Consider the following 144,179-nt stretch of genomic DNA (forward strand, 5'->3'; position numbering starts at 1 on the left):
TTTGTCTCTCTCACATCCCTGGACCTGGAAGATAAACTTCCTGAATTTGTCTTAGTCACCCCGGCATCCCTCATGCCATGTGTCTGGCACATAGTAAGTCCTTAATACACATTTGTTGAATGAGTGACCAGATCCCATTAGCTTGCTTTCCTCCAAAATCAATTACCATTTTTATGTTGATTTGTATTAAGCCTACTTCCAAATTGTTACATTTATCACATATTTATGTACCCATATATATTTTGCATAAACCCAGTTGTGAAATTTTTGCACGGATGACACCATACTGTACGTATCCTTTTGCAACTTGGCTTTTCTTTTCTGATCCCAAAATGTCTTTTCTTTTATTTATTTATTTATTTATTTGACAGACAGAGATCACAAGTAGGCAGAGAGGCAGGCAGAGAGAGAGGAGGAAGCAGGGTCCCTGCCAAGCAGAGAGCCCGATGTGGGGCTCGATCCCAGGACCCTGCGATCACGACCCGAGCTGAAGGCAGCGGCTTAACCCACTGAGCCACCCAGGCGCCCCCCAAAATGTCTTTAAAATTAACCCATGTTGATACTTGTAGGTTTGGTATGTTCACTTAACCACTGTGCAGTGGTTCACTGAATAAATAAATCATGGTTTATTTATCCCCCTCCATAGTTACAGTTGAATTGTGTTCATTTTTTGGGGAGGGGTCTCTTATGCCCATGTGTGAGATTTCCTCTAGGTGAGACCCATAGAAGTGGAATCGTTGGACCAGAAGTCAACTTCAACTTTGCCAGATCTATCAAGTTGCCTAAAACTGTACCATTTTACAAAGTATAATTCCATTTCCCACATCCTAATTGATATTTCTAGTTATCATACTTATCATACTTACATATCCGACAGGTGTCTTAAGTATCTCACTTTCATCTTGCATTTCCCAGATGATTACACTAGTGTCTCTCTCCCCCATGTGTTTATTGGTCATTCAGGTTTCTTCCCTTCTGGCTACCTTGTTCATGTTTATGCCTGTTTCCCCTTGGGTTGTTTGTCTCTTATCGGTTCGAAGGGGCTGTGTATGAACGTTCTACAAAAATACTCTGTGGTTTATTCGCATTGCAAATACCATCTCACAATCTGTGCTTTTCAATTTATTTATGGTGTCTTTTTTTCTGCATATATTTCAAATTTAATGCAGTAGTGTCCTTCATGTCTGACTTGTCTCTATATAATTTAAAGAAATCCTTCCTAGCTTTTATGATATAAAAATGTCCTCCTATATTTCCTTTTAAAACCCAACTTTTCTTTCTGCAAGTTTGCTTTTTTCTACTTTCTTTTTTTTCTTCCTTCCTCCCTCTCTTCCTTCCTTCTTTCCTCTCTTTTCTTCCCTTCTTCCTTCCTTCCTTCCTCTCTCTCTTCCTTTCTTTCCTTTGTACAGTAAGAGATAAGGATCTCATTTTATTTTAATTTTTATACATATAGTCATCCAAGCTAGCACTGTCTAAAATTTTTAGCTTAATTTTCTGAATAGGTAACACATTCTTATGGTTTGAAGATAAACATAATGTTACAAAGTGCACACTGAGTGACTTTGTTCCTGTCTTTACCCCATGTACCCTCTCTTCCCATCCTTCTGTGTTATTCTGGGTTTCTCTGTACACATAAAGCAAATAGGAAAAGATACTCTTATTTTTCCTTTCTTAAATATGAATGGCATGTTTAGACATAGGGCTCTGAACCTTGCTTTTCTCAGTTAACCATTGTTCCTACAGCTTCTCCCATGTGCGTGCACAGGGGGCTTTCCATCTCTTACACCTGAGTACTATTCTGTTGTGTGGAGAGCTCAGGGTGTGTCTCACCAGTTACCTGGGCATGAACATTTGGGACCTCACCAGGCAATGCAACTGTGAATGACTTTATACACACATCCTTTCCTATGTAATAAATTCCCAGAAGTGTGGTGTCTGGGAAGGAGCAGGTCATGTGCATCTGTAACTGGGATCAGTGTTGCGGGTTAGCCTTCACAGCTGCTGGATTGTTCTACATGTTGTCAGGCGTGTGTGGGAACACCTCATCCTCATAGCTTGTCCATAAGAGGCTGTCCAACTTGTAAACTTTCATCAGACAAGAAAGGGTCTCAAGGACATTCTTTGCATTTTTATCCATTTATTTTCCATTTTAGATGTTTTAAAACTTGAGTTACAATAAACATTAAGTACAAAGATCTAAACTATGTAGTTGTATGACATTTTACATGTGTATACACCCGTGCACCCTTCCTGCAGGTAAAATGCAGAGCTTTCTCACTACTCTAGAAGACTTTTGTATCCTATCCCAGTCAGTGCACCCCCGAGAGCTATCACTGTGTGGATCGCTATCATCCCACGAGCTTTGCCTTGTCTTCAGTTGTGTGTAATAGGAATCATACAGTATATTCTCTTGTATAAGGTTTCTTTTATTCACTTTGCATCTGTGAGATACACCCTTATTCTTACAGGTGTCTGTAGGTTATTTATTTTCCTTGTTGTGTGTGGTATATCATTGTATGAATAGACCACAACCTATTTAACTATTCTATGTGGGAGGATATTTTGATTGCTTGTAGTCTGGAATATTTTGAGTTAAGCTGCCATGGACATTTTTGTGTATGTCCTTTTGTTCACAGCAGCATATATTTTGTTGAGTATAATTCCACGTACATGCATACATATAAAATATTTGGCAGGTTAGAGGTACTGCAAGTTTTTCAAAGGAGCTGTGGTCAAGAGTTGCAAGGTCTGAAGTTTTATCCCTGTTGCAAGCCAACACATCAGCCTGCCAAGTTTCATCCCCAAAACTACTGGGTCAGCAACGAAGGCAGTTTATTAGAGTAAGCATGTCTGATGAAGGACTGTTACCCAAAATATACAAAGAACTCTTTAAACTCAATAATAAGAAAACAACCTGATTAAAAAATCGACCAGAGACCTTAACAAAGACTTCCCCAAAGAAGACAGACAGATGGTGAATAACATATGAGATTAAATGTCATTAGGGAAATGCAAGTTAAAACAGCAATGAGATATCACAACGCACCTATTAGAATGCCCCAAATCCAGAGCACTGACAACATTAAATTCTGGCAAGGATGTGGAGCAGCAGGAACTCTCATTTATTGCTGGTGGGAATGCGAAATGGTACAATCACTTTGAAAGATAGTTTGATGATTTTTTTTTAAATAAAAGCATACTTTTACTGTATAATCCAACAGTAGCACTTCTTGGTATCTATCCAAAAGGAGCTAAAGAGTTATGTCCATGCTTTTAAGTCTGCATACAGATGTTTACAGTAGCTTTATTTATACGTTCCAAAACTTGGAAGCAGACAAGATTACCTTCAGTAGGTGAATGGCTAAATAAACGGTATATACCGATATGGGAATTATTTAGCACTAAAAAGAAATGAGGTACCAAGCCAGGAAAGGGCCTGGAGAAGCCCTAGGTCCATGTTACACAGGGAAAGAAACCAACCTGAGAAGGATGCATACTGTTTGTTTCCAACCACGTGACATTCTGGGAAAGGCGAAACCGTGGAGACGATAAAAAGGTGAAGGGTTGCTGGGATGAACAGGCAGAGCAGAGAGGAGTTTTAGGGCAATGAAACTACTCTGTATGACACTGTAATGATGGGGACACATCATTATACATTTGTCCAAACCCATGGGATGTAAAACAAACACCTAGAGTATATGCTAAGGTAAACTACGGTCTTTGTCATAAACTTAAGGTGATTCTGTTGTGTCAGTGTAGTTTCACCAGCTGTAAGAAGTGGACCCCTCCAGTGGGGATGTTGATAATGTGGGAGCAGAAGGTGTATGGGAAAGTCTCTACCTCTTGTTGACCTTGGTGTTTTCTATTCTGTGCATCTCTGGTCCTGGGTTATAAATGTCACAGGTGAGGAATGTACTCAGTAGCCTCCATAGTGCCTTACTCTCTAGAGATAATGGTCATAAAATTTGAACACATTTCTGATGAGGTATCAGTCTTGTCTAAATAGAGTTTTAAAAATTAAGAAAGTGATTTGATTGCTGGTAAGTTTGTAAAATGTAAAATCTTTAAATAGTTCTATTAAATATAGTGGTCTATCAAAAAACAGTGATATTTAAGAAATGGATGGTTAAAATTTTCCCATGTCTGATACCAAATGTTCTATAAATCTCTCTAAAGGTTACCAGTCTGAGAGAGACCTAGAATGATTGGTGCCCTGGCAAAGGGACATGGGTGTATTTATTTTGAGAAATTCGTCTGTTCTTGGCCCAGGACCATTTCTTCTAAGGACGCTCAAGCACTAGGAACCCACTCTAGAACACTCAGAGGAGACATGGAGAGGAACTTGCTTCTGTAAAATAGGTTGGGAAAAATCAAGAGGGACTTTTTTTTTTTTTTAATTTAAATGGCTTGACCTTAAACATCATCAAAATAAACTGTGGGGTTTCAGCTACTTCTGCTTTTATCCTCATACACCACACTCTTGATCTTCAGCTTTCTCTGTATCAGGATTGAAGATAATCTGTATTCTTTATTCCCTGTAATGAGAATCGAAATGCTTCTCTGATATCTCAAGCCATCCGAGGTCGAAGGTGAGGTCAGTTTACTCTCCATCCCCTGCTTTTGTCAATAAATAATGGGCAATAAAAACCATCCAGTGTGACACCAGGAAGTGCTGGCCTGTATTTTGTCTTATTTGTACTTGTAATGAGAATCGCTGTCCTCGTTCTCACTAGACATACGTCAATTAGCCAGTCATAGTGCAAGTTTACTGGCATTTTTTGTGGCTGATTTTGTATGAAGTTTTTCAAATCTTTACATTTATTATCTTTCTAAGAAAGCTAATTTTTTTCATACTGTCTTTGTATAGCCTTTCTCACAGATCTTATTACAAATTAAGTCCTTCCAATTAGGAGATAGTTTGGTTATTACTGGGGGTAAACTGGTACAGGAGAAGTGAAATGAATAGTGAGAGGAAACTTCATTTTATTTAAAACTTAAATAGGCATCAAGAATCTTTGCTGAAGAAAGTCAGTTCAGATGGCAAAGCGACCAAAAATAGGACCAAAAACCACATCTTTCACTTAAACATTTTATGTCTACAGTAACTTGCAACGTGCTAGGCAGATTCTTTTCTATGCTCTGTGTCTAAATTGTTTTCTTTGCAAAAAGTTAAATGCTAAAAAAGTAAATAATGTATTTTTTGGGGAAATTTGAATTTCTAAAATTTACAAACATCAAAGACTTACTCTTTTTGGCTACTATTCTGATCTCCATAATGCACTTGAGAAATAACAAGAAATGTGAGATTTTAATATTAACATACACAAATTATAGTATTTATACAGTATTTTTTGTAGAATGTATTTTCTTCTTACTCTCTGCCATTTTAGACATATATTAACAAATCAAATAGAGTTTATATAATATTCTGAGAATGATGTATTGCTTCATAAATCACAAAGCCATACAAATTCCTCATCTGAATATTATTTAGTTTTTATATAATTTGGAACTTAAAAACTCACCTTACCTTAATGCCTATAAAATATAGAAGTGAATGAATAAATATAGCATAAAATCTTATTCTCTCAAGGTCACTTATTAGATAGAATAATAGCTAAACCAGTCTTTAAATATCATATATTCTTATTAATCTTTTAGAGTAGAAAGAGAAACGCTCGGTGCTCCATCCCCACCATCTTTCTCAAACTACTGAGCCTTTCTCAAGCACCTGATATGAGGCCTGTCTTAGATGCAAGGACATCAAACCTTGCAAGATAAACTTTCTGGTTGTAATGATAGTAATAATCTAATATTTATGAGCACCACTGGCTATCGTTCGAGGGAGGATAGGAGATAGCTGGCTCAGGCACAAAGCTTGGGGGGTGGTGCCCAAATTTTAGCAATCAGGATAAGGATATTCACTTACCTCACTCTAGCCCTCACACTGCTGAGCACTTACTACATGCAGGGTCCTGCATTAAGAAATTTATTTACATTTTTCTATAATTATTGTAATAACGTCTTAGGAAGATTCAAACCCCATCTTAATGGTGGAGTCACTTATGGCCAAGTTCACACAAAACCTAGTAATGGGTATCCAGGTTTTATATTGTGTACAGATTTTTTTTTAACACTTCAAGAATTTTGATGTCTATCTAGCATGGGCAGGGATGGAACTGCAGCCGCAACAGAGGCCAGGAAACGTAAACTGGTTGGTTGGATAAATGGATAACGTAAAGGAATATTATTCAGCCTTTAACAAGGAGGAAATCCTGCCATTTGTGACAACATGGATGAAAGTGAAGGGCATTGTGCTAAGTGACATAAGCCAGACATAGAAACACAAATGCTACACAATGTCACTTTTATGTCTGATCTGAAAAAGTCAACTCACCGAGGCAGAGAGCAGAATGGTGGTGGCCAGGGGCTGGTGGGTGGGTGGGGACAGTGCAGAGATGGTGGTCAAAGGCACGACGTTGCGGTTTTGCAGGATGCATAAGCTCTGCAGGTAGCACATACTGCCCGGTGATTCTAGTTAATAACACTGTATCATATACTTGAAATTTGTTGAGTCATCTAAAGTATTTTCACCACAGAGACAAAAACAAACAGGAAATAGAATGGGAAGTGTGTGAGGCTATGTAGTAGGTATGTTAATTAGCCTGATTGCAGGAATCACTGCACAAGACGGAGGTGTATCAGAACATCAAGTTGTACACCTTAAATATATATAATCCCTGCTTTCACGTATACTAAGTAAAGCTGGAAAAAAAAGTAGTTTTGCTTTGGCTAAGAAGATGACTTTACTTTTAAGGATGGAGTCTCATCTGTTTTCATGTTAACCACGTCTATCTGACCGCTCTGACCCCCCGGCTTTTGGCAAATTTTCTCTGTTTTCTATTCTGTTAAAAAGCACCGCTCTCTCTTTTCCACAGGTCTCTAATAAAATTTCTGCCTTCTTAAACCTTTGAATGAATTTAAATGGTGTGTCTTCTATTTCCCTGCTGGATCTGCAACCTTAAAATAAAGGTGTAAAGAGATTTGAAAACAGGGTTCTACGTGATTACTTCTTTCCATCAATCTTGAGGATGCTTGTCAAAGTAAGGCTTTGAAAGAAAGGTTGTTTTTTCACAAGAAAAACTGAATACTTAAATGAACACGGAGCAAAGAGAACTTTTGTATTTTACTTTTGTGCAATTGCTACATTTGAACATTATTATTGACTTTTTTTTTTTTTTTCCTTTGAGGGAACATTGTGATGAATTGAATGATTAAAGAAAACCTTTTCAGTTTGTGCTGTTTGCTCCATAATGCGAATCAAAATTACATTCTGTAATAATGAAGCTTGAAGGAATGGATTCTGCCTTGGCAATTTTTAGACTTCTTCCTCATTTTTTTTCCTAAGGAAAAACCCACCTAACAACTTGGAAATAATAAGACTAAAGACAGAGGAAAACAATAGATATAATGCTTGGTTCCTCCTTCACCTTCCACGCAAAGACTCCTGCTGGCAGGTGTTATCATCCCTACTTTGTTGATAAAAAAATTAGTCTCAAAAGCACAAATGAGCCTCATACATCAATTTTCTTTTAAGTGATTTTTCTTTCTCCTCAAGTATAACAAAGTCACAGAAAAAAATGCTTGAAATTACCCCTCTCTTCAACGTGCTAGACTTACTTGACAAACGTTTATGGGTAATCCCGTGTTCTGAGTGGAGACGACTCGTACACAACCTCAGAGGGAGCTGCTGCGAGGAGGGTGAAGCGACGCACAGAGCTGTGTTGGGCCAGCTCCCGCCAGGCCATCCTGCACCTGCCCCTTTGTGTCTAAGCATCACAAATCATCAGAATCAGGAGCCCTCTCTGCTACTCTTCAGACACTTCCAGATATAGCTAGGAAAGGGTTTCTTTCCTACACACTGAACCAGTGAGCTGTAATTATAGATGATATTGTTGAATTTGGGTGGTGTGGGGCAGAAGAAAGACAAGATTGGGCCCCGTTTCTTAATGAGTCTTCTCAGGCAAGTTTGAAGACCAAATTACATCTCCTTGCTCTCGTCTGTAAAACCAAATGTTGCTAATGATAATGCCTGAGATCTCCATGGGCTGTGGGTTATGATGGGGATAAAATAAGATAAACTTATGTGAAAGTATAATCTGAAACTTGGTTTGCCTCTTGGTGAGCATCAAACCAAAAGACACAACCCAAGAGTAGAAAAGAAAGAATTTCATTTGCAACAAGAGGAACATGGGATATTTCCCAAAGCAGCATCTCCCAGAACAACAAAATTGGAGAATTCTTTTTAAAATTTGTGTTTTTATTGGAGAGAAGAGGTGTGAGCAGGAGGGGGAGGGGCAGAGGGAGGAAAGAGAGAGTTCTTAAGCAGATTCCCCCTGAGAGAGTGGAGCCTGACTGATGTGGGGCTGGATCCCAGGACCCTGAGATAATGACCTGAGTTGAAATCAAGAGTTGGATATTTAACTGACTAAAGCCATCCAGGTGCTCCCCCAAATTGGGGAAGTTTTAAGCTAAGGGTGCATGCATATTCACAAAGGGACTTGCAATGGAGCATTCATTATAGAATTGAGGCTTATTCATGTTAACTTGTCAGAGTCCAGGTCCTGGTTGATTGAAATCAGGAGGGCCAGCAAGGGTCAGTGTAATCCATTCTAGGGCTCCAGCTGGCCCAGTGTTTGAGTGCACAAAGGGGCTTACATCCTGCAAAAATGACTCAAGAATGTGCCTTAGATCAATGTTTAGTTCTGAAGCAGCCCTGGGAGTTTTGTTGCTGTTTCACAGTCACTGACAGGGTTATTATTTCCAGGCCTGGGAGAGACTGTTAGGTTTGGCATTGGTTCTGGTCCCTTAAAATCCTGACTCCTGAGCTTTTTGCATTCCTTTGTGGCTCCAGAATCTCCTAGAAGTTCTGCAGGAACTGCACTTGGGCAAATAGAGGCAGATGAGCACAGATCATGAACTAGCTGGGGGCCTAAAATGACTTCTCTGAAGTCCACAAAGCTCTTTCTTTCTTTTCCTGGGGACCCCTAAGTTTTTCTGTTTAGAAAAGTACTCACAGACTCGGCATCTTCAATGTTTCTATCATGGTTCTTGTTATTTTATTATTGAATCCTGCTCTAAAATCAACCTCATCGAAACATTTACTAAGGGGGTAGGGAGATTAAAGAAGATACACATTTTTTTTTCCCAGTTGGTTCTAATAGAAATGATTAGCATTTGTAGGTTTATAATTTGAAGACCACTTTACCTATAATATTCTGTTTTAATCTTACCAAAACCGTGAAACAGATAAATACTAAATTTTTAGCCCTATTTCATGTGATCAAAAAATTGGGCTCCCGAAGTCCAGTCTGTGTGAGAACAGTTAATGAATAACTAGTGGGTGTCCCATACCCAGGGTTCAAAAGTGAAAATGCTAAGGGTATCTTTAGAGCACAAAATTCGGTGGCTGGTCTCTGCCATGACCTGTGATTCAGGAGGCTCAATGAAATGGTATCATGGGTTCTAGTCTGCTTCCCATGGGGTCCAAACCTCTTTGAGAGAACTGCATCTGGTTCTCGGGTAATAGTAGTAGAGGCTGAGGGCATTTATACGGGGTATGCCTAAGGAATTCGTGTGTACTCTTAAATGAGGAAGAATGTTGACTTATTTACTGATAAGATTAAGCACCAAAATGTCACATTTTTGAAGTACAAGAAATTCTGTCATTAGTCCTTTATTTTTTTTTAAGTTGTTGTTGTTGTTTTTTAAGATTTTATTTATTTATTTATTTGACAGACAGAGATCACAAGTAGGCAGAGAGGCAGGCAGAGAGAGAGGAGGAAGCAGGCCCCCCACTGAGCAGAGAGCCCAATGTGGGGCTCGATTCCAGGACCCTGAGATCATGACCTGAGATCATGACCTGAGCTGAAGGCAGAGGCTTAACCCACTGAGCCACCCAGGTGCCCCACATCATTAGTCCTTTAAAAAGACAAACCTAGGGGCGCCTGGGTGGCTCAGTGGGTTAAAGCCTCTGCCTTCGGCTCAGGTCATGATCCCAGCAGGGTCCTGAGATCGAGCCCCGAGTCGGGCTCTCTGCCCCGCAGGGAGCCTGCTTCCTCCCCCTCTCTCTCTGCCTGCCTCTCTGCCTACTTGTGATTTCTCTCTCTCTGTCAAATAAATAAAATCTTAAAAAAAAAAAAAAAGACAAACCTAGGGGCACCTGGGTGGCTCAGTGGGTTAAGCCTCTGCCTTCAGCTCAGGTCATGATCCCAGACTCCTGGGATCGAGCCCCATAATTGGCTCTCTGCTCAGTGGGGGGCCTGCTTCCTCCTCTGTCTCTGCCTGCCTCTCTGCCTACTTGTGATCTCTGTCAAATAATAAATAAAATCTTGAAAAAAAAGAGACACATCTATCTGCTGTGTAAATTAAATGACCAACGTTTACGATGTGGATTTTCAGTATAGCTTCCATCACTATTGTGATACTATATGTATAAATTATACACCGCTCTTCATAGCTTTAGGAGTATAAATTTAGGCATTAATAAATTTGCCATTTTTTAAATGGCTGTTTTCAAATCATTGTCATCATATAACATATCCCTGATCAAGATGAAAATAAGGAGCTGTTCGTTCTGAACATGTGTATATAGTCCTGTTAATTTTCTGTTCTTTCCGTGGTGCTTTCTATTGCATCATCAGGATGAAAAAGGTATCTTCATTTTCATCAGAGAGTGAGTTTGGTTGTGTTAACAAGTGCGTTTTATTGAAGTCATGAGATGCTAACAAATAGTGGCGAAAGGAAGGTAAGATGATGCTGTACTTCCAGCACAGGGGCCAAGGGCAGACCATCCCCAAGAAGGGACACTTTGGCATGAAAATTATTTTGAGTTAAAAGCAATCAATATCCAGCATATTCAGGGAAAGCTCTTTTCCTACCCCTCAACTGCCAGTGGACTTGGAAGAGAGTTATTAACAGAAATTCCTCTTTACCTAAGAAACTTATTTGCATAACAGGGCAAACTTTGTTTTCCCCAAATCTCCCCTTTCCTGCTAATGGTCTTTCTGTGCTTTGTATCCCCAGACCACTAACCTTGCCCTTAGCTCAGGATGTCATACAAGGCTTATGTTGCCTGACTGTCTTTGGAATTTCTTGTTTATGTGGATTCCCAGTAGGTACAAAATAAATTTTATTTTCTCTTGTTAATCTACCTCCTGTCAATTTGATTCTTAGTCCAGCTAGAAGAAACTTAAAAGGCAGAGGAATTTTTCCCCAACTCCACAATGGCAAAGATATAAAGTGAGATACTTCCATCAAGCCAGATCATACTCATATGTGTAGGAGAGGAAAGTGAATTTTCCCTCTACTTTTCTAGTTTCTCAGCTGAGGCCTGCCTTTCCCACCCCACCCCCCAGTAATAAAAGATAGACTAACAGGAGAAAAACAGGCAGAAGTTTGATAGCATGCATACCTCCTGTACACAGGGGAGAGTCCTGGGAAAATAGAGTAACTCCCCCAAGTGCTTCAAACCACCAACTTCAATACCATTTCCAGCTGAAGACAAAGGAAAGATGTTGAGGAATGGGGGATGAGGGAGTGGGAAGAGCCAGTTATGGAGGTAACCAGGAAAAGCACAGTAGATAAGGGTAAAGCTCTTTTGTGGGTTTATGCCCTTGCCTTTCCCACTGATCAGAGTTTCTAGAGATTTAGTTCTCCTCTTCCTGGTACAGAGAGGGAGACACCCTTACAAATAGAGTTTTCCTTATAAATGTAACTTTTCCTCACAAATGGGCAATTTCTATTGTGTCTATAGCCTTTCAAAAATAATCAGCCTAAAATAATAAATATGCCTGAGATATATTTTGGGGCAATATATTTTTCTTCTTTTCAAAGGTTTATACATTTCACATGTTGATGCTGGAAGAAGGGTGCATCTGGAAAGCTGTGGAAACTTAATACCCTAGCCCCATTTCTTGCCCTATGCATGTCTTCCATCTGTGTTCCTGAGTTGTATCTTTTTATAATAAATTGGTAATTCGGTAAGTAAAATATTCTTCTGAGTTCTGTGAGCCACTCTAGCAAATTAAGCAATGTGGGGCAGGTGTCATGGGATCCTCTGATTTTACAGCCAGTCAGTCAGAAGTACAGGTAGCAACATGGACTTGCAACTGACATCTGAACAGGGTTGGAAGGGCAGTCTTGTAGGTCTGAGCCCTTAATCTCTGGGATCGGATGCAGTCTCAGTGTAGACAGTGTCAGAATTGAGTTAAATTGTAGGCATCCAGCTAGAATCACAAACAGTTGTTGGTGTGGAGGAGCCCCCTCCCCTACATTGGAAATTGGCAATCAGAATACCTTTTAATAACTATATAGTACAAATATATACATACATATATATGTATACCATATTTGTATATACTTAAATATATTAGAATACATACTCATATACATAAGTATATAATATACTACATATAAATGCATACTCATATATATTATATTCATATATATCTATATACTTAACACTTTATGTGATACTACTTACAGGATAACTAAATGGATAGATTTTAAAGTTAATTAATTAATCTTTAGTCTAGGACTTTGTATAGCAAGATCTTCTCATAGAAAGTTCATTTAAACCATTTTCCTCCATATCTTGAAGACCTAACCGAAAGCACTTGCAAAATTTAATGTATCCAGTAATATCATTTCTCCTCTCCCTTTATAATATTTGTTCTTCAGAGTCCTTTGGAAAATGTCATAAGAGAACTTTACCTACTCTATTGCCTGTCTTTCATTTCATTGATTCTCTCTCCAAAGTCAGATAAGTGCATAAAAATATCAGAAGGATGCAATTTTTTCAGCTTTTACAGCTAGTATAATGGTATTTTCTAGAAGATGCCTCAGTGCATGTTTCAGAGCATTCACATTTTTTTCCCAAAAGCAAGTTCCTAAATACTGCTCATATATTGTTTGCGAGTTTCTTAGACACATAATTCAGAATTAAAAGACAGGAACTCCCATGATGAACATGGATAAGAGGCTCATATAACCCAATGGACGGTTACAGCCTGGAGTCCTGGCACTGTGATGTGTCTGGGACAAGGGCATAAGTAAGGCACTCGTTTTCAGTTTTCTTTGTTTTGTTCTTATTGTTATTATTATTCTTGTTCTGTAAAATGAAAGTAAATTGGGGGAGAGATGTCGGGGTAAAGTAAGCAAAGAAGAGAGGCAGAGAGGCTGAGTTGCACTCTGGAGCCAGGAGACCTGGTTAGTGTCTCAGTTCTGCCACCTATTTGCTGTGGGTACAGGAGGTCATGTGACAACCTCAGCATCTGCTACCTCTTCTCTAAATGGGTGGTTAATAATGGTACCAACCACCCAGAGAATTAGTGAGCATGAACGCTAATATGTTTACAGTGCCTAGAATAGTGCCTGGCACCCAGGGAGCATTATATAAATGTTAGTTATTGCTATTGTTTTTATTACAGTATCTAAGGGAGCTCTAATGAATAACTGGAAGAGATTAAATGCATTACAAATGAAAAGTCAGTTTTCATTCTAATCACTGCTGAGAGGGACAGCATACACTGAGAGCAGTGTGGAGAGAGGAAGTTCAATTCTCTCTGACTATTGTCTTGTGGACAGAGAACCTCATTGAAAACAGTCATGTCGCAGCTGATTGTCAACAGCATCCTCTGAAGGACATAGTGCTGGGCTGACATTGTCGTGGTCCTCCGGTTGAGACCTCATAAGCATCCAGATCTGTTTCAGTTCAATTCTTAGGCTATTGATTCTAACCACTGGTTTGGAAAACAAAATTCACCTCATGAAGAGCCGAGTATGTGTGATGTTTATTGAAGGGAGAAGCAACGATGGGCCACAGAACTCGCATCTATAAACTATAAATCCACTAAGATTACATTAGCCAGTTTCCCCTAACACAGATGTTCAAGGGGATGTGTAGGGATCGTGACCTTTCAAGAAAGGCAGTTAAGTGAGAGGTTCTATTGAACCAAGGGAAATATGTACTTCTCATGTTAGAGAAATAAAATCTTTTCCATCCCTAAGGAAAACCCCATGATAGTTATTCAAGTTTTTGAAGACTGTGAGGGAAGGGAATTCCCTTGCAGAGACTGAGGTTTGCTTAGCGAACACGGGGATAAAATGTGCTTATCTGGAATGACCATGAATGAGTCCCACACTATTATATGGTCATATAACTTATTGTTGACTCAGGGTCATTTCTGAGCAAAAAGGGCACTAATAATGGTTGTTCTGGGACGAGTGCTATAAACTGGGACAGTGCAGGGAAACCCGAGGAGATCTATATGTTAAAAAAGAAATCTAGTGTGGCAAATTCTAGGCAAAATGCCACTTAACTATTAAATACAAACCTTCCAGAACCAGGGAAAGGCATAGAGATACTCTTTGGTCTAGTAAGTAACTAATTCAAGGAGAAGCAACTGCATAAACAGGATGTAATGTTTCTGGTTCCCTCTCTGGTGATTTCTCTTTCTGTAGATGACTCACTTGAGTGTGGGAGTCGGTGAAACACTATTGAGCTGTAATAGAAGACTATTAAGTTTATATAGCTTACCGGGTTCTTGAAAAAACTAGCAGTACACTTGTAAAGAGCATATAGAACAAGCTTTAATTCCTTAATTCCCTTTGTTTATTGAACAGCCTTAGGCATTGATCGCGTACTTCCCCAAGTTTGTCAGGGTTGTCCCTGTGTTTCTCCTTCTCAGAACTGTGGGGAAGAACAGTAAAAATGTTTTGTACTTAGAAGGGGAAGACAAAAATATACAACTTGCAGAAGAAGATTTTCAGCCAGATCTTCATGTATGAATGGGAGAGGGATTGAGGGGGACAGAGGGTGTTAAAAATCTGCATGCAGTTGAATTTTCATTTAATGCATCATGGTGGCTGCCAGTGTGGAATGCATTCCACTGGTTTGCGTTTTTGCTGCTCTTGGAGACAGACTCAGGCTCATTATTTTACTTATTATAACATTAAAAGGCACAGTTCCTTCTATTTCCTGAAAGAGTCAAAGCTTTCGTTTCCTTTAGGATGGAGCTAATTATTTTGGAAGTTTTCCATTCCAATTATTTTAAAAAGGTTGATCCTTTAGGGCTTGCAAGGTGTGGCTTAAGGAATAAAAAGCAAAACGGGAAGTGAGATGAAGTACAAGCCAAGAGAAGAGTTTTGCCTTTCTAGCCAAGTGTCTGACATGCCACAAGTACTTGATAAATAACACTATTATTATTATTATTATTATTATTATTATTGGGATTATTATTTTCAATTGTTTCGAGTATCTCAGTGAGTCCCATGGCTGTTTGTATGTGAATTATTCCAAATTTCTTTCTCTGGTCCTGATTTCTCTGAACTCCAAATCTGTATGGCAAGCTGTTCATTGATATCTCATGTACATGTTTGAAAAACTGTCTCACACTTGGCAGAACCACAGCAGACCCTGGATTTTCATCACCTAACTGTCCCATCTCTGGTCTTCATCCTTTTATTCACATTTTTCCTGAAATATTTACTGAGTATCTACTTTGTGCCTCACACCCATATGGACACTCTTGAGGTAGCTGTGGTCTAGACAGACAGTAACACTGGCTTTGATGGAGTTTGCTTACTAATGCAGGAAATGATCACAGAAATGAATAAATATGCACTTAATGCCAAAGAATAATAATTATTCTAAAGAAAAATAAAACTACATTAAAGTTCTTAGAACAGTGTCTATGTAAGCGTTTGATATTATAATATGAAAATCCCTCTTTCTTAAATTCTCCAATAACTTGGAGCAAAAATAATCCAAAGTCTTTATGGTTTTATAAAATTTGGTCTCTGGATTTATCTCACTTTACAATTCCCTCTGCTCAGTGTGTTTAAGTCACATTTGCTTTGCCCTATTCCCTGATTTTCCCAAACCTTTTCCCACCTCCCGTTTCCTCGGGGCTCCTTTACCTGCAGTAATGCTCTGCAGGTTTTCCCATGCTTGTTTCCTTTGGTTCTTAAGTCTTGGCTCCAGTGCTGCCTGCAGAGAGAAGCATTCCTGACATCCTTGCTAAATTCCCCCATCCCCATCACTCCAACACGCTGTGTCATGTCATGCTTCAGAGGACCCGTCTTCTTGTTTACTTGTTTACAGAACGCTTCCTCCCCTAGGATGTAGACGCATAACCCACAGAACTCTGTGCTTCTCCGGGACTATATCGTTACTGGTTAGAAGCGTCTGACACAGAGCACGGGATCAGCAAATATACGTTACATGAATGACTATAGCATGCTTTTGAAAAGTTTCGGTGAAATTTCAAAGTAAAGACTCAAGTCCTTTCTAAGGCACAACTGAGTGGAATATCATTGCTCATTTGTTAGAAAACATTGACTGGTTTATGGCTCATTGCAGTAGCCTATTGTCAAAAAAGTACGGTGAGGGAGAAATCGGGGACGGCATTGAGGGCATCTTTAGAGAATGACTCTGATGGTTAAGACGCGGCTGCCCGTGTGTCGTCTCGTGGGCTTGGCGTCTGGAGCCTGGCACTGTGAAATGCTGAGCTGAAGCAAGTCTAATTTGCTGTTTGTATTGCATTGTCAAAATCAGCAGGCACATGTCTTTAGTACGTTGCACTATTTTCTTTTCAGATGAAAACACTAAAAGACGGTTGGACATCAAATTGTGTGAGAAAGGAAAGCGGGGGCAACAATTTCTCAATTTTTTTTTTTGATAAACATCTTCGTGTAGAAAAAATTATGCCATGGTCAGATAAGTGACACTAGTTGTCTCCACATATGTGTTTTATGTATTAATTTGAATTTTTGAGGGTACTAGAAATGTCTGTGCCCCCAGTTCTACTCTACCAACACATCCACAACACAGAAGAGGGCTGTGGTGTCTAAATCAGATGGGTCAGTGATCCTTCGGAGTTTTAGTCCCTCAAAGCCATGGAAACATCGCTGAAGTCTTTGGGAGACAAGTCGTTTCATGGGTCTACTTCCTAAATCAGCCCCAAGTTTGGCCTTCCATGTCCCCTGCTATGGGGACTGTAAATTGTGGGATGATATTTACAGGATTAAGTGGTGCTCAGGGTTTCTCCACATGAAAACATGAAGCATGCCCTGAGTTCCTGAGGTTTGTGGTGCTTTGAATGCCCCGCCATGGGTGTGTACAGATGTGCCATGTGGCCTGCCTTGCCAGGAAGCCTGGCTCTTGTTTGGGCTCCAGGCGCCTTGCCAGAACATTCTGTGCCTGGGAATGAAGGAGCGGGGAAGAGCCAAAGTGAGTGCTAGTATCTTCCAATGTAGGTGAGGCCTCCTTTCTTCTTTGAAGTCCTGTTTAACATCCCATGAGGCTTCCTCGACTCCCTCCCGGCAAAATAAGTGGAGTCCTCTCTATAAAACCTTGGCAACTCACTGGGTCCCATTTCAAGCTCGGTCATTTGGAATGAAGACAGCTGTCTTCACAGGCAAGCTCTGGCACTGTGGTTCATTTGCAACAAACAGCCTTGAACTTTCAGGCAAAGGGGACACTTTCCCCTTCCCCTGTTGGCAATTTTCCTGTTTATATGTTTTGGATATTTTTACCCCTACTTGGTGAGAGCTGCTACCAAGATCTTCTTGCCCTACAGGCTAGACTTGGTCTAAGGTCAACTAGAAGCCAACGTCTCATCCATCCAGCAGCACTGTGGCCTTGTGAAACCTCTGGACCCCAGAACAGACCCCTTCTCAACCTCTACCGTCCCTTTCCATGATAAGTGGACCCCTGATTTCAATGGGCACGTATTCCGATGAAACCGGGTCCTGCTGGGTCTTGAGTATAACTTGCATTTGGATGTTGGGGGTTTGGCCCTTAACTATGCTTTACCTTTAGATCCTATGCTACCCCATCTCCCATGGGAAGCTGGCCTATCACTGCTCAGATGTTCCCCATTTATGCACGATCTGATTGGCTTTAATTGGAAAAGGGTTGCAACTGTTGCTGAATCCCCGGCACCCAAAAGGCACATGGAACTGTTCAGTAAGTGTCGTTGCATAGATTGATTTTTGTCTCCCTCACTTCTGCTTCACGGGGCTCAGCTTACTCTGTGCTCCAGGCTTTGCATTTTCCCTAATCTCTGGTCAGGACTCCCACGCTGTTTCTTCTCTCCTTTAGGAGATATGTTCTGTCTGACTTCTCGGACCCTGGTTTTGGCAGCTACAATCCACTGCCACCTTCTTCCAGGTGCTCACAATGAAATTAGATTTTGTGTAATTTAATTAATTAATTTATTTTATTGAAGCCAGGGTGCTAAATAGATTCAAGTAGGAAGTTCAGTCTTATTGATGGGGACCCAGTTTTCCCTTTTGAGATTAAAAAACATATGGTAGCCAGACATCTTTCACCATCAGGTGAAAATGAAAAAGAAGTCCTCCTACTTTAAATAATTAGAATATAAAACAGTATAATTTCAGAAGCATTAAGACCTTATTAATAAGTATTCTTTTATAATTCAGTCATTTCCTATAGATGAACATTAGTTGAGTTGATGATTTTAATACAGACAAGATAGAAGGGTTATAAGTCTAAAAATCCAAAATGGGCAAAACAATGAAGAAAATTATAAATTGGTTAATATATTTTTGTTATAACTCTTAAAAGGAAGTGTCTAATACCTATTGCCCAATTTCTATTAAAGAAGATTTTAACATTGACTTTAAGCTTCATTGTAAGTTTTAAATAATAATCTACTTTTACCAGTTTTAAAATTTAAATCCTAGAATACTAGAACTATATTTTGCTATATAAGATTTGTGTGCTTGGAAATTGGCATTAGAATTTTGAGTGTATAGATTGTTAAAAATGGCTTTAAATGGCATAAATCAAACAGTCCTCAGAATCTATGATTTGTTGAAGAGACTTTCTTTAAACTAGATGGGGCCACAGATTTATATGTCTGTGGGGGCTTGGCAAGGACATGAACTGGAATCTAAATTCTTGGCCCTCAGTGTTCAATACTGGGCCACGGGGACTGTTTTGGACTGCAGGAAACTAACGAAATGAATAATTTGCCTAAGAGCATTCAAATGGAATAAATTACAAAACAAACACCTGTCGTTCTGCTTAAACAAACATATATGAGCAAGGGAGAAGACCAGCAGGGCACCAGTTTGCAAAAACTTTGCAAAACTGTGATTGTATTTTTGAACCCACAAATGGCACACATTGAGAAGGTAAATACATAAGACAAATTCTGTCTAAAGCAATATCTTAAATACTGAAGTTGACATGGTAATCAACTGATCGCTTGTTCCCTTGATAAGTAGCTCAGAGTACAGACTTGATCCTGTGCATGAACATAACTCAGTTTCATTCTGCAGACTGTGTCAGGTGCCCTGTTCCTGGAGTGAGGCTTAGTACAAGCATCCTCAGTGTGTGAATGGGTCCTGACGCACGGGCTGGGTGAGGGGGAATCGTCACTCTGTAAGCCTCACAGGACATCAAGGGGCTGCGTATATTCTTAGGGAAAGACATACTCTGCACCCCTTTCCCCCTGCCTTTCCTAAGGAGTAGGATTCTGGGGAAAGAGTTTAACTCTGATTTTTTTTTTTTATCAGCACATTGTCAGTATTTGTAGGAATAGTGAGGATATTTTACCTTTATTTGTGCAGCAAACAAAAATAATCATGTTAGTTCTGCAGAGCTGAAGAGTAGCTTGAAAATGTGTGTGCATGAACGTGTGTGTATATGTGTGTGTAGAGAAAGAGAGGGTGAGAGGTTGGTTTGAACTTACTGTTTCATATTTGAAACATTACATTTCAGAGAAAATTTGGTGGGAAGTAATAATAGTCTAAAAAAAATCTTATAAAATACTTAGTGTGTAAATAAATAATTTAGTACTGACACCAGGCTTCATGTGATCAGAATTTTCTCTAGTGTCTCTTAGAGCATAATAGCTCTTTAAGTATTGGGCAAATGATTCATTAGAAATACACTTTTTTATGTTAAAAAATAAGCATCTATTTATTGCCTCCATTTTCCAGAGTTAGTTACAAGAAAAGTTGGCTGAATAGCAGAGTGACATTCAAATTGTTAAAGGTTAATATGGAATAATTATGTTGGTTTTAGGACTGTCTTATACATGCAGATGGGAGAGAGAAATTAGGAGTATGTGTTGGTGCAAAATCCACAGCAGAGTTTGTGCTGCTTTGTGGAGAGAAGAGACGGGAGAGGAAGTCTCTCTCCATGGCTTTTGGGGATAGGGACCCCTCCTGTCTTCCAGTTGCCATCAGCAGAAGCAGCTCACCCACACTTCAGGGCCCAGGCCCCAGCTGCTTCCAAGCTGGCAGCTGGCTCTCTGTTTCTAGACCTGTCCATGGCTAACTCCCAGGGCAAGATTAATAGGAAGGTCAGTAAATCATTTTGTATATATCCAAACTCTGGGTTTGAATGGGATCCCAGGTGGGTGCTCCTGACTCATAGGCCGACTTCTCCACGGCTCCGTTTCCTAGTCTGCAAAATGGGAGAAACCAGAACATGGTTGTTGTGAGGATTCACTGTCGAACTAAAGGGGGGAAGGAGCATAGTCTCTTATGAAATACCAGCCATATGGCTGTACTTTGGGGATATGTACTTGCTCGTCTTCATCTACCGAAAGCACCATTCACTAGCAGACAGCGACCACAAAACTAGGAAGAGATTCGAACAACTCCGCAGTGGTGAGACAAGCAAGGCATAATCCTGCATCTTCCAAAGCTTTGACCAGTTCAAGAACTGAGCAACTTTCGGTTTACAGCTCTAGTAATGTGTTCCTTTGACGTAGAATCCACAAATCCCAGTGGTTTGGGTAGCATGGGAGTGGCTCACTCGATGTCAATGAGCAGTTCTCATGTCCTCTCCCCTCCTGAGTTTGTCTTGGGTTCCTTTCTCTCCTTACTAGGGCCACTGAGTTTTTCCTACACATCCTATGTCTTCTTGGAATCAAAGGCAATGTCAGGGGACAAGGTTCTGAGCCATTTTGCTCTTTCAGTAGAAATGACGAGGTGGCTTTTAACATGTTTCAAGGGTAACGTGGGTGCAAGGATTGTGCTGTGCTTGGTTAACAGTCCTCAGGAGGACACGCTGCGGTGTGTGCCACTGGCTCTGCTCCAGGAAGGGAGGGTTGGCCTCGCAATGTCATCCCTTCAGTGGCCTAAAAGGAAAGCCTCACTAGAATGGCAAACTTAGCTATGTGGTGTTGTCGTGATGGGAGGGAAGGGTGCTGAGATCTGGTGTGGTGGTGGCTGGGGTTGAGGACAAGAAGCTGCTGCCTTTTGTAGCATTTCCTAAAGCAAGAATGAAGGCTCCTGGTTTTACCCAGTGCACGTCCCTAGTCGTGTGCGTGTGTGGGAAGGAGAAATGCTTGGCAGGGTGTTCACGATGGGCACATTTTCCTTGTTTAATTAAGGACTCCGTATCTGCTCTTGTGCCATCAGCATTTCAGGTAGAGAGAGACAAGATGTAATTGGCAATGTGGTCTTTTTCATTTTTTCTGCAGCGTCTAGGATCCAGGACCTTGAGATAATTTATTTTAAGTGACTTCCCAAATTCTTAGGTCTGCGTTTGTAGCTGTCAGCGAGGGGAACATAATCTTTCCTAATGCCTTCCTCCTCCTTCATCACTAGCCCTTCATTTAATTAATTAGGGAATACAGAAAGTGGTCTAATTATATAATGAGTTGAACCTTATTGGATGTAGAAGGTGTACCTGTAATTTTGGAACATATTCTAGATGGATGGTGGTAAAGAATTGGCAGCTAAGGGTGTCAATTGAAAATGTGTACAGGACGAACGTAGGTGATGTAGCTGATCGCTATTATAGGAGACTCAGTAACGGAGTTGAGAAGGTGGTCCCGGTGAGGAGTAGGGAAGCCCACCTGTATCACAACAGCTGGTGAGCAAGGAAGCTTAGTCCTATCGACCAAGGCTGGTGGATATGTGAGAACTCCCTGAATTTGCCTGAATGAGATCCCATGTTTTGACCATTTCGGTGACTCTGGTATAAACTCATGTTTATAGAATGTATACCTGATACATTTATAACATTATAGATCGTGATATTGTCATATTGTCACTTATCAGTGTTATAGATGACTACAGATACATACTTGTCAATATTATTTAACCAAAAAGTCCGGTTATATAATGGTCCTAGTAAATCATGCTGTAGAAATGGGTCAACTAGGAAAAAAAGTAAGGAAAAAAGGAATGTTGATGGTAATATGGACCTTAAGATTACAGAATTTCCAGAATTTTCTATCCAAGCTCGGCTTTGTGTGTGGGCTGTTGAGACAGGTATGCTGGCCTTCCTCGCTCTACTTTTTACCCTGAGCTCTCTCGTGAGTAGAGTCTGAAATCCCCTGATTGTGCTAGATGGCTTTCTGTACTGGGGGGACTTCTGGAAGTGACCATTCAGTTTCTTCCTCATCAGTGAATACTAGGGCTCCTAATAGATGTCCTATAAACAGTAGGAGGCAGGCTCTTGATCAGCAGGAGGATTTCAGAATCCTTTAGTCTAAAATAAATGTCCATACACAGAGATCAAGAGTGACAGTTCATTAAAGCCTTGAGGTCACCCTGGTTATTTGCATTTTTAGAAGATGTACATCATGCAGATCATGTCTTGGTAAGATTATCATTCGGCCCTGGCATGGCTCAGAGCACTAGCATTAATGTAGCTCTAAGGTCTACCTTTGATAAGAAGGTGAAAAAGACCAGCAGCTGTCACGACACGTGTATGCGGCCAGGCCACACCTGCTTTCCCAATCCTGTCTTCCTGCTTCTTGTGGTGACTTGTGTCAGAATGCTTCCTTCCATTTTCCAGACCTCTTGGAAACATAAGCAGATGTGTGTTTCTAACATTTGTTTCTTTAAAAATTCTAGATATTTGCATACTTCAAGGGGAGTGTTTACAAAAAGGCTCCCAGTTTCCCTTAACTAAAGGAATTGGATCTAAGCAAAGGGAAATGTGCTTATTTTTACTGTGTAGACTTTACCTGGGCTGGCTCTGGGCACTACAAAGTCAGTTGCTTCTGAAAGCACATTTCCATCTACTCAAAGAAACCCATCACTACAGAGGTGTGCTGTCCTTATGGGAGCCACTAGCCCTGGGTGCTAGGGGGCCCCTGAAATATGGCTGGCCTGCATTGAGATGTGCAGGCATAAAACAGACATTGGATTTCCAAGGCTTACTGTGAAAAAAGAATGTAAAATGTCTTACTAATAATTTTTCATTGGTTACATGTTGACTGGTAATACTTTTGGATATATTAAATAGAATGTTTCATTGAAAGTAATTTAACTGTTTCTTTATTACTTTTGTACTGTAGCTACTGGGAAATTTGTGTTACATGTATGGCTTGCATCACATGTGTATTACACAGTGCTGCTAGAGACTATATACTAAGTGTCTTTAGGGAAGTCACAAAATGTTTCTCTATGATTACCTTATAACAGCAAGAACTTAAAAAAAAAAATCACCCTGAAAAAAATGACTTGAAGAGGAAATCAGTATTGACTATCTGTTTTTGATTTGGGAACAGTGAGTTCACATGCCAGGGAGAAAGTTGCCTGGTAGTTGACAGGGGCTCAGACAGGAAAAAGCAGGAGACCATCTGCTACGTTCTAGGTAACACATGATGGCTGCTTTACATGATGACTTAATTTGGATGGTAAAGAAATAATGAGAAAGATATGAGTTCTCCCAAATATCTAGAGCTACAAAAGCTAATAAGGGAAGATGATTTAGCTGGCAAAACACACAGGTTTTTAGTGAATTATTTTCAGTTTTTATTGCTTAGATAGTTAAATGGAGCTCTTGTACTGGGAGAATTGTAGCCACTACTAATATCAAAGGAATCATGAGTTACATGGAGGGAAGTTTTTGGGGAAATAAAAAGCTGCAGTTAGAAAAGTAAAGCAGTATAAATTGCTTCAAAGAAGAGATACATAGAGGATCTTGCTAGTGCTGACTAGGATTAAATTGTGATGAGAGGAGGAGTTACCTGACTGGCCCACTGGGATTTTTAGTTAAGATTTTTAGTTAGGATTGACATTTTCCGTATACTTTTACTATTCCAAGGAGATAGGGGACGATCATATCACCCAAGGTGAATGGTCAGATAGTGGTCAGATTGACAACCAAAATCAAAGGTTTTGATTGACCTTCATTCATTGACCACCCAGGTAGTGGTCAGATTGACAACCAAAATCTAAGGGTTTCAGCATCCTGAAAGAGCATCAGAAATGAGAATGATTGGTTCTTCATTAACAGGTAGCTCTTGTTTGTTATAGTTTTTCTCTTCAACTTTATTGAAGCCCAACTTACATAAAATAAAACATTTTAATTTTAAGTCTACAATTGGATAAATTTTTAGAATATGTACCCTCATGTAACAGCACTGCAGTCAGGACACAGCACAATTCTGGCATTCCAAAGAGATCCCTGGGTCCTTTGCAACAACCTTCTAACCCCTCTTCAGGCCATCCGTAATATAATTTATAACACTGGAGATTAGTTGTGCCTCTTCTAGACCTTCATATAAATGAAATCATGAACCTTTTTGGTGTTCAGTTTCTTTAACTCAAGATAAATGCTTAGTATGTATCAATACTTAATGACTTTTTGTTACTGAATCACATTCCATTTTATGTATGGATAGACACATTTTGTTTATCCTTTAACCTATTGAACATCTGTGTTGTTTCTAGTTTGGGGCTATTATAAATAAAGTTGCTATAAATTTTCATAGACAGGTTTTGTAGGGAAATAAGTTTTCAAATCAGTTGAGTGAACTGAATGCCTGGGCATGAGATTGCTGATTCTGTGGTAAGACTATGTGTAGTTTTGTAAGAAATTGCTGAGCTGCCTACCAAGGTGGCTGCACCATTTTGAACTTGCACCAGCAGTGAATGAGAAGTCCATTGCTCTATAAACTTGACACTGTGCAGTGTCTGTTGAGAACTTCTGCCCACTTTTTAATTTGACTGGTTGTTCTCTTATTGCTGAATTTTAAGAGTTTTTGTACATTTTCGATCCAAGTCCTTTATCATGTATGTGTTTTGAAAACATTTTCTTCCAATCTATGGCTTATTTTTTTCATTCTTTTGACACTGTCTTTCACAGAGCAGGAGTTTTAAATTTTCATAAATTCCAAATTATCAATATTTTCTTTCTTGGATTGGGCTTTTGATGTCATGTCTAAAAACTCATCACCTGCCACGGTTTGAATGTATCTTCCCTGTCCCGTAATTCATTTGTTAGGATCCTATAACCCCCAAAATGATGGCATTAGGGTGTGGGGCCTTTGGGAGGTGCTTACGTGCTTGGTAAGTAATGAGGGTGCATCCCTCATGAGTGGGATTAGTGCCCTTATTAGAAAAGCTCCAGAGATCTCTAGCCTCTTCCACCACGTGAGAACACTGTGAGAGGTTGGCAACTTATACCTCAGAAAAGGACCTTCACCTTGCCATGCAGGCGCCCTGATATGAGGCTTCCAGCTTCTAGAACTATGATAAATAAATTTGTGTTTTTTACGAGCCACGCAGTCTCTGATATTTTGTCATAGCTGCCAGAATAGATTAAGACATCACCAAACTCATGCTCATCTAGATTTTCCTTTATGGTTTTAGAGGTACCAGATTTTCTATTTCTTCTTGAGTCAGTTTCAGTAATTTGCGTTTTTCTAGGGATTCAACCATTTTATCTAAATTATATAATTGTTCAACAGTCGTTCATAGGATTTCTTTATAATTCTTTTTCTTTTAGAAGGTTGGCAATAAAAATCTCTTTCATTTAATTTTAATAAATTAAGTTTTCTTTGGTTAGTCTAGTGAAAGATATGTCAATTTTGTTGACATTTTTGAAGAACCAGCTTTTGGTTTTGTCAATCTTCTCTATTGTTTTTCTATTCTCTTTCCTTGATTTCTCTCTAATACTGGTTTCTACCCTTTCCTTTTTCTTATTTTGGATTTGGTTTGTTCTTTTGTTTTCAGTGTCTCAAGGTGGAATTTTAAGTTCTCAACTCAAGATCTTTCTTCACATTTAACATGTTTTTTACTACTATAAACTTCCCTCTGAGAAATGCTTTAGCCACAATCTCTACAATTTAGTATGTTGTGTCTTAATTTACATTCATGTCAGAGTATTTTTTAAATTTCCTATGTGATTTCTTCTTAACCATTGGTTACTTAATAGTATGTGTTTAGTTTTCACATATTTGTAAATTTTCCAAATATTTTTCTGTCATTAATTTCCAATTTCACATCATAGGAATTGGAGAATGTACTTGGTCCAGTTTCAATTCTTTTAAATTTATTGAGTCTTACTTTATGGTCTAGATTCACATCTGTCCTGGAGAATATTCCATGCGTTCTTCAAAAAAATATGTATTCTTCTCTTGTTAGGTGAACTGTTTATAGATGTCTGTTGGGTCCAGTTTATATGTAGGGTTGTTCAAGTCTTTTGTGTCCTTGCTGATTATCTACCTGGTCATTCTATACATTATTGAAAATCTTCAGCTATTATTAAATTATTTATTGCTGCCTTCAATTCTATTAGCTTTTGTTTCATGAATTTTGGGGCACTATTATTAGGTGCATATAGGCTTATAATTCTTATAATGTTTTGATGGATTGGCCCCTTTATCATTATATAATTTTTTCTCTTACTAGTAACTTTGTTTATTTAAAGTCTATTTTACTTGATATTAGTATAACTATTCCTGGTTTCTTAACACTGTTGTTCATGTGATATATCACTTTCCCATCCTTTTACTTTCAGCCTATTTCAGCCTATTCAGCCTATTTACTTTCAGCTTATTTGTATCTTTGAATCTACTGCATGTCACCTATAAACAGCGGTTAGATCTTTTTTTTTTTTAATTTACACAGTGTGATTGGAATGTCATTCACATTTATTTTTTATTTTCTTTTAATTCATTCGCATTTAATGTTATTATTAATATAGTTGGGTTTATGTATGCCATTTTACTTTTTGTTTTTTACATGCTCATGAAATGAGTCTTTGTAGTCCAGATGGTGGATTATGGTAGCCAGAATGACCCTTCAAAAATGTCCAGCCTCTAATTCTAGAAACCTCTGAATACATTTTGCTGCATGGCCAGAGGGACTTTGCAGATGTTATAGTCATGAAAATAAGAAGATTATCCTGGATTATCCAGGTGGGCATAATCTAATCATACATACCCTGGAGTCTGAGAGATCTGTAGAAGAGGAAGGCGGAGAGACTTGAAGTGTGAGAGGGATTCACCCCACTTTTGCTAGAGGGGGCCACATGGAAAGCATGAGTAAGAATGTGAGTAACATCTAGAAGCAAACACCAGCTCTTGACTGGTAGGTAATGAGGAAACTGGGACCCCATATGTACTTAAGGAACTGAATTTAACCAACAACCTGAATGAGCTCTGATTCTTTTCCAAAGTCTCAGCCTTCTGAGACCTATAGGCACAGAACTCAGCCACATCTATCCAAACTTCCGACTTACAGAAATTGTGAGATAATAAATTGATATTATTTTAGGCTGTTAAGTTTGTGCTAATTTGTTACAGCTGCGTTAGAAGCCAGTATGCATTTAACGAGGTGTATATTGTTGTGCCAGATGATCCAAGTGCATTAGGACAAACCTAAAGCCAATCAAGGATGGATGTCTGAGGTGGACTCCACAAAGAGAAAAAGGACCATTTAGGGAAAGAAGGGTCCCAAATGAAGAACTAAAGGTAGAGAATAATAAGAAGATAATTTTCTGATTAATATTGATGTTAAAAAATTATTGAAAGTGAATTATTATGAAAGTGAACAATGTTATGCATGGGTGTCTGTGTCTTTTGCTCAGAGGGAGAGAATCTTGGGATGACCTTTATTAATAAATGGTCTTTATCCCATATAAGCACGAGGTTTATACTTTTGTTTAAGACACTGAGACACTTACTGAATTGGAAAGGAGAAGAGATCAGCATATCAACAGAGATATGATTTTTCTCATCCAATCTTGAATAGTTTAATAATTCAAATAATTTAATGGGTTGGGTTAAACATTCTCTAGTAATAAGGCAATTTTTATATTCATTAATTCTTGCTATTAAAGGAATAGAGAATAGAGTCTGGGAAACCTGATGTCTCAAAGACTCTGAAATGGATTGAAATTTAAATCCTTCACATTTCCCTATTCCATTTCCCTAGTGTTGTTTGGGTCAGGGCAAGGTTTTACAACAGCAACTTATTGCAAAAATATTGCATTAATCCTCAATCATCTTTTTCTTTCTAGTGACTTATTCCATAAACTTTTAAATCAATGGAAAATGTGAATCTTGATGTCCTTCTGATACAATTCTCCCAAATAATAAAAGTGGTAAGGGGTGGGGGGACTCGGCTGGAGGATATGAACTGCCATTATAAATCCAGCCAGCTGGGGTAGGTTGCTGTGATTAACTGCACAGCACCCAGGTGGGTCTCCTGGGATTGCCACTGTGTGCAAGGCAAAGTGATTTCTCACCGCTTCCCAACATTTATCCCCATAGATCATTGCATTGATCCATCAATCTCATGAAGGTTAAAAGGGATAGTACTCAAAACCTGGCCTGAAAGACGGAATTTCAACAGGCTGTTATGTCATTGAGTTAAAGGCTTTTAAAGGGAGAGGTTATAGTTATTTTAAGGTTGATACCAGATGCCATTTAACCTTCTCTCCCCAACCTTCCCAAAAGGTATCATAATTATGGCACCTAATTCATCTCTTGGCTCCTCTTCTTCATTTTCCAGTTTTTACAAGTGAATCTATAATTGGTCAACATAAATACAAGCTTTTGTTGTTGATGTTGTTGCTCAGTGGTTCTCCTAGAATTAAATTCCTATTTGAAATGGAAAGAACATGTCTTCATCTGCTTAAATGCCTTTTGGTTATTTCTGACCACATTAACATCACAAAAATGTCTGCACATAATCTATAGCAGATGTTCTTCTCACGCCAGGAATAAATTACAATGGCCACTAGGATAAAAGTTGTTTTCTATGCTTTCTCCAGAAGAAAGGGTCTTCATGGGGAATAGCAGTCCCGTATGGACCCACAGGTATTTTTTTGACTTTGAGCTTTTAGAGAAATGTGTATTATGCTTGAAGATTGAAATAGACAATGGCTTCATTAATAAATATTACCTATATCCTCAAGACTGAGTATGTGTCTATAAACTGTGTTTTGAGGTTTTCCGAGAGTCTTTCTTGCAAAATATTTGCTGCTCTACCGGCTTCTGGAAGTGCCACCATTGCTTCCTTTGCTTAAGGCTTTTTTCCTGGTTGGGTGCCAGTACTCATGACTATGTTAATGCATGTAGCTTTACTATTACCTAGTGTTATTATGCATGAGATTAAGGCGACCGAAGTCATCATATCATCACTTAAAACACGTTTATACAGGAAAGGTGGAAAAGCACAAGGCAATGACCAGAGGGGCAGGGGCAAAACTAAGCAGGAGAGCTAGGGCTGAAGACAAACGTTTTGTATTTGATTTTTTTCCTTGGGATTAGTCCTGCTTTGAAAATAAATGTTTTGCTTTTCTCTGTAGTTTCTCCTTTCTTTAAAACCTGAATGTATAGAATGTTATGAATGCATCAATAGTCTTCATAGACATTGATTAAAGAAGTTCAGGTTTACCCTGATTACATTTTTAATTTTTTTTTTCTTGGAATGAAAATAAGCTTTTCTTACAATGAGCTTCTCTCTCAACAAGTTGTAACAAGTCAAGAAAGACCTGGGTGGGACCTCATGGGAAACATTCCTGAAGCTCAAGCTTGGGCTGAACTTTCTCTCTCCCTCTCTTCTTTACAGTCTGGTTTTCTTTTCACCAATGGCTGTACCTTTCACCAATGACTGATTGGAAAGAGCCGGCTGTTCTCCTTATTTACTCTGCTCTCTTGGCAGCCTCTCTCGCTTACTTGTGGTCCTTACAGGTGTCTTACTTTCCTTCTCTACAAACTCGGTGTAGGAGCACCCATGGAAAAACTGCTATACCTATAGCCGAACATCTAGCTTTATTTCTAGACTATCATTTATAACTTGAGATAAACAGATGTCTGCTTTTCCTCTACTGGAATACAGAGGTGAGGCTTTCAACTTCTGTTTATCTAATTATAAAGAACCTGAATCATGCTGTATTAGGATTTTTCAGCTAACTTTTTTTATTTTCAAAATTAAGACTTTCCCTCCTTCCCTTAAGTTATATCCACAGAATCACCCATTAATGATAAATAGTTAAAATTTACAGAACTTATAAGGATTTTTAAAAGATTTTGTTTATTTATTTTCAGAGAACGAGAGAGAGAGAACGTGCATGAGCATAAGCAAAGGGAGCAGCAGGCAGAGGGAGGATTCCGGCTGAGCAAGGATCCCGATGTGGGACTCAATCCCAGCACACTGGGATCGTGACCTGAGCTGAAGGCAGATGCTTAACAAACTGAGACACACAGGCATTCCAGGGATTTAGATCAATGTTTAGAACTATACATTTCAAAAACTGTAAAAGCTATATAATTGAGGTAAAAATCTAGAACTGTAGAATTTAGACATTGCTGTGAATGATTATGAAACCTTTAAGAGACATCACAGATATAAATTACCTCTGAATCATTAAAAGAAAAATAACTCACTAATCCAAAAATAATATTGTGTTGTTTTTTTTTTTATTTTAAATTGGTATGTGTGGGAAATTTGCTAGAATGATAATTATCATGTACTGGGCACAATTTCTTTTTCTCTCCCTTATTCTGCCTTGAGCCATAAAAAGGAGATTTTATGCTTCTCTGGGAAACACTGAGGACAACTCTTCCGTGCTTCTTGTCTCCATCCCCTTCCTGTCTTTCTCCCACAGGACAAGGGCTGATTTAACTGCCTGGCCTGGTTCACTGGGATTCTGTCCCCTGGCAGCCCACCCACCTGGGGTAGGTGTTGTCCTGTCCTCCCGTACCTCCCCTGGGGTGGACCCACCACTTGACACAGACTCTGTCACCTCCAGTGCCTGAGATGGGGAGCTTGCCTCCAGGGCCATAGCACACATCTGTTTTGGCCTTGGAGCTAAACTTCGTTTTCCAATCCATCAATGTCACAATTCAGGCTGCCATATTTTTCCCCCAACTCCTGTATCAGTTTAATTGATGCTGAACTTCAGAAAAGGCTATACTGTTCAAATCCCAACAAGAAATTGGGAACTATCTGACTAGTCCCTGCAGAAAAGAGAGAGAGAGAGAGAGAGAGAGAGAAAAGAGATTGCTGCTCAGCCCCCAACTGTGTCACATTGCCAAGATCTGGGTCCTGAATCCAGTGTCACTTGCAAAGGACATGGCCATTTCTCAGAGGCTGACTCACATTCACCATATGTATACAGAATAATGGCTAAAATGAGAGATGCCCATTTCCTTATTCTTGATGATAAATATTCCTGTAGACACAGCAGGCAATCTGTTTGGTAGTCTTATGCATCCTCTCTCCTTGGGCAGAGCTCCCTCAGAGGCCATGTTAGAATCCACAGGCTGCCTGGTGAGGACAGAGGGGGAGTCTGCAGATCCCACTGAGTTGCTCCACAGGGACCAGCCATCAGGCAAAGCTCAGGAAATTTTCAGGTCAGTGACTCTGGGCCAGGGGGGGCCATGAGGTCATCTACCTGACAGTCCTGTTTCCATCACTCTGTAGAGATAATTCTCTCTGCTAGATATTCCTTTGGTGTATGTGTCAGTACCTCCCATTAGGGCAGTCAGGGCTTGGCCAGGGGGCTTTCTGTCTTTTACCAGACACAGTGTAAGTCTGCTCGGACCCACTTGCAGTCAACACGGCAAAGGCTCCCCTTCACCTGGTACCAGGTTCCTTTCCCCCCTTGGTGAGCATCAGCATATGCTGTACTTGAACTCCTAGCAGACATCTCTTGTGTCTCTTTGAAGAGGGACTGCCACATGTGTAGAGTTCTAGAAGACGAAAGATTTCATTACCCCTCCTGACCACTGCCTGATGGTTGTGGAGGTGTCCAGCTTCCCTGCCCTCTGATGGGGACAAGTCTCCATTTGTCATAGGGACATAGACTCCCAGCAGGGCTGCTCTGGGACAGAGTCAGACTTGCCCTCTGTGGGAATTTGCCTGGTATGACACATTACGTGGCCTGCCTTTCTTCCCAGCCTGGTTCTTCCTTCCCTACTCCTTAGTGCTTCTTGCTGGAAATGTATGCTCATAAATCACTTTTACATAAATCGGAATCTCAGAATTCAGACAGTAGTACCCATATTTCCTTATCACCAAATTTGTCCTATCTCCCAATTTTTCCCCATGCCCCTGAATACCATCTGGAAGCCATTGGGATTAGTAAACCAGTAGCTAAAACATGCATCTGATTAATCTGATCCCTTTGTCTAGTTAACCAGGGCATGGACGAGCGTGAAGGCTTCAGACCACATGACGGAACAAGGCTGACGTCAGACTGCAACTACGGGGCCGCACAAGTCCACAGGCAAGGGTCTGGCGTTGAGGGACCGGACCTGGGTTCTTGTTTCTGCTCTTCTAGGTCCTACTAGTGTCACCCTGAGCAGGTGGGTCCAGGTTTCATTCAAGTGCAAATGATAAGATTGGATTAGAAGATTTCTAAGTTCTTCTTGGCTTAAGAGAAAATAAAGGCTCTGGAACTGGAAAAGTACCAGTGTTTGAGTGCTGAGAAAAACTGTTACGGCCAAACAGGGCAACCCAACACTGTGCAGACAGTAGCTCTGACGAAAGCTGCTCATTTAAAGAGGCAGGCAGACATTTAAGGGCTGAAAACTGTCTCTGTATTAGTTAGGGATCTCCAGAGAAACAAATCCATATATATATATATATATATATAATTGTGGGGGCTGACAAATCCAAGGTCTGCAGGACAGGCAGACAGGCTGGAGACTCAGGAAAGATTTGATGGCATTGAGTCCAAAAGCTGTTTGCTGGCAGAATTCCCTCTTCCTTGGCAGAGATGAATTTTTTTTTCTTATAAGGTCTTCAACTGATTGGATGAGGCCCACCCACAAGATGAAAAAGGATCTGTTTTATTCCAAATCTACAAAATTAAATGCTAATCTCATCTGAGAAACGCCTTCACAACAGTGTTTAACCAGCTATCTGGTACTGTGGCTTAGCCGAGTTGACACATAGCATTAATCATCCCACTGCTCCTTAATGGGGAATCAATAGCTCCATGTGATTGGCAGGCAGTCTCTGGGGCTACTTGGACAGGTCTGGGTGAGCGCTGAGGAGGCAGGGGTACCCACAGATGTGTGGGTGTAGGGCACACACTGCAGGCTCCAGGGCTCCGCTTGGTGCTGCTGCTGGCCGGTGGGGCGGTCAGGCAGGATTCTTCATCTTCGACACAGACATTCTTTGAACCTGGGAACAATTAGAGATTTATGTATTAAGACTATTTATAAAAAGAGCAACTACCCAGATCAAGTTTAAGTTCTTTTTGATGATTAGAAATTTTTTGTAATTTGCTACTCACTTCATTCACTTGCCATTAGTTCCTCAAGATAAAAAAAAAAAGAAGTATTTCCAGGAGAGAAGATTATTACACAAGAGAAACCTGGCTCAGGAATGGTTATGGGTTGTGCATTGGTGTGAGTACTTAGTACATGCAGTTTAATATCTAGGAGGTCAGTGATGTAATTCTAAGGTCAAGATGTTGCATAATGTAGGAACAACTGCAGATAGGCTGAGCCAGAAAACATGGTGTATTATTTAATTTTGTTTATTTTCATTATGACACTCCCATTCCCATCTATTGCATTTTGCTTCTGGGTCCAGCTTCCACCCTTCCTCACTCCCCCGTTGTCCTCCTCCTCTTCACTCGTGCGTCTGGCCCTGTCCTCCATCGTCTGCACCTTCATACCCCCACTGCCCAGGCCCTGACCTGTGTTTCTCAGAAACTGTTCTCTGGGCCATCCGCACTGAAATATTTAGCAAAGCATGTTAAAAATGTAGATATTGGGGCACCTGGGTGGCTCAGTTGGTTAAGCCTCTGCCTTCGGCTCAGGTCATGATGCCAGGGTCCTGGGATGGAGCCCCGCATTGGGCTCTCTGCTCAGTGGACAACCTGCTTCTCCCTCCCTCTGCTGCTCCCTTTGCTTGTGCTCTCTCTCTCGTGCCGTCTCTATCAAATAAATAAATAAATAAATAAATAAATAAATAAATAAAATCTTAAAAAAGTGTAGATGCTTCTGAACATCCTAGAGTCATCAGCTCACATTTACCTGCACGTGTCCCATTTGTTCATGGACGTATTTTGTTTACAGGTGACAATGGCTCACTCACTGCATGGTTTTTTCAGGTGTGTAACCCAGAGGAGTGACTAAGGTGGTAGATTTTGGGGCAGGGGAGTAGGGAGTATTAGGAGCCTCTTACTCCCCCTGGGGGAAGCTGAGCCTGTGCGTGTGTGGGATCAAGTCAACATGTCCCCATCTAGAGAGGAATTACAGTTTTCCTGACTTCTTGTCCGAGGTCTCCAGTAGTCATTAAAAGTAGTAGGAGGGAAAGAAAGAAAAGCTATACTTGACCCTTGAACTGCATGGGTTTGACCTGCATGAGCCCACTTATATGTGGATGTGTTTTGATAAATACAGTACTGTAAGTGTTTTCTTTCTTCCTTGTGATTTTCTTAAAAAACATTTTTCTATAACTTATTGTAAGAATACAGTATATAATGCATGCAATATACAAAATATGTGTTGACCAACTATTTATGTTATTAGGAAGGCTTCTGGTCAGCAGTAGACTATTAGTAAAGTTTTGGAAAGTCAAAAATTATACATGGGTTTTTGCCTGCATGGGGAGGTTGGGACCCAAGCCCCGTGTTGTTCAAGGCTCAACTATATATACTGAAGGGATAAGCTTAGTGGAAACTTTTAGGATATAGGTCAAAGTACACATTGAACTTTTCATTTTGAAGTCTATTTGGCTATTCTATGCCTCTTTGCTATAACCATTATTACTTTATCTCATGACATAGATTTTCACATCTTAATAAATTGGTAGACACATTAGCAAGATAATAATAATAATGAAATTATACCTGCAAGGTACTGTGTGCTCTCTTTGCATCATTCCGATTAAAACCTATCTTCTCCAATAACAATGGAAAACCTCAAGAATAATTGCATTTATCACAGAACTTTATTTTATTTTTTCCTTTTTAAAGTTTAATTTTATTTAAATTCATTAAATTAACGTACAGTGTATTATTAGTTTCAGCGGTAGAGTTCAGTGATTCATCAGTTGTGTTTAACACCCAGTGCTCATTCCGTCATGTGCCGTCCTTATGCCCATCCCCCAGTTACTCCATCCCCCAACACTTCTCCCCTCCAACAACCCTCAGTTTGTTTCCTATGATTAAGAATCTGTAATGGTTTTCGCTTTCTCTGATATCATCAGAGAATGATGATATCAGAATGATGATATCCCTTCTCCTATGAGCCTCTGTTTTGTTTCTTAAATTCCACATATGAGTGAAATCATATGATAATTGTCTTGCTCTGACTGGCTTATTTCATTTAGCATAATATATTCTAGGTCTATCCATGTCATTGCAAATGTTAAGATTTAATTCTGATGGCTGAGTAATATTCCATTACACACACACACACACACACACACACACACACACACACTCCACATCTTCTTTATCCATTCCTCTGTTGATGGACATCTGGACATTTTCCATAGTATGGCCATTGTGGCCACATTGCTGCTATAAACATTGGAGTGCTGGTGCCCCTTCGGATCACCGCATTTGTATATTTGGGCTAAATCCCTTGTAGTACAATTGCTGGGTCATATGGTAGCTCTATTTTTTAACTTTTGAGGAACCACCATACTGTTTTCCAGAGTGGCTGCACCAGCTTATATTCCCACTGGCAGTGTAAGAGGGTTCCCCTTTGACCACAACCTTGCCAACATTTGTTGTTTCCTGACTTGTTAATTTTAGCCATTCTGACTAGTATAAGGTGGTATCTCATTGTGGTTTTGATTTGTATTTCATTGATGCTGAGTGATGTGGAGCATTTTTTTGTGTGTCTGTTGGCCATTTGTAGGTCTTCTTTGGAGAAATGTCTGTTCTTATCTTCTGCCCATTTCTTAGCTGGATTATTTGTCCTTTGGGTGTTGAGTTTGATAAGTTGTTTTTAGATTTTAGATATTAGCCCTTTACCTGATAAGACATTGGCAAATATCTTCTCCCATTCTGTAGGTTGTCTTTGGTTTTGCCAACTGTCTCCTTTGCTGTGCAAAAGCTTTTTACCTTGATGCAGTCCTAATAGTTCATTTGGCCTTTTTTCCTTTGCCTTTGGAGACGTGTTTGCAAGAAGTTTCTTGTGGCCAAGGTCAAAGAAGTTGCTGCCTGTGTTCTCCTCTAGGATTTGATGGATACTTATTTCACATTTAGGTCTTTCATTCATTTGGACCCTATTTTTGTGTAGGGTGTAAGAAAATGGTCCAGTTTCATTCTTCTGCATGTGGCTGTCCAATTTTCCCGACACCATTTGTCGAAGAGACTATCTTTTTTCCATTGGATAGTCTTTTCTGCTTTGTTGCAGATTAGCTGACCATAGAATTAAGGGTCCATTTCTGGGTTCTCTATTCTGTTCCATTGCTCTATCTGCCTGTTTTTTGTTTTTGTGTTTTGTTGTGATTTTGGGTGTTGTTGTTGTTGTTTGTTTGTTTTGTTTTGTTTTCCAATACCATACAGTCCTGATGATTACAGCTTTGTAATAAAGCTTGAAGTCAAGAATTGTGACACCACCAGCCTTAATTTTCTCTTTCAGTATTCCTCTGGCTATTTGGTGTATTTTTTGTTTCCACATACGTTTTAGGATTATTTGTTCCAGCGCTGAAAAAAGTTGATGGTATTTTGATAGGGAGTGCATTGAATGTACAGATTGCTCTGGGTAGCATAGACATTTCTTTTGATCCATGAGCAAGGAACATTTTTCCATTTCTTGTGTCTTCCTCAATTTCTTTCATACTTGTTCTATTGTTTTCAGAATACAGACCCTTCACTTCTCTGGTTGGGTTTGTTCCCAGGTATCTTATGTTTTTTTTTTTTGTGACAGTATTTTAATTTATATGCAAACAAATAAAAAGTGACAAATGATTTTCAATCAAAGTCTCTCCTGTGTTTGGAGTTGCACAGATTTCTGGCTGAAAGGAGAGAAGTTAGGAAACTTTGTGTTTCCTGGGGCACTTGGGTGGCTCAGTCAGTTAAGTATCTGCCCTCAGATTAGGGCATGATCCCAGAGTCCTAGGATTGAGCCCCGCATTGGACTCCCTGTTGAGCAGGGAGGCTGCATCTCCCTCCCACTTTGCCCCCAACTCATGCTTCCTCTCTCTCTTTTTCTCAAATAAATAAATAAAACCTCCAAAAAAAGAGAAAAGGGGAGCCTGGGTGGCTCAGTGGGTTAAGCCTCTGCCTTCGGCTCAGGGCATAGTCTCAGGGTCTGGGATCGAGCCCCACATCGGGCTCTCTGCTTGCGGGGAGCATGCTTCCTCCTTTTTCTCTGCCTGCCTCTCTGCCTACTTGTGATCTCTTTCTCTGTCAAATAAATAAATAAAAATCTTAAAAAAAAGAGAAAAATTTGTGTTTCCTATGAAATGCTGAAATACGAATTATTTTGTCAAGATTCTTGCAGCAAAGCTCAAAAAGCTCCATTTAACTTGCAGCAATAAATTTTTCTCTCTCCTCCTCTCTCTCTCTCAACATCAATTATGTTTGATTTTTTTTTAAAACCAGATAGCAACCCTGCTGTTTCATGTAGTAGAGATTCATGGGCAATTTAAGATTTTAAAAATATATCCCCCCCCCAAGAAATGTGTATTGTAATCTGAAGCATAAATCTGATTATATCTCAGATTTTCAAGCAAAACACATGATTAAAAACAGTTTTTTCTTGGTCTAAAAATCTCAGTAGAAAGAACACATGTCTGGCCATTGTCAGTCACTTGGTTACAATGTTACCCCACACCATGTTATGGGAGCTCTTGGTTGGATTCAGCAGAAGTCATGCTTCTCAGACATCATAGGATATAAAGAGCAGTGAATCTGATGTGACAGAGGTAAAAGTATGGAATTGCTGTTACAGAAATGGGTGTATTTTAAGGAGACATTCTAGTAAATTCAGGTTCCAAATTATTCATGCAGGTTTAGTGGTCAGTGGAAAATGGTATTTCCTGGATGCTCATTATGGAAAAATCCACTAGAAAAATATCATATTCTCTTTTTTATTCTGACGGTAATAAGCCTCCCTAAGAGACCAAGTGTCAAGAATTTTTCCTGTAGCTCCAATTAGCAAAATGATTCATAGCCCAAACCAGACCTGCTTAGATGTAATCAATATTTACATCAAGAATGCCACGTATTTGCCGCTTTAGGAGAAGAAAAGTAGTAGAATATGATTAATGATGAGTTTTATGCTGGCTTAAAAAGGCAAAACTAAATAAAAATTCCATTGCCTAGGGTTTCAATATACCATGGTAAAGATCTCTCTCTACAAATTTTCTCTTAACAGTCACCCCAAAATACAAGAAGAACCCCCCACCCGCACCAAAAACATCACCATCAGTGAGATTAGACAGGAATAAAGCAGGTGAGATGGTGGTGTGTGGAGCAATGGTAAGAAAAAGCTGGTTTACCACCCACAACTTTGGAGAAACTCAAGAGTGGGAAGTGCCAGAAATGATGTCACCAGGATCATAGTGGGCAGCATCCCAGACACGGGTCTCAGGCACAGAGGAAGGCACATGAGAGGACTGGACTGGCACAAGGGTGTTGAGGATGGTTGTCATTTTGGATGGAACCTCTCACCTTCATCCACCCGGTGCTAGATTATAGTCAGGATGGTGCCTCTCCGGATAAGGGATGGGAGGATCTTCCTCTGGAGGAACTGGAACACCCCAAAGAAAGGCCTACAGATATTGACAACTAGGGATCCCCGACAAAAATAAATTCAGCTTGCTCTTTGTTCCTCCATCACTCTGCAGCTCTGCCTGCCCTGGGAACTTCCAATCAGCATTTGGGTCACCCTCCAAAACAGAGACACACACAAAGAATCATCAGACAGTAAGAGTGCTTGAAAGAAAAGGCTAAATCAAGAGAAAGTAAAAAAGAAAGAAAGGGCTGCAAAGAAAATAGGGACCAGAAAATGATTTCAGGGAGGTCATAGTTAAAACTTCAGGAAGATGAAAGATTATCTATTCATGAACTGAGAAGAGGATGTTCTTTAAATAATCAAATAACAAAGAAGAGCTCTTCTAAATAAGAAATAAATAAAAGCCTAAACACGATATTTAAGGAAACCTTCTGTTTTTGGACTGAAGACAGAGAAATGGACACTAGAGGGAAAGGAAGGGACGTGGGAGGGGTGATGCTTGCCGTCCAGCACCTGGAATGAGGAGCCCCCAGAAGAGTAAGTGGGAAACAGCAGGACAGTGCGTCTGCAAGAGCAACACAGGGAATATTCTAGAGCCAGAGAAGACGGTCTCTGGAGTGAAATGGCCCAGTGAGGAAAACACCCACTTTAGGTTACAGCTCATACATTTCAGAACGATAATAGGGAAAAGCTCTGAAAAAGTCCCCAGAGGAGAGAGATAGGTCAAAGAATCTACAGAAGGAAGACATTAGACTTCTCAACAGTGACACTGGAATTGCGAAGATTCTTTCTCTCTTTCTTTCTCTCTCTCTCTTTCTCTCTTTCTTCCTTTCAAGTTGGAATTTATTAAAATTAAAAACCTCTGCAGTGCAAAAGACACTGTTAAGAGAATAAAAAGATACGTCACAGACTGGGAGATTCTATATTTAAATAGATGGTTGCTCAGGAGTGAGGGCAGAATATAGAAATGCAGAGATGTGAGGAGTTCACTTCTTCTGCATGTTTTCTCAGGAGGGCCGTATTTCCACCAAATGGAAGGTGGGAGTGACTAAGAAAGAGAAGGACTTGGACTGTGAAAATAAGACACAGCATTGGGGTGCACTCATCAGTGACTTGGCAGAACCCAGCTCAGGGCACTACCACTGTGCAGCAAGCTGAGGGGCAGCAGGTTCAGACAGGTGTGAACAGAGACAGAGGGAGAAGTAGAACTGATGGGTTTCCTGATGCACCTGCATATATGGAAAACTAATGTGGAGATGGTTTTGCATGAGTGTCCATGGGTGTAAAGGGACTGAGCAAAACATTCAAACAGAGTGGAAGAAAATAACAAAAGGACACACAGATCAACTGTAATCTCAAGAAAAAGTGGCATAAAAATGAAAATATAACCACAGTGTATATATTGATGAGAAATAAACAGTTATGTGGGTAACTATATAAATACTAACTTGGGATTGATTAAAAATAAAATTATGCTGAAAGGTTAAAGAGAAGAGCATGCAAGTATGCTAACGTTCTCAGTTCTGCAGTTTTGGATTGATATCCCATAACCCTGAATCTTCAGGAAAGCCTTGTTGCATTGCTATACGTATCATTTGGAAATATCAGGGAGGGGCAAGAGACCCAAAAGAGTTGAACGTGCTTTCCTCTGGGGAAAAGACGAAGTAGGAGATCGGGAGACAAGGAATGTTGTTTTGTTTTTGTATTAACTCTTCTTGGAGCTACTTAATGTTCAACACTATTTGAAAATAAAATAATTTAAATAAAGTGAATCAAGCTTAAAAAGTCAACTGAGCATTTCTCAGACCTCAAGATCCCCTAACAGAGCCAGCCTCATGAACAATTACTTGGTCAAAATGTGGAAGTCCCACCCTGCTTTGGAATCTGAACTCAGTATGACTGGCTTGTTTGCATTGGACTTTCTTGAATGGCAATGTCCAATAAAAATGCAAACAAACAAATCCTAAAACAGGATCTCATACCACTATTACACACCAGGAGTTCTTTACTGTGACTTGCTGATCAGGTGTTTCAGCCACCAGGTGAGTCTGAAGGGGAGATCAGTTTGGTTGTGAGGGGACGAGAGGGTGTGCAGCTGGAGGAAATGTTCCCCCGGATTGTCAGTCTCTCTCCCCGTCCGCCAGTCCCTACCATGAACAGTGTTGCCTCAGGGGCTTCAGTAAATGCAGCAATGAGGATAAAACAGCATGTGAAAATGAGGGAAAGACTCCTGGATTCAGATTTCAAATGATCACGAATTGTATGAGAGAATCTGTAGTTTACAGCAATTTGTGCTGTATTAAATAATCATGCTTTATCAAATAATCTCAACATAATCCTCATACCTATTCTGTGACACAGCTTTTACTGCTCGTTAAATTATTATTATTTTTTTCCTTAGAGAGAATGCACTTCTCTAGTATCCCTTGTTGAATTTAGGCCTTCCAGAAAGGGTTGGATTTTTATTACTTCAAATTAGAGTTTTAATTTCCCCTATAAAACAAGTGCAGAATATATATGGGTAAGCATCTCTTCCTTCCCCATCACGAGTTCCTTGTTCGCTAGAAAACGAAGGCTCTAAACAGGAGGGGATCCATCGACAGCCTATATTTATCCCCTCTACCTGGAGTGCCAGTGCTCCTTGTGATGTGAGTGCCTACTGGATACCAGACACAGGAACAATCGTGCCATCTGTTTATGTGCAGGCCACCAGCCAACAGATGGTAGACTTGGGTAAGGTGGTTGTTCTATTTTGAGATTTAGTGAGAGCAAGGGAGCTCATTCCATCTCTGTCGTCTCTGTCTCTCTCTCTAATACTGGAAGAGCACTCTTCATTTTTGGATAGTGTCAAAGTTCTAAGAAACACTTGTTTTATCATTGAAATAAAAAGTCTTCCATTACACATACTACTGTTATCAGAGGAGTGAAAGTGTTTGTCCAGGGAGGGAATGCATTATATGCCAATGCCTGCAGATGCCTGTGGGAGGCCAAGGACAAAAAGCCTAAGGTCAGGGCAGCATGTGGGACACCCACACTTGAGTTTCTGTGACAGGAGTTCAGGCTGGCCTGCTGTCTCTCTTCTGCTGGCAGTCCTATCGAAGACCAAATTTAAATGGTTTCCTTTCTTTGTGCTGTTTTGCCCAAATTTCTTAGCTTCACCAATTGGGAACTGGTATTCAAGCCGTGATGTCCTGAGCCCCAACCTCTCCCAGCCCAAAGGTGAAAAGTCCCATTGTGTTATGGCGCTGAGCACCCCCAGAGGTGCTTATCTGTGTCTAAAAGAAACCAGTCCTCAGCTTTAGACAATGTCCCACCAAACAGTTACCCCCTTGTCACCTGCATGTTCATTACTCTTATGAAGTGAAAAACTCCATTTGCCTTATGATCCTCTGTGGGTGGAGGGGGGCTTGGCTTGATTCTCAAGTATTGAGGCAGGTGTGGTACAGCTCGCTCACAGAGCTCTGTGGCTGGCCAAGTCCAAGCCTGTCATATTCTGACTGAGCTACCCAGTATGGAGGGTTTGGGTGGATGCTGGTGCTTTTGGGACCAGTGATGCCATGGGGACTGGGGCTTCCCAGGAACACAGGGTGCCGGGGGCCCAGGTCGCCCAGGGGTCAAGTGCATGCTGCTGCTCTGATCCAGCCAAATATTTAAGCTGTCCTCCCTGCCCCTGCTTTGACCTCTGCTGTGCCTCCTTTGATGCCGTGTCTCCACTGACCCTCCGAAGCTGCAGTACTTCCCTGATGGGAGAGGAATTCTTCTCTCTGTACCACCTTTAAGGCGTGTCGCACAGCGACATTTCTTAGGGCCACATGGTCATTTCACCCCTATGAGCCTCGTCGGATTTGCTGGAACGAATGGGTTGGGGCAAGTCTGGTCCCACTGTACCGAAAATGAACTCTTGCTCTGTGTGCTTATCTGTGTCTAAAAGAAACCAGTTTGAAATTCTCTCAACACACAGGAAATCCCGGGCTGAGGGGCCCAACCATGTTCTCCTGTCCGACAGTCACGTTTCTAACCCCAAGGCCCAGTAAGAGATAGACTCCAACAACCTGAGTGGTCAGCTTAAAATCAGAGAGATGTATATGCTGAGTGTCACGACTCAACCCTACTGCTAGAAATGTCTGAATCCTGCAGCAGACGGCTTGCAGACAAAAGTGTGATGTTTAACTCCTCCCGAGGAAAAGGAGGAGGGTAATTCAAAAGAAATTCCGGTGCCTACTGTTAACATAATAAAATTATCACCTTGAAATGTCAACATTGGCATAACAGTTTATAGTTTACAAAGCTGTAGAGAAAACAACCATTTCTTCCTAAATTCAGACTTTTAAAATTTCTCGCAAAGTCTAATGGGGTCATTTCTGTTGCTTTACAAAAAAATTCCTTTTACTTAACCACTTCTCTTCTCCTCAAAATGGATTCCATCTTATTTTGATATTCTTGTTTTGTTAAATCTAATGTGGACTATTCAGCAGGTAGGCATGCTTTGATTAATAATAATCAAGATTAATAATCAAGATATTCATTAATAGTTAGTAATCAAGATATTTATTTCCTGCACATACACAAAAAGTCTTCCAATATTATTACTAAATTCAGGTAGTCAGGCATTGATGCCTGAGGCCTCTAACTGGCTCCTCTAAGGATATTGTAACTGATTAATGGGTTATTTCAGTGAATAAAAATGATTATCTCTGTTTAAACATGTTTGGTGGTGTTAGATGTTTTAAAAATATGCCTAAGGAATAAAAGTCCTACTCCATTAAAAAGCTAACTCATAACTTCTGTTTCTTCCCCTCTCACATTTAAATATGTATGTAGAATTACTGACTTTTAAAGATCAACCTTAGCATGTAAATGCATTTGTGATGAATATAATTTCTTGCTCTGGACATTAACTTTCCCAGGATCTGAGGATAGCATTTACTAAAGGTTAACACAGGAAATAATGTTCCCTATATTGAATGTTGTAAGATATAGTCCAGGGTGAAAAATATTGCTTTGCTTTGTAGAATTTAAATGAATTTCCATCTTTGTGCTTCCTGACTGAAAATGAAGATAATTATTTCCCTGAGAGTTTAGAAACATGTTACGTTTGCCATTGTAAACCCGTGGCTCAAGCCCATCCTGAGATTTTAAGGAAATTGTGTTGGGCCAATTCCTGGGGCATTGGGGAAACGGATGCCTGAACACGATGCACAGGTTAATATGAGGCCGTTTCTCAGGCTCCCAGCACTCAGTGGATGCTGAAGAAACATGGTAAAATATAATGAACCTGGTGTCACAACCCTGCTTCCGAATGGAGCTTTGTCCAGGTGCTGAGGTGCGGCGACAGAACATGGATGCCCGTGGGCCTGCTCTGTGCCTGTGTGTCAGCTCTCACTAACGTGAGCTCTTAGGCAACTGACTTAACCTGGTGGAATTCAATTTCACCACCTGTGAACAGCTCACCTTTTGCTTATTTGTGATTCTTTTTGAGGGATGGATATTCTTAATTTTTATGTAGTAAAGCGCATCATGTTTCTCCTTTGTACTTAATGTTGTTTTAGGCAGTAAGAAATCCTTCCCGGGGCACCTGGGTGGCTCAGTATGTTTAGTGTCCAACTCTTCATTTTGGCTCAGGTCATGGTCTCAGGGTTGTGAGATCAAGCCTAATGTGGGGGGTGGGACTCTGTGCTGAGAGTGAAGCCTGCTTAAGATTCTCTCCTTCCGTCTCCCTTTACCCCTCCCCCCCACAAAACAAGTCTTTCCCAAGGTGGAGGTCATGACAAGACCTGCATGTTTTATTTTCTAAAACTTTAATACTTGGGTTTTCATATAAGATCTATGCTCAGTCTGAAGTTAATTTATGGGTAAATGGTGAGATTTACTTCCTGATTGCTATCCATTTCTTCTCCATAGGCAACTTCTGTCCTAATTCCATTCCCTTTTTTTCCCCTTCCATGTTGTTTTTCAAAAACTGGTACATTCCATTGACCTGTAGCCTATTCTTTTTTTTTTTTTTAAGATTTTATTTATTTATTCGACACAGAGAGAGATCACAAGTAGGCAGAGAGGCAGGCAGAGAGAGAGAGAGAGGAGGGGAAGCAGGCTTCCTGCTGAGCAGAGAGCCTGATGCGGGGCTCGATCCCAGGACCCTGGGATCATGACCTGAGCTGAAGGCAGAGGCTTAACCCACTGAGCCACCCAGGCGCCCCCTGTAGCCTATTCTTGCATTAATACCACACTGTTGTAATTACTATATCTTTATAATCATTGGGTAGCCAGTAAGGTAAACTTTCTAACTTTGTACTTAAAAAAAAAAAAAAAAGAAGACTTTATTTTTTAGAGCAGTATTAGATTCACAACGAAAATGAGTAGAAGGTACAGAGATTTCCCATATATGCTCTGTCCCACACATGCATAATCTCTCCCATTATCAGCATCACCCACCCAGAACAGTACATTTGGTACAATTGATGAACCTGTATTTAAGCATTATAATCGCCTCAAAGTCCATAGTTTTCATTAAGGTTCAGACTCTTCCTATTGTACACTCTATGGGTTTGGACAAATGTGTAATGACATGTATCCATCATTATGTTATCATACAAGGTATTTTCACTGCCCTAAAGATCCTCTGTGCTCTGCCTACTCGTCTCACTCCATCCCCTGGGTCTTTGTGCTATCTCTATACTTTTGCCTTTCCCAGGATGTCACAATGTTGGAATCATATAAAATATAGCCATTACAGATTGGCTTTCTTCACTTAGAAATATACATTTTAGTGTTGTACTTTTTAAAAAATATTTTCTTGGGTATTATGATACTTGTTATATCTAAATAAATTTCAGAAAGTGTTTATCAGTTGACACACACACACATACAAACACATGCACAAACACTTCTTGGAATTTTTATTGGTATACTCTTAAATATACAGACCAATTTGGGGGAAACTGCTATGTTCAGAATATTAAATATGTAATTTTACCCATTAATTCATTTATATCTTCTTAATTTCTTTCCATAATGTCACACTTTTTAAAATAGGGATTTTGCACATTTTACAACTATTTTGATGTTCTAATTATCCTTGATAAATTGTATTTTATGAGAATTTGGCCAACTTCACCTAAATTTGGATGTTAGATAGCATAAAAATTTCAAAATATGTTTTTGAAATCTTTCCAATATGTTCAGTTTCTATTAAGATTTTCCTGTTTTCATTTAAAATTTGATTATTTGGACCTTCTGTCATTTTGCCTCTGGATCACTACCATGAGAAGTTCATCATTTTTAGTGGTTTTTTTTTCCCAAGGAGGCCAAGTTTGACTTTGTTGTTTCTCCGTGTTGTATATTTGTTTATAATTTGTATTTTTTATTCCATTATTTCCTTCCTTCTGCTTTCTTTGAATGTACTTTTTTGTCCTTTATGTAACTGCCCTGAATACCTTCTCATTCGCTCATTGATTTTCAGCTTGTCTACTCTGATTTGCTGGGGTGAAATTTCTGTTTTTATTTACTTAAATATAAGTTTATTTTTCCTTTATTCTTCCTTCATAATCTCATTAGCTATAGAATGGTAGGTGATATATTTTTTAATATCACATACATACACATATATACTGATAGTGACTTACTGAAGTATGAGCTCAGGTTTTTAGGAAAAGATTTACTCAGAGATCTGACTTTCTTAAATGAAACTTGGACTGTGACCTTGAGCTCACCATGGACAGATGATTTTTATACCCAGCACCTTTACACAGCAGGTAAGACTGGTGAGAACTCTGAAGAAGAATCGCATTTGCTTTCACTCTTCCTCCCTCACCAAATTCTCCCCCTCTTCCTCCTTCTGTTCTTCCACCTCTCTCTGCCTTTCTTTTTCTTGTCATTCTCAGCTCCAGATTTTTCTCTGGATTATGGGGTTAATTTTGTGCCTAGAAAGTTAATTGGATTTCAACCAAACACATCTTCAGTTAGTTTCCCATATTGTTAGTACCCTTCCAAAGGCCCACCAACCGGTTCCCATATATATTTGCTGTGATTTATTGGCCAGATCAAACTTCAGCATTAGGTATGCACTTTTCCTCAAAAACAAATTCACAAAAAATGGTATGGTATATAAAAATAGTTTTGGGGTATGACTGCCAAGGCTAGTAATAAGAGCCAACCCAGCAACACAGCAGCAGCTGGGACCGGAAGCAGAATGAATTGCTGTGTAGGAACATTTCCTAACTTAGCACTGCAGGGTTTGCTTGGTTGCCAGGACCAAGCAGAGCAACCTGAAGGCTCCGAATCAAATGGCACAGGATGTGGAGCCCGACAGCGAGGAGCGGAGAGGTGAAATGTGCATAACCACCCTCACTGCCCATATACCTCTCAATCATGTCAATTACAGCAGTTGCTTCTTTCCCCCTTCCAGTATGGAAAAACAATATTTCTCTCTACTTGGGTCTTCCAATATCTTTTTTGAGCTCCTCTTTTACTTCCAATCTAGTTTTTCTTTACTTCAGATCAGAAGAAAGATATTGGTAATTTAATAAGAATGCACGATTTCCTAGATAAGGTGGCTCAAAAATGTGAAAAAGACATTTCACAACTCTACTATCTGACTGATCAGTCTATGAAAAAAGGAAGTTTTGATGGGTTCTATTCTACTCTTGGGAATCTATCCTCCATTCATTTGCTTTTACTCACCACTCTTGTTTGAACTACAACAATGTAACATTATGTTAGATAAAATTCTTAAACTGTAATTTTCTGTCATTTTAATATCTTAGCTATTGGTCTCCAAAATAATTAAGTGTTACCATGTGATTGGGAATCTACTCTCCATGTGTGAGTTGTGAGACAAACCCATTAAGGGATATAGTATAAACTACGTTGACTGACTTAAAAAAAAGTCCAGAAATTCCATCCAATCTCACTCAGTATTGCAACTTATTTACCTTTATATATTTGCACAAATGAGTTCCCTGATTGCCTCCCATAATTACACACCAACTAAGTAATACCCCTTCAAAAGCTATCACCTGGGGAGTCTATACTTTCCCCTGGAGATGTTTCAGTTCAGAACATGTCATGTAGATCTTCTGGGATGACACTCAGAACATCAACACACCCCTTCCAATATTCAGAGAGGCAGTAAAAGTTGCAATCAGACAGTGAATTTGAGTCCTGGACAGATTCAATAAAATAAAACCAATATATCAATAAAACCAACTGTACCAAATAATTAGAATAATCAAGCCAAACAGCATAGTTTTTGATTAATAAAATTGGGCAAGTAAAGGAATAAAATTCATTTTTTATTAACATATAACGAATTATTTGCCCCAGGGGTACAGGTCTGTGAATCATCAGGCTTACACATTTCATAGCACTCACCTTAGTACATACCTTCCCCCAATGTCCATAACCTAACGACCCAGGGTCCATAACCTACCCCCCACCCCCAGCAACCCTCAGTTTGTTTTGTGAGATTGAGAGTCTCTTACGGTTTGTCTCCCTCCTGATCCCATCTTGTTTAACTCATGTTTTTATTATGTTGTTTGTGTAATGTTCCACAAATAAATTCTTCTAAGTGAATTTTACATCCATTTGGGAGAATAGCAGCCTCATTTGAATAACTGTATAGCTTTCACATGAGCATTCTAAAGGATAATACATTTCAAACACATCCTTCACTTAGAAAAAGTGTTTTACCGGGTATCACACTATGTGCTGGGAGATTGAAACAAAACCTGCAGAATCGAGGAGGGCTGTGTGTGAGTCACCTGAAATGCACTTCTGTTTTGGTTATTTTTATGCTGGTCGCAGTTTCAACTGAATTCTGCATAGTCCGTTTGCAAGTACCTTGGACAGCAGCATGAGCTCACCACTTTGGTAGAGACGGTCTTTTTTTTTTTTTTTTTTTTAAACATTTGGGGTGCCTTTTGGATGTGCAAGAAATAAAAGCTCTCATGATGAGAAGAGACATTAAAAATAACTCCCAAAACTCCTTTAGATATGCAATTGTCTTTAATAAAATAAATGGGAGCATTGCAGGGACGCCCACACAATTTGAACTCAAAGGCAGATCGTCATCAAGTGAACTCTGGCTCTGAGGACATTACAGTTCATTAAAATGCCCTGTTTTCTCTGTTATAGTGCCAGAGTATAGGGGTTCTGCAGGGTCTCTGGCATTAACAGGAGAAGACTCAGCAAGTTGTGTTAGAATTTTTTTTAGACTACACATAGCACTGAAATTTATGAACAGGATTCATTCAAAAGATGCTCTTTTCAGAAAAAAACAAAAAACAAAAAAACCCCTCAGTCTTGTACATGTTCAGGAGAATTGAAAAGTTTATATTGTGTAGTGATTAAATGCAGATAAAGCAATTCATTTTCCCTGTGTTGTTTGGAATACAGTTTGCTGTAAAAGATAATCCCGCAATTTATAATCTGGACATTTTATTATTAGGCTTTAGTAGGCTTTTATAAAATGGACTGGATATTTGGTAATTATCTTCTCCTCTTAAGCCCTTTGATACTTCCCAATCCCTGCCCCAGAGTGACCTCTATAGGGAAGTTGGCTGGATGCCACCAATTGGGCATTAGTCAGAACACAGAAAACAGCACTAAGAGGAGTGTGCATCCTACAGGCTCATCCAAAACAGAATCTCTTCAATGTGCTTTCCTCAGTTGTCTTTGGGGTTCAATTCAAAATTAATACTCTGTGCTTCCAGCAGATGGAAAGATAAAAGACAAAGAATAATTCTGATTTATAAGAATATTTTCTAAATGGGGAATTTTCAATGGATCCTGATGTAAATAAATGATACGTGTACATGAACAGACATCTCCTTATGGGTTAATTATGGAAGAGAACACCCACACGAAGGCTTTGTTATGTCCTATGCCACATATGTTGAGGGAGCACAAGGTATAGATAGAATCTATACTCATTATTATGTTAGTATAGATTTAGAGATTACTAGTAAGCTACTGATTCATGTAAATAATTTGTTTGTTTCTTACGTCACAGGGTAAAAATAAAGACCTGAATAAAAGGTTTTCAGACCCACACACTTAATTAGTATACTTTGTTACCCTTCAAGGTTTTTACAAAGTAGAAGTGTATATTTTTGGAGAAACTATTAGTTCTCAACAAATAAAATTCTTTTATTTTTGCCATGCTAAATATAGCATATTATAAATGTGTTTGCTAGTCTTTTAAAACTTGAATAACTGGAGAAGAATCTAGATTCAGAATGTGGGGTGCCAATCATTCAGAAAGAGCCCATATTTCCCTAATGAATTGGCTCAAGAATAAAATAAAAATTATTTCATTAACTTTAAATTATCCATGGTATAGAAAGCAACAGGGGAACAGAAGCTTGTCTGGTGCTGGGCCTAGAGAGTCAACCAAATTTTCCTTCCTAGGGTGATTGAGCGTAAGACAGCCGGAAAGAGTTCAGCTGGAAGGAAGGTTGGGAGAGGTAGGGGTCTCAATCCGGGACATCAAGGCAGAGAAGAGAGGAAGTGTTTTCTGAATTTGAGCAAAATTTTTCTTTCCCGCAACATTCCCACAGTGCTCTTAAATTTGCTTTCTCTTGAAAAGTCAAATATCTTTTTTTTTTTTTCCAATTATTTGACAGAGATCACAAGGCGGAGAGGCAGGCAGAGAGAGAGAAGGAAGCAGGCTTCCCAATGAGCAGAGAGCCCGATGCGGGGCTCAATCCCAGGACCCTGGGATCATGATCTGAGCTGAAGGCAGAGACTTTAACCCACTGAGCCACTCTGGTGCCCCGAAAAATTGAATATCTATCCTTTTAATTCTTTTGCTGCCCTTGGTGATTGGAGATACAAAGGTGAGAGAGATTTGGGTCTCTGTTTTCATGAGCTTACAGGGCCTCATGGGCATGTGTGTGCATGTGGATGGGGGAGGTTCGGACAATAGGATGCACTGTAAAAATCCCCAGGTGGTGGAGGAGGGTGTAGTTCTGCGAGTAGAGATCCCCAGCCAGCTTATGTATGTGTAGGACACCAGTGGCTGATGTCAGCTTCTCCGAGGAAGTGATCAAGCTGAGACCGTGGATACACATTCTGCTCCGGCAAAGATAGTGAGGAAGAGTGTTCCAGGCAGAAGGAGCACAAGTCCTGAAGTCTGAAGACAGGGCAGAATATGTCTTTGAGGAATGCCTTCTGCCAGAAATATACTGTGGTTGGTGACTGAGCAGTTTGGGGATGGTGGCAGAGGAATGGAGGGTCTGGTAAGAACAGAATGTGGAGGCCAGTGAGGGGCTTTTGTAAGACCAGGAAAGAAATGCACACTGAATGAGAGTCAGTGACTTTTGAAGGCTATGAAGCAGGAGAGACACAATTAGAACCGGATTTCAACAGCTCGATCCTTTGCCCTCTCCCTGCAAACCTTCTAATATTTGAAGACAAATAATCTGCCCCATCCCCATTTCATTCTTCGTGTGGGATCATTTTCCAGAACTTTTGTCAACATCATCACCTTCTTTTGAGCCAATTTATTTGTTTCTCCTCCTCTTACATTCAGGAACCCAAAACAGCATAAATGGCCTAATAGGATTTTGCTACCTCTTTTTCTTGGGTATTATTCTTTTATTAGAAAAGATTAAAATATCTATACATATTATTTATTCATTTTGAGCTTATAGTAAACTAAAATAAAATAAGAATTTTTTTGTAAGTGAAATTGATGTTCAGTCATCTCTCTTATCTTATATGAGCATGGTTTCACATATCCCCGCTAAATGTCATGTTAATGGTGTCAGTCCATCATTCATATCTATCAGGATTGTTTTGGATCTTGGTTGTGTCATTTGAGGCAGTGGCCATCCATCTCAGCCTGTGTCAGCTGCAAATTTAATAAGCATGATTCCTACGTCTTCATCCAACTAGACGCTGCTCTCTATAGCTTCCTCTTCAGGTTGATAAGAATCGTATTTTCTACCTTGATTTATTCAGCCAGATAAATATCCAATCATTGTATTTTCCAAAGCACCTCCTTATAAGATTCAAAATATTGTAAAGAACTTGGCCAAATGTCTTGCTGAAATCAATTTACATGATTTCTTTGGTATTCTCTGCATCTTCTAATGAAGTAAACCACTTGGAAATGGTTTTACTAAAGCGCATAAAGAACACATTCTGGGACCACCTGGGTGGCTCAGTGGGTTAAAGCCTCTGCCTTCGGCTCAGGTCATGATCCCAGGGTCCTGGAATCGAGCCCCGCGTAGGGCTCTCTGCTCAGCAGGAAGCCTGCTTCCTCCTCTCTCTCTGCCTGCCTCTCTGCCTACTTGTGATCTCTGTCTGTCAAATAAATAAATAAAATCTTAAAAAAAAAAAAAAGAACACATTCTGGTTCCAAGTAAGCATTTTTTTTTTAACCTTTATAACAGTCTGTTAAAAGTACTCCTAAAACTTTGCCAGGTATCTACATCAGTCTTCCTGCCTATAGTTTTTGGATTGCGTTATTTCTCCCTATCTGGAACGATCTCCTGCCATCTCCAGTCTCTGGCAGGTCTTTTGTCCTCCATCATTTCTTGAGAATTACCCAGTGGTGTGGTCTTCTGTCGGCACTTCTCACACTGGATTGTAATGGATAGTTAACTTCTCTCCACACCCACCTTCCACCTGTGACTGACCTTAAACTCATGAACCTATTCATGCTGAAACACGGTATAGTTTGGGGGGACATATTCAGATAAACATCATTTCCATACAAAGAAAGTATCACAGTTAGGTTTAACTTCCTTTTTTGGAAAAATAAATCCTGGTCATTCACCAACCACACCAGGCGTCCTAACCGTTTGTCAGTTTTAAAGGTTAGTTATGAGATGGAAAAACATGAATTTTATTGGAATGATAATGGCCAAAGTTTATTTTTCCTTTTAATTCATTTATTGCAGTTGAATTACTCAGTTGTTACATTCTCAGAAATACATCCACTTAAAAGAAGCTTTATTTTAAACCACATATGACATAAATAATAAATATGCCTTACTAAAATATGTCTTACTAAAATATATTTTATTGAACTGAAATTGCATTGTGCCATTTTTCCCTTTTGTAGTTTCTGCCAAAGTTGGTCCAGGTAATAATTATTTGCATTCTCTTCCAAAAGAGAGGAAACCCCCATATACAGGAGATGTTCATAGTGCAAAAAAGGGTGGCAGTGAAGTCTGGTTCAAGAATAAGGCTGTGTGTAATCAGCAAGGAACTCTGGCCATCCACACTGTAATAAATATAGGTGCATCATGCTGGGGGGGAGCCACAAAGCCTAGACAGTTCCCAAAACAACTCCTCTCCTCCCTCTCTAACACCATTGTCCTGGCTCTGGCTTAACTTAATTTGAGGAACTATTAGGAGGAATTAAATAGATTGCGTGTAAAAGGCAAGCACACAATATCTGGCAAATATCTGGTACCTATTATTGCTTACTGCCACTAAGTCCTCTCTCTAAATAGTACATCCAGAAAGAGAGGGATAGCTAAACAGACTAGCAACCAAAAGGCACAAAAGAGAGAAAACAGACACCCTAATAGGTCAGGTGCTAGGTAGTGTTGTTGTAACAGGAGATTAGAAAACTGGGAAGAAACCTTTATTGATTTCTGCCTCTTCTGTCCAGGAATTGAGTGTGAGTCGGAACTGACAAATCAGAGAGGCTTTCTGGAAATTTGATGGAATTTGATGCTATCAGAGTTTCTGCTTGGGTATCCTGTCCTGGTGTTGTCCGTGGGTGTGTACTGCTGACTTTTCCTGGGTGAGCTTCCTTGAGTCCTGACATGGGTCCATAAAGCAGGTCAATTCCCGGAATGTGGAACATGTGCCACCCCAGTCTGTGTTGGCTTGTTGGCCACACTCTATTGGATGGGGACAAGTGGAAATTGTCTTGATGAGGCACTCGTGCTGTCTGTGCTGCTGTCTGGAGCGTTGGTAGTGTTCAAGTAGCTTCTGCATTTCCCTCTCATGTCTTGACTGCCTTCTAGCTTCCAGCTGTTGTCAGTTGTGTCACACACTGGTGGGATGCACAAGTCTTCCTGCCGAAGGTTTATTAGTTTTTGTTGAGAAGTCAACAGTCTGGGATTGAAGCCACTTCAGAAAGAGTAGATAGGTTGGGAAGAAAACAGTTCTTATGTGTATGTTTTGTCTAGTTTAAAAAAAAAAAAAAGAACAAACAGAAAAAAAAATTGCTCTCAAACTTTCGTTCAGTCTCTAGAAGAATTCCGGGTATAGTGAAGCTGAGCATCAAGTCTCCTGAAAGTAAGCTACCGATAACCAGAAGAGAGTACTCTAACCGATTCTGTAAGCAGAACATGTAGCCTGCTTCTGTTCGCTTATCTAGAATGCATTCTCCTTTCTTCCCTGCAAACAGAATTACCTTTATCTGGTAACTCACCTTCCCCTACAGTGTAGGACATGTGTAATAATTAATATTCAAAAGGAAAAAAGAAAGAAAATAAGATAATAACTCTATCCTCTGGATGAAGATGAAAAACAGAGAGAGAAATTACCTTGAAGTTGACATAATGATGTTGAGTGCTATGGTTGACAAAATAATGCCCCCAACAGACGCCCACATCCTACTCCTTGAAACACATGATTGTGTTATGGGACAAGGTCAAGGGGATCTACAGGTGCTCATTAGCTAACCTTAAACTAGCGAGGTTCTCCTGGATTACCCTGGCAGCCCCAATGTAATCACAAGGGCTCTTCTAAGTGGAAGAGGAGCAAAGAGTGAGTGACATGACACAAGAAAGACAACCCCCTTTGCTGGTTGTGAATGTGGAAGAAGGGACCGCAAGCCAAGGTGTAGGTGGCTGGCCCCCAGAAGTTGGAAAAGGCAGGGGAACCAATGCTTTCGCTTTGCCCCCAGAGAGGAATGTAGCCCTGACCGCACCTTGATTTTAGCTCAAGGAGACCTGAGTTAGCACAGTTTTACCCAAACTGAGGGGAATAAATGTGTGTTGTTTTAAACCACTTGGTGGTAACTTCTTTGGAGACTCTCCCGTGAGGCACTCATTCGGGGTAACTTCTTTGGAGACTCTCCCGTGAGGCACTCATTCGGGGTCTTCTTCCTCAAGTGTACCATGCTGGCTCTATCCCGTATCCCTTTTCTGCTCTGGCTCCTTTCCCTGAGCAGGTCTCTGCCCCTACCTTGCCCTTCAACTCTCTGCTTCAAGGTCACCAGCACCCGAGGCTTCCCCACCTCATCTACAATAGGTTCTTTCTCCCGCCCATTACTTTTGCTTCTTCTATTTTGTTCTTTCCTTCCCAGCATGCATTAAAAATTCTAAGTTATATATAATTATTCTCCCGTTTGCTCTCTATTTTTGCCACTGGACTTAGAGATTCATGAGGCTCTGAACCATATCTCTTGTTTTCTGATGTGTACCCAAAACAGATGAGCATCTGGTCCATAGCTGTTCACAAGTATTTGTCAATTAAAAAAAACAACAACAACCTTAAAATCCATTTAAATTAACTTTACATTAGTTTTCCTTTGGAGATACTTATTATATGATGTTTACTTATCTGTGACTTTGTACTTAACTATTATAATGTTAAAATATTTAATATAAGGTGAAAACTTCCCTTTACCTAATTTTTAAAATTTTTGCTATTTAAAAAAAATATTTATTTACTGGTTTTAGAGAGAGAGCACATGAGCAGGGGGAGGGGCAGAGAGACAGAGAGAGAGAGAATTCTCAAACAGACTCTTCACTGCACTCAACCCAATGCACCCATAGATCCCAGGACCCTGAGATCATAACCTGAGCCAAAGGCAAACCTTAACTAACTGAGCCACCCAGGTGTCCCTCTTTGCTGTTCTTAACATGTATGCTTTTTCTGTGTCAGCTTAGCAATCATTCTATTATATTCTCTAAAAACCACATGGAGATTTTGATTGGTATTAAAGTCAACATGTGAATTAATTTGGGGAGAAATCCTTATTCTTCCGTGGCGCTGCCTTCTCATTACATGTCACAGTAGGGTTCTCTTTTTATTCAAGTATTCTTCTAATCCCCAGGAAAGTTTTGTAATTTAAATAAAGGTCTTTAATCCTAAAGTTTTAGTTAGGTTTTTTTTTTTTTTAAGGATTTTATTTATTTGAGAGAGAAAAAGAGAGAGCGAGCCTGGAACACAAGCCGGGGGGAGGGGAGTAGGGGAGGCAGAGGGGCAGAGGCTGAGGGAGAAGCAGACTCCTTGTTGAGCAGGGAGCCCTATGCTGGGCTTGATCCCAGGACCCTGAGCTCATGACCTGAGTAGAAGGCAGATGCTCAACCACTTATCCAACTCAGCTACCTTGGTGCTGTTTGTTTAGGCTTATTCAGTTGTATTTTATTCTGTGTTATTGTTATAAACTGATTTTTTTCTATTACTTTTTTTTAAAGATTTTATTTATTTATTTGACAGAGACACAGCTTGAGAGGGGACACAAGCAGGGGGGTGGGAGAAGGAGAAGCAGGCCTCTTGCCGAGCAGGGAGCCTGATTTGGGGCCCGAAGTGGGGCCCGATCCCAGGACTCTGGGATCATGACCTGAGCCAAAGGCAGACGCCTAATGACTGAGCCACCCAGATGCCCCCACTATTACATTTTCTATTTGTTGACTGCAGATATGTAGAAAGAAATTTTGGTCTGTCTCCTTTGTTTCAGCTGCATAGTTGAACATTTGTATACATTCTAAGGGGTTATTATGTTTTTAAGATTTTATTTATTTGAGAGAGAAAGAGAGAGAGAACACAAATGGGGGGAGCAACAGAGGGAGGAGGGAGAAGCAGGTCCCCGCTGAGCAGGGAGCCTAAGACAGGGTGTGATCCCAGGACCCCAAGATCATGACGTGAGCCAAAGGCAGATGCTTAACCAACTGAGCCACCCAGGTGCCCCACTAAGGGATTATTTTTTCATATACTCTGGAGGATTGTGGGAAGGTTGAGGACCTCAGTGTACATAAAATTGTTAGCATAGTGTTTTACTAATTGTAAGTCCTCAGTAGGTATTTATTTTTCTTCCTCTCCTGGTCCTCCTTCTCTTTATCCTTCTCATGACATGTGTGTCTATGTGTGTGCATTCCGTTTGTCCCCTGCTATTGGTAGTTATGGTTCTTATTTTGTTTCATGTGTTGCTAACTAACTAGAACTTTGCAAAGAGTTTGAAATAGCAGTGGCTATTAATAATAGTCAGTTTAAAGAAGCATCTTTCAATTTCTGTCTTCCCAACAGAATATTTTTTCAAGAGTATATTTTGAATTCTATCATGTTTTTCTAAGTGTCTTAAGAAATGATTCATTATGTTTGTGTATTTCAGAGTAGTCTGTTGTTCTTAAATTTCTACTTTACATTATTCTACTAGGATAATGTATTTTTAATGTAATATTGATTTGGGCTTATAAGTATTTTATTTAGAGTATTGGCTTCTATCATGTAATTAAAAGGGTTTAGTTCTGTTTTCTATCCATTTTGGGTTTTTGTGTGACAGTGAAGTTAGCTTCATAGGGTGAACAGAGAGACTTGATGATCGCCCCTGGAGCCCCGAGGTCTCTCTGTTCCCTGCACTTAGAGTCAACGACACCATTCCATACCCAGCTGTACAGGCAACGTAGGAGTTACCTTAGTCTGCAGAACCTGTGACGGGTGACTCGCAGCTAGGTCATTGTCTCTGTACCAGCGAGCAAGGAGACGGATGCTGCCCACTGAACTGCGACCAAAAGGCATCTCGTCACTTAGAATTTTTCCTTCATACTTATTAAAAATCCATTTAGATCTCTTAGAAACACGGTTTAAAAAAATCAGATTCCAGTTTTGTGTTTATAAAATAAAAGCATATATAATCTCAATGCGAGGATTTCCTCATTTTTTTCATAGTCGGAGCTGTACTCTTCTGGATCTTCCAGACCCCCCCTGTGGCTATTGTCCACATAATATCCTCTTCAGATCCACAGTGGGTGGATTAGTGATGCTTCTCGGTCATCTCGGGACATTTTCCCTGGTCGCTGGACCTCGGGGAGGAGAGCCCTGCAGATGCCTCCCCAGGGGTGCACGGAAACTGTCCTCTCAGAGGCAGCCCCACTCCAGAGGTGTTAACATTGGAAAAAGTGTATGTCTTAGTATGAACGAACTATGGTGTCTGATTTCTCTTCCTCACCCTCCACATCCAAACTGTTAGCAAAAGCTTTTAATTCTCTCTCAAGTAATTTAGTTTTAGTAGTTCTACGCGTTCTGTCTATCCCCACTGTCATGAGCTTGGTTTGGTTGACCATGAACTTTCATCTGGGTGATGACAACCCTCTAAGTGGTACCCCTGTCCCTGCTCAGCACCTAAAGTCTCATCCTCCTGGGGCAGAATGACCTTCTTAAACCCCTTCCCATGGCCCTTGAGCCACTGCATATCTGCTTGTCTCCTAAATGCTGTATTTTAGTTCCTCAGATATGCCAAGTTTCATCCAACTTTTGTATATGCCTTTCCCTTGGCCTGAAATGCTTTTCCCTTAACATTCTTCCTATCTCTTAGGTGTCAGCCTAAATGTCGTTTCTTCAGAGACATCTTCCTGATGTGCCCCTACAGAACTTTTGCATCTCTGCTCTTATTATGGTCTGTTCCCCACAGTGTCTCCAGCATAGTTCATGGGTAGATTTTCTCTATTTGTGTGTCCTGGGAATATCTTTTCTTTATCTTCTGTCATTAATGTCAGCGGGGCTCTCTCCCACCTCATCATCTACTTGGTGTGGCTCGGTGTGACAAGGGAACTCTAATCCCAACTCTGTTGCCTAGTACTGCCAAAACTGTGGAATACAGTTCAGTCCATCTGCCGGTCAGTGACTAATTAAGCCATCTTTCTGAAAAAGCTTAAGTAAGAGATAAAGAGAAGATAATTATTCTGTGGCTGAATTTTCTCCCCCCCATGGCTGAAATTTGAGCTGCAAAGCCACAGTGTTAACACCAGATAGGAAAGCACAGATCAGTCTTTAGAGGTTCAAATATCCTGTAATACATTCTTTCTGAGCTCAGCCAGGGGGCTTTCTCAGGGTCGGTAAGTACAAAGCTTGCATGTGCTTGGGTCGTGCTCTCTGTGGCCTATTTGACGGTCCTCAGCTGGAGGCCCTGATGGGTCCTGTGAACACCAGCTCAGGAGACAGAATCTACCCACGCTTCCTAAATCTCCCTCCTTCGCAGCTAACAGCCTTTCGAGTGCTGTCCACAGAGCCCCTCCCATTCCTGCCGCTGCCCACCACAAGAAAGCTGTGCCCCGCACCCATCAAGGTCCCAGCCTTTTCCAGGAGGAAGCATGGTCTCTGATCTGAATTGATGTAAAAAGGCAATGATGACCGTGGGGACAATGCTGTAGATGCCTTGGAATGCCCCTCAGAGCTATGGCTGCCTGGCCTCGGGCTGGTGTGGACCTTGCTTCTGAGCTGGGGGCTGGTGCCGAGGACAGACACCAGCTTCCTCTGTCCCTCGGCAGGTGGAGCTGGCACCTGTCAGCAGAAAAGCCAGTGTTTGCCACTGACTTTATTCTTTTCTTCATCTATTTTGATCCTCTTTGGAGTTAGTAGAAATTCCTCTGATTCTGATAACAGATTAAGTCTGATTAAGTGCTGGTTCTGTGTGTTGTTTTGTGATATTCTTCTAGTTTTCATCTTTTTGTGAAATTTCGTAGGTACTTTATCAGCCTGTTGGGACTGCCAAGGGCTCTCAGTTAAGACCCAGACCCGAGGTTGTCCAGGATGCATCTGATTCCTTGCAGGACCTGGCCAATCTATGCCTTCTAGAATCCCAGTTAAACCAAGGATTCAGCTCATAATTCTGTGTATTTCACAAACTTGGAGACATTCTGAAAGTATGTATACGTATGTGTACATACTTAAAATGGGTTTCTCTTATTTAGGAAAAAAAAATCAAATACTGCTTTAAAGAGTTTCCTTTTTTTAAAAATTTCATATAAACCAAACAATTCATTTTGTTACATAGATGTTTCTTTTTGTTCTTCTAAGAAGTTATAGTGGATATGACTTCTCAACTTCTAAAATCTTGCATAGTGTTAAAGTAAAAATTTCACTGGACACAGCTCAACATGTGACATGTTCAAGGCCACTGTGCTAGGGAGGAGGAGCTGGGACTCCGTCAGAGTTCAACTCCCCTGGAGGGAAGGTAGGCAGATGTAAGAGCTGGGGTTGGGGAGTCCCAGGCCACATTTGTTTGCCAAGTGGCCTTTCCCCAAGGAAAACTAAACTTGCTCATATCCTAAGGCAGAAGGTAGATTTAGCTCAGAGCCAGGTGCCTCTGACTTAGGCTCCTGCCCTCCCACAGAGCCTGGGGGATGGCAGAGCTGTGTTCCTTGATGGTGACATTTCCAAGGGGCCCAGGTGGCTGAGAAACAGGGCTCTAGGTTGTAAAACAAACAAGAGGCTTTTAAGAAGATGTGTGTCTCCAAGGGGCAGTTGCAATTATAAGGTCTTTTAGAAGTACATGACTCATGAGGCGGGAGGGCAGGGCAGAGCCTAGAGCTAGGAAGGATCTGTCTGAAGGTCGGTCAAGGTGAAGGGAACATTAAGGCCATCTGGGTCAATAGGAAATTGTCAGATAAGAGGGTGGAAGTTTCCCTCTTTAGGGGTAAGTGTATGTGAGCATGTGAACCGTGACAGCCACGCGGCTTGTAGATTTGTAGGACTTGGAAGAGGAGTAGCCGGAAGCTGCTCCAGAATTCTCTCTGTGGCGCTGCCCTGGGTCACTCGGCCTTCCAGGAGTCAGGGAGCAAAGCCTCTGGCGGCCCTTAGGGCTGAAGACCAGAGACCAGGGATGGGAGGAGATGCCTCAGAGCCCGAGCTCTGCGGCTGCCCTGGGGGTCTTCCTGGGGCTGCTGAGAGGTGAGCCGGCCTGGGGCCTGGTGCGGAGGGGGCCAGCCGGCGGGTCCCCCGGGGCCTGTGGCCTTGCAGCTGCTGCCTGTGTGTGTGTCTCCTCAGAATGCACAGCTTCCAGGCCCTTTCTGACACCCTGACCCCTGGGTCTCCTCTCAGATGGGGGCCAGCGGGAGCAGAGAGATTGCCCCTGAAACCTCCACAGGCCCAGGGAGACCCTGGGGGCGGGGGCTGTGGAAAGAGAGGCAACCTGGCCTCGATTTGACAGGAAATCCATGGAGCTTAGTAGGCCAGTCGTAATTAAGAAGGACCTTCCCCTTATCTGTTTTTCCAGACCATCTCAAACATCCTTCTGAGAAGAAATAGACCTTATCTGTAATAAAATCTGACAGGTTGTTAATACACAGGGACTGTGATATCAGTGGGGAAGGAGGTTTGCCATTGACAAGAGTCTCTTTTTCCTAAAGTGGCTCTGTATTGTGCAGCCTGGGGTCCCTCAGTCCCACAAAGGCAGCCACACAACCCGCGGTGTGGAGGGTCTGTGTCTAGCAGACATCTGCCGGAGGCTGGCTGTGCTGAGCTGGGGACTGGCCCAGAACCTGGAAGCCCCCAGGGAAATCCCCTGCTTGAGTGCGGCCTGCTCTGGTCCTGGGGGAGGTGGGCTCCCAAGGACGGAGAAGAGGCTCTGATCTGTGTCGGGATTTCCGGGGGCAGGAGGCCCAGTGGGTGGGAGCACAGCCCTGGGCTGTGTGTGTGTGTGCCTGGACCCCCTTTCCTCCCTACAGCAGAGCGGGGAGGGTGGGGGGCACCCATGGGGTAAGGACCATCCTGCAGCCTGGAAGCCTGGGGCTGGCCTTAACTCTCAACACGGGAACATGGCGATTCCCCAGGGCTGTCCTGTTCTCTTCCGTTATTTACATTCAATTTAGTTAACAGACAGTGTCTTGCCAGTTTCAGGGGTAGAATGTAGAGACTCACCAGTTGTGTATAACACCCACTGCTCACTACATCCTGTGCCTCCTTAATGCCCCTCCCCCGGTTGCCCCAGCCCCCCGCTCCACTTCAGCAGCCCTCTGTTTGCCAGAGATCAAAGCCTCTTATGGTTTGCTTTAGGGTTTGCCTCCTTCTCTGTTTTTATCTTATTTTTCCATCCCTTCCCCTATGTTCATCTGTTTTGTTTCTTAAATTCTACATATGAGTGAAATCATATGGTATTTGTCTTTCCCTGACTGCCTTATTTTCCTTAGCATAGTACCCTCTCTGTGATTCCTCTAAGCCAGCTGGAATCTTAGCTCTGCTTGATGTGTTACCGCCTGTGGCCCCACTCCATCAAAATTAACTCCCCAGTGAGGCGTTAATTTATATGTTGGCAGTAACCACCACATGTCTTCAACATTTAGGGTGTTTAGGGGTATGTGTATGGGTCTATGTGTGTGTCTGCTCTAATTCTGAACTGATACAAGTTGGGGACTATGTCTTATTTTTCTTCAGATGTTTTAAAACAGCGAATGCTTAATAAGTAAGCATTGAACTATTGTTCAACTTAATTTTCAGTCTTCCTGGCTCTGAAGAGAATAATCATGCCAACAGTATTCCTTGTGGAACCCTCTTCAAAGATGAATATTTCCTCAAAGGCTCTTGTTCCAGGGTGTTGCTTGTGAAGCTTGTAGGGTAAGAGTAGATAAGATCATTGAGGGATTGGTCTTATTCTCTTCAGTGAGCCAGTTCATTCCCAATATAACATAAAGATCTATAGTGATAGCTGATATTTCAAAGATACGGGGGACATAAAAAGTAGATTTTAGGGGAGCATGATTCTGGCAAAGAGGGTGCTGTTGTAATCCAGGTAAGAGATGGTAAGAGATGATGGTGGCCTGATGGAGGATGGTCACTGGGAGGGGAAGAGGTCATTAGATGGTTGGAAGCAAACCAGCATGGTGTGCTCCTAGAGGAGAAGTGAGCCCTCGCCCCCACCCCCCACCAGAGTTCCCTGTGTTGCTTCTGACTTAGGCGACATGGGTGGGCAGGACCACCTGCGAAGACAGGAAACACTGGAAGAGAAAATTGGGGGGGAAATATTTGAGGGTCGACACTTTATTTAAAGGCACTGTGAGACATCCAGGTGGAAAAGTACTGTTATTGTGGGTGCAGCTGGAAGCTGCGGGACAGAGCCTGGCTAAAGATGTGGGTAGATGTGTGAGTCACCAGCATCTCCAGTCAAAGAGCTCACTATGAGGAAGGTCCAGTTAGATGTCAAAGGTTTCATTCACTGGTCAACTGAAAATAAGAAAAATGAACATAATTTATGAAGATTTAATAAAAGTAATTTTAAAGAACGTTGAAAGAATGTCCCTTATACTGAGATCAATGCCTTCCCTAATACTTGCTATTAAAATGTCTTGGAAAAATAAAAACCTAGTATTCCTAGTCTGGCTCCCTAGGAATTACAGTTCGATTTTCTGTTTCATCCTATTGGAAATTAATAGGGGTGTACTGAAGGTTTAAAGCAAGAGCGTGGCAGGACAACATGGCAAGCATATGAAAGTGGCGATTCTACCTACTATCCCCGACTCACACCCACCAGATTAATTTATACATCTCAGAGACTCACTTCAGGTTTTTCTTGACAAGGAAACTGCTCAGTCAGTGGCTGTTCCTTCTCTGGGGGGCTTGAGGCTTGGGTTCCAGGAGATACAGATGCATGCTGGTGAGCTCGGCCTTCCTCCAAACTCCCAGGTGTATTCACATGTACTCACTCTGTGTGGTCAGATATAAACACTTGGGTCATTTTTGGTTGTAATAAATGTCTCTGCAGGAGCCACTATTCTACTGAGTTACACTTTACACACCCTAGAGGAAAATCTATTTGGAAACATAAAACATGGTTTCCATTTGATTAATTAATGACACTGTATTAGATACAATTATCTTCTTTGAATAACAATGTTCCAACACTTACACCCGCTTCCAATTGCTACCCCTGAAAACTTCAGACATTGTTTCCATCATCTCCAAAATTTATGACACTATAAGTAGCTTCTGATTTTCCAGAGTTTTCTTCTCCTGCTCATTCATTCTCAGTGCATGGGTGCACCCTGTGAATGGGGGCAGGGTGGTCTTCCCATGCTTTGGTCCTGAATCTGGCAGATCTGTTGTCAGACTCCTCTTGACCCATGGCCACCTTAGAAGGGATCCACTGTTTGCAGAGGCATTTTCTGGAGAAAGTGCACTTATCGCCATGAATTCAGTTTGACATGGCTCCTATACTAGAAAATTGAAATAACTGTTTTCCCTTCATGATTCCTTTTTCCTGCTATGCTTTGCATGGCCTGTTGATTACAAGGAGCTTGTCCCTAAAATAAGACTTTAAACTATTGAATGGCCAAGGAACATACTAAAGAAAAGTCCTTGTAAATCTTGAATGAGTTAAGAAAATGCCTGCTCCATTTTAACATGGAGACAGACAGAATGACAAATTAAATGCCAAGTAGAGAGAGACATATTGTAATACCAAATGCTCTAAGTACTGAAGACATTTCCCTGGTGTTTCTGTAATCCTTAATGTTAGGAGGATTCTATCAATTTTTACTGCAAATTAAAGGACAACAGGGCAACAATCTGTGTTTCCTTGGTGGGAAAAATGGGATCACATGCTGTTCTTCCAGTAATAAACCGAAGGGGACATGGGCCAGCTCAAAATGTCAGGCACATTTCAGTATCTATGCTTGTTTTTAGGAAACACTCCATTCCGATGACTTTGATAAGCATTTAGATTACTCTACTCTGGACACTATGTTGAGCTTACATTGTTGAAGGAGGAACTATTCTTACCTTGAAGAAAGACTGCATTTGATAGTGGAAATGAAAACAGATGGAATGAAGCACATAGCATGTCATGAAATGTCCTAAACTTGGTGTGTACAAGCAAATGGGAAGGAGACTCTTTTCTTTTTGTGAGGCCAGACCTTGTACCTGAGCTTCTAAGTTCATGGACCTAAGAGTCACTGCAGGCAAAGGGAGAAGCTGGAGTTCGTACAGGGCGTGGCAGCTGGCGGCCCACTGGAGGAGTGAGGTACCACAAATGTGCCTTCTGCAATCAAACCTAAGTGCCTATGTCAGAGAGGCTTTTCTTATCTAGGTCACTGGCTTCAAATTCTGATCCCAGGAATGCTGGGCCCCTGCAGGGAAGGCATCAGGGGAGGCAGGGAGATGCCGGTAAGGCAGAGCTGGACCCCTTGCTCCTTTCTCAACCAGAGTGACACCATCAGAATATAGGGTCTTCTGGTCCCCATAAAAAGATTGCAGAAAAGGCTCAAACTGTAAAATGTCATTTGAAGAAAGGATTCCACAGCTAATAAAACCACTGATTTAGGGGAACTCAGTACTCTCCAGACTTGGACAAAGTGAATAAAGAGGACTTTCTCTGTGGTCTGGTTATCATTTCTTCCAATATTGAAGAGAGAAGGAAAGACTAAGTAAGAGTCTGTCCTGACACATGGACTAAGAATTCTATAAGTCAGGGTTTAGAACACAGCAGTTTCAATTCTCTGCAACTGTCACAATCTCAGAAAGTGCAATCAAGCTAAATTTGGCCTCGAGACTCTTCGCGAGTCTTGTATTTCAGGCAGAAAAACTGCGGTGCCAATAAAGACAGAAGTAGTAAAAATGTATTTTGGAATTCACAGAGAGGCACATTTAGTTTTCTGGCATCTAGTGGTGGTTTATCCACCCTGTTTATCACCAAATATTTAAGTCAGTGCTGTAGGTCTCTGAGCAGATGTGGCAAATCTGTGGTGAGTATAAGAGAATGTCATTTACTTTGTGGTAACAAATCCAAGGGGTGACGGTGCAGGGACATTGACTCTGGCTTGGGGCAAAGGACAGGACAGTATGATGCGGTGAACCAGCGTAAGGCAGCAAAGTGGAGAGACACAGCATAGGTGCCTGGGTCAGACCAACATGGCTGTGGGTTCTGACCCAACCACTTACCAATGGATACACCTAATCAGCCAGCAAGCCTCAGAGATCACCCTGTAAAGTGGATGCCTTGGTAAGATACCATAACCATTAAGGGACGTAGGAGAAGAAATGGACTTTTCTCTTTGCCTTGACAGTTTGCAAACCTTCATCGGTGGTCACTCTATGGTTATCATGGCCCAGAAACAAGGAGGCAGCAGTCAGAAATGAAGTATAGGGTATTTCTGATTGATTAACAAGCAAGAAGATATAAAGAATAATTAAATATACCCCTTAGAACCAAAGTGTGCTTGATTATATTGTTTTCTGCAGATGTTCAGGTCTCTTTCCCCATAGTGGGGAATTTGCTTCTCTGTCCCAGTGGTGTTGGCCTGGCCATGGACTTGCTCTGGAATGTGAATGAGTATGAGAAGTGATGGATGGAGCCAAGGCTTTACATGTGCTGTGTGAGTTGGTTTGGTCTTTTTTCTGCCTGTCTTCTTCATGTGAAGAGCATGTCCTAGGTATCCTGTACTCCTTCCCCTTGGATGGCAGAATGGGGCCTACAACCAGATAGACCTGAACTCTTCCTAGACCCTGGAGCATGGCCTTCAGCTGAACCACAAAGTCGCAAATGAGAAGTAAGTGTTTGTTGTTGGAAACAATGGAGATTTGGGGGCTATTTGTTATTGAAGCAAAAGCTGACCAATACACCTAAGATATCTGTTATGTTGTCACATGGAAAGAAATGCTTTTAGGTCGGAGAAGCTGCAAAAAAAGTTCATAAACCATGAACTGCTTAAATTTGTCTTATTAAAATTCTAGTCATCCCCCAGTGCAAGCAAATCCATGGGTCTACTCGCCTAAAGACTTTGCTAAGTTCATTTTAAAACAGGCATTTCCACTGGATCCTGGGAAACATTTACAAAAAGGTGCAAGTTTATGAAACTAGAAGGTATAGGTCTGGAAACACCTTTATCCACTTTTATCAACACACTCACTTGGAATACTGTAGAATAATTTGTATATTAAAATCTCTATTCCTGAAATATGAGATTGATATGCACACCTTGGCATATGGTTATCAAAATATAGTGTCGTTTTAAAAATCTTTTCCTTAAATGCCAAAAGATCAGATTTCTATAGCACCTGTCAGCTCTGTGTGGGTTCGTATATTTACCATATATCTTTCCTCTTTTCTTATATAAAAAAATTCAGTGTAGTTTTCATATTATCTGCTGTATATTTTTGAATATGGAATTATATTACTTGTCAATTTATTATAGCATGTGAATAGAACATTCAGTCTGTTCCATCTAAGAACAAAGATGATACCAAGAGATGTATTAAGCTGTGTTAGCCTCCATTTTTTTTTTTTCCTCCTCACTAGGGATGTGAGCTAATTTTAAAAAAAGTTTTTATCCTTCTACATCACATTCCCATTTCTCTTTCTGTGTAGAGATCATTACACATTTCATATTCTGTAAGAATGTGTCTAAAATATAAGCCTGGCTATAGCTTTTGAAAGTCACATGATGATTTGGTGGCGTGTCCTGCAATGTGCCTATGGTAGAGGCAGCAGATGTCCTCATTGACTCATATGCTGCCTTTTTTTTTTTTTTTTAAGATTTATTTATTTATTTTAGGGAGAATAAGAGGGGTAGAGGGAGAGAAAGAGAACTCTAAGCAGGCTCCATGCTTAGCATGGAGTTCAGTGCAGAACTTGATCATACGACCCTGAGATCATGACCTGAGCCAAAGTCAGGATTCTGTCACATAACTGACTGAGCCAGCCAGGCGCTTCTGGGCTCATGTGCTTCTTGAGCACCCACTGCACATGAATTTAGACCAGAGTACTCCGATGGTGGTAAACCAAGTGAAAGTGTTGCTTTGCTACCTTCTATGATGAATAAACTGGTGAAAAATCTTAGCATAATTGCATATTAGTCTACAGAGCTGCGGCACAATTGTGAGATTCCTTTTAAATGCAAAGACTAACACACTACAATGTGAATTCTGGTTACATTTCCTTTTTTTCTTATTTTATTTTACTTCTTTTCAGGTTACATTCCTCACTTTGGCACTAATAATTCTGACTCAGTTTTACACTATCAGGAATTTGGGCTCTTTTGGCAATTACTTTAGATATGTGATTTTTTTTCTTTCAGTTATGTGAATTTTTAAATATAGACAAATAAATACCAACACAATATGGAGGGAGAAATAGGACTACTGGAATCTAATTTTGGAGGCAAGTATGTAAAAGAACTATTCATAAGATGCTAGATGACATGCAGCTCCCCCACAGATAAGAGAGAATGTGGCGAAACAGAGAACCTCATGCTCTTAACATGTGGCTTGTTGAAAGAGTAATCAGTGAGCAGTCTGTGCCTGACTGTCACTAATGGTTCTCAGACTCCAGGGAATGCTAATGAGAAAGAGCTGGTCTGACAACATCTTGACTCAATTCGTCTTTGAGGATAAAAAGTTAGAATAACTTGAACCAGAGAAAGTCACTTTACATGTCTTTTGTTCCAATTGTCTTTATAAACACATGCATATATGTTCATCAGTGTGAAGGACACTTTTATAATGACGTGTGCTTTAGACATTTTGGTATTTTGTGTCCATTGGCTTGTTCTAAGGTCGTATCCTCTCCTGACATGCCACACTAATGCTTTTCAAAATAATACCTCATGTGCATATGTCAGTTTATGAAGTTCAGCTTGTGTGTACTCAAATCTGTTCACTCAGCTGGTCTTTGCAGCTAGCATACCTTAGTCTGATATTCATTCAACAAACATAGGCTGTGCGTTTTCCATGCGGAAGGTGGGTTACTTGATGGGATAATGATATGAAGAAAGGAAGTAGTCAGCCTCTGCAGAACTTCCATCTTCGTGGTCAAAATTTATAACCCTAGCATAGTATAGACAGAAATCTTAAAAATCAGAAAATTGTAACAGAGAAATTAAATAAAACCTCTTGGGCTCAAGCAGGGTGTGAATTTATAACTTAGGGAAAACATTGAACCCTAGTTGAGTATTCTCATATTGAAGAGTATGGTTTTGACAAATAAAGAGAAAATAAGTATGTTTTCAATACTTAATTATTTTAGGGGAAAAAGTTAAAAAAATTATCAATGAACTTCGTGAGCCAAGGGGAAAACAAAGATTTAAGAGTGAAGAGCTGCCCTTCCCTCTGGTCAGAAAGAAAGAGGTAGGCACTCACCAGAAACCTTTGATGAGGAGCAACATTACTGCAGTGTTAACCAGGGGTCTAGTGTGTAGTTCGGGCCACAGTAACCCCCCTGTGTGTCTTACCTGTCATGCGGTGGTTAGAACTCAAATTGTGGACTTGAATGCTGGGGTCAGCACTTAGAGTATCTAAGTCTGTATTTTAGGAAAGCGTCTTAAGCTTTTAAAGCTCGTTTTATCTACTGCTTTTTGATGTCTCACATATCTGTAAGGAACAGAAAGTAAAGAAAGTCAATGATGCAATGTTGTCATGCTTGAGGGCAGAATAAGGAGTCTAGGAAGTGGTACAACTTGGCATTTTGGAAACTCTTACAAGAACAACTGATTGGGCGAGCAAAGTTAAATACCCAAGGATAGAGGTGCTCATGGGCCTGTGGTACTGTAATTCATTTTGGTTGCCTTGAATACTCAGCTTAACTTAATATATTGACATTAATTCAAAACAAACACCGAGGATATAGCCGAACATGTCCAAAAGTTCAATCCGAGCTTAAAAAAATTTATTAGGAATATCCATGGAAGATTCTGTCTAATTTGTGCTATTAGGTAGCATTTTACTAAATCTTTCATAGGTGGACACCCCAAAAAATGTGTTTCAATAATAGGAAAGTAAATTGAGCTCAGTCTCCAGTCAGAGTGGCTTTTTGTTGGCATCAAATCTGACAGAGGAAAAAGTAAATCTTTGAAAATACAAGAATTTTAGTTGTTTCTTTGTCTCCCTGCAGGTTTTTGAGGTCTGAACTCATCTTCTGTGCATCCCCCACTAAGGTCTGCACCCCAGGTTAATGAAGCCAGGACAACTTGGCCCAGTGGCTCTGCAGAGAACCGTGCACATGCGCACCGTGGTTCCCGCAGCAGACTCCAGAATTTGGCCCAGGAAGTGAGTTATAACTGTTACCGAACACTATCTACTGCCCTTTCTCTGGTGTCCTTATCCCAACAATGCTCCCTTGCCTGAAATCGCCTCTTGATTTCCCACAGACACGCTCACCACACGCTATACCCTGCCTATCAGGCTGTCACGCTGGTGAAACATCCATCCACCTCCTGTGACCTCAGTCTCATTCTCTTCTCTCCTCTTAGAGGTCTTCCCTCCTCTTAATAGCTAACCTGCCCTCAGGGAAAATACAAAATTTTAACTAAGGGACTAATTCCTTCTTGAAAATATGAGAAGAAATTTACTGCTTCCGTTTTTTTAGAGATTTACTGTAGGGAACTTCCAAGTTCTTTCCCCATCTCTTTGCAACATATGTAGATCTTTATAAAAACTAAGTAAGGCCCTGGACAGCTTCATGAGCTAGGACTGTCTTTCTCAGAGACCTGGAAGCCATCCTTCTGAAATGCAGTCGTTGAGGAAGATAGCACCCCTGTCTCCTGGCTTCTGTGGGAGGGGAGAGCCTAACTTCGGTGGGCTTCTTGCTCCAAGTCTCCAAACGACCTCCTGTTATGAAGATGGGAAGACAGGAGTTTATTTCTCCTCTGCTCAAAGCCAGTTAGTTAACACAGACATTCTCTCCAATTACTGGGTGATTCTACGATGAGCGGTTTGTGAGCAAGGTCCTGTCAAGTCCCTTATGTGAGGACTGGCTAGTGCTCCTCTTGAGAACACACACGTAGCGGGTTGTACCTGCTCGGCTCTGTAAAGGTGAGATGTCTTTCTTCCTTGCAATTTCCTAGAAGACCGTGATGCACATAATGTTCTTTAATACTTATTCAATAATAAAATGGTTTTCTTTCTCTTCTTACCTTTGTGGAGAGGTTTTTGGGTTGATAAAAGATTTTATTTTTAAGGATATTTCCCCAACATTGAGCCTCAAGGTATGCCCTTGAGCTCATCAGCAGCATCCCAGCAGGCATCTACTTCATGCCTGGTAAAGACTACATACACTAACGTAGTATTTACTGACTTAATTCTCACAACTTTTTGAAGCAAGTTGTCATAAATCATCACTTTACACTTCGAGAAACTAGGACATTAAAACATTAAATAGCTTGTCTAAAGCTAGTTAAGTTTAATTGGTAAAATCACGGTTTGAAATCCCTGTCTGTTGACCTTACCTTGTGCTTTCCTTCCCTATATTCTGTTTCTTCAATTCTCTTTCTTGAGTCTTTAGAAGTAGACTTGCCTGCAAAACCTGAAAGAGACTGCAGGTCCTCAGAGTCACAAAAACCAAAGGCCAGGATATGGGAGGCACAGTACTGAGGCCTGAGGTACTTGTTGGAACTTCCTGCACAAGTGGGGAGGGGTGGTGTATGAGTGTGTGTGCATGTGTATGTGTGTGTGTTGGACACCAGACACTGTGGTAAGCAATTTCTAGAATTAGTTCTCACAGGAGAGTGATGAGAAGGAGAATCCTATTATCCTCATTTTAAATATGTCTGCCTTAGGCTTAGCCACTTGCTGTGGCTGGACTAGCTACTATGGAGCAGCTGACCCATATATCCTTATGACGATTAAGATAATAACAACATTTCTTACCTGGTCATAAGAATCATATCAGTACTAGTTAAAAATACTGATGATCAGGCCCTTTCATTGGGGAGCGTGGTTTAGTACATTTGCTAAATGTGCCATGTGAATCTCTGGCAAGTTAAGTATGGGCATTTACAGCAGAGGGTCTGAGTCACAGGAGGTTGATGGAGTGGGGGTGCATGTTGGGTTGTTGGACCCGTGGGGCTGACTCATGATAGAGTGGACCTTTGAGTGATGGTGGTAGAACCATGACCTGGACATCACTGTGAAAACTGAGGAATGCTCTGGGTCCCTTTCTTGGGTGATGAGTTTGGGATATTGGAGAGAAACTTATATTAGAAAGGGATGTGATGGGATACCTAGTTGGTCAGTCAGTTAAGCGTTCAACTCTTGATTGCGTCTCAGGTCATGATCTCAGGGTTGTGAGATCAAGCCCCTTACTGGGCTCCGTGCTCAGCGTGGAGTCTGCTTGAGATTATCTCTTTCTCCCCCTATCCTTCTCCCTCTGTCCTTCCTCTACTATCTCTCTCTCTCTCTCAAATAAATACATAAATACATCATAAAAAAAAAGAAAGAAAAGGATGTGAGCAAGGTGTTGCTGATGGAAAAGATATTAGTTCAGGTTAGAAGGTAGTGGGAGGGGAGATTAGCACAGGTTTGCAAAGGTTCAATTGTTGTTTCTGTTTTTATGTGTATGTTAACAGTAGACTGGGGGACAGGCACAGAAGGAGAGGCTGAGCCCAGATAAACATGAGTGTGGTGCAGGGATGGGGCACTGGAAATTGGAGAGTTTGAGCACAGGAGTGAGAATTAGCCAAGGCAGGAATGATAACAGAGAAGAAACCTCAGACCCATGTGAGTGATGGGTGAGGGTTCAGAGTAGAGGGAGGGCAGGCAACAGTGCTGACTCTGCAGACCTAGCTAGACCCCAGATTGTAAGGACTCAATCAAAGTGGCTTTCTCGTTTATAATTAAGTAGAAGCCTAATGAATTAGCAAGCAACACAGGTTTAGATCCTAAGGAAAAGCGGTGTGCTGTTAAAACATGGGAAAGCGGGACGCCTGGGTGGCTCAGTTGGTTGGACGACTGCCTTCGGCTCAGGTCATGATCCCGGGATCCCGGGATCGAGTCCCACATCAGGCTCCCAGCTCCATGGGGAGTCTGCTTCTCCCTCCGACCTTCTCCTCGCTCATGCTCTCTCTCACTGTCTCTCTCTCAAATAAATAAATAAAATCTTAAAAAAAAAAAAAAAAAAAAAACCATGGGAAAGCAAAACAGTCTAGAATAGTCATTGAAGGTGTGTTCCAGACAATCCGTAAGAAGGAACTAAAACATGTAATTCATGAATATCAGCAAGAGTCTTACTGGATTTGGAAATAAATGAATCGGCAGTGAGTCATGGATATTAGAACTGAAATTAGTCCTGACGACAAACACCATTTCTAGGTCCTCATGTTGTAATGAAGCCGAGACCCGGAGTCAGATGCAGTTGCGATTGTCCTAGTTGTGTTTGCTGCAGGTCCCGCCGACACGAGACCCTGCTCAGGCGCGTCTTGTGGCTTGCTGCTGGAGAGGATGAAGCAGGCGTGGGGTGGTTTTATCTTACTCACTTGTAATAATAACTTTTCAAGTTAATGAAAGACACTAACAATTCTATGTATTTCTTTGTGCATTTATACCCTGTAAATTCAGATAGCTAAGCTTCACATGGCTTTAGATGCATAGCAACTCCTGCCTTTGTTCCACATTTCCTTCCCAGCATAAAATAATTCTGTGTTCTTTTGATGGATAACAAGCTAAAGTGTTTCACCTTCAAGTGAAAAACCTGCATGCAAACAACTTCTCTCCAATCCCTGCTTGGCTTTCTCCCTCTCTGATTTTCACTATTCCTTTTCTTCTATGAGAGTACAATAATATTCCCACATTCTGTCTGCCTTCGGCAGTTTTGCTCATGAATTATTCCTGCTGCCTAAAACATTTCTTTGCTATTTGCTATTTGAAGATACTTAGGAAAAGATTTTAAAGTCATGGAACAAAACCTACAATAAGATATAAAATGGAATAGGAAGTTCACATGTGCAGTGAGCTCAGGTACAGTATTTGTAATCGGGGAATGAGGAAGCCTTTGGGTAGACAAAAACGTAGCATTAAGCAACAACACCTAAGGGGCTTTATTTCCTCCAGTGTGAGGAAACAGTACTGAGAAGATTAGGCTCTTCTGAATGCATGAAGTGGGGGCTGGACTCACACTGTCCTTAAGATGAGTACCAAGTAGTGGTAGGTTTCCTCGATGATAATGGCTAAAGATGTATGGCAATTGCTAATAGTTGTGCATAAAGAGACACCATAGCCTCCCTGGAGTGGTAATGCAAAGTTTAGAATTAGTTTGGATTTTAATCTCTGTCATTTTTGACTAGGCATGCATGATCTAGTCATTTAACCCCTTTGTATCATTCTTACAATCCCAATTGAGTTCTGGGGTTCCAGAATCACATAAGTACATTATTACTAATGCTCTTAGAAGGGTTAGTTGGAAGAGAAATCAAAGCCAATGACTACACTGAGGAATTTCTCCTGTTAACTTTCCCTCTTTTCCTGGTGTCTGTTTTTTGGCATTCATTGTTCATTTGCAAGATGGCATTAAGAAGGTAAGAATAGGCTTGAAATGAAAGCAAATTTAGTTTGCAACATGCTCATGTTTTTGGAGAGCGCTTTGCTTATGCTTTTGTCCTTGTCTGTCATATGATAGGGACTTTGGAAACGAAAATACCCAGGTAGTAAATGTACTTCTATTAGTGGATGTAAGGTGGTTCTTACTAGGTTGTCAATACCTTGGGTCCAGGAACCATCTCTTGCTCTTATATTTGTGATTATCAGAAAAATTCTCTTAGGGAATAGTTGCTTAGTCAATTTTTCACAAATTATGGTCTTTTAGAAAAGTCCCAAGGGATCAAATTATACTTCTGTTGGTTTCCAATTCCTGAGGACACCCAGTTATTGCATAATTATGAGAATTTTATGGTATGACCCAATGACATGATATTTTTCTACTACCTTTGTTAAATTTGGTAAAGAGGTTTTTCTCAGGCAGAGTACTCTTACTGTTACAATAAACTGTTCCCAGATCTCAATGGATCCACGTGGCAGTTTATTTCTCCCTCATGTAGCAGCACAAAGTGGAGATGCAGAAAGGAGCCTTCCACGTAGTAAATCAGGGCCTCCGTCACTTCTGCTTTGACTTCTGAGGCCCAGGTGTCCTCTGCTGAATCTCCCGCTGGCCGGCAGGTGAGAAAAAGAGGAAGAGTGGAGATTGCTGTGGGAGGATCGCAGAAGTCAGTCTTAAAAGGAGGAACCATCACTTCTGCCCACATTTTCTGATAAGAGCTGTCACATGGCTACTCCTGTCTGCAGGACAGACTGGGACATGCCAACCAGTTGTGTGCTCATCAGAAGGATAATGGTTTTGTGAACGCATCCAAGTATCTGCCGTGTTCCACCCTGTCAGTCATTAAACTCACACAGCTTAATGTGTGATTAAACTCACACAGCAGCGCAGAATGCCTTCACACCTTCCTGACATACTCAGTCCAAATCCAGGCAGCCTCAATATCCACGGCTAAATCCAGAATCTTCTGATGCTATGCAGGCCTCCTCCATACTCAGCATACAGTTGCACATAAGGACTTATGTAATCATGGTAAGACTCACATTTAGAAAAGGACAAATAAGGTATATAGAGCAGTCCCTAGTCCATAACTGTTTTGAGACCCTCTAGACAGACACTATACAGCCCTGTCTAGGGCGTGCACGCCATTACTTGTGGCTGAGACCAACGTGCACCTTAGCTCTTTCTCTTAGCAGGTGGCTTTTCCAGTTATGCACACTCCCACCATAGGGTCTTTTTCCCCTTTGATCTATGCAGGAAATCCAGCCAGCCCTTGTGGGAGCTTGTTCTTTCTTGATCCCTAGTAATGTTGGCCAACAGGAATCAGCACAGCAGCACGTCTCACCCACGTCCTCCATGGTAGAGATTCGGGAAGAACTTTCTCCACATAACTGTTCAGTGGCCATTCTTGCAGTATTTCAGAAAACAAGGCTCTTTTATCTTGTGGTTCCCATCACTAAGGGCTTCGGAGTTCTCTGCTGGAGCCTCTGATTCTTGGAATTATGCAGGTGGAAAAATGATGTGGGGAGAATATAAGAACCAGATATAGACGGGGCCTGTGCTAGGTTGTTAAAGGCCACTGGTCCCACAGAACTATGAGGAAGTTTGAGAAGTCTTACCTAGCTCTATACTAAGGTGCAGAGAAACCAGGTTTTGGTGGACATAGAGCAATTCCGGCCGTAGGTAACAAAGACGTGGATGAATGGCAATATATGCTCGGCTTAGCAATTCAAAAGAGTATTTATAGACTAAGCTAAGAATGAAGAGAGATACATAAATGTAGGGGATAAAGACACAAGAATGGCAAACACTCACTGGGAACTCACTCAATGATTTTCTTAAACACAAAGAAAAATAGAAGGGAAAGTTTTGAGTTTCTCCTTCATCTTGACTCTCTTCCTGTTGATGGATGGACACAGCCGAGTCCTTCACTAGACTTGAAATCAGAGGAGGAAGGACATCTGCTAGAGGGACGGAGGATCAGGGAGGGTTGCTTTTTCTCAGACATTTGTTCTGCAAACCACACATTAATGCCACTTAGGTTTGTTCCTTTCCTGCAGGGCTGTGGGTGAGTCATCTCGGTTCATTATTCTTTAAAAATAACCAGGAGATGTGGAACAACTGGAGGAAAGTCACCTCTGGCATTTAAGAAATCCATTGGTATCCAGCTCCCACGGGGTGGGGCGTGGACTCTGGTGCTACCGTTTCCAAATAGAGACCCAGCTGCATTTGAGGGAAGCTTCTGCCCACACTGACCAAAACCCTTTGGTAGATTTTTCACCAGCCAGTTCTGAGATGCACTTGGCAAATCCTTTCAAGAAAGGAGTAGTTTCTTAATGTTCCTGGAGATATAATGCAAAATTATCAGCATCTTTATGTTCAATTTCTGGAATTATAAGCTGCTTGTCAATCTATTTCTGGCAGAAGAGTCAAGGAAAGAATCCCTTATTCTGTACTTGGCAAATTAATTTATCTATGTGGGATCATTCCTAGTCTTGTAAATTTCATCAGTGTAAAAATTGATTCTTTTTCTTCCTCCCTCTCCCTATCCATTCTTCTGTTCCCTGTCTCCCTTCCTTCCTCCCTCTCTCCTTCCTTCCCTCCTTCTTTCTTTCCGTCTGTCCCTCCCTTCTTTTCTTTCATTTATTAAATATTCAGGGACTATTCTGAGTACAGGGCATAAATTGGTGAAGAAAAACATATATATTCCTAAAGAGGTAATAGTCTAGTGTGGGTGTGCAATAGAAGTATATTATGAGCCACATAAATACATCTAAATTCTCCAGTAGCCACATTAAAAAAGAACTAAAAGGAAACAGGTAAAATTAATTTAATAATATGTTTTGCAAAACTCTATATATCCCCAAATGTTACCACTGAAGTAGTCTCTCTCTCTCTCTCTTTGGGGGCGGGGGGCACTATATCTTCAAGATCTGGTATATATTTATTTTTTCCAAATCCTACTAATTTATTTCCATCTTAAGTTTTTCTTCCAATCTTTGCTCTTATTGCAAACTACTTTGAATGAAGAATTCTGTACCCCATCCCAGATTAATTAAGATTTAAATGACAGAGCACATTGTAGCAGTTTAAGGTGTACAACAGAATGATTTGATAAACACTTATATATTGCAAAATGTTTACCACAGTAGGGTTGGTTAACTTTCATCACCTCACAATATTGTGTGTGTGTGTGTGTGTGTGCGCGTGCACACATGCACATGAAAATTTAAGATCAACTCTCTCAGCATATTTAAAATATAATACAGTATTTTTAACTGCAGTCAGCCATGCTGTACATTCAATCCCCAGAGATGATTCATCTTCTCACTGAAAGTCTGTACATGTCCCCACTTTCCCCACCACCCAACTCCTGGTGATCACCACTCTACTCTCTGTTTCTATGAGTTTAGCTTTTTTAGATTTCACATTATAAATGAAATCATATAGTATTTGTCTTTTTCTGACTTATTTCATTTATAGTAATGCCATCCACATTCTCAAAAATGACAAGATTTTCTTCTTTCTCATGACTGAAGAATACATAACGAATTCTATTATGAATATACATTTTCTTTATCCTTTCAACCATAGACAGATTCTTAGGTTGTTCCAATATTTTCACTATTGTGAATAATGCTGTGACAAACATGGGAGTGTACAGAGCAGTTATCTTCTTGGGCTTATTTCATTTCATTTGGATCTATAATCAGAAGTGGGATTGTCAGTTAATATGGTACTTTTATTTTAATTTTTTGAAGAAACTCCATATTGTTTTCCATAAAGACTATTCCAGTGTACATCCCTGCCAATAGTGCACAAAGATTCCTTTTTCTCCACTTCCTCACTAACACTTGTTACTTTTTGTCCTTTTAATCATATCTATCCTAACAGTTGTGAGGTGATATCTCACTGTGGATTTGAGTTGCATTTCCCTGATGATTAGTAATACTAGGCATGTTTTCATATACCTGTGACTCATTTATATGGAAAAATGTCGATTCAGGTCCTCTGCCATTTTTAAATCAGATCATTTGTTTTATTTTGCTACTGAGTTGAATGAGTTCCTTGTGTACATATTGGATATTAACCCCTGATCTTGTAGATGGTTTGCCAGTATTTTGTTCCATTCCATAGGTTGCTTTTTCTTTTACTTTTCCTTTTTAAAATTTAATTCAGTTCTTTTTTGTGTGTGTGTTCCAAAATTCATTGTTTATGCACCACACCCAGTGCTCCATGCAATGTGTACCCTCCATATTACCCACCACCAGGCTCACACAATCCCCACCCTCCTCCCCTCCAAAACCCTCAATTTGTTTCTCAGAATCCACAGTCTCTCATGGTTCGTCTCCCCCTCCGATTTCCCCCAACTCACTTCTCCTCTCCATCTCCAAATGTCCTCTGTGTTATTCCTTATGCTCCATAAGTAAGTGAAACTATATGACAATTGACTCTCTCTGCTTGACTTATTTCACTCAGCATAATCTCCTCCCCTTCTTGTGCTGTGCATAAGCTTTTTGTTTGCTGTAGTCCCACTTAGTATGCATTTATTTTTATTTTGTTGCTTGTGATTTTGTGTCATATCAAAAAATGTCAAGGAGCATATCCTGTATGTTTTCTTCTAGTAGTTATGTGGTTTAGGGCTTACAGTTGTCTCTAATCCATTTTAAGTTGGTTTTTGTGAGTGGTGTAAGATAAGGGTTCAGTTTCATTGTTCCATATGTGATTTTAGTTTTTCCATTTATCAGTTTTCTTCAGTTAATAAGAAGACTGTTCTTTCTTTCTCCATTAGCTCCCTTATCAAATATTAGTTGACTGTATATAAAGGTTTACTTCTGGGCTCTCAATTCTGTTCCAGTGGTCTATGCCAGTACCATACCATATTTTTTTATTTTATTTAATTTTTTCAGTGTTCCAACATTCATTGTTTATGCACCACACCCAGTGCTCCATGCAATACGTGCCCTCCTTAATACCCACCACCAGGTTCATCCAACACTCTCACCACCCTCCTTTCCAAAATCCTCAGTTTGTTTCTCAGAGTCCATGGTCTCTTATACTTCATCTCCCCCTCCGATGTCCCCCAGTTCACTTTTCCTTTCCTTCTCCTAATGTCTTCCATGTTATTCCTTATGCTCCAAAAGTAAGTGAAACTATATGATAATTGACTCTCTCTGCTTGACTTATTTCACTCAGCATAATCTCTTCCAGTCCCGTCCATGTTGATACAAAAGTTGGGTATTCATCCTTTCTGATGGAGGCATGATACTCCATTGTACATATGGACCACATCTTCCTTATCCATTCATCTGTTGAAGGGCATCTTGGCTCTTTCCACAATTTGGTGACTGTGGCTATCGCTGCTATGAACATTGGGGTACATACAGCCCTTCTTTTCACTACATCTGTATCTTTGGGGTAAATACCCAGTAGTGCAATTGCAGGGTCATAGGGTAGCTCTATTTTTAATTTCTTAAGGAATCTCCACACTGTTTTCCGAAGTGGCTGTACTAACTTGCATTCCCTCCAGCAGTGTAGGAAGGTTCTCCTTTCTCCACATCCTTTCCAAGAAAATTTTTCTATCTGTATTCATCAGGGACATTAGCTTATACTTTTCTTTGTCTGTAGTGCCCTTATCAGGCTTTGATACCAGGGTAAAGCTTGCCTCATAAAATGACTTTGGGAGTGTCCCCTCCTGTTCAATTTTTGAAGTAGTTTGAGAATAATTGGTGTTAATTTTTCTTTAAATGTTTGATAGAATTTCCCCATGAAGCTGTCTTGTTCTGTGCCTTTTTGTTGTTGTTAGGAGGTTTTGGATTACTGATTCAATCTCCTTACTTATTATTGGTTTGTTCAGATTTTCTATTTTTTCATGATTTAGTTTTGTAGATTATATGTTTCTTGGCCTTTATTCATATTTTTTTCCAGATTCTCCAATTCATTGTCTTATCATTGTCAGTAGTAGTCATTTATGATCCTTTGTGTTCTGTGGTTTCAGCTGTAATGTCTCCTCTCCCATTTCTGATTTTATTTGTCTTAACTCTTTTTTTTTTCAGTCTAGCTAAAGTTTTGTCAATTTTATCTTTTTTAAAAAACCAGCTCTAAGTTTTTTTTGATTTTTCTATTGTTTCTCTGATCCCTGTTTTATTTATTTCTACACTGATCTTTGTTATTTCTTTCCTTTTGGTAATTTGTCTGAATTTGTTTTTCTTTTTCTAATTCCTTGACATATGATGTTAGGTTGTTTGTTTAAGATCTTTATTTTTTTCTTGGGACACCTGGGTGGCTCAGTTGGTTAAGGGGCTGCCTTCAGCTCAGGTCATGATCCCAGGGTCCTGGAATCGCGTCCCCCATTGGGCTGCTTTCTCAGTGGGGAGCCTGCTTCGCTCTCTCGCTGCCTCTGCCTGCCTCTCTGCCTAGTTGTGATCTCTCTCTCTCTCTGACAAACAAATAAATAAATCTTTAAAAAAAATCTTTATTTTTTTCTTAATGTAGGGGGCTTAATGCTATAAACATCCTTAGAATTGCTTTTGGTGCATCTTGTTAGTTTTGGTATGTTTTCATTTCCATTTTTTTCAGGATTTTTATTTCCATTTTTATTTCCTCTTTGATCCATTAATTATTAATGGATCATTAATGTGTTTTTTTAATTTCCTCATATTTGTTATTTTTCTCCTGTTATTTAGTTTACTTTCATACTATTGTGGTTTGAAAAACTACTTAGTGATTTCAATCTTCTTAAATTGGTTAAGGCTTGTTTTATGACCTAATATATATGATCTATCCTGGAGAATGTGCTTTGTGCACTTGAGAAGAATGTGTATTCTGCTGCTGTTGGATGGAGTGTTCTGTAGATGTCTGTTGGGTCCATTTGGTCTAAAGTGTGGTTGAAGTCCAACATTTCCTCATTGACTTTCAGTCTGGATAATCTATTTGGCATTGACAGTGGGTATTGAAGTCCCCTACAATTATTGTATTGTTGCCTATTTTTCCCTTCAGATTTGTTAGTATTTGCTTAATATATTTATGTACCCTGATGTTGGTTACATATGCATTTATTTTTATATTCTTTTACTGAATTGACTGCTTTATCTTCATATGATGACCATTTTGACCTCTTGTGATTTTGAATTAGTCTATTAGTCTATTTTGTCTAGATATATAAGTATATCTACCCTTTTGGCTTCTACTTGCATGGTGCATCTTTTTCTGTCTCTTCACTTTGAGGGTATATGTATCCTTAAATCTGAAGTGAATTTCTTGTAGGAAACATATAGTTGGGTCTTATTTTTTGATCTCTCCAGGCACTCTATTTTATTACTGGAGAATATAATCCATTACACTTAGAGTAATTATTGATATATACAGACTTACTAATACCATTTTATTGTTTTTTTTTTTTAAAGATTTTATTTATTTATTTGACAGAGAGAGATCATAAGCAGGCAGAGAGGCAGGTAGAGAGAGAGGAGGAAGCAGGCTCCCCGCTGAGCAGAGAGCCCGATGCGGGGCTCGATCCCAGGACCCTGGGATCACGACCTGAGCCGAAGGCAGCGGCTTAACCCACTGAGCCACCCAGGCGCCCCCATTTTATTGTTTTTTAGCTATTCTCCCAGATGCTCACTCCAGCCCTCCTCCTCGAGTTGTGCAACTCATGACTCAGTACTTTGGATGGGGCAGAAAGAGAAATGTGCCTCTTTGGCACAGCTCAGGAGGCTAGTTACTCACTCACATGCTCTCATTTTTCCATGTGGGAGAAATCATGAACTGATAAGGGCTCTCTGGGCACTGAACTCTACCTCCTTGGACGAGGGGTGGCATGGGTAAAGTCAGACTGTTTATCTTCTCCCCAGTGGGTCCAAACTCAAAACTTTTTGCTATAACTTTGTGCTGGAACTTTTCCACTGGACTGGATTTCCACAAAGGCTTTCTTATCTGTGGGTGATTGTCTAAGTCGTTGTTCTCCAGGGGCTTTTGGATAACAGCTGTGAGTGTTTGGGGTCAGTTCAAAGACCACTGCAGAGTCCACAGCTGGGACCAAGATTACCAGACACATGGTGGGCAAGAGTCTTCCTGGCTCCGTTGCTTATGGTGCTGGCTCCCACAGTTTTCACAAAGGCATTTTTGTCTGTGTGTGGATGCCAGATTGCTGTTGTTGAGATGGGGATGCGATGAGGGACATCTTATTCAGCCATCTTGCTGATGTCTCCTGGTGTGTATTTTATGCGGCCAGCACATCTTGATTTGGATTAGCCATATGTCAAGTGCCCAATTGTCACCTGTGGGTAGTGACTGCCTCTTGGGGGAGTGCAGGTCTAGTGGAAGATGCTGACACATAAACGGGTACTTAAAATAAATTTTAAGAAGGACTGTAGTCTGAGGCTCTATGGGGCAAAGAAGAATCATTTGACCCAAGTTTAGGGGTCAGCGAGGAGGCTTTCCAGAGGGAGCTGCCAGTTGGGAGATCAATAAGAGTAATCAAATGAGTTGGTAGAAAGAGCAAGTGGGAGAAGAATGGTGTTCTGGGAAGAAGGCATTCTGTACACAATTATACACTGTTGAGAGAAAACATGCCCTATAAAGGAATCAAAAGAACATCTGAGTGATCCAATTTAGAGAGGAAGGGCAGGAGATTGGGGCAGGATGATGAGACTGAAGTTGGAGAGGTGAGCTGTAGCTCTTAATGTTACATTAGGGACTGGTGGGTTTCTATCACTCCTTTCTCTTGATGTTCATTTCCAGATATTGTTCCCACTGTTGGACAAGGAAAGACTAGAGGCAGGGAGATAATTAGCAGGGTCTCACAATAGTTGAGGCAGGGTGACTAATTTAGGATTGCAAAGGTTGGAACGAAATATTTAGGAGGCAGAGAAAGGAAGAGGGTAGCACTATGAAATCAGCTTCTATTTAGTGAGATATTACTAACAGTGGATTCTGCATCAGCAGTTCCCTTCAGAATAAATCAATGAATTAGCATGTGACCTAGCAGTTGCACGTTGGGGACATTTATCATGGGGAAATGAAGGCTCATTTTCGTGCAGGAAACTGTACACAAATTTTTGCATCATCTTTATTCATAATAGCCAACAACTCAAATGTTTAATGGGTAAACGGTTATAAAGACCATGGAATGCTACTCCATAATAAAAAGGAATTAGCAGTTGTTTGTTGCTCTGATGAAATGCAAGGAAATTATGTTGGATGGAGAAAGTCAATCTCAAAAGGATACATACTGCATGATTTCACTGATGTAACACTCATGAAATAACATAATTTTAGATGTAAAGAACACATTGGCAGTTGCCAGGAGTTAGGGATGGTGGGGGAAGAGGAAAGGTGTGGTTCTAAAGAGGTAATGAGAGGGTGTCTGTGGGTGACAAGAGGAGGTACCTCAATCGTGGTGGTGGTTACACAGGGTGGTACATGTGCTGAAACCACATGGACTTACACACACAGGAGTGCATGTGTAAATGATGAAATCTGCATGTGCTCTATGGATTGTATCAATGCCAGCTTCTTGACTTGGAGGGAAAGTCTACACTGCACTATAGTTATGCAAGATGTTCTTATTGGCAGAGGCTGTGGAGGGGTGCACAGGACATCTGTGTACATTTTTTTTTTTTGCAATCCCCTGTATATCCATAAAAGAACAAATCCAAATAAAAAGTTAAATGGGTTCTGCCATTGCCATTGTTTGCTTTAAGGGAGGTCTGGACGAGTGGTGCAGTACTTTTTACCTGAATGCAATAAAGGAGACCTCTGCTCCTTTAACTTTTCATTGTCAGAACTTGGTCATCAAGGACCTTCATGAAGTATAGTGGGTGCTGTCCACGGACATAAAACCTGGGAGCTGCTTGCACACTCCTGATAATCAGGCTCAGTTCTACTCCCCCTTAGTCCTAATCTTTGAAATGTGCAGGTAGATAATAACTCTTCTTTCTTTGTTCACCCCTTCCGTTGTAGGAGCCCCAGCTTCCTCTAGGATCACCATGTGTAACCACTACCACAGTTGAGCTCCGGGGTTCTCTGTGGGATTCCATTGACTCCTACTTACGTAGAGATCCCTGCACACAGTGATGGCTGCTAGTACTTGGACTGTTGGTGGGCATTCTGTCTCAGAACTCTCTTCTCAGAGTTGATCTAAGAGGTGAGGTGATAGAAATGTATAAAGACCCCATGGTTCTGAAAGTTTTCTAATGCACACAATGTGTAAAAATACTTAGACAGCTTTCATCTTTCCCTCCTTAAACCACAGGGTCCACATTGACAAACCACACTTTATTTTACTCAATCTCAGCAGCCTTGGTCGCAGCTCACCTTACCTTCATTCTTGGCACATTTTCTTAATTCAGCTCCGAGGGTGCCACAACTCCTTTGATTTCTGTCTTCCTCTCTTCTGGGTATTTCTTTCTTCCTCTCTTCTGCGTATTCCTCACCTCCCAGTCTTCTTTCATGGTCCTGCCTTCTCTTCCTGCTTTCTCAATAGCTGAATCCTCCAAGGCAGCAGTGCTCATCCCTGTTCTCCAGCTGCATCAGCTGCCTGAGGGACCTCATGTGGTCCCATGGATTGAGTCATGATCTATCACCCCGTGAATCACAAATGTATATCTCAAGCCCATCTGCTTCCCACCCCTCCACCCACCTTCAGACTTTAGACAGCTGTCTTAGCATCTCAAAGTCAACATGTCTAGATCAGAACATGGGGTTTATCTCTGTCAATCCCTGGTCCGCAACTGGATCCTTATTTCACGTATTCATGTTTTTCTGCTCCAGAAAGTTGCACTGCCATTAATGGTTTCCACAGCCCCAATCTTGAAGTCATCTGTTTGCACAACGTATCCAAGCACCAGCATAGCTGGTTCGAATTACCTCTAAACATGTTCTAAATGAGGATTCTTCTTATCACCTCCATGGCAGCACCTTAGTTCAGGCATGGTCATCTCTCATTAGAACTCTGTGGATCCCCTATTATGGGCTGAGTTGTGTCCCTTTAGAATGTCTGTGTAGAATTCCTAACCCTCAGAACTTCAGGATGTGATTGTATTTGAAGAAAAGGCCTTTAAAAGAGTGTTAAGGTAAGTGAGGTCATTAGGGTGGGCTCTAATCCAATGTAATTTGTTGTCTTGTAAGAAGACAAGATTAGGGCACAGACATGCTGTAATGATTGATCTGTTTGAAAGCTACATTAGATCTTATTCCCTTGGTCAGAAACCTCCAATGGCTTTCCATCACATTGGGAAAAGTTCTGAATTCTTCACTAGAGCCTGCAAAGCCCTAGATGAGCGTGTGGGTCCAGCCCTCCAGCTCCACTGCCTACAACTCTTGCCTTCACCTACTTCATCTGCCACATGGGCCCTGGGCATGCTCCTGGAGCTCATGGCCTGGCCTGTGTTCTTTGTCAGAGCCTTGGTTCCGTGGCTTCTCAGCTGGCTGCACTCCCTGAAGATGCTCGTAGGTCTTGTTGCCTCCCCGCATTCAGATCTCAGCTCAGAGGCTACCTTCTCCAAATGGCCTTTGCCAGGTACCCACCTGCTTCCTGGTCCGTCTCTTTCTTGCTGTGGTTCTTGTTGCCTTCGTCATAGCTCTCACTGTCATTCTAGTCCCCAATTAATCATTTTTCTGTTCTCTCTGTTCCAGCTACCAGTGTCTGAACATATAATCCATGAAGAGACTTATCTGTCTTGTTTGCTGCGGAGTCCCACAGCTCCCACATTTGCTTAAAAAAGGCAAATGCATGAATTCAAAACTCTACGGCTGGATTTCCGACCCAACCTTTGACTTTGAAGTTGGTGTTAAACTTTTGGTCATTTTGGTAGGAAAGAAGCTTTATCTTATATAAATTTGATTACCTGGTTGGTGTCAATATATTCATTAACATCTTGAATGTTTTTTAAACAAATAGACTGGTTTTTACTCCTAAATGAATTTGTTCTAATCATTGTTCCACAGCAGTTTTTGCTCATTATTATGAGCTTGTATATTAAATCCTCAATGTGGATACAATGATACAGTCCCTCCAGCAAGGAGCTTGGGGTTGTATATACAGATTGGAAGGTAGTTAGGGATTCCAGGAATCTGCTTTTGGTTTAGAGGGGTAAGCCTGTTCTTCAGCCATGGAGATAATGGCTTACAGCAGGAAGTGCGGGATGGAAATCGGAGCTTGGGTGTGTGTGTGTGCAGGCCGAAATCTAATCACTACGGGGATCGTCTAATGGCAGATTCAATATGAATTTTTTTAAAGGATTTTATTTACTTATTTCACACACACACACACACACACACACACACACACACACACACACAGGGAGAGAGAGAGAGAGAGAGAGAGAACACAAGCAGGGGGAGTGGGGGATAGAAGTAGGCTTCCTGCAGAGTAGGGAGCCCGATGCACGTCTCAATCCCAGGACCCTGGGACCATGAATTTAGCAGAAGGCAGACGCTTAATGACTGAGCCACTCAGGTGCCCCTCAATATGAATTTTCTTAAACTATAAGTACAACTATGAAGAAAGTAAAATATATAAAAGTTAATGAAAGCTTCTCTCTTTTTCTTCCTACGAAGTAATCTTATCACCCCATTATTTGTGGACCACTTCAGTGCTTTCTCACGGGCTGACTGTGGAAATGGTTCTCTAAGGATGAAGGTAGAAACCTCCGGAATTATAGCCTGTCTACACAATTAGCATTATATAATCCTCCAACGGCCTCCCTCTGCCTCTGAGTTCTGAAATAGCGGCACACGGGTGTGGGTGGTAAAACTGTCTAATAGTTAGCTGCTAGAAGACTGATTTGCATTCATTCTGTTTGCCAAATTATTTTGGGAGAGGAGTCTTAATTGACAGTATCAGCACAATAAGACTAACTTTTAGCTGAGTTTAACTCAGCTCCTGTGCCAACCAGATCCTTGGCTTTATGGACCAGGCTGGATCCCCCTCACCGGGGGGGCGCATGTGCCCCCAAGCGACCTGCCTTCTGTAGTCCTCCAGCTGGCTGAACCCTACTGAAACCTTTGCCATGACACCTCCTTGCCATGTGCCTTCACCCTGTTCATCATTTGCTTGTCCCAAATGTTCCCAGAAAACATGCGGAGTCATATTAAATAAGTGTCTCATCGTTGGCTTGTTTACTGTTGTCAACTAGTTACAACCAGAGGAAACTGGGCTGCTTGTGAGTAAGAAAATAGCCAGGAAAGATGAGCTCACTCCGTAATGGGAAAGAGAGTCTCTGTTTGTAAACAAAGGTTGAAACAAACACACATGCGCGCACACGTCCACTATTCTACGCCCAGGGCACTGACTCTCCATCTTACCCTCCGAGTCTATCTGCTGTGAGTTTGAAGGGTAAATCTTCCCCTCATGAGGGTTTCCCTTAACAGTTAAAAAAAAAAATCAGTGTCAAATATTTTATATAGCATAATATAATTAACAACATAGCATAATAATTAAAAATAACAAAAAACTTTAACCAAAGAAAGTGGCAAAAATAAAATTTTGCAGATCTCAAAACATATAATTTCTTGGTGTTTTTATCTGTAAAAAAATACAGTGATATTTAGAATGAGCTTTGGAAAAATAAAATAACACAAAATAGGGTGAGTACTGACCTACCCATGGTTAACTCAGCTTATTTTTTTTATAGGGTTAAAGAAGATTTAACTGAAATTTTTTCTTCCTGATGTCTTCCTTCCATTGTCTGTTCCTTTTTTATAATGTTAAAACTCTGGCTACTAAAATACTGTTTTCCTAGAATTGTTTTCTGCTACTTCTCAGATAAGCCTTAGGCCAGATTTGCTACACACCTGCTCGGGACCTCTGAATATTTTGCCTCCTACAGAAACAAAAGATGATGGACATGACTGGCCCTTAAGACCTTTATTTCTTAGCATTTTCCCTATGGAAATTTATGCCAATTGTATTGGTTTTCACTTGTTCTGAAGCTTGAGTCTCTAAATTTCTAACATATGCTTAAATGTATTCCTTAAACCCATTTTTAATTTTCTAGAAGTTGTTTCTTGAAACTGAACTTATAAATGGTTCTTTGTGCCCAGAATATAACACTTACAACTCATTTAAGTAGAACTTACAAAGGTCTTGAAAATGGTTTTCAAAAGTGGATTCGTTCAACCAACATTTATGAGTCCATAGTCCTTACAATTTCTTTAATTTTCAGAATAGTATTTTTAGATTCTGAACAATTTTGCCATCTAAATTGCATTTGCTTTCATGCTACTGTTTCAGAGAATTGTACCAGCTTCACTTTTATTCTAAACAACTTTCCCTGCTTTGTCATCACCCATAGTCTCCAGAGTGTACCAGCCATTACATAAAGAGCACCAGAAGAAATGTGAAAGAGACGGTAAGGCAGTGGGAGGTTATTTGATAATTTCTGCTTTTTATTCTAATGCCTGAATAGAAAAGATGGGGAAATTGAAGGATTGCATTTTTTTTTCTAGGAAAAACTTAGAAAAGTAAGTGTCCTTTACACGAAATCTTTTGTTACTTTTATCCTTCTCTTATTACCAGAAGATATTTTTGTGTGTGATTATCAAAATTGGTGAAGTAAAGGACAATGATGGGAAATTCATTTTATAACTATCCTTTGGTAAAATAGCTTTTCTGCTCACTTGAATTGGAAGAAGGAGCAGATATCATGAACCATGAACTCTGATTCCATAAGATTACTCTCCTAGTATATTTTCCTTTTGCAGTTTCTCAATAGGATCTAGCAGAAAGTTTAGTACTGTATTTGCAACTGTCCACACATAACCTTATTTATTTTCAGTTGAAATAAAATTGAATTGAAACAAAATAAGGAACACAGAAAGTGCTTATTAATATGTATAGAAAACCTCAATTTCAATTAAAAATAAGATTTCCTAACTGCAGTCGGATATCACTTCATAGCTGTTAGAATGGATATTATAAAAATGACAAGAGATAACAGGTGTTCTTGAGGATGTGGAGAAAAGGGAGCCTTGTACACTGTTGGTGAGAATGTAAATTGGCACAACTACTATGGAAAACAGGATGGAAGTTCCTCAAAAAGTTAAAATAGAACGAGCATGTAATGTAGAAATCCCACTTCTGGCTCTATATCCAAAGGACATGAAATCAGATCTCAGGAGATATCCTCACTCCCATGTTTAGCAGCACTATTCACAACAGCCAATGCAGGGACATAGCCTAAGCGTCTGTGGATGCATGAATGTATAGAGAAAATGGGCTGTACAGAGATATGCATTTATGCAATGAAATATTATTCAGCAATAACAATGAAGGAAATCCTGCTATTTGTGACAACATGAATGAATCTGGAGGACATTATACTAAGTGAAATAAGCCAGACACATAAAGACAAATACTGCATGATCTCATTTATGTGTGGAATCTATAATAAAGTCGAATTCATAAGACCAGAGAGTACAATGGTATTTGCCAGTGGTCGGGGGGTGGGGAATGGGGAGATACTGGTCAAAGGGTACAAACTTTCAGTTATAGGATGAATAAGTTCTGGGGGTCTAATGTATAGCGTAGTAACTATAGCTCACAATACTGTATTATATGCTTGAAATCTGCTAGAGAGTAAATCATAAATGGCCTCACCACAAAAAAAGGTAATTATGTGAAGTGATAGATATGTTAATTAGGTTGATTGCAGTAATCATTTCCCAGTGTATATATATGTACTTTATGACAACAAAACAAAACATCATGTTGTATAACTTAATTATATACAATTTTATTTGACAATCATATTTCAGTGAAGCTAGAGAAAAAACTTCATTAAAGCTTTTTTTTTTTTTTTTAAAGAAAGGAAACATACAGTTTTGTGACCTGAAACTGTTAAAACACATTAAGTTGAGAATATTGTTCCAAGAATACAAATGGGGATTTTTGTGTTTGGTTTATAAATATCATTTCTAATTTTTATTCATTAAAAAGTTTTTTAAATTGAAAATGTGCTTTATTCTGGGCATGTTCCTACAGGCTGGTGATACAACAGGAAAGAAACAAAGACTTTGTATCTCTTTAGTGTTAAATCAGATGGCAGGAGTAGAGCATTGATACGGAGGGCAGGCAGGGTACACCACATGCCTCGATGGAAAGGAAAATCAGAAATCGATGATTGCCAGATGCGGTTGACAGGCAGGTGAGGTGATCTGGGAGCATATAGGTGAGACGTCACACACTGCAAGGCCCACAGACAGCACAGGCTTTCTGAAGAAAGGAAAAGCAGTGTGTGAAGTAAAGGACAAGAACGAAGAGGAGGGACACAATGAGCAGAGCCTAGAACCTTCCTGCGTCTACCAGACCACGTGTTTACACTGGAATGTGTACTGTTGGGTTGTAGAGGTGAGTCTAAAGATTCAGCCAGCTTGGACATGAGGGTTGGACACCATGTGAGGGGAGTCATGGATGTGTCTTACACAAAGGGTAGTGTTCACGCTGGAGGTGATGGAGAGGGACAAAGTGGTAAGAGGAGAAATAGCTGTACTAAGATGGTGGTCATGAAAATGAGGGATTGGGAAAACTCAGAGAAGGTCAACTGACATGACCCTATGACCGAGGGAAGGAGCATCAAAACCACTGTTTCCTTCTTTTTGTCTTCTATTTATTTACCTTCTATTTACCTGTCAGTGATTATTTTCATGGAATATGGAAATGAAGAAAGCACCAGTTTTGAAACATAAAGCAACACTTCTGCATAAAGATTACTTACAATATTTAGGGCTCTGAGTTCTAGGATCTGGGAAGTGTATTGGACTGAAGGGATATTTGTGTGTTGGTCTCTGATCTGCCACTTAATCGTTCTGCAATCCTTTAAAACCCATTGGCCATTGGGTCTCCATCCATATATATATATATATATTTTTTTTTTTTTTTGATGAAAGTAAAGACATCGAGAGGTAGAAATTTGAAAGGACCTGTCAGTTTTAATATTTTATAACTTTGTGATTAGATTTCTATCTCATACGTGTTTTATTCACAGAATAAGGGGTAAATGTACTGTTTGCTGGGAGAGTTTAATCTAGGAAGGTATGTCTCGGGAATCAATGTGCCTCAGAGCACTAATACAAAGTAGCAGCCCATGCGGTCGTCAGCAGCCTCCATGTGTGCTGAGGGATGGGCCTGTCTATCGACCTCTATGTGGGATGGACTGATGCTTTGAGATGCTGGACGAGTCTTTATGACATGTGTCTGGTCAAATCACACTTTTAATATCACAATGCTCGTTCATCATCTGACAGTAAGTGGAAGAGATCTTTCTCTGGCCTAAGGAGTATTACAGAAAAAAAAGCATGAAACGAGATGGTTGGAACAATAAATGCAAAAACACCCATTTCTCCACCCTCCCACCCCCAAATACTAATTAGCCTCAGATTTCCAGTTTGGTCCTCTGGATAGCTATATCTGCAGCCCCACAAGTTTCCTGGTGGGACAAGTTATGAGGGGGATAGCAAAAGATACAATTTGACCCTCTCCAGTACAGTGAGTAGATAGACCTAAATTCCTTCTCAAGAGTGATTCTTGGTTACCAGTTTCCAGGGCTGGTGTTAACTTATGGCTCCAGTGTGTGCTGCCCAGTGACTCTGCCTGAGATAGTCCACTTTGAACAGCACCCACATCTCTTGGGGGACAGCTAGCTCCACATACTCTTCAGAACCCGATGAAAGGGACAGGTGACGCTGAGTGTTCTGCAATCATAGCAGCCTCCTGCCATCCTTCCTGCCAAAGTTCGGCACACACCTCTGTCGGTCAGACTGTGTCCACTTGCTCAGACTTCCATTTACAAATGGCGTCAACATCCCTGACCTTCCTGACTTCCTCTCAAAGTATTACAAGGAGAAGCCTCATGCCTTCTGGATAATCCTTGTAATGGACTAAATGCTTCTATCCTCCTAAAATTCATATTTTGAAATCCAGCCCCTCAGTGGGATGGTCTTAGAAGGTGGGGCCTCGGGTAGGTGATCAGGGTTAGATGAGGGCATGAGGGTGGAGCCCTCATGGTAGGGTTAGTGTCCTTATGAGAAGAGCAGGGGGCAGAAAATGCCCGCACTGACAAGAGAGGGCACTTGCCAGCCCAACCCGACCAGGACCATGATGCCAGACTTGCAGCCTCCACAACGTGAGAAAGAAATGACTGTGGCATAAGCATCTAGTTTGTAGTGCTTTGTTATAGCAACCCAAGCTGTTTAAGACCATATCCATGTTAGGGACAGCAGAGAATTTATAGCAGACCTAAATTCTAGTTCTTGGGTCCCCATAAAGGAGCATATACAAAACACCAAAGAGAGACTTGGGTAGCATTGCCTCCCTCCTTTCAGGAATGCGTGCATTCTAAATTCTGATACTGTCCTTATCAACTCCACAAGTTCACATCATACTATACCCTTTAGCCAATCACTGCAACTATACTTGTTCAAAGTAGGCTTTTTACAGTAAAACTACATGATAGGGGCCCCTCTCAATTCTCAGTCCTATTTTTCTCTCTGATAAAAGCCCTCACAGGCAAAGAAATTCTTGACTCCAAAAAATAATGATATCTGTCTATGCCCTGCTGCACAACAATGAAGTGGGATTTTCCTCCATGGCCTATGCAGTCCGCTTTCAATACTTTATAGGTCTAATACACTGACAGTATAGACACCCCATTTAAGTCTTCCTTTACTCGAAAGGAAAATTAATGTAAGCCAGGTAGAAGTGAATTCGGGCAGAAATGATAATGGTTTGAATATAGGTTCATGAATATCCTAGCTCAGCCCTCAGAGTCTAGCATGCCAAATGTGAGAGGATGAAAGTGACAGATTTTACTCACAGTCATCATACTTGGATTAAGAAGCGGCCGTTTTCCGTGTTTTCATTTGGGTAGGAGGTAATGTGCAGTTGCTACTGGATCTCCCCGGGCTGCATAGAAAACCAGTGGTGAGTGGCCTTGGTCATCTGCAGAGTCAGAGAGCCATGCAGCTACAGAGCGTCCTCCCGTGCTGGGGGCACAGGCTTGGTTTAATGTTCTGCTGCCACTTTCTTGAAATATTTAATACTTTTTGAACAAAGGACCATGTACTTTCATTTTGACTAGGCCACGCAAATTTAGTAGCTGGTCCTGATCATAAGTGTTGAGTATTTTTCACACATCATTTGGACCTCATAACCTGGAATTACAAATTATGCCTTACAGCTCTATATTGTTAAGAATGTGGTACAACGGGGGAGAAATGACTTAACATTTTCAAGCTGGCAGGTCAAGCCCTGAAAACAGTGGCTCCAGGAACTTGTAAGAAGGTGGGTGAGTTTGTTCAAGTAGTTCCTAAAAAGGAAGGAGACAATGTGCACCATGAAAAGTTGCTGTAGAGTATGCAAAGGCTTTCTGAGCTCTGGCAGTAGTAACCTGCGATTTTTGCCCAAAGTTTGAAACTTTGGAATTCATTTACAATCATGAACCAGAAGCAGAATTTGCAATGTTTGAGTTTCTGTACTATAAAGTACTATAAATAAATTGGCTGTGCATTTAGGTCTTTGAAACTCTGTGTGCATTTAAATTATAAAGTATGGGCAGGACTGTTTGAACTGAGCTGATCCAATTTTATCACGAATCAAAGTACACGGGTTTTAGTTCTTTTTTCTTGAAGCCATGGACTCTTGGTGAGGGCAAAGGCATCATCAAGCTACCCTGCATTTAACTGCGTTCTTAGCTCCAACATGGGTCAAAGGAACCCATTGCTTGACGGATTCCCCCATATGGTGTTATTATTTTTTCCAATCTTATAATTCGGTCTGATAGAGTTATTTTAAAAAGCAGAGTATCTATGTGATAATGGCCCATTGCTTAGTGACTGTTTGCCTTCTACCTATTTCATGTCATTTTTCAGATCATGGTGCAAGAAAATACCTTCCTTTTATACCCTTTCTCTGCTGCAGTGGTTTTCAGTTAGGGGATTATTTCATTACGCAGGAGTATTTGGCAATGTCTGGTGGCATTTCTGATTGTCAGTACTGGAGATGCTACTGGTAGTGAGTGGAGAGAGGGTAGGGATGCTTCTCAATGTCTTCCAGGGTCCTGGAAAGCTGCCCCAACAAAGAACTCTCTGGGCCCAAATTTCAATAGTGCTGAGGCTGAGAATCCTTGTTCTGTAGCTTAGAATTTGCCTACTGGATTAACTTTCTGTCCTAAATAAGGTGAAAATGGGAATGTTGGCATCTAGCTCAGCTACTTAATTGCTGACAAGGCAAATACCAACTAGACTGACAGTTACTTTTTAAGGTAAACCTTACCTGCTTTGATTTAAAGAGTGATGCTTTCTCTGGGTCCTAGTTTGTGTTAATACTCTGGCATTCTCTGCTGAAGTACAAGTTGGGTATTTGTTGAGCAAGACCAGCTGTTTGAAATTGGGTTTGTCTACATGACAATTAAATTCTGCAAATGTTTGCATAGCATTACCCATACAACGGGCATTAGGATGAGTATTGTAAGGAATATAAATCTGGGGGCAATGCCTGGCCCTACAGGAGACCGGGAGAAGAATAGTGGGGAAACATCTTCATTTTCCAAGCAATCTTGACCTTGGGAGGTTATGTTCATTCCTGTTTCAGCAGTGGTCCAATGGGGAAGTGACAAGAGTAAAGCCAAACCTCTGGGCTTTGGAAGATCCTGGTTAGAGACATAGGAACCCCTCTCGTGTTCAGTACATTGGAAGTCATGTTGATATACTCATGGTGTGAATGAGGGTAGCTCTGAGAGATCATACAGCTGGGGTGTCATTAGGTCTTTCATCAATCAGGGACTACTGATTTTCTCTTCTTATCTGCTGCCAGTACACAGGATAACTTCCCGCCATTGAGCAAACAGTCACCCAGGTGCCATCACCTTCTTCATAACATCACAAAATCTGGTGTGCGGGAAGACTGAGCCAAATTTTACAACACAAGTAAGTGACCCTGCTGCTGGGAAGTACATAGCTGATATGCTTAATGATGACAATGAAGTCCCCACTAGATGCCAATTGAAAATATGGGTGGCATTGTATCAGAGGGCAATTAAGGAAGGTCTTCGATCAAAGGAGTATCAGGTGACCTCCAAGCACTTGCGCAGTCCTTGGGTTCATAAACAGTGCCCTTCATAGGGCTTTGCAGATCTACTTACTCAAGTCCAGGACAGCTGGCCCTCTCTGTTCTTGGGCAACCTTCCCAGAATCGATTTCCATGCTCTTCTGATAAGTTCCTCCTTCTTTCAAACTTCAGTTTCTTATTTAGATTCAAGGAAAACCTTCATTCTTACAAAATTGTCCCTTTCCTTCCCCCTTCCTGTCAATTCTCATCTCTTTTAAACCTGAACCTGAAACCCAATTTTCTAGATTAGCACTATCCTATAGAAATACAGTGCAAACCACATACACATAATTGAAAATATTCTCATGAACACAGTAAATGAATTTTAAAGAAACAAGGACAATAATTTTAGAAAAACAATTTAAATAACTAAATTTATAATAACACCATTTCAACAATTACTTATTGGGGTTTGCATTTTCTTTTGGGGGGTGGTTGTAAATATTCAATATTCGATATTAGAACATACAGTAGATGACTTCACTGCTAACAACATGATGACAACTATTGTTCATATCAACTTTGAGCAAGGTTTCAGGCCTCTCTCTGGTCTTTGCACATTTTGTCTCTGGGCTGGGCAAGGGCTTGCCAGAATTTTGCCATTATAAAATAGATTTCAGAGAGTGGAGAAAATCTGGGATTGAGTATATATGAATAGAAAGATGCATATCTAAAATATCCGTACCTTCTTGAGGCTCTGATCTTTGTGGAAATTTTAAAATGAGAGTCATACTTTATTAATATTTGGATTACAGAAAATAACATTGCACTTTAGCCAACTTACACACATTGCTTTAAAATAAAACCTAAGCATTATACTAGTTTTGACAATATTAAATAATTTTACAGTAAAAAGATCTCATTTGTAGACATTCTGTCACACTGATTCAAGTAATATTTTTACTTGACCAGTTGCTGTTTCTGAGCACGAGGAGTCTAAAGCATTGTATCATGAGGGTCATTCATATCAGATCTGACTGTGCTTGTGTCAAACCAGACGTATTAGTTAGATAGTGCTGCTATAACAAACAGCAGAAGTTTATTTTCTTGTAGCTCTGGGGGCTGGAAACCCCAAGGTTGGTTTCTTTCGAGGCCTCTCCCCTCAGGTTGCCGATTTCTGATGTCTTGCTGTGTCCTCATGAGGTCTTTTTTCTGCCCACATGCTTGTCTACATCTTCCTCTCCTCTTCTTTTTTTTTTTTTTTAATTTTTTAAATTTATTTTGAGCGTAACAGTATTCATTGTTTTTGCACCACACCCAGTGCTCCATGCAATCCGTGCCCTCTCCAATACCCACCACCTGGTTCCCCCAACCTCCCATCCCCTGCCACTTCAAACCCTTCAGATTGTTTTTCAGAGTCCATAGTCTCTCATGGTTCACCTCCTCTTCCAATTTCCCTCAACTCCCTTCTCCTCTCTAACTCCCCTTGTCCTCCATGCTATTTGTTATGCTCCACAAATAAGTGAAACCATATGATAATTGACTCTCTCTGCTTGACTTATTTCATTCAGCATCCTCTCTTCCAGTCCCGTCCATGTTGCTACAAAAGTTGGGTATTCATCCTTTCTGATGGAGGCATAATACTCCATAGTGTATATCATCACTAGCCGTCAGGGAGATTCAAATTAAAACCACATTGAGATACCACCTTACACCAGTTAGAATGGCCAAAATTAGCAAGACAGGAAACACCATGAGTTGGAGAGGATGTGGAGAAAGGGGAACCCTCTTACACTGTCGGTGGGAATGCAAGTTGGTGCAGCCACTTTGGAAAACAGTGTGGAGATTCCTCAAGAAATTAAAAATAGAGCTTCCCTATGACCCTGCCATTGAACTACTGGGTATTTACCCCAAAGATACAGATGTAGTGAAAAGAAGGGCCATCTGTACCCCAATGTTTATAGCAGCAATGGCCACGGTCGCCAAACTGTGGAAAGAACCAAGATGCCCTTCAACGGATGAATGGATAAGGAAGATGTGGTCCATATACACTATGGAGTATTATGCCTCCAGCAGAAAGGATGAATACCCAACTTTTGTAGCAACATGGGCAGGACTGGAAGAGATTATGCTGAGTGAAATAAGTCAAGCAGAGAAAGTCAATTATCATATGGTTTCACTTATTTGTGGAGCATAACAAATAGCATGGAGGACAAGGAAAGATGGAGAGGAGAAGGGAGTTGAGGGAAATTGGAAGGGGAGGTAAACCATGAGAGACTATGGACTCTAAAAAACAATCTGAGGGTTTTGAAGGGGCGGGGGGTGGGAGGTTGGGGGTTCCAGGTGGTTGGTATTGGAGAGGGCACGGATTCTTCTCCTCTTCTTACAAGGACACCAGTCACATTGGGTGGGCCCTCATGACCTCATTTTATCTTCATTAGTTCCTTAAAGGCCCTGTCTCCAAACATGGGCATAGTTTGATGAACTGGAGATTAGGAGTTCAACATAAGAATTTGGGGGACTTGCAGTATGGCTCATGTGGTCACCTAAGGCAAACTATCCAACTGTCTTTACCCATCCCCTTTTATCAGCCAGTTGGCTTTGAAATCATCGACACAAGTCGCTTATCCCATCTTATTGATTGCCTTGAGAATTCTGAGGGGTTTGTTCTCTCTTTCCCCAGACCTCTCTCTCTGACCAATATCTACCTTGCAAACACATTTTCTCTACCAGTCTAACTATAGTTCAGTGAAGAAATTCTCTAAAATCATAAATCTTTTTTTTTGCAATGTTTTAAAATATATAATGACACTGTTTCTGCACTTAAAAATTTTTTTTAAAAGATTTTATGTATTTATTTGACAGACAGGGATCACAAGTACACAGAGAGGCAGGCAGGGGGTTGGGGGAAGCAGGATCTCCACCAAGCAGAGAGCCTGATGTGGGGCTTGATCCTAGGACCCCGAGATCATGACCTCAGCCAAAGGAAGAAGCTCAACCCACTGAGCCACCCAGGTGCCCCATGCTTCTGCATTTAATTTCATAAGACTGAAAAGATGATTTGGTTTTGTTTGTTTGTTTGTTTGCATTAATTTTAAGACTGAGTATCTCAGAAACCATTTGGACTCTGCTTTTAATTCTCAAACTTGCTTCAAATAAGGAAGATGTTTTTCTATGACCATATATACTCACATTAATTTTAGACCAAATGACTCTTTACTTATTTAAATAATATTCCTAAATGTTGTTTGTGTTCTCAAATCAATATAGTTAATTAAAAGAGTAAAGACTGGATAATATTTGACCTCTCATCCTTGCAGTAGCCATAGTCTTCTTTGTGTCCTGGGTTAAATCTGTTGTCCTCTGTTTTGCTCTTATGTTTTATACGAAATTAAGGTCAATATTACTGACTTGACCTTTCACCCAAAATTTCTCTGGCAATGTGTGCATTTATAGTCTATGAAAGAAGGTTCAATGCATGATGTATAATCCATACTAGTCACAGGAAAACTATTTGATTAGCAGTTACTACGTGTAGTTCCTATTCCTCAATCTGTCTACTTAGTGTCAAAATGAAATGCAGGATTGAAATGAGAGAATTTTGCCTATCAGTGGTATGGTCTGACCTGCATGGGACTCAAATAAAACACTCGACTAAATTTTCTCATTGTGAAGCTAGTGTTATTTATCCTCTATTGAGGGAAAATCTATCTTTTGTGTTTTTCTCGTAGTGGCAACCTTCTATTTGTTCTAATCTGTCCTAAGACTTATTCATGGTTTCTTTGAGTTGGGATTGATTTTTTGTTTGTTTGTTTGTTTTTGTTTTGTTTATCTGGGGATGAGTTCGTAGTTAACTGACCATAGTTAAGTTTTGGCTTTATAGTGATGGTGTTCTACATAAGTTAAATAATATTAACAGCTGGAAACAAGGTATACAGGTTTTGTTTTATTTTATTTTATTTATTAATTTATTTTAAAAGATTTTATTTATTTATTTGACAGATAGAGATCACAAGCAGGCAGAGAGGCAGGCAGAGAGAGAGGAGGAAGCAGGCTCCCTGCTGAGCAGAGAGCCCGATGCGGGGCTCGATCTCAGGACCCTGGGACCATGACCTGAGCCTAAGGCAGAAGCTTTAACCCACTGAGCCATGCAGGTGCCCCCAGGTTTTGTTTTATTAAATGTTTGAACCGGTTAACTTTGATTGTCATGTGTGCACAGCTGTTGGCCCCCAGTTTGCACATGGCCTTGTCTGTGAGAGAGAGAGATGCCTTCTCACTATCCGTTGGGTCGCTTCTTCCTCAGCTTCTATCTGGGGGCATCCTATGAAGTCGTTCTTATTCTCGGGGTTTTGGTTCTGTCTCCTTCTTGGCCTTTCACTGGCTCCTTGTTTTGCACATGGCAGTTTGGAGTCATGACAACACATGTTTTGAGTAGAACCATCTTCCAGATGCCACAGGAGGACCATTGCCGTGCTAGTGCGGTCCATGCACTTCACAAGCCCAACCTGACTGAGTCTGTGTGGACAGCTACTGTTATGTATGGCTTAGCCAGGGCGATGGCATCATTTGCAAATACACTTGTTTTATTTTAGAAGGTTCAGGCTGCAGAATAAGTAGAAGTTTGACATGAGGAACACTGTCTGTGTCTCAGCTTGCTCAGAATCCATGCCGCATTGATCCTGCCTGTTTTTGCCAAGCTTCTGGAGAGACATGGCTGGATCTGGTGGGTGGGGTTTGTCAGTTTAAATATACTGAGGAGACTGCTGCTTCCATTGCTCTATTACATGAGAGATTCTTTATTGTTATTTTGTTTTTCCTAATAGGAGTTGACATTTGTTCACGTATACTCATTCAGCCACATGTACATATGTTCAGCATGTACACATCTGCCACCTCTGAGGCATTGCGTGGGCACTGGTGATCCCAAGATGAGGAACAGAGACCACTCTCAATTGGCTCACAGTGTGCTGGGAGAGAAGCACATTCAGTCTGCTATGTGGGACCATGTGCGATCAGTCTAGCATGCAGTGGTGTCCTAAGGAGATCGTGTCTCAATGGTGGAGTGGAGGTTAGCCAAGCAAAGTCAGGAGAAGGTCTTCTAGCAAAACAAAGAGTAAGTGAACACACATAGTGAGAAACAATATTGTGTATTGGAGAATTACTAGAGGTTGGTATTATTGGAGTTTAACCACAAAACAGAAAACTGGGCTGGCGGTTGACAAGACACGGATCTGGAGAAATGAGTGGCTGGGCGTGCAGGGCACTGCTTTGTAAGTGGCTTGGATTTCATCCAGTAAGACAAAGGTTCTCATCCCTACCAAGCATGGTCCCTGCTACTTACACTGGATGTTTACTAATGCCCCATTTACTGTGTTGAAATCTGCAGATCCCATAAGCTATCTGCAACCCTAATTAAAAAAAAAAATCAACATAATGCCCTTAGCAAAATATGAAGAAAATGTACAAGAATAATTAACTTATAATAAAATAATATGTATTTAACGACATAAGTGCTTGAATTTAACATCATTAAGAAATAGGATGACACTGAGCTGCGTAAGTGAACCATAGGATGATGGGATGTGTGACAGCTCCAAACAGACTGGTGCAGGTGTATCATACTGGTGACTCAGATGCCACGAGAGCATTGTAGTGACATGATTTCCTAAAATGTTAAATAACATGTGTTCTCTTTCAGAATAAAGCAAAGTGTAAAGTAGATGCATTACTGCATATACCGAAATACCAGTGTGTACTTAAACTTACAAGTACTTTGTGTTTTTGAGCAAAATATCTCATGCGTCATAAAACATCTGCGACCTTGGGCTCTAGCACTGTGATATCCTTTCATCCCCACCATTGTGACAGCCAGGAATTCACACACACATTTCCAGACAACAGGAGCTACCTCTTTTGAGAAGCGTTGCTTTAGACAATGAGAAGCGAGAGTGTTAGAAGAACATCATGATGAGATCTGGGTGTAGACAGATAATTCTAGACTGTTTTTGACTCGAGTCTGCGGAGCACAAGGTGAAAGGCAGGAGAGCCTGTCGCTGAGCGCCTGCAGTGATCTGGGTGAGATATTAGGTGGACACAGAAAGAGGATTGTGATAGCAGGAAGGGAAGGAGAGACGGATCTCGAGACACTTGATCCTGGTGAGGTCAAGTGGTGAGATGCAGCCACCGGCGAGGTGGAAGGGGAGGTTGTCCCATGGGAGTCAGGTCTGTCCTGAGAGGTGGGCCAGCTGGTCTTAGAAACTTGGAAAAACACTAGAAGGATAAATACAGAGGAAAGATAATAAAAATAGTTCTGGCTGACTTAAGTTCCCGTAGATGGCCAGGAGGAGATGCCTTGTAGGTGTGTGTGTGTGTCTACGCGTCTAAAATTGAAGATAAAGATTTAAGAATCATCAGCATACAGTTGATAACTAAAATTATGAGAGTATTTTCCAGAAAGTGTGTGTGGCATTGGATGAACAGAAGATCATGGGTGAAATGTCTTTTAATCTTTACAAGTTTAAAAATTCATTTTAAACTCTTGATCTCTCCAGGAAACTTACTTTACTAATTTTGAGTCATTCCAATCATTTAGATATTCAAAAGAGTGAGGAATCATATTTCCTTAACATTCACACCTTTCTTTTTTTTTTTTTTTTTTTTTAAAGATTTTATTTATTTGACAGAGAGAGATCACAAGTAGGCAGAGAGGCAGGCAGAGAGAGAGAGGAGGAAGCAGGCTCCCTTGCCGAGCAGAGAGCCCGATGCGGGGCTCGATCCCAGGACCCTGAGATCATGACCTGGGCCGAAGGCAGAGGCTTAACCCACTGAGCCACCCAGGCGCCCCCATTCACACCTTTCTAAGAAACTATTTTTTGTAAGCTGGGCAGTTTGATGCTTATGCAAACATATCTAGTTTGAAGGGACCAAAGTCAGTTAAGAGAAATTTGTTCAGGAGCCCCTGACTGCAGTTGAGGCATGGCTATGACAAATATTACCATCCCCCATATTACCATCTCCAGATCTGGAGGCCTGGGGAAGGAAGCAATTTGGACATTGCCTAGGAAGTCACCTTTATTGAGCTGCTATGGTGCCTAATTGAGCTGAGCTTGTGTCAGATCCCAGTAGTGTTTTAGATCGAAGATAAGAAACAAGATATCACTTCCCAGATCATAAAATGGCTTCCTTGCCAAGAGGTCTTCCTGCCAGGGAGACATGTCATGTTTGCAGAAATCAGTTTGGAAATTCAGTGTCGAATTTCATTAACACAAACTCTCCCCCTACCTTTAGGTTAATTTATCACAATCAGTATTAGCTAGAATGGAGCTTAAGGTTTTCCCTGTAGTGAAAGAGATTCACCTTGTCAAACCCAATACTTTGAAAAACACTGAAGACAATGACCTCCCTAGTGCATCTGAATTTGACGCATTGAGCAGATCACTTTCCAGCAGGTGCTTCTCTACACAACAGTTTAGACAACTACCAAATCATACTGCTGATAAAACATTTCATTTTCTTGGTTCATTTTTTAGTTTTAAAATAAGATTAACAGTTATAAAAGAAGACTCGTTTTTTTATTTTAAAGACAATGTTCAAATACAGTAATATCTTCTCCAAATGTTTTCTGTTTTGTACTAAAATTTGCACTTACTCAACAAGAATCTTGCATCTCACTTGAGGCATATACACTTGAAATTACTTCACAGTATCAGAATTTAAACACAAATAAAAAGACCTCTAATGGTCACATAGAATGACAAAACGAAGTAATTTCATTCATTTTCTAGTCTTTACCATCACTATGCTATTTGCTGTTTCATATGTACTGCTTAAATGCAGCGTATGCAGAACAGAGAATATACAAACCAAGTCCAGAGTAAGCTGTATGGTTCAGAGTTGCTACTCCAGTCCCACCTGTGTCACGGAGTAGCTGTATAATTGGGAATTCCCCAAACACAACTTCCATGTAGACCATGATGTTTGTTTAAAAAGAGTAATAAAAATGGGTTAATTTGTAGCTTACCTATGTGTTATTAAAGTTCACTGGTAACCACATCAACCACTTGATTCATAGACTACCAGAATATCCTTCCAGCCCCCGGGAGATATGTTTTATCTCTGACGTTGTTTGGAATTGTCAGTTCATGGTGATTATAAAAAAGCAGACAGATTTTAGTTAGTTTGGTTATTCATCTTACGTTTCTACATTCGGTGGTCTTTTCCCCTCTTAGTATCTTAATGTCTGCTGTCATTCCATCCAGTAATCCCAGACTTAAAAAAATCTGTGTGACCCAGTTTGCAGTTAGACGCTACCTTGTATGATTTTTCACGGAGTGAGTATTCACATCCATCTCCAGTTCCTATGCCGAGAACCTGTCCCCCAGTGGGATGGTATTAGGATGTGTTAGAGGTAATTAGGCTTGGTCACCAGAGAGATTGTTTCTTCCCTCTGCTCCAGGCCAGGTGGAAGTGAGGAGAACATGGCAGTCTACAGACTGGAAGAGTTCTTGCCAGAACGGAACCACACTGCGCTCTGATCTCAGACTTCCAGCTCTGGAACTGAGGGAAAGGGATGTCTGTGGTGTATGAGCTGCCCAGTCTATGGTAGTTTGCTGTGACATCTTGAACAAGGACAGTGCTTTGTTTTTGTTTTTAAATGGAAACTGCAGCTCAGCATTACCATAATGGTATGAATTGGTCAGTATAATAGTGATGCATGCCTTCTAGCAAAAGGAGCTTAAAATAAGTCTTAATGTGGCCTGGGGAACTAGATTTAGTCTTATATTTCAGGCAATAATGAAGGGGCTAAAGTAATGAAGCTTATAAAGGCTTATGGAGAAAAATAGATGCCATTGGGAATTTGAAGCTACAGCCAGCCATGAGAAAATCGTAATTTCGTCTTCCTTGTAAGTGCTGGATGTGTTAACGTCTAGCATTTTGCCAAAGGCCTTAATCACAGTTAAATGAAGTCAAGGATACTCCCTTACCACCTCATCAAAAAGAAATCTGGGCATTTGGATAAGCAAGGTTAAAAACCCAGGCATTGTTGTACTCCACAACCGTAAATTTCAGCATTGCTTGATTTGCCACGTCCTTATCGGGGCACTGACTGAATAATGGCCCTCTGGTGCGTCGCGGGCGTTCTCATATCCCTCTCCTTGGCATCCCAATGTTTTCCTCACAAAAGACTCTTAGCTTTTACGCGAACACCACCAGGCATCTGGAAGTGACATCAATGTACCGAATCCGACCCGTCCCCATTGGCAGATAAGAAAGACAAGTGGAGGGCTCCAGAATGACCACAAAGCTGCATCAGCCAGCTCTTGTCTATTAAACAAATGGCATTGTAGAGACACTAATGTGTTGACCTTGCTCAAATGTCTGGTTTCAAGCTACTTTTCCTAAATGTTTTTTCCTTAATTTTCCAAACATTTATGTGTAAGAAGATCTCAAATGTGCGGATATTCATCTGCTAATGTGTGCAAACAATTTATTTGTCTCTCTCAAAGCTTCAGTTTAACCTTTCTTGGTTTGAAAGGAAAACAAATAAATCTGGAACAAACACTTCGCTGAGGAGTGTGTCCTCAGAGTAGTCTCCTGGAATATTTCCAAACCAGAGACTTAGGTGAGGTAGGAGCCCATGGAATTTGCCCCCAACATAGTCAAACTGTTGCACATTGAATCATTGAAATTAGAGGTCTTCTGTCATCCTGAGGGCTGCACTGAAGAATTTCGTAGAGTCTGTGGGTCCTACACAGTGGGGAATTTCCTTCTGCAGTCTTCCCTGATCCCTCTTGGCTTCCAGTGTTTCTCCCTTTCTGATTAAATCAAAGTTAAGAAGTTCGGGGACATGACTTACAGCAGCTGTTCAGCCAGAAATACAGACGTAAAGGGCATTCTGAATGGTTACATTAAATGAATCTCTATACCTTAGAGGAAAAGTATTCACTCTATTTCTGTTTTTCCAGAAGGAGAACTAATCAGGTGGTATGAGAAGCAAGTTAAACATTTCTACCTCTTGGGGAATTGCAGAGGAATTAGTAAGTGGGATTAGCGTGCAGACATTTGCTACAGACATTGTCCTCAGCTCATTGCATATGTACACTGGCATGAGTCAGGACCAGCTCTCTGAAGTGATGCCACGTCACCAGGGCTGGTGACTGGTTGCATCTTTATTATTTTTGCTTTATTAATTTTACTTTATTATTATTACTAGTCTCTGCCTTTCTATCACCCAGACAGCATGTATAAATGATATCCTGTGTGGGCAAAATAAGCCCTATTTTCTTATTGAAAGATTGGGCTCAGATTTGTGGAATGATCACTGAAGACACAGAAAATATTATCTCCTCAAGGTGGAGGTCACGAGCTCTAGGGTCAGTGTGGTTCTGTCTTAACCACACCACTCACCATGTACAAGACCCCAAGCAAGTTAGGCAACTACCCTGTGCTGCAGTTCTCCTTTGCAAAATGATGTCAATAAGAAGACTGGATGAGATAAGGTGCATACTGAGTTAACCCTAGTGGCCAACCTGTGGTGGGTTTTTCAGGTTTAACTACTATCCTGTTTGTTCCTAGGACAAAATGGGAGATTGAAGAACTAAGAGTAACTGATATTATGAGGTTACTATTTTCAGGCAGTTTATTTGATGCAAGTGATGCTGTCATTTGGATGTAGAGTCGTTTGGAACTTAAATGCAATAAGTATTCCAACTTTTTAATCTTATTTATTCTGGTAAGAACACTGAATATGAGACCTACCCTTTTCACAAAATTTCCAGTGCACAATACAACATTAACTATAGGCACAATGTTGTAGAGCAGATGTCTAGAACTAGTCACCTTGTAGAACAGAACAACAACTGTCCATTTCCCTCTCCCCAGAACCCTGGTAAACTCCATTTCACTTTCTGTTTCTACGACTTTGACCATTTTAGTTACCTCATGTATCAAGGAATGCAGGAACATGCTCAGCCATGCCTGACCCTTAATGCCAAGCACACTCTTAGGACTGGGATTAGGATGGGACAAAATGGATGAAGGTCAGAAGTGGAGGGTGAGGGATGCCAGTTGTGCTTGTTGCTTGGTATTGAAATTTTATTTTTTAAATATTTTATTTATTTATTTGACACAGAGAGAGACAGCGAAAGAGAGAACACAGCAAGGGGATGGAAGAGGGAGAAGACTCCCCACTGAGCAGGGAGTCCGATGCAGTGCTCAGTCCTAGGACCCTGGGATTATGACCTGAGCCAAAGGCAGATGCCTAATGACTGAGCAACCCGGGTGCTCCAGAATTTTATTCTGTATTTTGATATGCCAGTATATTCCTATTCCATCTCATGAAACAGGTTCCAAGTCATTTTAAAGCTAGAATCCTACATTTACTTGAATTATGTCAAAGTTGATACTTGAATTATTCATGGAGAACTACGTCAAAGCGACAAATACTACATTCAGTTTAGAAGAATTGACCCAGGTCCTTCTTTTCCTCCAAAGTCTTACTCTAATGTTGTGTGATTAAAAAAAAAAATCTATAATCTAAAAATCAGGTATAAAGGTAATGAACACCCTTGCTGGTGATTACTATTTCCTAAAGACAGGCAAACTTCTCTGTCTTTATTTATTTATTTTTTAAGATTTTATTTATTTATTTGACAGAGATCACAAGTAGGCAGAGAGGCAGGCAGAGAGAGAGAGAGGGAAGCAGGCTCCCCGCTGAGCAGAGAGCCCGATGTGGGGCTCGATCCCAGCACCCTGAGATCATGACCTGAGCCAAAGGCAGAGGCTTTAACCCAATGAGCCACCCAGACACCTCAAACTTCTCTGTCTTTAAATCCTTACTTTTATCTCTGTAGTGTTTCCTTCTGTGAATTTATCTGTTGAAATCTTCCCATATTTTTTGTAGACTCATCTTAGATGGATCTAGAATTCTATTGATCTATGACTTAAGAGAACATTTTTACATTAAATTGCTTAGAGTAAATCTTGTGAGCTAACCTAAAAGGAACATTCCAAAATGTGTTCCATTAAACACCAGTAAGTCCCCTTGAAACAATGGATTTGGTGGTCAAATAACATTTAGAAACCACTGAGCCTTATCTCTTCCTTCAAGGAGACTGCCAGTGCTCATCCTCACATTAAAGCTCTTCAGGTCTGTAACAAAGTAGACTAGTTTGTCAGGATGGTCTTCTAAAATGAGCCCACCTCTCCCTCATTTATCACTAAATATCTGTTAGTCTTGCACACATAAGACAGTTCTTGGAAGCACTTTCTCAGAGCACAGGGAAGAATCATAAATGAAGGTATGACCTCATCGGTGTTCTCACCAAGATTATTGTGGGGTTGGGCGGGGGAACTTCATCTCCATCTTCAGTGGTTAAGAAGCCGTGGCTAGTCTGGAGAATTGATGGTAGGGACACAGAACAGGGGCCAGTGTCAGTGGACACAGATAGAGGAGAACCAACAAGAAACAATATGGCGGAAGTGAAATATCCTCAGGTTGGCAGCTGAAACTTACAAGAACTTTAAAGTTTTAAAAGCAGTTGTATGGGAGGAAGGAGGTGCCATTTCTTGATTGAGGAGAGTTCAGGGTGGTTTCAATTTTGGTATGCTGAATCTTAGGTGTCAGAAAAGAAACACATAAATTGAGAGAGTTGGGGGTATTTGGAAGAGCACTGGCAGTAACTGGAAATTTAGAAGAGAGGTCTCACCTGGGAAAATAAAGGCTGGGAAGTTGTTTCATTAAATAATAATTAAAGCAGATTACTGGCTATGGGTTCAGAGAAGTACAATTTTTTCTTTTTGAGCAATTCAAGTTGTTTGTGGTTAACCGTATATGTTTGTCTAGTGAAATTTGTAGAATTTATTGTTTTAATCACACTTTTATCACATAAATTCTTCTTTTTCAAAAAATAGTCATTTTTATTCTTGTTATTTTTCCTACCCAGCTTCTTCTTCTTCTTCTTCTTTTTTAGGTTGTCAGATGCACAAGCTGCAGTAGTGACGATAGGAAGATGACGGGTGGAATGCCAGTCCTAATTAGAGGCTTGATTTCTCTGTCATAAAAAGCTTATATTTGATTGGATGGTTCTGGGTTGTCAGGTAGAATGAATCAAATGTGTCTGCACGTTCATGTCAAAATGTGAAAAATGTGAATGTGCATTATTTATATTGTATTTCATGGGTATAATTAATTATGTGTCTGTGGAAATGATGTCCCCAACGACAGTTGATTTTATGTTCAATCTGTATGTGCATTTATAAAACGAATTTGTTCTCATTAAAATTTTTAAGGGTTTATTTGAGCTAAACTCAAGAGGCCTTTCTGGGTATGAAACTCAGAAAATACAGAGCAAAGTCTAATTTCGGTTTTTACTAGTGAGTGAACTATGTGCCTGAAGGATTGTACTAAATATTATTGTAGTGAATGTGGTTGGGCTATTAAAATAAAGAGAACATATACTTTCCTCCCAGGAGGTCTTTTAAGCTTGTTTGGAAGACTAGGCTATAAAGCAAACGCAGATAATGCATCTGACCTTCTATGGCTTAGTAAAAGAATATTATGTATAGTCAGTGAATTAAGCCAAATGATGAGATGACCAGATTTTCTTGTTAACCTATAGAGATTTTGAAATAATTATGCTTTTTTTAAAAAATTGCATGTCATTTCTTCTAGTTTTTATTTTCAATATTTTCTAGATATGTTAACTACTGATATTAAAGTTTCAAAAATAATATCTCAAGTGATATAAATAAAACATTTTTTTCCTTGTCACTGTCAGTGGAATGTGGATTTACTTTCAAGCAGACCCACGATTGAATTGTAATACTGCAAATGATTTCTCTCAAGTTCATTATAATTAAATCTATTCATTGTGGTAGCATATAATTGCAGGCATTACAGCAGCATTTACCAAAGAAATGTTTTTTCTCATTTTCACTTTTCATATGATTATAAATCCTCATGTTCTCCTAATCGTGCTATAATCAATAGTTCAATGGGATATGACCAGTAGTTCACAGATATATTGGAGTTAATTTCATTTAAATATAATACTATTAATAATATTAATGTAATTAGAAAGAGTATCAGTGTCTGAAGTAAATAGGTTGACTTCTGTAGGTTATGAGTGTCCCGTTCCTTTGTCAGTATTCTTTCCCTAATTTTCAACATGGTGATGATGGTAAAACAAGCTGATTCCTCTGTTTTATTTTATCCAATTTCAGAGATCAGTACCCTCAACAAGATGAAGCAATTATTTCCCTCTTTATTTGGTGTTTTCAGAGACCATTAAGCTGATTTTGTCCACACTGGGAAATAAAGTAATTTTCTATTCAAGGTATGTCTGATTCTCAACAGCTCATTTTTCGTTACTGTCAATCCCATTCCCTAAGAAGTCAGACTTCTTGGCAGGCCCAACTGTGGCAAGAATTTGGTCACGAGCTGCAAGTTAGAGAAATAAAGGGTCTCTGATAAGTGATCATCACAACTAATCATACAGCGGTCTCTAATTACTTTCAGGTTTAAGCATAGACATGGGTAAATGATGAGAAGCAGGGAGGGATTGCACGGCGAACTCACAGTAGCTGGAGGACACTGGACTGGTCACATCACAGGCCTACCCCAGCCTGTGAGTGAGATCCACATCAGGGGTCCTTGGAGTCCGGTGGACAGATAGGGCCGGTGGTGCAAGGGCAGAACTCTCAGGCATACCACCAACCTAGGAGCAAGAATCCTCAGAGACCTTACAAAGGAGACCAAGAAGTAGACCCTGGGCAGGAGGAGAGCAGGACCCAAGGAAGTAAGAACATTTCTGAAAGTCATCAAATCAGAAGCAAGGTAAAATGTGCCTTGGGTTGTGTGGTCTCCACGTAAGTGCTGACGGCTGCTGGGGTTATCACAGTGGTGAGTTGAGGGTAAAAACTAGATTCCAATAAGGGAAGAGCGAGGCTTGGAGACAGCTCCTGTGGTCTCAGCTTCCATGAAAATTGACTGAGCTGTGTTTCTGGTCTTGGCATATACTTGGCCCTAAATAACTGGGAATTATTAGCATCATTATTGTCCATAGCCCTGGCTCTGTGTATAGCAAGAATTAGATGCTGGGTTTTCTCTATGTCGCTTAGAGATACACCATATATCGAAGGTCATAAAAATTCTCAGTTTTCTCTTCTCTGTATGGTTTATTTGGGCAGATAAAGATTCTAAAGCTTCACAAAATGGCTCCCCTTGAGGACTGTTGATTTTATTCTCTTATCTCATTAGGCTTTACTCAACTGTACAAAAGTTTCCTGCTCTTTCTTATTCCATCTACTTCCACATAGGCAATTAGTTGAAGAACTTCTGTTCATAGAACATCCGATCTGCGATTCTTTCGGGACTACATGGATTTTCTCCCTGTACCTTGGGATAAATTTATTTGGGACCTTAATTACACCTGTAAAATCTCTTCATAGCAGCACCCCTGTGGGTAGTGGATTAGGTAATCAGAGGTGTTCATATACCAGGGGCCAAAATCTTGGGATGGGGGTCTTAGAATTCTGCCTACCACAGGCCCTCCCTTTTCACACCTCCGTCAATTTTTTTTTTTTTTTTTTTAAAGCAGTCAACTTGCTTAAAACTCAATCTCCACATAAGGTCAGAAAAGGTTGTAAAAATAGTGATCTTGCATAGAGGAATCATGAAATGATGATAGAAACCAGAGGTTATTAGTTTCAGAAAAAGGACACAGAAGAAAAAATAGTTTTACCTGTTACAAACTGGTATTTCTAAATGTTTTTTTGAGAAAATTTATAGGAACCTATATAGTTGCTAAGGTTGAATAGAAGTAAACACGCATAGAGGTGACACATAGGAGCACAAATAAAACGAGAAAGCTGAGTAAGAGTGGAAAATGTTCTCAGTGTGAGTATTTCACTTTAGTTTTTGTTTTTTTATTTTCTTTTATTTGGGTTTTTAAAAAATTTTTTACAAATGTTAACATTGGGGGAAACTGGGTAAAATGTACAAAGCATCTCTTTCATGTGGTCTCTTAGAACTGCATGTAAACCTACAATTACCTCAATAAATTTTTCTTTTTTTTTTAAGATTTTATTTACTTATTTGACAGACAGATCACAAGTCGGCAGAGAGGCTCAATAAAATCTTCCATTAAAAATATTAATTTCCTTCTAATCACCAGGACATTTAAAGAGGTGGTCGTGTTGTTTTTCCGTCAGTGTCCGCGCTCACAGCAGCAGCTCTCTCCACGTACAGAACCTTCCCCTCATAAGGAGCTGCCGCAGAAGGCTGATTCTCTCTGCTGTTATGAAATCCAGAGATTTAAAAAGTACTTATAATCGCAAAAAGTGCATGTTTATTTTTTTCTGGACCCAAACCAGCACAGTATTACTCTTCTCCCCAGGGACTGTGTTTGAAATAATCCGCAGCCTAAATCACTGCGGCAGTCATGGTGCGAAACAGCTGAATCCGGCTCGGCAAACCCTTATTTTTCTCAGGACAATGCTGAGACTGCCTGTTATCTCTCTTGTGTGAAGTCGGCAGTTGGCACCCGGATTTTGTGACCCTTTGTAATGTCCTTGCAAATCCTCCCTGTCTGTAACTTTGCAGCTATAGTTTCCGTTATGCCTGTGTTTTAAACTTCAGCTTATGTTTTCATTGTGTTGACCGTTTCTTGACCGTTGTGCAAGTCAGAGGCAACGATTTTCAATTCTTCTCGGTGACCACCCACGTTGGCTGCAGCCGTGCCCAGGCCATGCTTTATGCTTCCTGCGTGACTCTTTGGATCTCAGTGGGCACCTGGGTAAAATGTGTCCCTCGAGTCCTAGTAAACCCTGTTGGATACATACTTTGATCCCTCAATTCCAGGTTGGGAACAGAAATTCTGGATAATTCTCTGAGCTCGTAAACAAGAGATCATGAATTGAATTCTGGGCATTCTGGTTCTAAATTGAGGGTCCTTCCCATGACAGCTAGGACTGCCCGAGTGTAAGACGCTGCCTGGCTGGCGGTCTCATTTGACCTTTCGGGGCAAGTGAAAGACAGTGCTTCGAGCCTCCCATGGTGGCCCCCGTCCCTTCCCACTCAAGCTCTTCATTAAAAATAGCATAGTCTGGAACAACTAAAATACCAAGCTTTACTTCCTTTACAGCGTACAGATTTTCAAAAATATTTACTGACAATAATATTTTAAGATCATCCTTCCTGAGTTATTGGCAAATTGGTTCATTTGTTCTGGAAATGCTTGTTCTGCAGTGAGACAGGAATGTCTGGCAAAGCTGAGCCAATGATGACTAAATTCGTCTCCACCAAAGGGATGAACACAGGAATGAGCACAGGAGGGCTGTCAGTCTGTGATGGAGAAGGCGGCCGTAAGTAGCTTAAAAACAAATTCGCTGGAAGGTGAGACTGAGAAAAACAAATTATGCTAATTGCTTCGAATGCAGAGTTAAAAGATGATTTTCTTCATTTGTTAAGCCTTTCAACAATGTTTTTACATCTTCTTTCAGGAACATTTATGTCCTTTCCTGAGTATGTGACACAACTGTGCTGATAATGTCATCCAAGAGAAGGAAGGATGATTGCATTCCCTTCTATGATGCACTACATCAGCTGTGTAGGCACGTTTTTAAAAATCAGACTACGATGTCCCCCAGTTACCAATGTCTTAGAAGGAACCTCATGAGAAGTGTGGAGAAGCACAGTACTGTGTGTTTTCCCTGCTGGGTTTTAGATACAAGGTCAGATAGGCGCTTGTCTGTTCGCAGGCTGAGGAGTGCCGAGACCGGGCTCCCCCTGAGCACTAGCCTGGAGGCTGGAGCGTGGAAGTGAGGCTTCCTGTCCCGGCCCTGGTCCCTGGGGACAGGTGAGCTGGAGAGCCTGTGAAAATAGGAAAAGCCACAGTGGTCCGCAGGGCTTTGTTACCTGGGCTAAATAAAACAGGAGCTATAAACACGTCTAGTCCAGAAATTGCTTTCTAGTAACCACTGACAGCTATAGCTTCTTCTAGTATCCACTTGCAATGAAAAAATTAGATTCTACATAGAAGAATTAAAAAAATATTTATATAACATCTGTATATTTACTTCCTGGTTAAGAAAAATGACTAACTTTGCCCTTATTCTTGATATACAGAGTCCATCTCTCTCCCTTTGACTGAAAGGAAACTATTTTTCTGAGAACAGTTTTTATCAAGACCTCACCTTTGTTGTTACATCGTTATATGTTTAGTAAGACTCTGTTGTTTTTAGTTTGATCTGTACTGAATTTTATGCGGATGGAATTATATTTCCTGTGCTCTCCAACTTGAGGTTTGCTCACAATTACATGTTAGGAGATGAAAACTGCATTGGGGAAAAAGTAGAAGAAGTGCAGTGAGAGGGAAGGGGTGTCAGGAACCCAAGCCCTGAGGGGCCGGGGGTGGGCTGAGTGTCCAGAGGGTGGTCAGGATGGTTCTCACTGAGGATTACCATAAAGCGCATGCGACTTCCATGCTCTGCCTACCTCTCAGAAGGCACAAATTCCTTTTGTTGTGGGCTTCTGACTATTCCTTTTATCTTGACAGCGAGTTAAAGGTTTTTTTGATTTTTCTTTTTTTTAAAGATTTATTTGTTTCAGAGAGAGAGAGAGAGAGAGAGAGAGTGCACAAGCAGGGGGAAGGGCAGAGGGAGAGACAGAGAATCTCAAGCAGATCCCTAGGTGCAGAGCCCAGCATGGCGCTTGATCTCACAACCCTCATGACCTGAGCCGAAATCAAGAGCTGGACACTTAACTGAATGAGCCACCCAGGCACCCCTAATTGATTTTTCTATTTGATCCAAATAGTTATTTGTTTTACCCAGAAGTTAGACACGATATCTAGACATCCACACCACTGGAAATAAAAGCTTCTTTCTTTTTCAATTATAAGATTTATTAAGTGTTTCAGATGCCTTAGGACATGCTTTTCTAATTTTTATTTCCTCAATTATTTCTTTTTCTCTGGATAATACCTTAGCAATTTCTGTGTCTCAACACATTGAGTGCTTATATCCTTATGTTCTTGATGCACTTGGACAAGGTCATTATTTACAAAAATATTTATTGTGTTCTTTTTCTTCATAGTAGGTGCTGTGGTAGATGCTGGGCGCAAGAAGGAGCAAGAGGGGCAGAGGCCGGGAGTGACCTTGGAAGGAGGGGTGGCGACCTTGAGCACAAGGGAGCCCAGGGAGGGGGCTGTAGGCCGAGGTGGGGATGCTCCCGGCAGATCATTTCCTATCTCTGGAAAGAAATGATTTAAAGTAGAATGTTTAAATATGGCCTTATTAGCCTGGTCACATGCAACCTAGTCAATCAGATTAAATCTTTTTATCTCAAACTGCTTCATTATTCTTATTTTAGAGGAAATGTTTAAGTGCCTTTTCAGCCATGCTTTCATTTCTCATCAGCTCAACCTGATGCCATAAGTATAATCTGAAGCAATTTTAGATATGTGGACATTTAAGGAAAATGTTCCTGTTGACATTTGATTTGCTGTACATAACTTGGTTACTGGCAGACATGAAGGAGGGGAACGCCGTACACAGAAATTGGCCAGGAGGCTTGGATGGGAGGATCCCGGCTTGCAGCCTCTCTCTCTAACCAGCTGGACTTCCAAGGACAGCGCATGACCTCTGGAAGCCTCAGTGTCCTTGCTGTTGAATAGCGGTAACGATGAATCTCCTCCTCCAGTTCTGATTCAAATACAGATTATGAAAGTGTGATGCCAAAATGAGGCTTTCAAGTTTTGAATGAATTCATTTCCTTGTTTAACTCTTGAATGCCTTGTCCTTTTACGTGGAATAAAATCTGCTGCCTTTCCTAACCACCTACATAACCTGGGTCCCTTCCCGTCCCTCCCTTGTGATTCCTGGCCCCTCCCCTCCCCCACTGGTTCATCCAGATGTTGCTTCTGAAGGGGTCCCTCTCCAGGCCTGGGGTAGCAGGGGGCACTGATTCTCTGCCTTTCAGGCCCAGGTCGCACACCTGTTCGCAGGTGACTGTCTTCTGGTTGACCATCTAGGATGTAAGCCCCGCGCAGGCGAGGACTCTGGTCCTCCTGGCCACTGCCACTGAGCTTCCAAGAGTCCACGGCTGCGGCAAGACATCTGATAAATGTGTCTCCAATAACGAATCTGTAGTGGCTGTGAATGCCTACTTAAAACTAAGTCATTATTCAAATGCACAGTGTTTGGGCTCTATTTTTTTGTACTGTATTTTTTACCCAGGCTGATGTGGTCAGAAAATCAGATCACACCGTCATTCAGATTCCGGGCTTGCTGTTCAGTGTGGCCGGGCCTCTGCTATAAGCCTTTGGGTGGACGCTGTATCACTCGAAACCAGCCCTCAGCTGTGACCCAGGAGCCTTTCCAGCTACCATTTTCCACACATTTTCTAAATCAGGATCGTTGACCCATCAGCAGCCTCCGTGTTCTTCTGGAATTCCGAATTCGAAAATGCATTTTAGGAATTGATACTGCGGTAATGTGTGGGCGGTGCCTCAGACTTCAGTCCTGGGAGGCACCCGGCCTAGCGACGGCTAAGGAATGTTTCCTCAGAGTTCAACCTCTTTGTGTGATAATGTCAGGAGGAGATGCTTTGATAATACATCATCGTTACAAGACGCTTTCCATGGACGTCAGGAAGTCCCTTTAGTATCTCAGTGCATTACCACACAACCATGTGGCACTTGGCCATGCACAGATGGCTCAAATATATTGCCTCCTCCGGTTCTCACAGCAGCGTCAAATACGTGACGTCACGGCTGCCCAAAGGGGTCAGGCCACAGGGCAACGCAAGCAACACAAAAACGTCTTCAAGTGTTTGGATGCACTTTTCACCCGCGTCAAGGATCATGATCTGTCTCATTGTCGTCTAGACCGCTGTGCTGCTCAGCTCATCCAAGCGCCCAGGAACCCTGCCCTCTTGTCTCAACAAGAACCCATCGTTAAACCCTCATTTGTTGCTAACGTGTTTATTACTGTTCCATTACAACTGCTGGTACATGTTAATACACATCATCGGAGAGAGCCCTGGTTTTGATTTTGTTTTCGTTTTTTTCTCTAAAGTGTACCTTAAAGTACACTTTTAAGACGCTTGACCCTTGATCACAAATTGACCTTCTTTAACCTGGGAAGTTTGTCTTCTGTGACTGCACATTTATTTGGAGGAGGAAACACATGGGTTGGTGAGGGGATGGGACACCTACCTGTATGGACAGATCAGTCAGATCTACTCGAGCACGTACAGCATGATAGCCCTGTCAACCAGAGCACACTTAAAATCCGCAGACAGAAACCAATGGAAGCCCAGTCCCGCTGTACCCTCATCATTGGCCATATTCCATTCTCCAGTGATATCCTTATCTGGGTTTGTCATGGACCTAAAGAACATTGAATGGTATTTTAGATATCCTTCAGTTAGCTCTTCTGACAAGGTGGAAAACATCTCTGGCCTCTTTCTCTCAGTTGGATTTTCTAGTCTCTGCATGAACATGTCCAGAGATGGATAGTTTATGTCATTCATTTTCAAGAATACTCTTTCAGCTCTTCAATTATGTGTTCTTCCATCTTTCTTGTATCATTAGGGTTTTCAGGAGAGATGGCATAGCAGTTGATCATATGTACTCTAGATCCAAGATAACCTGGATTTGAACCATCCCTTGGCCTATTACTAACTGCATGATCTTGGTCAAGTTCCTGAACATCTGTAACTCAGTTTTTGCATGTATAAATGGGGATTAATCACAATAACAGTAAATACCTGAAAGGTATTAATAAGCATGATGAGCTGAGAGCATTGCCTACATATAGAAATAAGTGTTCCTGTTACTGTTCTTCTCTAGAGCCCCATAGGATTTACCATATTGACATCAAACTTAAAAAGCACAAAAATATCAATTCCCATAACTTACACTGTGGGGTTTTAGAGGCAAATTTAAAGTATAAGCATTAAGTGATATATTCCTGAATTTCATTTATTTGACTTTTCCTTAGGCCTTACCCTCACCCCAGCTCACTGACAGGCCACCACGGTGTGGGTGTAGGAAATCACTGGAGCTCACCAGGCATGGCTGTTCGACAGGAGCCTGGGGCTTCCGGACAAGCTCTGACGGAGCCTTGCGTGGTGGACAGATGTCACACCAGGGCCAACCTGAGAAGTATTGGCCTCAGCCCATTGGCTTGGGAATGGCGTAGATGGCATAACTAACATTGACTCCATTCTTCCAACCGCAGGCAAGCACCAGGCTGTGCTCTGGATTCCATGGTCAGTGTCCAAGGGGCTCTGGTGGGTCAGTTAGGGACTGAACCAACACCAACATTGTTATCTCGGGTTGTCCACGGTCTTGAAATGGGGTGACCTCAGCAGATCAGGGCAGCAGTTAAGGGACGCTGTTAAGGACTCAGATCTTTGAGAGGTGGGGGAGGATGAGGCTTCTGTTTCTGCTACATTGACAATCAGTCTCTGCTGCTTTCAGGAGGGATGCAGAATTCCAGGTGTCCTGTGCGGACAGGAAGACACCCATGGGGAAGAGAGGGTGGGTTTTGTTTTGTTTTTTTTCTTTCAATCTGATACCATGAGTAAGGAAGAATTTCCCCTCTAGCCACCTTAGAACATTTCCTGCAGGACTGGGCCCCATACCCGCACTGCTGCTGGAAGAGGGACTAGAAGGAAGACTAGCTGCTGTATTTGGTCTCTGAGGTTGGAGACAGGCACTGCTGCAGAGAGGAGGGGCATGAGTAACAGACAGGCTGTGTCCTCTGAGCGTCAGACACTGTGTTTCTTTCTGGAAATACACTTAAGAGCAAAATGTAATATGTAGCCAAAGAGCTTATGGGCTGGGGGAGAGACGCATCAGTAAACACGAAACTGCATTCAGGGTGATAAATGAGACCAACAGTAGAGACCCAGGGAACTACAAAAACATTCAAGAAGTGCACCTGGCCCAGTTCTGGGGGCACACCATGTGCAGGTGTTTTTTCCTGAGAAGGTAAGCTCAAGTGTAAACCCAAGGAGATGCAGTTCTTGGCCAAATGAACATAAAAGGATAAAAGTAAGAAGAGCGGTGAGAGGTTGAGCTGGGGAGAGCGTCCAGAGATAGAACCTCACAATTTGTGTGTCAGAGCACATCGCCAGGATGAGCTGTGGCTCAGACTCTCCAGCCGGCCAGGGATCAGAGCATGTGGAGTCCCTGGGGGGCCCCGAGAGGGCTGGTTCTGGCATGTGCTTCCCAGACCCCTTTCCTCCTCGGGTGGTGGCAGTCTGCTACTCCCAGCAGCGGTATCTGGGGTGCGCCACACACCACACCTTTACTTAAGTCAAAAATTCACACGTGCAGCGTCTGTAACTACAATAATGAGGGTGGATTTTTTTGCTAGCATTTTTTCCAGTCTTTTGCTTAATAAACATTCACTAACACTTATCCTACGCAAACAAGAGGAAGAGGGATAGAGGTAAAAGGAGTAATACAAGGGGGGTTCTTGAGCTGAGAAGGTTAGTTTATGATGGAAAACAGACACGAAACACACGGAACACAGTGTGAAAAAACGGAAAAGCCCAGGAGCCACGGAGAATCCCTAAATCAGTGTGAGACCTATAATTCATGCCTCCTATTTGGTAAATACTAGTAGAAATGTATTTGCTCAAAACGCGAACAGTTGACTTTAGAGGGTTTCATACTCCGTATGCCACAGGTTCAAAATTCCATATCCTAGCAAACTCCTTGAATGAGGATTTTAAACTATTTTTAATTGTTCAGCACCTTTTAATCATCATTCTCTAAATTGGCCAACAAATTTTATCAACCTTGACTAATGTTACCCTCAATATTTCAGAACTCTCCTGAGTAACCCCTTGCCTCCGAGTTTCTGAGTGTAAACATTCCTTCCCCGTTGTTGGAGCGTCCACACACGTTTGGTTGTTGACAGTCTGGATACTCCACTCTCCCGACTTCCCTTCATCAATGTATGTGGATAGTGTTCCATGGCGTCACGTCTTATTAAGAACTAATGAAGCTCTTCTGGATTTAATTTTCGGACTCAGTGGCTGCCTAGATTTCCAGGTATCGGCATTCAGCGCTGTCCTCACACGCTGGGGTAATCGCTCCTCCTCAATGAGGACTTGGTGACTGACAATGGCCTGAAGCCTCCTGGCCCAGGCAGGACCCTGGACAAGGCAGAAGCTCGTTCCCTCACCACTTCCCACCCTGCTTCCCCAGCCCCAGGGGCCTTGGGGTCAGAAGGCACAACAGGGAGATTTTATCCCCACCCTCCCTCCATCCCCCTCTCACCCCTGGGGCAGGAGGACAAACAAGGCTGTCACCAAACACATTTTCTCTCACTCTTTGCGCGTGCGGCACTTCCATTGGCTGTTTTAAGAATGTGCTCTTATCTCTCTTTTGGGGAATGAATTCAATACAATGAAAATAACGAAGCACATCTTCAGAGTTTTAGGGTTTTAAATTCTGTGTCATAACATCGATTTGCTGTCTAATAAAAGGAAGTAATGATGATGTCGATAATGACGCAGCATGGCTAGCAACAGAGTATTCACACCCCCGTGGACTGCGGAGTGCTTGGGGAAAGAACGGACAAGCCTTTTAATACAGAGTTAATGGATTTCAGTCACTAACTGACTTTTTATTTGCCTTTTATTTTCATATACACACTTTAAAAATTATTTATTTATTTGAGAGAGAGAGAATGAGCCTGAGCAAGGGGGAGGGACAGAGTGAGAAGGAAGAGAAGCAGACTCCCTGCTGAGCAGGGAGCCTGATGCGGGACTCGATCCCAGGACCCTGAGACCATGACCTGAGCCAAAGACGGATGCTTCACCAATGGAGCCACCCAGGTGCCCCAGATATAAACACTAACTGCTGAGAACAATATAATATAACAAGTATTTATGAAAAGTGATGCCCTTCTCTCTTTAGGAAAGAAGGGAGAGAACATTTTTGTCATATGTCCTAACTCCTATGAACCATCTCCAACCTCCTTTTCCTCCTCACCTGGCAATTCAGATTTCAATGGGCATTTGTGGTCAACTGGCCTAGATTTCAAACTGTACCTGCTAGAAGTCCATAATTCAGGAGTTTTTACAGGCCTCATAAACATGAACTTCGAGTCAACTAACATATTTAAAAGAGGGAGAGGGAACTCTTCCACAATATTTCCAAGGCAAGCCACAGGCTCCTTCACCTGCGTATCCACCTCATGAAAGGGTCAGCACCATTTCTGCATCTTTCGTGTCACACAGTTGGTAAGCCAAGAGCAAAAAAATCAACCCAACCAGAGATGAATCCTTAACATGTTCAAGAAGTTCCTGTGGAATAACGCATCCTACTGATTTCTCCATGACCTTGATTCCATAAATCTACTCGCAACCTCATTCTTACCTGCGTGCTTTTGCTATTGTTAAATGAATACCCTTGAGAAACTCCATTTTACCTCAAATAGGCGGAGAGATTTCTAAAAAGTATGTTAAATTCTTAGTTCACAAAACTCAAAGGATTCAAGATAAGCAATTAGTGTGAACCCTAATTAAATCCTGCAAAACTAATCCTCTTCTTCTATAACAGTCTATTAACTATAGTTACAAGAAGGGAAAGGGTGTTAGCTTAGATTTTTCTAGCCGGTGTACTATCACTCTTGAACTAAAACAAGTGGGTTTGATATTAAATCTTTCAGAGAGCACTGTGCTTGTGTGTAATAACAAGTCATTAAGATGTAGGGGAAAACATTCAATTTTCCAGATGTTCCTGCATATTCATGATAGATTTAGTGAAATCTGTTTTGAGTTCCCTGAACAGACACGAGTGTCCTTCCTGTCTCATGGACTCGATCAGGAGATAGGGGGATTCATTGGCAGAAGCCAAGTCAATTTATGACATGTCCTGAGAAGATGGGGGCTGCATCTAGAAACAAGGATGCACTGGGGGGCAACAGAGCCACGTGGAGGCTGAGGAGCCCAGGCCACACGTCTTACCTGCTGGGTGCCCAAGGATGAGTGAAGTGAGGCTTCTGGGATAAATCCTTTAGAAATGCTTTATATTCTGTATGTACATGCAACATTAGAAAACATTTCAAATGTGCTTGAAAACATTAAACTTTGAGCTAGTAGTTTGGAAATGTCTGAGAAGAGTGATTTGAGAGAGGGTGGAGTCCGAAGTCCCAGCCCTCAGTTCCTACCAGGCAGCTATCAGGGGCAGGCAGCAATCCGGAACTTTCCACATGCTCCTAGGGTCTGGGAGCATCAGCTGGGCTGAGCCTGCTGGGCTCACACTGGGGGTTGGGCTGGTCCCATAGCCGAGGCTGTTGGCTGACGTCTCTGCCTACCAGAGAGACCATGTCTGCCCTGTTCATTTGCTCTGGTAGATACATCTCCTTCATAGTCTTCCTACCATGGTTTCTTGTTCTCACATTCTAAATGTTGTGCTTCCAGAGCAAAATCACCTCAGTGGGAGGCAGAATAGGATAAAAAGTCAAGAATAATGAACTGAATCTACACTCATGGAAAATCACCTTAAAAAGTTAAATATCTAAATGCAACATTAAATGTTGATTAGAAACCCGCAGTTTTCTGATCTAAGAAATAAGGATCATGTGGCTACAGTTAGGTAGACCTCTGGCTTTGACTAGACCAAGAAAATAGACCAGGACAGTGGCCAGCCAAGGACTCCAGTGATAGCATGTCCATGAGGAACACGAGCAGCTGGTGTGCAAGGAATTCTTCCACTCCTGCTCTCCCGAAATGTGACTACCTGCTCCACGTCACCAGGTGGGATCTGATTCCTCTGTCCTCCAACCTCAGCCAGCCTGTGATGCTTGTACCCATGCAGCACAGAAGAAATGACACTCTGTGACTTCCCAGCTGGGTCAGAAAAGGCTCTGCAGCTTCCACGTGGTTATTCTGGGACACCTGACCCCACGGCATCCCCCACCACCCCCACCCCTGGTTCAGGCCCAGCAGCTGTGGGAGGCCATGTGCGGCAGTCTGGCACGGAGTCCCAACAGAGCCCTGCCTTCATCATGTCCAGCCAGGAAAGCAGACAGGAGAGAGAAACTTCCCTATGCAGCTAGCAGTCATTCCATGTTCCTGAGTAATCCTAAAATCATGAGCCCCATAAAGCCTCACACACCATGGGGTAGAGACAAAGTTCTCTAAGTTTCTGGCCCATAGAAACCATGGGCATCATACATGAGTTGTTTTATAGTACTAAGTTTGAGTTTCATAAACAGATGAGCAGAGAAGGGACAGAGTGTATCAGTGTGCAGGTGAGAAGTGAGGAAAGACCCAGAGGCCCCAGACCAGTTCCCTGTCCCCCTTTCCCAAGAGGACCGTACACTTGTCCCCGCACTGGTGGCAGGGGGTAGAGGTGATGGAGAGGCAGAGGGATGGGAGCGTATTTGAGAAGACAAACATTCTTGCTGATGAATTTTGAGCATTGAACTTGACTATCATTTCAGAAATGACTGTAATGCATGGAAGACATTGAAACTGGAAGATAATAGAATAGCTTCACATTTTAATCCACCCTTCCAGCAGGCAATCAAATGGGGTCCTCCAGGTAAGACAAGAATCCATATACAGAAGAGAGAGAGCAACTCTGACAGCACCAGTCAGTTTACAGCGTCAGGTCAATGCTGAGCACCTGTTCAATGATGGGAAGCCTGTGAATTTCTCGACACTGGACGTGTAAGAAGCAAAACTGACCCAAGCGTGAATGTCACTGGCAGTTTTCATTAACATTGAACATTTTTATTCACTGGATCGTATTGACAATCAGTGATTTACGATAAGTGAGTTAGTTAAAGCTCTGCTGCTTTCCATATGACTGTGACATGATTTGTTTCCTCTGTGCTTCAGGATCCCAAGGAGGTGTCCCACTATTAATTTATCAGCTTCATGTCGCCCTTCTGAGGTCCATTTGCACCAGCCCCATCCCTACTGTCGAGGCACCGGAAGCTCCTCACCTCTGTGCATTCACGTCCTTCCAGCTGTAAAACGAGCTTGATGTGAGCAAAGAAAACCTCCATCAAGCACAAATCAGCCAAGGAGATCTGCCTTGTTTGAGAACGCAGCAACTTGACATCTGGCCCATGGGGGAGAAAGATGGAAAATAAGTCACAAGAAAAATGAACAAGGCTATTACAAATGATAGGTAATTAATGGAAATGTGAAGATTTAGTTGTATTTTTTCATTTTTGAATTTGATTAATGGTGCAAGACTTCAGCAAATATGTATATAATTTTATTGAATGTTTCCCTAGTAAATGCCTCATTGAGACCAGATGTAGAATTATTCAAAACTTAGTCAGCAGTGATTCTAATAGGCATGAATGATCAAATGTTGTGGCTAAGACATGATGTATGAGCTCTCTGGGGAAGGGCCAGTGATGGAGAAAGGATTCAGCTTTCTTTATCCATTTACCGGGAAGATGTCACGGGATGAGAACGTCTTATCATCTGTGGTTTTGTGCTTATCTTTGAGCAGGTATGATGGCTCACATCAACAAGAATTGACACAGTTGACACGTTACTAAGTTTCACCTTAGATCAGGCAGGTGAAATTAATAAAGGATCTTTCCAATGACACAAAGCCATGTTTGTAAGACATTGAAGTACAGGGGGAGAACGTCAGGACGTACTGATGGTCTGGACACGAAACGTTGTGCCAGGGAGATGGGTAAGTCTCAGGTGCCGACCCAAAAGACCTTTGCGTACCAGCAACGCTATGTTCGAATGTTGAACACACTGATATTTAAATGTTCAGAAAAACACCCTGTTCTTTGCATTACCACGTCAGTGCACGTGAACAAGGTAAGGAAGAGACCCTCCTCCTTGTGGTGAATTGTCCTGTTTTCTTTCACAGCAGCAAGAATGAAAGTGATGTGCTGCCTCACTGGGATCTTACACTCACACATGTATTTTCTTATTTATGTCAAATCTTGTGAGACAGATAAGATGATCTTGTCATATCATCTTAACAAGAGACCTAAAGGCCTCTTTGTTAACTGCTGGCAGAGAAAAATCACATGGGGATATGAACTGGCCACAAAGAGATTTGAGTCCTGTTTCTAATGCCTCTTCATGATGACCTTAGGCCATAAAATTGTAGTTTGTGTCTTGCTTCCTCGTGCATAGAAATTCCGTGGTAAATCACTATCAATCTGTGTGACATTCTATTTAGAAAAGAGTTAGCATACAAATACACCTAATGCAACTTACACATTTAAAAACTCTGGATTAAATTTGCAATTATAAAATAATTTGAACAAACATCTGTGACATACAACTGGGTTAACAATATATTTTCTGATATCAGTAGATTTCTCTTGCTGGTGTATAAAAAGGATAAGCAGACTCTGAACATACACTGATTGGATTTAAATCTGAGCTCAGCTGGGAACCTTTACAAAAGTTACTCTGCATGTTCAGGCCTAATGCCTCTTCTCTGTACAATGTGATAGTGATGGTACCTAAATGCAGAGGACTTTTTTTCAATACTTTTAAAGATTTTAATTTTTTATTTATTTCAGTGAGAGAGATGACAGTGGGAGAGGGAGAAGGAAAAGCAGACTCTCTGCAAGGCAGACAGCCCAATGCAGGCCTAGATCCCAGGACCTGGAGATCGTGATGTGAGCCAAAGGCAGATGCTTGACCAACTGAGCCTCTCAGGTGCCCCAGTGGGGAGGACTATCTTGAGGATGAAATGAGTTGATGTATGTAAGGTAATTAGAGGAGAGCCTGTGACAAAGTTGAAATGTTTTACCTTGAAATCTAATTCGTAAATGAGTCAATTCCCAAATATTTGCTAGATAATTTCTGAGTACTGGGAAGTGTGAGCAAATTTTGCATGCTACTCCATAACATCTTGGTATTAATATATAGTGATTTAATTAATTAGCATGGAAAGGTGCAGCACTGTATATCCCAAGATTACAGGAAGCCCGGTTTTAGAAGGAAAGACGAATACATTTTGGTGTCCCTAATATCTTACACAACAATTAGAATGTGTGTGCATGTGTGCACACAGATTTATCTGTATTTATATCCACATCTGTGTGTATATTTGACTGAAAGCAGCTTGATTATAGATTTTGGCCATATATATATAGATATAGATATTTATATCTATATCTATATAGAACCATATATAGAACCAAATATTTTTTAACATATTCTATTATTTTGGCTTAATTTTCTTTAAGTAAAAAAGAAAAATCTACCATGGTTTTATTCTGTGATATCTTTTTTATTTTAATGAAAATCATAAGACACTATTTTGGAGCCAAATCAGTTGAAGCCATATGGTCTGTGAAGTTTTTTTCCAAGTTCATTATTTGCTAACATAGTCTGCCATACTTTAATGAAACGAAGAACAGGGGTTTGGATAAGGGCCAACTAGCTGTAAATTTCTCACATTCCTGTTGACTCACCTAGTTTGCGGTTTTCAAAACATTGTGAAATTTGCCAAGGAAAGCATGTTTGGTCTAAATATTGAACATGTAATAGAAAGTAAATAAGAGTTAGATAATTTGAAACTGAGCAAGTATAGGAAAGTAAGAAAAGCTGAGACCTTATAGATAACTTTAAATAACTAAAGTCTGTCGTATTTCACTAACATTTAAAGGTTGTCTTCTCAGTGACCTGCTGACAGCTTCTGTCCTTGCCCATGGTTACTGAGTACCAGGCAATATGAGATGTAGAATACCAATTTGCTTTTTCCAGTACATGGAAGAATATTTATTTTCTGATTATTTTAAATTAATTAAACAATACTTTGAAGTTTGGAAGTTCCACAGGAAAAATAGTGGTGGATGTCTCAGTGAACTAGACCCATCGTTCAAACATTATACTCAGTTTTATAGTTGGTTGTGGTCAATGAAGCTTCTCAGTGTAGAGCATATGCTTTTAGCTGTTTTAGGAGAATTACTGCTTAAAGCAATGATATGAGACACATGATCCATAATCTTCTATCATATTTTCATCCTTGGAAATCGTTTCCACTGATGATGCTGTATGTATGTTCCCCAAATTATTCTAAGAGCAAGGATTACACAACTCTGGCTGCTTAATGCATCTTTGCTATCACCGTTGAAGTATCTATGCTACTACAGTCTGTTTTGCTCTCTAGGGAGACATAGAAAAGAAGAATCTTATGGTGAAAGCTACCGAGTTAATGAAATGGACAATGTAATTGGCACATTTTCCAGTGTCGTGTTTCTAAGATATTTAACGAAGGTGCATTTTATTTTTACCTCATTATGTTACAACTTTCAACTTTTTCCAAAAGTTTGTTGTTTATTAAATATTTGAAATGATTTTAATTCCAAAAACAAAACTTTTAAGATATTTAGCTTGTGTTAGGAGAGATATTTTTGATTTATGGTTAAAGAACTCAGGAAACTAGCCAATACCTGAGCTCATTTAATGTTTACTCAACAAATGTTTATGGCTACTTTTTTGGCACTGTTGGTGTAGGAGAAGTTTTTGAGCAAAGAGAGATAGAGAAGATTATAATCAATTGGATGACCATGCACCCCGAAAATCTACATTCTTAATTTCATGTAATTAGAATTTAGAGAGTCACATGTGACTAGTGGCTGCTGTGGACCCCACTGGGTTGGAGGTTGTCAGGCCAAGATGCTGAGAAACTACCAAGAAGCTGATGCAGCAAGCCAACCACAGACGATGAAGACATGGTTTTAGTTGATGGCAGTGGGAATGAATATGAGACGATGTGTTAAAGGGATTTTTAGGGGGAAGAAGAGATCTGGGAGACCACCGATCTCTGGGTGAACAGCCAAGTCCACTGCAGCATCATTCAGTGGTAAGGGGATGAGGGCAGGTGACTCATTATCTTTGAGGTAAAGAAGAGAAGAAAGACCAAGATGGAGATGTGAGTGAAGACTGATAGTGGAAGGGCAGACACAGAAAACCAATAACCCATGAAAGAGATTGTTATGCAGATGATGTAGAAGGAAATTCAGAAACTGTGTTTTCACTGCTTCCAGAACAGTCCCAAAGAAGGTTGAAGTTTTCCAAGTGAAAAGTCATGGCTGAGTAGAATAAAAGACTAAGGAATATCCAGTGGGTTGGGATTTTTTGTGTCAGAGGTAACCAGACTCAGAGTCCATTTGAAATGTAGGATCTCTGTGGGGTTTAATGGTTGAGAAATAAGCTCTTGGTTAGGGCAGATAATCATAAGCTATGTCTTCTAATTTAAACTTTTAACTTTATACTAAAATAATGAAATAACTGATATGACTCAATCACTCTTTTAGACAAACATCTCTCAAGCAACCTTCTCTATTAACTTATTTTCAGCAAAAATACCAAATATTCATCAGAAGCATGGGAGAATCTCAAGGAAGTAACTCAGATAAGGAAGCCTTGTTCTTGTTTATCTGAAGGGGAAATAGAACCATTGATGCTTTTTTCTCAAATGGCAATTATCATTTTGAACCTACCTGTAGTCTATCTTCTGCACATGTGTAAAGCTTTAGAAGGCATTTCTTGTCCTGGGGACCATCAAGACTATTTCTGTGGTAGGGCCAGAGTTTTACTCCAATCAAAAGGGTTTGGATACTACTGACAAAATCTAGCTAAAAGAACAGCAGCAAGTCAAACCATTTTAGGTGGTTTTTTTTAATATAAATTTTTTTTATTAACATATAATGTATTATTAGCTCCAGGGGTACAGGTCTGTGGATCGCCAGGTTTACACACTTCACAGCACTCACCATAACACATACCTTCCCCAATGCATTTTAGGTGGTTTTAGAATTCGTGATTGGTCTGACTCATTACCATTCCATAAAGTGATTGGGCCAAAGGCTCCTGCAAGAGCTATGGAAGCCAGTTCCCAGAGTGGTGTTTACTGATAGCTTGTAGAAGAGACTATTCTTTTATGAACAGGTGAATGAGAGGCATGGGCAAAATGAGAGGCATGGACAAAACAGTGACTAGATAGCATGATGTAACTGCTATGCATTACCCCAGAGGCACAGGAGGGCAGATGGGGATAGCCCTATATGACAGCCCAGCTGGGGAAATTTGTTCTAGAAGCAATCTACTGCTCTGGTGCTGTGTGGTATTTTCCCTGAAACTTCTCAGCTTTGTCTGACTGTGGTGCCACTTCTCAAAGGCAAGAAAATGTCTGTGTACTTGTGGAAGGGCTCTCATACTATCACAATCCAGGGAAAAACATCAAATACTGGTTAAAATGTTTAGAATAGTATCAACTAAACTGTCAGAAAAATGACTAATTCCAGGACCACTAAACAAAATGAGCCTGAAACAGATGACTCTACCAGAAATCAATGAATAATTCCCAGGTGGGAATCATTGGTGGTCCCAAGACCACCAAGGTCGTGTCAGTTGAACTTGATCATCCGTAAGGATTATGACTGCAGTGGATTGAAGAACATCAAATATGTTTTTTTTCTATGAATTGCATCTCTGGGCAAGCAACTTCTTGTTCGAGGAGCAAGGGTTTCTCTTTAAGGATTATTCTGCATAGTAAATGAAGAAGGCAGGACCCAAGTAAAATATCTTTTTTTGGGGGGGCAACCTTTCATCAAATAATGAGTCCACATGAAGATTATCAATGGCTGCAAACCTCAGGAAAAGAAAAACATCCAAACGTTGTTACCCTGGTGAATGCACACCATGATATCTGTAGAGAATTGTTGCCCAAAAGTCAAACCTGATCTAACCAGTTGTCTCTTCTAATCTACCAACTTACGGGTTCAATAAAACTGTGGTGATACAATAAACAGTCCAGGCTGGGGGAATTCTGTCGAGCAAATAAACTGGCTCCTTCAATAAATGAATTGTGAGTGCAGCTCAAACCAAACAAAATAAATAATGTAAAAGAGAGATACCCCAGATTGTAAGTAGGCATATCAAACAATGGACCTTAACTCAAAATAAATTATATAAAAGTAATTGTTTGCACTTGGGAAAATTCAAATGCTGCATAAATTAAATAGTTAATATTAATTTTAGGAGCATAATAATATTACAGCTATTTTTACATTCTTACCTTTTGGAGGTAAAACTGTAATATTTAAGGATGAAATTATATGATGTCTGAAATTATGTTCAAGGTCATCTGGGGGCAGGCAGAGTCGGTGGGGGGTATATCTTGTTAGACAGTAGAATTCTTTATATATCCTCTCCCGTCCAACCAAAGCTGCTGCTGCTTCTTCTTCTTTTTTTTTTTTTTAAGATTTTATTTATTTATTTGACAGAGAGAGAGGCAGCAAGAGAGGGAACACAAGCAAGGGGAGTAGGAGAGGGAGAAGAAGACTCTCCACTGAGCAGAGAGCCCGATGTGGGGCTCAATCCCAGGACCCTGGGATTATGACCTGAGCCAAAGGCAGACGCTTAATGACTGAGCCACCCAGGCATGCCTCGGCCAAAGCTTCTATAGGTCACACTCTGAGTAAGCGTATATTGGGAGGAGACCAAGTTAATGCGAAGTGGGGGAGAACTGTGTACACCTTCATTTGGATATATAAATCCTTCTTTCTATTCCTATCTATCTATTAATAAGAGTCCTTCTTTCATGCTGTAATTTGGATTTGGTCCCATGTAGTATTAGGAATGACTATTTTCTTTTGTTCCCAAACTTTCTTGCAACCCGAGTACTAACATTTATTTTCATTTGTGTTATTTTGTCAGTGATGCAAAAGTGATTTCACTTTGAACCTATTTTAATTCGTCAGATGTTCTGGGCTTTCTTCGGCCCACTTTGTCAGATTCCAAAATTCTTTCTCAGACACCAGGTCATGAACTTTTGTTAACTTCTATATTCCTTGATAATCAAAACCCTTCACATAGGGAACGTTGTGTTTGTATTTTCAGGGCCGGGCAATTTGACACCTCTCCAATTCACGGTCACTAAACTCAACCAATTCCCTCAAAACTTCCTGGCGTTTTGCCCATCTTCCTCTGGTTGTCCTGTTCTCCAGCTCTCCAAAATAGGTACGTCAACCATTATAAGTTCTATGCCAACCTCTAACCCTCCCTGAATCTCGGCAGTGGACTGCTCATGCCCCTTTACCTGAAAATAGAAGTTATTAGAGAGGAACTCCATCCATGTTCCTGCATCCATAAATAAATATAAATTTTTGGTATCCATTTTCTACCCCAACTCCCCCTCTCCTATTGATGAATAACAGAAGCCAATACCTCCTTTGGGAACCACTCCATTCATGTTTTTAAAATCAACTTGTTGATTATCTTTCCTCTTTCCTCTTTCAGCTTTTCTCTCTCTACCTGGTCTGCCCATAAGTACTGAAATATGATTCAGTCTCTCCTGTTTTTAAAAAGAAAATGAAATGAAAATAACTGCCTGGATGTTGCAAGATCCCATTTTCCCCATGTAGTCGTGGTCAGACCCTGGAGGAGAGAGCTGTGTGCACTGGCTCCCTCCCCACTCCCCCTCACTCTTCATGTTGTCCTTTTGGCTCTTCCCCCCTACTCAGTGGAGTCTGACCCTTCCAGGGGACCCAGAATACCAGTTTTGGGAAAGCCAGGAGCTTTCACTCAGTGCTGACTCAGCTTTTCAGTAACGTTCAACACAGCTGACACTTCTGCTTCCTTGTGTGCTCTCTTCCTTGGGGTGTTTCTGACCTGGTTCTCTCTCGTCTTTCTATAACCAACCTCCCCCATCCTCCAGTACCAGGCCATCTTTTGCCTGTTCTGTAAACACTGGGGTTTCTCCAGGCTTAGTACTAGGCTACCTTTTCTTCTTATTTTACTCTCTTCCAAGGCAATCTCATATACACCTGCAGCCTCAGTTACAGATCCCCAGAATATTCCCCACTTTACTCTCCTGCTGAGACTCTCATTCCAAGTGCCAGGTCTGTATCTTCAATACATGGGAGGCATTCTCCGCAGATGTTTTAGATGCATCTCCCTCTGGGTAGTTCTGAAACTGAACTCCTGATCTTTCCCCACATACTTAAGACACTGCAAAGATTTCTTTCTATTCATCATCCTTCAGATTGTCATAATTAGTTAAAAATAGTTTGCCTCAGATTCACTCATATATAGTAATTATTGCTTTCTTGCAAAAGTCCCAGGAGTTAGCTATTAGAGTGAAAAGGGATTTCTTTTTCTGTTAGAACAAAAATCTCTCCTTCAAATCCGGCTATCCGTATGTTTTACTGGAGTGCTAGAAGATAGGGATTTCATTTTAATTCAATCCAATGTGATTTGTGTTATTTACAAAATGGCACGTTGCACCTAGCTAATATCAATCATAAAAGACTATGTTCTTATCTTTGGAATTAATCAATAAGGTAAACCTAATTTTTGGAATTGATTTCTTCCATTGGCCACCTAATAGAGCCAACAGTTACATTAATTTCACCTCTACCTCTGAGGAGGATGCCAAAAAAAGTGAAGAGGAGAAGATGGCTGTTTCAGGCTTTTCTGTTTGGCATCTTCGAAAGTTCCTGAAGGTCAAATCCCATTCTTTTGCCCCCAAATAACTGGAGTTAGGTAAAGGCAGACTCTTGCCTTTTAAGCAGTTGGAAAATTGGGGTGTTCAGCATACACATATACTGAGAGACTTCTAAAATCCTGAGGATGGAAGGGAAGGGTAAGAAAAAAATGGAATTTATCACACAACTTATTTCAACTTGAGTGTGAATTGGCTAAAATGTAATGAAAATAAAATTGCACTGAGGAAATCAAAATACCTAAATTTGAATCCCAGCTCTGTCATAAAACCAAGGCTCTGCTGAATCACTTGGCCATGCCCTGCCTCAGTTTCTCCAACTCAGAAACAATCAAATACCCATTGATAGTTAATGTCTGTGGAAGTGGTCTGCAATCACAGCGCTATAACATCACAAGCTATTATTCTTTCTAAAACTCCATAGATTACCAGCCATCAATAACCAAATTTAGCTTCACCCAAGCTTAATGTTTTTAAAGCTTCTTGATATGAGAAACCTTCCATCTGGATATCCAGGGGAATCCAGAGAACGCTCAAAAGGCCTCCCGCATTCCCGTGTGGCTGACCGTGTCAACTGAGGCAAACCAACCCCCTCGCAAACAAAGCAGACCTGAGCCTTTTGTCATCGTCCTGTGGGACTCCACACCAGAATTTTATGCCAAGGCTCGTATTTATTTTCATTTGTTGTCTTCCTTTTACATGTTGGTTCTCATAATTTCGTTTAATACAAGGATGCCAAACACAAAAATCTGCTGTGACATGCTTAGAAGAGAATGTGTTTATTTCGTCCCAGTTGAAGGTTTTCCAGTTGCATAGAAAGTTAGGACAAAGTTATTATTAATTAAGCCAACTTTAAAGAAACAGTTACGGCCTTGTCTCACCCCTATTTTTCACTGAGACAATGGATGTAGTCTGTTCTCTTCTTTCTGTTTATCTGATTTCATTCCAGTTGCAGAGGGCCTGGCCCCCTCTCTCGTGGGGGCTCTGAGGTGCACTTCTCAGTTGCAGATGCTGTGAGAGCGTCCTCAGCCAGCCGTGTTGGTCATTATGCGGCATCCTTAAGGCACTTTCCATAGCATAGCTGACAGGAGACTTTTTTTTTTTTTTTAAGATTTTACTTACTGAGAGAGTGCGAATGAGCACACGGGTATGTGGGGTGGGGTAGGGGTCTGAGGGAGAGAGACAAGCAGACTCCAGGCTGAATAGGAAGCCTGACTCAGGACTCTATCCCAGGACCCCTGGATCATGACACGAGCTGAAGTCAGATGCTTCTCTGACTGAGCCCCCCAGGTGTCCCTGATGGGAGACTTTGATCTCAATCTGCTTCTTTGAAGCAGTGGGTTAAGGATTGGTTAAAAACTCTAAGAGCAGCTGCTGAGAATAACCAAGCTTCTCAGCTGAGAATAACCAAGTTTTTCCAAATGCTCAGTGGATACCCCTAGAAATATTACTAGGCTTTAATGATCTGATCTTTCAGCAGTACTCATTGATGGGTTTTTGTTCATTGGGCAGTATTTCACTGGTTTTCCTTTTATCAATCCATTTAATAGGAAGAATCATCATATTTTGCTTATCTGCTCATATATTCTTTAAATTGCTCAGCATGGGTAGGAATGTCTGTGATCTTGTTACCAAAATGAAATATTTATTTCAGCATCATTTTGTTGCATAATAAAAATGTAGCCTTTTCATTCTGTCACTTGGTGGTGAATAGATCCTCAGCATGTTACAGATTTTCAGCTACTGTCAGAAGACAGTCAACTGAATATTTTTTATAGGTACTTTTCCACACGGTGGCTAACAAGCATGTACAGCTGTTCCAGCTTACCTTTGAGAAGTGAAAACTAAATGTAAGGGATACATTTTACCCACAAAATGGGGAAGATTAATAAGATAATAATAATAATGTCAGCAAGGGAACTTTTATACCCCTGGTAGGCATGTAAGTTTGAACACACTTTCTGAAAGCAGTTTGCTACTATTTATCAAAAGCCTCTACCCTTAGGCTCAGCAATTCTGCTTTTCGGAAATGATCCCAAGGAAGTAACTGGACATGTTTGTACCAGAGAGCAACTACAAGGAAAGCATTACAGTCTTCTTAGAGTAGATAAAAATGGGAATGATCTACGTGTTCAATAGTGGATGGATAGTCAAAGAGATCATTGAACAGTTGGACAACATGCCCATTAAAATACAGATTTTAGAATCTACATTTAGAGTCTACATTGAAAATGCAGAATTTAGAAATAAGTTCTCTGACTTGGCAAGACATTCACATCATGCTGTTCAATAGCAAGATAAGTCATTAAACAGAATGGAGAGATTTTAAAATTATTATTATTTTCACATTGAGAAGTGGTTTTCTATGGGTGGGTGGGTGATGGGTGACTTTCTCTTCCTTCCCCTGCTTTTATTCCCTTTGCATATCTGTATTTTATTTTGTAAACATTAAACATATGATGGTTTTTAAGTAAACTGTTAGTGAAATAAATGTTTTTAAATAATGCCTCTATGTGGAAAAGTTCATCCGTCTCTTCTTTCTCCTCAATTCCCCTCCTCATGACAGCCACCAGCCATGGCACTTAATAGAGGAAATTCATGTCTCTATGGTTTGTCTATCACTACTGTGTTAAAAGAACACAACTCATTGATCACCTCACTCTTAGCATTATGATAAAGGAAAAGAGGAGATGAAAATAAAAGACGATATTCAGATTAGGGAGAATCAGTGATTTGTTGAGGAAAGCATTAAAATACCAGATATTTTCTGAAGTTGGATTTGTGTTAACAATGCAAATAAGTAAGTCATCAATTAATTTAATAGGAAACTCTTATTAATTAAGCAAGGTCATTGTGGATTTTTTTTCCTCACTCAGTAGCTCAAAATGTTGAAATAGGCATTTGAGTAACAAAGCTTTACCCTTTCATTGTATTTAAATTTCATTAAATTATGTGAAGTCATTTACAGTCTTGGCATCAAAGCTGCTGAATCATTTTTTGGCTTATTTTTGGCAGTGTGTGGGATTTTTCTTCAACCAACCTGTTTCAGTAACATTGTTAGAAGTTTTTTCAAATTGTTTACTTTGTTTGTACTTTATCTAGGTTCTCTCCTCCCAAATAAATAGCTTGAGTATAAATAACATTTATTTTGACCCATCTTCTCTTCTGAGACCAGACGAAGCCTGTTGCCCTGCTTGGATCCATGGGGCATTTCCAGAATGTTGAGAGAACAGCATTCTTAATTATCCATTATGTCCTTTGAATGAATTTTCCAATGATGACCTTGAGATTCTTTAAGCCTTTCAGAACATTTCAGCAAAGTTAAATTTTCTAAATTTAGGAAACATTTATTTGCACAAAGTCAATTGCAAATAGAAAGTGGGGCTATTGTTGCAAAAAAATAGAAGAGTGAGCGTCTCTTCTTCTGTGCACTGCATTTAAAAATGTCACACTACTCTTGCAAAGATCTCTTTCAAAGAGATTTTACTTACTCTTCATTACAGCCACATCAAATGCAGCTCTGAGTGCCGGGGAAAGCGGTTGGTGGATACGCCCCTGGGGGAAACCAGCTTGTGGTCCACAGGCTGCCCCAGTCAAGCTTTCTTCCCAACAGCCTGGCTTTAAACCTGTAGATTCAGAGCTCTTTTGCTGGGCATAAATTCCTATTGACCTGAACCAGAAAAATGTACTCTCCTCCAAATCTGCTCAAAAGTGTGGCCCCCAGACCCCCCAAAGAACTGTTTGAGTTTCTCAGCATCTTTCAGCCAAAGGAGAGCCCTAGAAGTCAACTCTGTGCCTCGGAAGCTGTGGACGAACCTCTGTGGAACTCGGTCATCAAGCGCTGCATGAACAGACATGTATATTTTTAACTAAGCACCTATTTTCTTTTGTTTTCTTGGTTTACATTATTGTAATGTGGGAAATGAGTTGTTTGCTGATTAATCTAGTTGGGTATTATGGAAACAGCAGTTAACATCCCAGTAGCCTTAGCTGAATTGTCTACCTTTTTGACGTGGTTCAACAAGACTCCCGTGTCCAGAGAGAACCATAAGCCAACACGGGATCTGGAGTCCTGCTGACAGACCTGTTGGGAGGCCCAAACTCTTGTAAGTTTCTGTGGTGTGCTGTGCCATGATTGTGATGCCAATCACATCAGTTCTACTCAGAATTTATTGATTTGCTTAATTCACTGCCTTGACAGGATAGAGCCAATTAGTTTGAATCTGTGGTATACAAACATCACTCTCCTTTTCTCTACAATCATGTCTGCATGTGGCACGTATTCCTTTCCTCACTGCCCCTTGAGGTGGGGTTTTATACATTTTAATAAGCCAGGTTTGCCATTCCATTCATCTGTTTCAGGCCACAGTTTCACTATGACTTTCTATTTGTGAAAAGGGGTCACATCTTGTAGAAAGAACACCTGGAATATCTCCATTGTGTCTAAAAATGTGGCTTTGAAGAAGCCTGAGAGTCTTCTCTAAGGGGAAGAAGGGGAAACAAACCAGAGAACAAGGGAGTTATTCCTTTAAATAAGATTTAAAAAAATGTAAGATCTGACTTTTTGTGTTTATGGTTTAAATTGTTTACTAGCATCCAGAATCCCTTCGGTGGTCCCAAGACTCACCCCTTGCACGGAGGTAAAAATGATGCAGCTCACGGAAGACCAGCAGCCTCTAGAAGAAAACTTTTATTTAGTGGGTCAAAAGCATAAAGTGAGATTGCGATCCACTTCATGATGTCATAATTTGACAAACAACTGCAATGCATCTTGTTCTACAGCACGTGACTTCAAGTCAATCCCTTGGTAGTTTCCACAGTTTCCTGAGTTAAATCACCCTCATATGAGTTTCTTGTTGCATTTGCTCCGTCCTGTCTTCTTGGATAATGAATCCGGGTATGGAGGTTGGAAAACCATCCCTTGAACCATGTCTGAGGCTTCTTCCTATCTTTAGGGGCTGCAAGACATCCCCTCCAGACAAGGCGACAATTCTGAGCTCCACTGACATTCAGGAGAACCCCACCTGGCACAGGTATCAATCCAGAGCCATGCCCAGAGGGTGCACACTTCGCTTACATCCCCAAGGTTCACTGGGCCTCTTGAGACCCAGCATTCACATCCTCCCTGGGACCAGAATTCAGTTCTCTTTTATGGACATGGTTTTCATGTCTTAGATCTAGTATTACTGAATTTCCTGACGAGAATTCCCTGCTCTACATATAGCTCTCTTAAAACAGCACTCTCAGCTGGACTTCTACCCAGCTTTCCAGCAGGAAATTATAAGTAAGAATCTAGTAGATCTTAGTAGAAATCACTGATTTTGGAACTTGGTTTGAAAGTCCTTGTCTTCCCATAAGATTGACGCCAAACAGGAGTAAGTGATTTACAAAGGGAAGGGAATACAAACGGCCCATAAGTATGTGAAAAAACGCTCCACTTCTGTGAAATCAAATTAATTCACATGAAAGCATAATACTCCAGTGCCTATTAATATATTTGTGAGATTAAAAAGATTGATAAGTCCTAGTATTTAGTGAGAGAAGAGCAGGGAAACAGAAATCTCAAGCACATTAATGACTGTGTAAGTTGGTGCAAACTTGCTGGAAGGTACTTTTGAAATATGCAGACAGATTTCAAATACAGGTGTGGAAATTAAAGACCAATGAAATGAGAACAGACAAAACTACTTAGTTTTGGGGGGAGTTGGGCACCATTGCTTGTGTGGCAGCAGAGACTCGGAAGAGAGGGACAGCTATGTAGTGAACAAAAGGGTGTGTGCCCTGAGTCGAGGCTGTGGGTGGGTGTGGGGAAAAGCCAGGTGGGCTCACTGGACATGGGGCATCATACCTGATTACCTAGTGCTTTCCCTGGTTGTTCCTCAGTTAGAAGCAAGGACAAAAATGAGGGAAGCTGTCAGTTATTAAGAAATTGCTGGCTGGGGCGCCTGGGTGGCTCAGTGGGTTAAGCCGCTGCCTTCGGCTCAGGTCATGATCTCAGGGTCCTGGGATCGAGTCCCGCATCGGGCTCTCTGCTTAGCGGGGAGTCTGCTTCCCTTCCTCTCTCTCTGCCTGCCTCTCTGCCTACTTGTGATCTCTGTCTGTCAAATAAAATAAATAAAATCTTTAAAAAAAAAAAAAAAAAGAAATTGCTGGCTGTTTTAGGAGGATTGTTAGAGGGATTATGGGTCTGGTTTCCTGACCCATTGCTAAATGATCTTCTTCCCTCCAAGTCTGACTGGCTTCCCCAGATGGTTATTTTGGGTGAGGGGCTATTTCCCCAGCCTGGCTCCTGTGGATTATGGGGGCAGATTCCATTTTTATACATGGTCTGACAATTGCCTGTTTGTGTATTCAGTCTCTTGTAGGAATCCAAAGAAGGAGGTAATCAAACTACAAGTTTATTAAAGAAAGTGTTTGTTAGGTCACAGAACAACCAGTGAGAATTATTATTTCCAACTTAACATTATTCTCAGCTGTCGTAAAAAAGCTGAAGCAATGGTTTTCAATTCACACGAAGATACACATCTCCCTAGAAAGGAAGTAACAAAGGGAGACATCATCCCATTAATACAACATAAAGATCTTCTTTATAAACAGCCATGTAAAATGCTAGAATCCATGCTGATAGATCCCAGTGCCCACAGAGCACCAGGAGCACAAACCAAAGAAACCAAAGGAAAACCAAAGAAGATGAGTGGTGTTAGCTCGCTACAGGTGGGAAGATGCACGCCATGGGCGGTCCGGAGGGGGCTCAGTGAGAGTGTTGAGTGGGCTTGTCATACAGATTGGGCTTTTGATTGAGGGGGTATGTAAGGAAATTAATTTTGGATCGAACGCTGCCAGCAAGCAGAGGGGATCTGAAGACTGAGCGTCTTCACACTTGTTATGGTGGGAGAAGAGTGAAGCAGGGCTTGAGGTGTGATCAGCAGAACTGGCCAGGATAAGACATGCTCAGTCACTTTTGTGGGACCGTAGTGTCCTCCTTTTAGCTTTGTTGCAGCGTGGTCATGGAGTGACATTGGAATTCTGTGAAACTGTTGGCATTCAGTAGGGAATGACATGACCCAGCTTCATGGTTCCCAGATAATGTGCAGAGGTTCTCTGAGGCACCATAGCACATTTTTAAGGGCACCCTGGGGTAATTTAAACATCCAAGGAAAGCACAGTGACATCCACTGGATATCCCATAAGCACCACCATATTGTTCATATCCAACAGTGTAATGCATGCAACGGCTTCGGGGCACTATGGAAAAAAACAACTGGGACACTAAGGACACTAAGGAACTGAGTGAGTCTAAGAACTTTGAGTTTGTTCTTGCGTGACAGGCCAGATACTGGGCTCCTGCTCTCAGGGCCGGGGTGTTCTTCCTCATTCTTCTCTCTTTCCTTAGCCCTCAGCAGTAAAAGTTTGAGACTGTGAGAATCCTTGGCCCAGATCTGTGCTGCAAATATGGTAGGCACTCACCACTGTGTCTATTTCAAGTTAAATTTATAAACTTAAATAAAATCTAAATAAACAGTTCTTTAATCACACTAGCAATACTTTGAATTCTCAGTAGCCATATCCAGTGAGTGGCTGCACCATTAGCACAGATGGAGACAATTTCCATGCCCTCAGCAAAGCCCACTGTAGAGACGGGTCAGAGGGGTTTACACCTCGGACCCTTTTATCTGTGTCCACAAACTGGTCTACGTTTGTGGGTCCAGTCATTCTACCAAAAGAAGATGCCATGCATAAGCTCCTACTCTTCCCATTCAAGTTCTCACATCCACTAGCCAAGACCTGCTTTCCTAAACATGGAAGTTGCCAGGTTCCCTCTCCCCACTCACAAATGGAAGACTGGCAAGGAACCCCCTCTCCATATGTTACAAACAACACCTCAGGCTGTAATATTTGCCTTTGTATTATTTCAACACCATCTTGAGTATCACTCCTCGAACGAAAAGATGTGTACAACACGAGCACGTTCTTATTTCTGCAGTTAGAGCTGCAGTGACAACAAATGCCAAACAAACACTAAAATGGATAAACTCATAAACTTATTTTCTTTCAACTTCCAGTAATTAGGGGATCAAGACTCGAAAGTTCAATATCAGAGTATTTATTGAAAAGACAGGCAACCATATCACTGCCCTGTTTGTTAGCAGATGCCTAGACCCCCCCAAGGACTCCATGTTGACCTTGGCCGGCACTGAGTTTCTCCAGCTCCCCAGGTGATGCTCCTCAGCTTCCCTCAGGGCTAAACGGCCGGTGGTGATGCAGAGTAAACAGGAGCTTAGATGAGGAGTGAGGCTGCCTGCGTGTGATGCCCGGATCCTTCGCTTTCTAAATCTGAAAACTTGGACAATCCCTTTAGCACTCCATGCCTCAAGTGACTCATCTATGAATTTATAGATTTAGAGGAAAGAAAAAGGGTAGCATCTAACCCAAACTCATCAGTAGTTTTGAGGATCTAGTGACTCAATACATGTAAAAATTATGCCAGGAGTATAATGTTCCTTTCATAAATGTCAGCTGATACTACCATGTGTCAGGTACTTTTAGATGATTTCACGTGTTATGTGATTTGTGTCTCATAAGGATGCTTTACGATGTTAATCTCACTTACTGATGTGGAAATTAAACATCAGAAAATGTAAATAATTCACTCCGAGTCAAACAAGTTAAGTTACAAAGTTGAGATTCTCTGAGTCCTTAACAAGGTTAAGTCTGACAGTAATATTTTCCCATAACACCCACAACAGTTTCAATTACACACTCTACACACTTGCAATGGTTTGTGAAGTGTTGCTCTTCCCTGGTAGACTGTGCGTATCGGGAGAACAGGTTCATGTCTGCCTTGTTCAATGTTCCACCCTAATTTCCTAGAGCACAACGCCAAAAGCCAAGGGGGCTCTTGATAAAGATGAATCGAGTGAGTGAATTCACAGACAGATGAATGAGTCTGTTGAACCCCAAGTCTGTGTCTTCTGTCAGTGAGCACACATTTTATCTTCTTTCTAGCAAGGAAACGATATCTAGCTGATACATTGTTGTAGGTCAATGCCCCGCTATTGTCTTCTCTAATCATTAGATTTTCTACAGAAGTTGTAGTATTTAAAACGCTACTGTAGACATGTTCTACAACATTTCTTTTTAAATCGTCCCTAGCAAACCTCTGTCAGCTCACATAATAAAAACTTCACTCTTCATTATAGGCTCCCATCATGTTTTTGTTTTGTTTTGTTTTGTTTCTCAAACCATCAAAACCTATCATCTCTTTCAAGGCAGCTTGGTAGAGTTCAGTACTTTGAAAAGTGTTTTTCCTAAACAACTCAACCTCTGAAAAAGTCCCATGTTGTGTGAGCACAAGGAATGCCAAACACACGAGCTCCCTCCTCAGGGATCCACAGGGCACACCGACACCTTACAGGTTTGAAAGCCTGTGTGAATGGATCTTTGCAGCTTTGTTTATCCCAGAATTTACAACATTTATTTGAAGATGTAGTCTTTTCCCCAAGTTATAGCTATTAATTTCTGGATCCCTTTTGGGGAATGTAGGGGCTATAGAGAAAGGCTCCGTTAAAATCCTGGCTTCATCCGGTATGAACTTAGGGGACTTACTGACCTCAGTTAAATCTCAGCTTCTTTGCATGTAAAGTGAAATGACCCTCTTTACCTCAGAAGATGCCTTTAAGGAAGGGATGTTATAACTCACAGTTAGCAAATGGAGAATGTACATACATGTCCACTTGCTTCTCTGTCCTCTCCTGGTAGCAGGGTGATCATGGCGCTGGTGGAACTGGCTTATATACCCTCACTTCGTGGAAGGGAAAATGCAGAGGAACACAGCCAAGTACCAACAAAGCCAGCATCCTACTCACTCAAACATTTATCGTTGTTGTCCCCCAAACATCCTTTGAGTCAATCTGTACATTTATATTCAATGTATTACTTTATAGTGAGGTTTTTAAAAGGATCTTATTTATTTATTTTTGTGAGAGAGGCAGAGAGAGAGAGAGAGCAAACATGAACAGGGAGAGGGGCAGAAGGAGAAGCAGGCTCCCCACTGAGCTGGAAGCCTGATGCGGGACTTGATCCCAGGTCCCTGGGCAAATGCTTAGCTGACTGAACCACCCAGGTGCCCTAGAGTGAGATTTTTAAAAGTACTTTTCTCTCATAACTATGACAGGACACTCACATTTCCAAGCTTCATCCTCCTGTTTGTTCAAAGCTCAGTTTAACTTCCTACAAGTTGATTTTTTTTCGGTTTTGCAAATAAAATACAAAATTCTTTTGTGACTTTGAGAAAAAAAAAAAACTAATAGATTTTTCCCCCTAATCTATTTTTCTGGTTTTCCAAGACCATTCTATTTGGGGTATTAAAAAAGAGGGAAGGGAAGAAACATTAAATTTTTTATTCGTGGATTATCAACGTTATTGCTCATTTTTTACAAAAATAACATCGGTGTGAACAAAGTCTATGTTGATTCAGATGGGATTTGTCACAGAAATGGGTGACTGGTTTTGAAGCTGAGTGGCATGCTGAATTTCAAAGCTAAACAGGTAGGATTTAGCAGTGATAAAAACCATGGAGACATGTGGTGGTTTAGTGGTCAGAAGGTGTTGCTGGGACCCAGGGTTAGTTAGGACGACTGATGTCTGGTCCAGTGATTTGCCTTCAGGGTCAAGGCATCCATCATGAAAAGATCATGAGATCTTTGATCATGAGGTCAAAGAAACCTACACTAGAAAAAAAAAAAATAGTATGTACAGAGAAAATCCTAGTCACTGTGAGAATGGCACTTCCTGCAGCATACCAAGTACCATTTTATTTTATTTTATTTTTTTTTTTAAATTTTATTTATTTATTTGTCAGAGAGAGAGAGGTAGAGAGAGCAAGCACAGGCAGACAGAATGGCAGGCAGAGGCAGAGGGAGAAGCAGGTTCCCTGACGAGCAAGGAGCCCAATGTGGGACTCGATCCCAGGACGCTGGGATCATGACCTGAGCCGAAGGCAGCTGCTTAACCAACTGAGCCACCCAGGCGTCCCCTAAGCACCATTTTAACTGAAATCTCAACCCCATGTAAAGTAAGCTGTTGCTAGGTTATGTAGTCTGCAATTAACTGGCCTTTACCTTCTTTTGTTAGAAATTACAGATTCTTGCTTCCTCACTAATATGCCAACATTCTAAATCCATCACTCACACAGAATAAGTGCAATTTAAGCATTTAAGGGGAACAATGCCCACCAAGTGCTGATAACAGATTAAAGCATTTACCCATCAGTAATGTCAGCAGAAATGAATGTCTTGACTGAGGAGGATGAAAGTCTGCAGCAAAGCAAGAATCACCTGAGACACTGGCCCTAAACAGCTCTGCAAACCCCTTGCGTGGTAGGAAGCCTTCCTTCCCTCATTTATCTACAAACTCTTGTCTCTGTGATTGCCTAAAGATTGAGAAGCTTTCTATTTGGGGGAAATACGAGGCATAATATTAGCACAGTCTAGAATTCTGTATGACTTACTGGTGAACAATCCTGAGATAAATCCTACCTGCATCAACCTTTTATTGTAATTCTGGGGTAGATTTGCTAATATTTAATTGAATGATTTTTTGCTTCTGAATTTCTAAGTTAGATAGCTCATGAAGGAATTGGGAACATGTGCTCTTTCTTTAAACAGGTTACGGACTGAAAGTTTTTGTCCCCAAATTCATATATTGGAGCCCTGATGCCCCAGTGTGGCCGCATTTGGAGATGGGCCCCTGAAGGAAATAAGGGAAGTTGACAGAGGTCCTAAAAATGGTGCCTTGATCCAATAGGATTAATGTCCTTAAAAGAGGAGATACTGGAGAGCTACCTCTGTGTCTTTCTATCCCTCTCCGTGTGCACAAGCATTTGGGAAAGACCATATGAGAACAAGATGAGAAGCCAGGAAGATCGTTTTTACCAGAAACCAAATCAATTGGCACCTTGATCTCCAACTTCCTAGCCTCCATAACTCTGAGAAAAAACAAAAACAAAAACAAAAACAAAAACAAAATCAAAAACAAAAACTTCTGTTGTTCCAACCACCCAACACACGGTATCTGTTACAGCAGCCTGGGCAGAAGGAAATAATCTGACATTGAATATTTCAGGCAGTATAGGAAATATTTTTTTCCTTAAAGGTTTGGTAGACTTGCTAGGTAAAGAAAAAGAATTTGTCAAGTTTTCAAGGGAAATTTGTAAAAACTGCAAATTATGTTTTCAATGTATTTTATGAAAATTGGTCTAATCAAGTTTTCTAACTTGAGGCAATTTTTGTAATGTATTCTCTTCTAGGAAACCATCAAGTTGCTTTTTTATTTTTTAATAAAAGTTTTTTTTTTTTTTTCTTTAAGAAAAATTTCTTTTCATCTTTAGTTCTGGCTTTTTTTCACCTTTTTCATGTTTATTCTAAACTTCTCTCACTTCCTCTAATCAGAATTAACGAGTGTTGATTTTATTGTTGGCTTCAAAGACCAGT

The sequence above is a fragment of the Enhydra lutris genome, unplaced genomic scaffold, assembly GCF_002288905.1.
Source record: "Enhydra lutris kenyoni isolate GAN:26980312 unplaced genomic scaffold, ASM228890v2 scaffoldscaffold36, whole genome shotgun sequence".
NCBI classification, from domain to species: domain Eukaryota; kingdom Metazoa; phylum Chordata; class Mammalia; order Carnivora; family Mustelidae; genus Enhydra; species Enhydra lutris.